This window comes from Notolepis coatsorum, assembly GCF_963971535.1.
Source record: "Notolepis coatsorum genome assembly, chromosome: 6".
Classification (NCBI taxonomy): domain Eukaryota; kingdom Metazoa; phylum Chordata; class Actinopteri; order Aulopiformes; family Paralepididae; genus Notolepis; species Notolepis coatsorum.
Window position 1 is genome coordinate 169,856,972 of NC_140170.1, and position 144,179 is coordinate 170,001,150.

General features: G+C 46.1%; 1 protein-coding gene across 1 annotated transcript; it reads right to left on the reverse strand.

The window, feature by feature from the left end:
• Nucleotides 1–30,892: 30,892 nt before the first annotated feature.
• Nucleotides 30,893–117,128, reverse strand: csf1a (colony stimulating factor 1a (macrophage); the record flags this gene model as incomplete). Its single annotated transcript, XM_084315821.1, has 5 exons — nucleotides 30,893–30,940; nucleotides 31,238–31,408; nucleotides 67,029–67,091; nucleotides 81,271–81,384; nucleotides 117,123–117,128. 5 exons carry the CDS (start codon nucleotides 117,126–117,128, stop codon nucleotides 30,893–30,895), a joined length of 402 nt encoding a protein of 133 aa, XP_084171947.1.
• Between the last annotated feature and the right edge of the window lie 27,051 nt (nucleotides 117,129–144,179).

Genomic DNA, 144,179 nt, shown 5'->3' on the forward strand with positions numbered 1-144,179 from the left:
AACTGTGGTCGCTAGCTTACTTGTAGATGACTTTAGAATTAGATAGAGGTAAGACTGCTGAAAGGGTTAACCTTCTGTAGTATGGTAGTGAAAGGGTTAATAGGCAAATGTTAGAGGCAGCAGACTGGAGCGGCGCAGAAGCTCTTACCTTATCTGGTGTTGGGGTTCTACATCACGCCATCATGCCTCCGGTGGGGGGCTGCAGTATTCCCTTTAGGATGGAATTGTTGTACCCACGCGTCAAATGTTGGACTTTTTTCTGGAATATTAAACAAAACAAAAATTTGCTGGCTGGTCTCAGTGGTGATTTAGATTGGTCTAAGTACTAACGGCTCAACTGTAACGACTGTTGAACTGTTCATGAAGAATAAGCATCGCAGTGGAATATGTAATATTCAATAAACTTCTTAGAACTTATAGAAATAAAATTATATATCATAAATATTAATAATAACCATTTGAATTTAAATTGCCAAAATCCAAAGTGCTTAGCAAGTGTCCAAATGTCCCAAGCATAAGAGGTTGTTGCCATGACTAACATTACAGTAAATTATCTATGTAGTAAACTTGAGGTTATCCTGGAATAATGCTGCAAAAGCAAAGTGATGAAGGCAAAAATAAGTCGTAAAAATATACGTAGATAACAGCATATGACTGAAGTCAAATTGAGGCTACGTTTGACTTCTCACAAGAAAATACAGAGCAATAATACCTTAAAACACAATTATTTTGCAATCGGGCTAACGTCAGTATAGCTAACGCTAACGGTAGATTAGTGTTGCTTTAAATAAATATCTAGCCAAAAGAAAGACATGACAGTAATGTTACATCAACTTGCTAACAAACAATATACTGTATGTACCTTGTGTTTAGAGTGCATGGGGAAATTTAAACTCACATGGAATTTAGTGCTATTTAGAACATGGGGTAGTGGTGCACTTAAGCCTCTTGTGGCCAACATTTTTATTATAATAACATGCAATGCTAACTGTTGTTAGCCTAATTAGCTTGGTACTGAAATTATACCAAAACCTTTTTTCACCTGTTTTCAGTTTTCACAGATGAAAAAATTAAGTATTTTAGACATAGGGCTGTCGCGGTAACACAACACGCACCACCACAACACTCACCACCACAGTTGTGTCAAGGCAACCAACCGCGACAACTGTAATTGTTTAAAAAAAAAATCTTTCCTCTATTTTGAAAGTTTTTAGCCCTACTTAGACTAAATTAATGATCCTGGCAAAACCATTTTTTTTCACAGATGAAAAAAGGCACTTAGACAGATTAGGTCATAAACACAGGAGAGACAACAAATCAGACTTTTCTGAATCACCAGAAAAAATATTCTCACTTGCCTCCATATAAGACAATTGTTATGTCTTTGTTGATACATTTCTCATACATCAACAAATAGAAACATTGTTTTGCACATAGCAACTGCCGTTTCCTCCATTTCTGTGTACAAAACAATGTTACAGACAGCCATGTTGGAAGACAGAGAACCACACAAGCATTCTGTGCAAGGCCTCTATTGCACTCTGACTTTTATTTAATTTAGTTATAGTTTTTATGTTTGTCTGTTTTTCATTCAAAATAAATGTATGCTATTTTATGTAAAGTACTTTGAATTGCCTTGGTATATGAAATGTGCTATATGAATAAATGTGTCTTCCTTGCCTTGTCTAGGGCACAGACATTACCTGTCCTCATCGTGTCCTTGTAGACTCTACTATGTATGTTTTCCTCTTCCGTCGTTGGGGTCCGGAGATCCTCTGCTTGATTCTGGAGATCCCTGGAGATCCTTTTCAAATTCGACAAATGTCTTTCAGTCGTCTTAAGGGCATCGGGCCCAATTGAGAACTTCTCCACACTGTCTATAGTAGTCTCTGGAACGCTGCTTCTTGCCTCAGTGGCCTCAACCTCAGGGCCGGGGCTTGCAGTCCCACCTCGTTGAAGCCCTGTGTTGTGATGTGAGTTGTGCGGTATTTCAAAGTTCTGGGTGTCCAGCGATCTCTTGGCCAACGCGTGTGCTGCGCTCTCACCACTCCCGGGAGTCGGACCCACGGCGTCGTACAGATCAGAGGCTGGGGTCACAGTATCCATCGCAGTGATAGAAAAGTGCTCCCTACGCGAGCCTTCAATCCGGCTCCTCGCCGGACTGTATGCGAGGGCCTCCCTCACGCCCACTATCTTGTCCACAAAGTCCGGGGGGCCCACAGATACAGAATCAGGCCGAGCCAATCCTGCGGGGTCATGTGCAAATACAGGGGGGGTGTCCAACTCTGCCTTGAAGAGCTGAGGGCCACGGCCTGTTTTAATGGGTGCAAGGGACCACCATGACACACCTGCAACTCCTGTGTCATCCTTGAGTGGAGATCTATAAGAGACAGTGTCTGTCATTAGAGGAACGGCAGGCAGTCTGCCCCTCTCCCCAGGACTCCCCACGGACACTACGGTATTGTAGGTCAAGGTGCCTGGAGGCGGGCGGGGGGATCCAATCGTTTTTGGCCGATTATGAGCGGACAGTACTTGGCCGCTCCATAGGCCGAGGGGAGACATGGAGACAGCGGTTGATAGGGAAAACGTTGCGCAGGAGCACGGGCATTCAGGACCACCTGGATCAAGAAGGAGAAGAGCATGAGCATTCAGGACCACCTGGATGGAGAAGGAGAAGAGAATGAGCATTCAGGACCACTTGGATGAAGAAGAAGAGCATAAACATGCAGGACCACCTGGATGGAGGCGAAGAAGAGCATGAACATGCAGGACCACCTGGATGGAGAAGAAGAGAATGAGCATTCAGGACCACTTGGATGAAGAAGAAGAGCATAAACATGCAGGACCACCTGGATGGAGGCGAAGAAGAGCATGAACATTCAGGACCACCTGGATGGAGGAGAAGTGAGCTATAGTCACTTTTTCGCACCTACTCCCCAACTCTGCATGCGCCGATTGCCCACAGAGTCTCTCTGGATTGTCCAGAGATCTAGGTTTATCAATCTGTGCAGGCGGAGTTCGGGAGTAGGTGTGGAAAAGTGACTATAGCTCGGCCGAGAAAGTGCTGATCAACCTGGGACTGGCCTCTCCGTGTTCAGGACACTCAGGCGTATAAAAGTCTATTGGATCATGTCTCCTGCACCCCCACAGCCATAGCTACAACCACTTAACACATTCGGGACAGGCCACGGATAAATCCGTGGTTCGAATCCATGCTTAAAGGACCAACCACGGACATGTCCGTGGCAAGGTTGTTTTGGCTTTTATTCCATTTTAATAACCTACTCAAGGTCACCGAGCGGCACTGCAGAATTACCCTACTCTTTGAATTCGAAAAAGTGCATTACCGGCCAGATCCTCTTAGGGGCGCTATCTCGATAATGCAGTGTTCCCTGTGGCAGAAGTTGTCTTGTTTTTTCTGGATTTCCAATGTAGTTTTCTACTAACCTGAAGCGATGCCTATAGCCTGTTACACGGATTACGTTTTGGGTAAAGGAATATATCATCAGCCAATGGACATATCGATCTACCAGATGGCGATCGATAACTGGGAAATGCTCTGGGGGATCCAACCGGCCCACGGTAAGATCTTTTTCACGTAAATTACACGCTGATCAGGCATTGTTTTGATAGCCACCCACCCGGTCAACGAATGTGGCTACAGAGGCTAACATGGTTATTGGTAGGGATGTCCGATATCGGCAGTAAAATGTGATATCGGAAAATATCGGTATCGGTAAAAAAAAACTAAAAAAACAATAACAATATTTGTTATATAAATATCCAGTGAAATTATTATTTACCTAAAATTATTCAGTTTTTTGGGGGGGGAAACCCTGCATATATCGGTATCGGTTGATATCGGTATCGGAAATTAAGAGTTGGACAATATCGGAATATCGGTATCGGTAAAAAAGCCAATATCGAGCATCCCTAGTTATTGGTAATCAATAATCAGAAACGACGTCCCCCCCCCCCCCCCCCCCTTCATGCATTCATGGTGGACCATCAATACCAATCATATGCAGTTTGAGTTTTAACTGTAGCTTCTGTATATCCGAAATGCCATTGGATTTAACGTTAATAGTAGCTTAGCGGCCTATATCTCGCCTTCCAGGAAATATCCTAGCCGAAATCCCTTATAGCGCTTATATTCAAGACGCTATAAAATGAGAACGTATTACTGAAAAAAATTATTTCTTTAAGCCATTTTGAAGGGACGGTTTATGGTCTCAATTGACAATGAGAATGGACAGATAGCAATACTATAAAGTATAGATTTAGCTCTACAAACAGCCCAACGGACTATGCAAGTCTATTATGAAATGCTGGCCGTTTAGAGTGATATTAGACTGATCCAAGTGGCCGGAAAAGTGTTCATGTCAAGGCTCTGATCCACATTCATAAATTGTCTCCCCCCGCTCTCTCTCCCATGAGCTCAGTGTAGCACGGAAGTGCAGTGGTCTCTATACACACCTGTGGTGGCAGAGAAGGCAGAGGTGGATTCTGGGTCGTCCTCCTCTGTGTATTCTGCTTGGCAGCTCCAGTCCACGGGGCCGCTGCTCTCCGTCATGAGGCTCATGTACATCTGCATCACCACCTTGGCCTTCCTCAGTGCCTCCTTGGGCGAGCTGCGCTGCACCTTCACGAACCTCACCGGGTTGTCCTGTCCGCCAACGGGAACAAACCACAACATGGTGAATGGTAAATGGTGCATTTATATAACAGTGTTCACACAAGGTTTTTTGCAACAGCAATATACAATGTACAGGTGATTAAACTGGGTACAAAGTATACAAATTAGTACTACTGAGCGTAGTGCTAATCAGATGTATGTACAGAGTTGTAGTATAATATGTACAGTGATACAGGTATAAAGACAGTATGGTGCTGTAGTAGTCAGGTAACTAGTAACTAGTTACTAGTAACTAGTAAAAGTAGGATATGTATGTATAAATGGTAAATGGTAAATGGTGCATTTATATATAGCGCTTTTATCCAAAGCTATTTACAACAACCCTGAATCCAATAGATGTCCTCTCAGAGGGGACAGGCACTGTGCTGATAGTCACCTCTCTCACCCCCTGACCCGCCCAACGACTTCAGTCCAGGAAGAAGGAAATCAAATGAAACAGTTTTTAACCAGTTAATGTTGAAATGGAATCCACAAAACAAGAAATACATTATGCCCAGAAACTTGGGAGAAGCATCTATGGATGTTTTCTACCTTTTTCTCAAAAAATATGGCAAAGTCCTCTGCAGAGAGAGAGGAGGGTTGACGTGGCGGCATGCAATTTGTGGAGGTTCTTAGCCGAGGCCTCAATGTTATGGTGAAAGAAAGAAGCTTTGGCAGTAGTGATGTTTTTGGAGAATGCTGACAAGAGATGCATCCTTGTATCAAGAGTTCAGTCAGTCAATTATGTCTTCATTGACATGTTTGTTGTTGTTGTGAAACAGTGAAACTGAGAAAAATGGCTTTAAAGTTTTTTGACTTGCCATCCAAAATGTGTTATAGGTAGATAGATGATAGTACCCAGATTTAACATGTATTAATGAAGTAATCTTTAGGCATACAAAAATATGACGTAATTATTTTAATTAACCCTAAAAAAGCAGACACTGCACTCTGCTGCTGCACGATTTCCTTAAATAATTATAGTATACAGGTAATGTACAGGCAAAGTGCAGTAACTTCAAATACAATGTTGTTTTCCCTCCAGCTTTCATAACTTAACCTAGCCATTTTGAAAATGAAATTTAACACCTGAATATATTGGAACGATGATGATCCAAATAAAATGGCTAGGTTAAAGGGGAACTATTTTACTATTTGGGCACTTTTACACAATTCCTGTGAGTCTATGGAACACCTCTGTAAGTTTTTTTTTCTTTTAAATTCATTGTTTTGTTCACTGTGTGGCCTGGTGCTAACTGACACATCAACTGCCACATTATTATGCAGCTGAGAAATCTCTGACATCACAGATATGCACATTTTCAGATGACTCAGTTCAGTGAGGGTGAATATTGTGAGAGGACTATTGGAAGAATGCGCCAATATGAGAATTAGAGACATAGATCCTATTAATATAAGTCCACATAGCTAGGAAACAATGCTAAACACTGAAAAAGGCCATTTATAAGATAGTTCCCCTTTAAGTTATGAAAGCTGGAGGGAAAACAACATTGTATTTGAAGTTACTGCACTTTGCCTGTACATTACCTGTATAATTATTTAAGGAAATCGTGCAGCAGAGTGCACTCTGCTTTTTTGGGGTTAATTAAAATAATTACGTCATATTTTTGTATGCCTAAAGATTACTTCATTAATACATGTTACATCTGGGTACTATCATCTATCTACCTATAACACATTTTGGATGGCAAGTCAAAAAACGTTAAAGCCATTTTTCTCAGTTTCACTGTTTGGAAGTTACTGCGGTTAGCCTTGACAGGGCAGTATAGCATCCAATAGCATTAACATTCAGAGGTCGGCTCACGCTGTTTGCACCCGCCCGCGGCCGCGGGTAGCAAGGGCATTGAGAATTTCTCAGAAATGGCCAAAAAGTCACGCATTTCAGAAATCGATAAAAATAGAAACAATTCATTTTTTTGTGCTTTCACGTCCCGTCCCGTGATTAAGACGGGGAGGACGCGACCCTCTTTGCGCCGCCCCTGTGCCTCAAATAGATTCGCTATCAGCTCTATCTTTAATCTTTCAAAATGTTCAGTTGCTATCGCTATCAGCTCTATCTTACATTTTTCAAAATGTTCAGTTGCTATTGCATGCACTCATCTGTGTTTCACTACACATATGAGTGCATGCAGGCACGTGCACACATAGAGGCCAAGGGGTGCTTGAGCACCTGCCTTTTGAGCCTCATCAAAAAAGTGCCCTTTTTGGAAAAAAATTCAAATATAAAAGTTTTTTTTTTATTTTATTTTTTTTATCATTACGCATATATACTGCCCTTCCACCTGAAAAATGTCAGGATAGAATCAAAATATTAGGTAAAGAGCAGTGATGCCACAGATTACTTGTAAAAGTAATCCGATTACTGATTATTGATTACTCCTTTAAAAAGTAATCCAAGTTACTTTACTGATTACTTGATTATCAGAGTAACTTAGTTACTTTGAAAGTAACTAGGTTACGAAGTCGTCGTCGTTCCCCCAACCGTTTTTTTTAAACGCTTTATTGAAAGTGCATAAATTGTTTTTAACTTGTTTCTCTGCACATAACGTAAATTGTTAAACTAGTGCTTCAGCTTCTGTACCATCAAGTATGGTAAAGCAACAGTCTATGATGCTCACAGCATTAGAGCAGCCAGCCAGTGGTTTTACAAAACCAGTGTATCCATTCACATCTAACAAATGCAGGCTGAACTATTCAATTATATCAACTGTAACTATTAAATTGTTTTTATAAATGTCTCTCTATAAACATACAATCAGTCTCTCTTTAACATGTAAATTAACTGTAAATCTGGCAAATAAGAGCTTTTGCTCTGCCACCATCAAATATACATTAATCAAAAGGGAAAGAAACAATCTCTCTCTTTTGCTGATTGGCTGGCCTCTGAGTCCTCCTGTACCTACTAGTCGAAGCGTCGGCTAGTGTTGTGATTCCAGATGCTTTCAATGCAATTGGATGTGCTGTTTTTAGCGGTAGACAGTATTTTGTTTCCTCCGCATATGAACGTGAAGTAGTGACTGACGAGCGTTTTGGGATGGAAGTCTGAACAGAAACTCACTTTTAATTTTGCCAAGCGTTTTGGGGTGGAATTCTCCGACGACGGAGCCCTGCTGTCACACGATTGGCGCATATGTCACATGACGTGCTGTGAAGACCCGCCCTACTCTGCCTCTGATTCGCAGACTGTGGATGGGGAATGTGATTGTACCAAAGCAGAGTCACTCACAGACAGAGTGTCCAGTCACGCCGCGGCCCGCGGGACACATTCTTGTGTAACCCTTTCACTGCCACACTACGTCACTCCCAAAAGAAAAACAGCTCAAAATGTATTTTTGACTGTCGAAAACGAAATAAAATACTGCATTCCGCCTGCATTATGAATTTATGATGAGATAGTAACGAAATAGTAATGCACAGCCACTTGGACAAGTAACTGCAATCAGATTACTGGCTTTTAAAGATTAACGCGTTAGATTACTATTTTCGGGGGAAAGTAATCAGATTACAATAACGCGTTACTTAGTAACGCGTTACCGGCATCACTGGTAAAGAGAGAGAGATGCCCCATATTCCATTGCAGTTTGCACGGCCTCCTCGCCGTGCCTCTCCGCGGACCTATATATTTTATGCATAGCGTGGGTGGTGATGATGATGATGATAGAAACCGCTGTGGCGCATAGAGTTGAATGCTGGTATTACACTCATTGAGGGACACGAAGAAGTCAAGTCCGATGGGATTTGGGAATCTCAAATACAAATCGGGATTGGAATAAAAAATGCATTTATATTAAACAATACAGAATATACAGCACTTCTTGGGGTTTGTAGGGTAAGCACTTATTCCCTCCCCCCTGAACATTTATGGAGATGTATAGGCCTTTTAAGTCAGTGATAAAAGTGTCTTTCAAGGATAAGTGAGCTCCTGCACTGCTTATTATAGTTCAATATTCAATATTTGATCACCAAAACCCCCCAAAAAGCATAAAAAGGGGGCCCCCCGCCCGAAAAGGGCCCTTAAAAATCGCGCTTGCGCGCTATGCGCGCTCTGGGTTAATATATACACACAATTGTAGTGCCCTTTTCAGCCTTTGAGCACCTGCCCCTCTAAAGTCCTGTGCACGTCCCTGAGTGCATGCTTACCACTGTCAGTCTGCAACACTACTATCACCGACATCTAAGAAGGGAAATCCCCCCTTGAATGGCCCTTCTAAGGTTTCTCTCCTCCACACTGCCTGTGGTGCTTTTTTCCCTATTGTTAGGTTTTAGTGAGTTTTTCCTTACCTTCGCGTGGGGTATGTCTGGGAGTGTTTGCACTCATTCATTTATTTGTATTTATCTTAAATTTGTTGGACCTTATGGTGTTCTTGTTTTGTTCTTGACTTATTGTTATGTTTCTTCTTGACTTGTTTAAAGAAGACGTGTCCGGCCCATGGGGACATTAACGTGTGTTGTCGGGCCTTACAAATACATTTGATTTGATTTGATTTGAGATGTTATATTTATTATTTATTTATATTTATATGTTATTTGCAAAACTTAATACGACTTGTAAATATGTTAATTGTTATTTAGATTGCAAGGCTGTTTTTCCCTGCAATAGTTGAAAGAACTACAATGTCGAGGGGAGGGGCTGATTTAAGTGTCGGTGATCACTTAAGCATTAGCGTTGGCAGCAGCTATCTATTGTATTGGAGAATTCTGTGTTCACGGCGAAGAGGACAGATATTAGGCCATTATTATTATTATTATTATTATTATTTTGTCTCGGTCTCAATGAAGACTGAGCCAGCGAGCAAAAGTGTTGGAGTGAATCCAATGATGACGTCGCCTGGCTAACCCGCACTGTCCGCTTCCATTCATTGTGCTAAGCTAGGCTAATAATAATAACAACTTTGGAGAAGTCAGCCAGATAGCTTTCTACAGAACGGGTCAAAAATGGCTTTAAAGTTTTTTGACTTGCCATCCAAAATGTGTTATAGGTAGATAGATGATAGTACCCAGATTTAACATGTATTAATGAAGTAATCTTTAGGCATACAAAAATATGACGTAATTATTTTAATTAACCCTAAAAAAGCAGACACTGCACTCTGCTGCTGCACGATTTCCTTAAATAATTATAGTATACAGGTAATGTACAGGCAAAGTGCAGTAACTTCAAATACAATGTTGTTTTCCCTCCAGCTTTCATAACTTAACCTAGCCATTTTGAAAATGAAATTTAACACCTGAATATATTGGAACGATGATGATCCAAATAAAATGGCTAGGTTAAAGGGGAACTATTTTACTATTTGGGCACTTTTACACAATTCCTGTGAGTCTATGGAACACCTCTGTAAGTTTTTTTTTCTTTTAAATTCATTGTTTTGTTCACTGTGTGGCCTGGTGCTAACTGACACATCAACTGCCACATTATTATGCAGCTGAGAAATCTCTGACATCACAGATATGCACATTTTCAGATGACTCAGTTCAGTGAGGGTGAATATTGTGAGAGGACTATTGGAAGAATGCGCCAATATGAGAATTAGAGACATAGATCCTATTAATATAAGTCCACATAGCTAGGAAACAATGCTAAACACTGAAAAAGGCCATTTATAAGATAGTTCCCCTTTAAGTTATGAAAGCTGGAGGGAAAACAACATTGTATTTGAAGTTACTGCACTTTGCCTGTACATTACCTGTATAATTATTTAAGGAAATCGTGCAGCAGAGTGCACTCTGCTTTTTTGGGGTTAATTAAAATAATTACGTCATATTTTTGTATGCCTAAAGATTACTTCATTAATACATGTTACATCTGGGTACTATCATCTATCTACCTATAACACATTTTGGATGGCAAGTCAAAAAACGTTAAAGCCATTTTTCTCAGTTTCACTGTTTGGAAGTTACTGCGGTTAGCCTTGACAGGGCAGTATAGCATCCAATAGCATTAACATTCAGAGGTCGGCTCACGCTGTTTGCACCCGCCCGCGGCCGCGGGTAGCAAGGGCATTGAGAATTTCTCAGAAATGGCCAGAAAGTCACGCATTTCAGAAATCGATAAAAATAGAAACAATTCATTTTTTTGTGCTTTCACGTCCCGTCCCGTGATTAAGACGGGGAGGACGCAACCCTCTTTGCGCCGCCCCTGTGCCTCAAATAGATTCGCTATCAGCTCTATCTTTAATCTTTCAAAATGTTCAGTTGCTATCGCTATCAGCTCTATCTTAAATTTTTCAAAATGTTCAGTTGCTATTGCATGCACTCATCTGTGTTTCACTACACATATGAGTGCATGCAGGCACGTGCACACATAGAGGCCAAGGGGTGCTTGAGCACCTGCCTTTTTGAGCCTCATCAAAAAAGTGCCCTTTTTGGAAAAAAATTCAAATATAAAAGTTTTTTTTTTATTTTATTTTTTTTATCATTACGCATATAGACTGCCCTTCCACCTGAAAAATGTCAGGATAGAATCAAAATATTAGGTAAAGAGCAGTGATGCCACAGATTACTTGTAAAAGTAATCCGATTACTGATTATTGATTACTCCTTTAAAAAGTAATCCAAGTTACTTTACTGATTACTTGATTATCAGAGTAACTTAGTTACTTTGAAAGTAACTAGGTTACGAAGTCGTCGTCGTTCCCCCAACCGTTTTTTTTAAACGCTTTATTGAAAGTGCATAAATTGTTTTTAACTTGTTTCTCTGCACATAACGTAAATTGTTAAACTAGTGCTTCAGCTTCTGTACCATCAAGTATGGTAAAGCAACAGTCTATGATGCTCACAGCATTAGAGCAGCCAGCCAGTGGTTTTACAAAACCAGTGTATCCATTCACATCTAACAAATGCAGGCTGAACTATTCAATTATATCAACTGTAACTATTAAATTGTTTTTATAAATGTCTCTCTATAAACATACAATCAGTCTCTCTTTAACATGTAAATTAACTGTAAATCTGGCAAATAAGAGCTTTTGCTCTGCCACCATCAAATATACATTAATCAAAAGGGAAAGAAACAATCTCTCTCTTTTGCTGATTGGCTGGCCTCCGAGTCCTCCTGTACCTACTAGTCGAAGCGTCGGCTAGTGTTGTGATTCCAGATGCTTTCAATGCAATTGGATGTGCTGTTTTTAGCGGTAGACAATATTTTGTTTCCTCCGCATATGAACGTGAAGTAGTGACTGACGAGCGTTTTGGGATGGAAGTCTGAACAGAAACTCACTTTTAATTTTGCCAAGCGTTTTGGGGTGGAATTCTCCGACGACGGAACCCTGCTGTCACACGATTGGCGCATATGTCACATGACGTGCTGTGAAGACCCGCCCTACTCTGCCTCTGATTCGCAGACTGTGGATGGGGAATGTGATTGTACCAAAGCAGAGTCACTCACAGACAGAGTGTCCAGTCACGCCGCGGCCCGCGGGACACATTCTTGTGTAACCCTTTCACTGCCACACTACGTCACTCCCAAAAGAAAAACAGCTCAAAATGTATTTTTGACTGTCGAAAACGAAATAAAATACTGCATTCCGCCTGCATTATGAATTTATGATGAGATAGTAACGAAATAGTAATGCACAGCCACTTGGACAAGTAACTGCAATCAGATTACTGGCTTTTAAAGATTAACGCGTTAGATTACTATTTTCGGGGGAAAGTAATCAGATTACAATAACGCGTTACTTAGTAACGCGTTACCGGCATCACTGGTAAAGAGAGAGAGATATCCCCATATTCCATTGCAGTTTGCACGGCCTCCTCGCCGTGCCTCTCCGCGGACCTATATATTTTATGCATAGCGTGGGTGGTGATGATGATGATGATAGAAACCGCTGTGGCGCATAGAGTTGAATGCTGGTATTACACTCATTGAGGGACACGAAGAAGTCAAGTCCGATGGGATTTGGGAATCTCAAATACAAATCGGGATTGGAATAAAAAATGCATTTATATTAAACAATACAGAATATACAGCACTTCTTGGGGTTTGTAGGGTAAGCACTTATTCCCTCCCCCCTGAACATTTATGGAGATGTATAGGCCTTTTAAGTCAGTGATAAAAGTGTCTTTCAAGGACTGCTTATTATAGTTCAATATTCAATATTTGATCACCAAAACCCCCCAAAAAGCATAAAAAGGGGGCCCCCCGCCCGAAAAGGGCCCTTAAAAATCGCGCTTGCGCGCTATGCCCGCTCTGGGTTAATATATACACACAATTGTAGTGCCCTTTTCAGCCTTTGAGCACCTGCCCCTCTAAAGTCCTGTGCACGTCCCTGAGTGCATGCTTACCACTGTCAGTCTGCAACACTACTATCACCGACATCTAAGAAGGGAAATCCCCCCTTGAATGGCCCTTCTAAGGTTTCTCTCCTCCACACTGCCTGTGGTGCTTTTTTCCCTATTGTTAGGTTTTAGTGAGTTTTTCCTTACCTTCGCGTGGGGTATGTCTGGGAGTGTTTGCACTCATTCATTTATTTGTATTTATCTTAAATTTGTTGGACCTTATGGTGTTCTTGTTTTGTTCTTGACTTATTGTTATGTTTCTTCTTGACTTGTTTAAAGAAGACGTGTCCGGCCCATGGGGACATTAACGTGTGTTGTCGGGCCTTACAAATACATTTGATTTGATTTGATTTGAGATGTTATATTTATTATTTATTTATATTTATATGTTATTTGCAAAACTTAATACGACTTGTAAATATGTTAATTGTTATTTAGATTGCAAGGCTGTTTTTCCCTGCAATAGTTGAAAGAACTACAATGTCGAGGGGAGGGGCTGATTTAAGTGTCGGTGATCACTTAAGCATTAGCGTTGGCAGCAGCTATCTATTGTATTGGAGAATTCTGTGTTCACGGCGAAGAGGACAGATATTAGGCCATTATTATTATTATTATTATTATTTTGTCTCGGTCTCAATGAAGACTGAGCCAGCGAGCAAAAGTGTTGGAGTGAATCCAATGATGACGTCGCCTGGCTAACCCGCACTGTCCGCTTCCATTCATTGTGCTAAGCTAGGCTAATAATAATAACAACTTTGGAGAAGTCAGCCAGATAGCTTTCTACAGAACGGGTCAAAAATGGCTTTAAAGTTTTTTGACTTGCCATCCAAAATGTGTTATAGGTAGATAGATGATAGTACCCAGATTTAACATGTATTAATGAAGTAATCTTTAGGCATACAAAAATATGACGTAATTATTTTAATTAACCCTAAAAAAGCAGACACTGCACTCTGCTGCTGCACGATTTCCTTAAATAATTATAGTATACAGGTAATGTACAGGCAAAGTGCAGTAACTTCAAATACAATGTTGTTTTCCCTCCAGCTTTCATAACTTAACCTAGCCATTTTGAAAATGAAATTTAACACCTGAATATATTGGAACGATGATGATCCAAATAAAATGGCTAGGTTAAAGGGGAACTATTTTACTATTTGGGCACTTTTACACAATTCCTGTGAGTCTATGGAACACCTCTGTAAGTTTTTTTTTCTTTTAAATTCATTGTTTTGTTCACTGTGTGGCCTGGTGCTAACTGACACATCAACTGCCACATTATTATGCAGCTGAGAAATCTCTGACATCACAGATATGCACATTTTCAGATGACTCAGTTCAGTGAGGGTGAATATTGTGAGAGGACTATTGGAAGAATGCGCCAATATGAGAATTAGAGACATAGATCCTATTAATATAAGTCCACATAGCTAGGAAACAATGCTAAACACTGAAAAAGGCCATTTATAAGATAGTTCCCCTTTAAGTTATGAAAGCTGGAGGGAAAACAACATTGTATTTGAAGTTACTGCACTTTGCCTGTACATTACCTGTATAATTATTTAAGGAAATCGTGCAGCAGAGTGCACTCTGCTTTTTTGGGGTTAATTAAAATAATTACGTCATATTTTTGTATGCCTAAAGATTACTTCATTAATACATGTTACATCTGGGTACTATCATCTATCTACCTATAACACATTTTGGATGGCAAGTCAAAAAACGTTAAAGCCATTTTTCTCAGTTTCACTGTTTGGAAGTTACTGCGGTTAGCCTTGACAGGGCAGTATAGCATCCAATAGCATTAACATTCAGAGGTCGGCTCACGCTGTTTGCACCCGCCCGCGGCCGCGGGTAGCAAGGGCATTGAGAATTTCTCAGAAATGGCCAGAAAGTCACGCATTTCAGAAATCGATAAAAATAGAAACAATTCATTTTTTTGTGCTTTCACGTCCCGTCCCGTGATTAAGACGGGGAGGACGCGACCCTCTTTGCGCCGCCCCTGTGCCTCAAATAGATTCGCTATCAGCTCTATCTTTAATCTTTCAAAATGTTCAGTTGCTATCGCTATCAGCTCTATCTTAAATTTTTCAAAATGTTCAGTTGCTATTGCATGCACTCATCTGTGTTTCACTACACATATGAGTGCATGCAGGCACGTGCACACATAGAGGCCAAGGGGTGCTTGAGCACCTGCCTTTTTGAGCCTCATCAAAAAAGTGCCCTTTTTGGAAAAAAATTCAAATATAAAAGTTTTTTTTTTATTTTATTTTTTTTATCATTACGCATATAGACTGCCCTTCCACCTGAAAAATGTCAGGATAGAATCAAAATATTAGGTAAAGAGCAGTGATGCCACAGATTACTTGTAAAAGTAATCCGATTACTGATTATTGATTACTCCTTTAAAAAGTAATCCAAGTTACTTTACTGATTACTTGATTATCAGAGTAACTTAGTTACTTTGAAAGTAACTAGGTTACGAAGTCGTCGTTGTTCCCCCAACCGTTTTTTTTAAACGCTTTATTGAAAGTGCATAAATTGTTTTTAACTTGTTTCTCTGCACATAACGTAAATTGTTAAACTAGTGCTTCAGCTTCTGTACCATCAAGTATGGTAAAGCAACAGTCTATGATGCTCACAGCATTAGAGCAGCCAGCCAGTGGTTTTACAAAACCAGTGTATCCATTCACATCTAACAAATGCAGGCTGAACTATTCAATTATATCAACTGTAACTATTAAATTGTTTTTATAAATGTCTCTCTATAAACATACAATCAGTCTCTCTTTAACATGTAAATTAACTGTAAATCTGGCAAATAAGAGCTTTTGCTCTGCCACCATCAAATATACATTAATCAAAAGGGAAAGAAACAATCTCTCTCTTTTGCTGATTGGCTGGCCTCCGAGTCCTCCTGTACCTACTAGTCGAAGCGTCGGCTAGTGTTGTGATTCCAGATGCTTTCAATGCAATTGGATGTGCTGTTTTTAGCGGTAGACAATATTTTGTTTCCTCCGCATATGAACGTGAAGTAGTGACTGACGAGCGTTTTGGGATGGAAGTCTGAACAGAAACTCACTTTTAATTTTGCCAAGCGTTTTGGGGTGGAATTCTCCGACGACGGAACCCTGCTGTCACACGATTGGCGCATATGTCACATGACGTGCTGTGAAGACCCGCCCTACTCTGCCTCTGATTCGCAGACTGTGGATGGGGAATGTGATTGTACCAAAGCAGAGTCACTCACAGACAGAGTGTCCAGTCACGCCGCGGCCCGCGGGACACATTCTTGTGTAACCCTTTCACTGCCACACTACGTCACTCCCAAAAGAAAAACAGCTCAAAATGTATTTTTGACTGTCGAAAACGAAATAAAATACTGCATTCCGCCTGCATTATGAATTTATGATGAGATAGTAACGAAATAGTAATGCACAGCCACTTGGACAAGTAACTGCAATCAGATTACTGGCTTTTAAAGATTAACGCGTTAGATTACTATTTTCGGGGGAAAGTAATCAGATTACAATAACGCGTTACTTAGTAACGCGTTACCGGCATCACTGGTAAAGAGAGAGAGATATCCCCATATTCCATTGCAGTTTGCACGGCCTCCTCGCCGTGCCTCTCCGCGGACCTATATATTTTATGCATAGCGTGGGTGGTGATGATGATGATGATAGAAACCGCTGTGGCGCATAGAGTTGAATGCTGGTATTACACTCATTGAGGGACACGAAGAAGTCAAGTCCGATGGGATTTGGGAATCTCAAATACAAATCGGGATTGGAATAAAAAATGCATTTATATTAAACAATACAGAATATACAGCACTTCTTGGGGTTTGTAGGGTAAGCACTTATTCCCTCCCCCCTGAACATTTATGGAGATGTATAGGCCTTTTAAGTCAGTGATAAAAGTGTCTTTCAAGGACTGCTTATTATAGTTCAATATTCAATATTTGATCACCAAAACCCCCCAAAAAGCATAAAAAGGGGGCCCCCCGCCCGAAAAGGGCCCTTAAAAATCGCGCTTGCGCGCTATGCGCGCTCTGGGTTAATATATACACACAATTGTAGTGCCCTTTTCAGCCTTTGAGCACCTGCCCCTCTAAAGTCCTGTGCACGTCCCTGAGTGCATGCTTACCACTGTCAGTCTGCAACACTACTATCACCGACATCTAAGAAGGGAAATCCCCCCTTGAATGGCCCTTCTAAGGTTTCTCTCCTCCACACTGCCTGTGGTGCTTTTTTCCCTATTGTTAGGTTTTAGTGAGTTTTTCCTTACCTTCGCGTGGGGTATGTCTGGGAGTGTTTGCACTCATTCATTTATTTGTATTTATCTTAAATTTGTTGGACCTTATGGTGTTCTTGTTTTGTTCTTGACTTATTGTTATGTTTCTTCTTGACTTGTTTAAAGAAGACGTGTCCGGCCCATGGGGACATTAACGTGTGTTGTTGGGCCTTACAAATACATTTGATTTGATTTGATTTGAGATGTTATATTTATTATTTATTTATATTTATATGTTATTTGCAAAACTTAATACGACTTGTAAATATGTTAATTGTTATTTAGATTGCAAGGCTGTTTTTCCCTGCAATAGTTGAAAGAACTACAATGTCGAGGGGAGGGGCTGATTTAAGTGTCGGTGATCACTTAAGCATTAGCGTTGGCAGCAGCTATCTATTGTATTGGAGAATTCTGTGTTCACGGCGAAGAGGACAGATATTAGGCCATTATTATTATTATTATTATTATTTTGTCTCGGTCTCAATGAAGACTGAGCCAGCGAGCAAAAGTGTTGGAGTGAATCCAATGATGACGTCGCCTGGCTAACCCGCACTGTCCGCTTCCATTCATTGTGCTAAGCTAGGCTAATAATAATAACAACTTTGGAGAAGTCAGCCAGATAGCTTTCTACAGAACGGGTCAATGAATGAATGACGCTAGAAATCCAACTATTTCAAAGATTGTTTATTATGATTATAATAATGATTATTATTATGATTTTAGCAATCCAAAACAGTTTTGGAAGATAGTCAACAGTATAACTAAGAAGTCATCTAGGCTGTCAACTCCACCAAAGTGCGAAAAAAGGGGAACACCCCCGAACGCACAGCGCAAGCGGGACCACATGTGACACAGCACCCCGCGGTCCACACCCACACATCCCTGCTAGCCCACCTGATGGCGGGATGCAGGAGAGGTCCCGGACATCAGGACCGCCTGGGAGACAGAACCCCCAGTCATGTCCATGAGGTAAAACCTAACGAAAGGACTCTGGGAGGACCAGGAGGCCGCAGCACAAATGTCCTCCACCGAGGCCCCCCCTAACAGGACAGCAGAGGCTGCCACACCACGAGTGGAGTGCGCCCTGACGCCCCCGGGGGGAACCTGTCCAGCCAACGTGTACTGTAGCAAAGGGCAATGCCCTCGCACAATATTCTTTGGCACGAAGGCCGGATCAGGCCACAGAGTCGCCTGCTATCGGCCGGAATAGACAGGTACTCCGACCGCACCGAAAGAGCACATGGCTCACCCACGCATTTAACGGAGGTGATGGCCCAAAAAAGGAATGCGGTCGTAAGACAATGGCGCCTGCTCAAGAGGCTCAAACGGGGCCCCCAACAGCCTTTCCAGAACAGTTGGAGGTCCCGACTCCGAGACAGAAAACGTTCCACAGGCTTGAGACGCCATGCGCCAAGCAAGAACGTCCCACGAGAGGGTGGCTGAACAATGTTCTGCCCCCCACTCTCGACCATACGCCACTTCCTTGCGTAAGCCGCGGTAGTGGACGGAGCGTGCGCGTTCCGGATGGTGTTAACCACAGAAGAGTTAAGACGCATCCCCACCAGATTCACCCTTTCAGCAGCCAAGCCTAGAGGCTGCCCCAGAAAAGGAGGCAGAACAGGAGGCAGAACAGAGTTCTGCGCGCCTGAGAGAGGGCCTGCGGTGACCACCAAGAGCTGAATCAGGGCCGGAAACCACACAGCCGAGCCCCGGCCCGGCGCGACCAGGATCAAAGTCCCGCGCTCCTGACGTACCCGCCCCAACAGCTGAGCTATCAGGTGTATGGGGGGGAACGCGTACAGAATCCTGGGCGGCCACGGATACATCGAGAAGGCATCCACCCCCAGAGAGGGGTTGTCCTTCCGACTGACCGAGAACCACAAGGGGCACTGGTGGGACTGTCTGCTCGCAAACAGGTCCACCGTGGCCTCCCCGAATCGGTCCCAGACCTGTCTGACTATGTCTGGACGTAGTCCCCACTCGTCGGGGTGAGGACCGCCCCGCGACATCACATCTGCACCCACATTCTCCCTGCCGGGGATGTGGAGAGCCCTCAGGCTGTGCAGATTGAGAGACGCCCATAGCCAGAGCTCGACCGCCGCCCGGTGCAGACGGGGGGAGCGTACTCCTCCCTGTCTGTCGATATACGACGCTGACGTTGTGTTGTCCGTCCTGATCAAAACATGCTTGCCCACCACAAGGTGGCCGAGCCGTTTGAGGACCAGAAGGACTGCCTTCAATTCCAACACATTGAAATGTAGTGCAGACCGGGCAGCATGGTCCTGCCAGCTGCCCCCTACTGCATTGGCCCGACACGTCCCCCCCCATCCCGTGAGGGAGGCGTCAGTGAAGACCGTGACGTGCGACAGCCTGCTGCCCATGGGGACCCCGCTGGTGAGGGCCCCAGGCCCTCCCCAGAGGCCGAGGTCCCCCAGTACTGACATGGGAACCTTCAGCCGCTTCCACTTGTCTCTCACTGGGTCTATTTCCATACTGGGAAACCACCTCTGTATCCTCCTCATGAAGAGGAGGCCAAGAGGGACCACAGAGTGAGCAGATGCCATCATACCGAGCAGGCGCATCACGGACAGCGCCGTAACCGTCCTAGGACGGAACCTCCCGAGCGCGCCGAAAACATCCACTCGCCGCCGCTCTGAGAGGGATGCCCATATAGACCTTGAGCTTAGAAATAAGCCCAAGTACTCCACCCGTTGACTGGGAAGAGGAGTACTCTACTTCCAGTCTACAGCAAAACCCAGGCTGGTGAGGAATTCCACCACCTGCCTGGTATGAGACCTGGCAATCTTCTCTGACCGGCCGAGGACCAGAACGTCATCAAGTTCAAGTTCAAGTTCTTTAATAGTTGTCATACAGAAGTACAGAATACTTTCATACAAAATGCTTCTTACTGTTACGCTCCAGAGACTGTGCTAGACAAGATAGTATCAAATAACATAATAACATAATATAGCATGAATTTAGAAGAAGAAAATGAAAATGAAAATGTATCCAGGGTAGAATAAAATTCGTATCCCCTGACGACGCAGAGGCCCCAGCGCGGTCTCCACGCACTTGGTGAAGATGCAAGGAGCCAGAGAGTAGCCGAACGGCAGCCTCATACGCTAAGCCCTGAAAAGGAAGCGTAGGTATGTCCTAGGAGGGAAGATCGGGATGCGAATACGCATCCTTCAGGTCTATGGAGGTGAACCAGTCCCCCACCTGACAGCGCTTAACAGGTGGGTGACGGTCAACATTCTGAACCTTCCATGGGACATGTCCAGTATTCTGACCCCCCCCCCCCCCCCCCCCCCCCGATTTCTCGGGCACCAGAGAATATTGGGAGGAAATGCCGCTCATCGCGTCCTCCCATGGGACCATGACGACGGCCTGCTTCGCCGCCAGAGAACGAATCTCCTCGGCCAGGGATGTCACTGCCGCGGACTCTGACAATAGAGTCTGCACCAAACCCCAAAAACGGAGGGCGGGGGTGTGTAAACTGTAACACAAGCGCCGCCCTGAGCGTTCTCTCCATCCACACCAACATATGGCTACTACTGCAGCCATACATGGTAAAAATTCCAAAGCGCCCCCGCCGCCAACTGCTGCTGGTCCGCTAGGAATCGTAGATAGGTGGCCCGGTCCCTCCCGCTGTGCGTCGTCAACCCTGGTCTCGCCAACCGCGCGAGCAGGGTGTCCCGCGGAACCGGGATATCGCACCCTGACTCTACCAACGAGGCAATCGCACCCAAGGGGGGGACCCCGACAGAAGGGGCGGTCTGATACGGGGGGAGCGGCCACTCCCCCGCTGAGCATCTTCCCGGCTTAGCTTGCTGAGGACAGCCTGCTCTGCAGCTGGACATGCATGGTGTGTGGTCCCACACTGCCCGATAGGGCGGGTCTCTACACACCGTAGCCCTGTAGTGATATTACTACCACCCAAATTACACGTGCCTGCTGACCACCGCGGGATCGGAAGTCCAGACGGGGGAGGCACTAACGTAATACCCGGCCTGGCGAGGGCGGGGCTGGGGGGAACCCACGCTGCGACCTCCTGGGCCTAGAGTTCCCCCTCTGACAACATGTTTTAGATACAGGGAACCCTGCTCCGTCGACAGATACAACACCAGGCTCACCAAACACAGACGCAAGACGTGTGGTGTGGGAGCCTCTTGACAGCACAGCATTCTCATAGACAGACCCAGGCCTAGCTAGAAACTGGGTGTCAGCCCCTGTTTCCATGAGAAGCGAAATGTGGGGCCTTCTTCTTCACTGGAAGAACGCGGCCCGCAGCCAAAGGGGACAAATCAGAGCCCTAAGTCCCGTAGCGTAGCGGGGGGAGTAACCGGAGAGCATGCTAGACACAGCTAGATGGCAACAGTTTTTTAGGGCGTGCCCATCTAATATAGCCGATCCCTCGGGCCGCCGAGCCTGTCGGCCTTATGATCACCTGTTTCCTTTGTGTCCAGGTTATCTCAGGCGGGGGGGAAATGGCCGCTGGCCGGGGGCCTCACCGCAGCCACTGGCGAGGCCGTGCTCTCACCTCTGGCTGCGCGGTGTGGGGCGGCGTGGAGCCCAGGTCAAATACCGCCCGTGCCTCCGTGGACAGACCAAGGTCCACCCGCGGAGAGGGGAGCCCTGAGGAGGAGACCCCTCCCCTCCTCAAGGGGAGATTACTCCAACCAAGATGCCTGTGAACAACCATTGACAGCACCCTAGCCCTCCCTGCAGTTATAGCTTGCTGCTGGGTCAAAAACTGAATAACCTCAAAACCTCGCGCCGTAATGGGTTATCTCAGAAGGCAGAGCGGCACGCGAAGCCAGTTGATATATAACGTAAGGTTATCCTATAACCCTAGTTATATGATACTGGCTGAGCGTCTCGCTCTGCCTTCTGAGATAACCCATTATCTCAGAAGGCAGAGCGAGACGCGAAGCCAGTTGACATATAACTACATATCCCTTACCTACTCTTACTAGTTACTATATCTATATCTGTACATATTAAATAAGAACGATATTCCATTTGTTCCATCCAGTTTAATAAAGAAGAAAACAATATACAAATAAGTCTCGGACGACTGCAGGTGTATTTACAAGTAGCGTCTCAACTTCCTGTTCCGGTCGCTGCGCTACTGTGCAGGACCGTCTGTTATAGAGGCGCTGTCTAGATATTCTCTATCTCCCCCAGAGTCTTTAACATACTGTGTAAAGGCTGAGAAATAATAATAAACAAACACACAAAAATGTGGACAAATACCTGTATAACCCACACCCAGGCTATGTGAATATAAATCATGTGTCCATTATGTGACTAGCCCATGGAATAGTCCCTGTGCCAGGCAGGCACTCTGGTCGCCCTGGTGGATCGGCGTAAGTCCGCCCTAGGTGCAGGGGACGACACAGTGGGCCCCGGTGGGGGATCGGCTCCCAGGTCCAAAGGGGCCGGTGGTGACGCCTGAAGGACCGTGTGCGAAGCAGGCAGCGTCCCGCGCCGGGGTTGGCTCGCCAACGTGAGTACCGGTGGCGATGTGGGGGACACAAGGTCGCAGTTGGGGTCAGGCAGACGTGGTGTGACAACGAGTGCTGGTGGTACGGTGACACGGGTCGCCAGGTCGTCGTAAATTGATCGAGGAGGTGGAAGGTTGTTGCGAACAGGGCTGAACCTGCGCAGGAACCTCCTGTTCCGAAGTGTGACTCTGCCCGAGCCGTCGACCTTGACCACGTATTGGTCATGCTGGCGTACCTCCACAACACTGCCAGTCCTGTCCCATTTGTTGGGGTAGGGCCCTGTCTGGTTCTGTACACGGACCATGTCCCCTACCATGAGTGGCGGGAGGCGTTTTGTGTGCTCTGCCCAGGCATCCGCTGTGCGGATGTGGCGTTTGCGGAGAGCCTCCTCCCTTGCCGTCAGTGTCTCACGCCAGGTCTCGTGTGGTCTGTACTTCCCAGGTACAACCGGGATGAAGTCACGTATCGGGCGGCCGAAGACACACATTGCCGGAGATATTTTCGTGTCAGGGTCAGGTGTGTTACGATATTGCAGGATCGCTCTCTGCACAGCATCTGTGTCAAGCTCCCCCTTTGGGCCGGTGTTGTCCGTGATAAGGCGTTTCATTGTCTTTACCCCAATCTCAGCGCGGCAGTTGCTGTGGGGGAAGGCCACAGATGAGAGGCGGTGGTGTACGCCCCATCTGTATAGAAATGACCTGGTCTCGGTGGAGGTGAACTCTGGGCCCCCGTCTGATGTGAGCTCTTCTGGCGTCCCGTACGTCACGAAGGCCCGACGTAGGTGATTTATGAGGCCGGCGGCGCCCCCCGTCGCCTTCGAGATGATCGGCCAGTTTGAGTACCGGTCCACCGTCACGAGGTAGTGCACGCCCCTGTGCATGAAGAAGTCCGAACACACCGCCTGAAAAGGGTAAACAACTGGGATCGGCGGGGTTGGCGGCGCTCCAGGCTGTGAAGGTGCCATCCGGTGGCAGTGCTCGCAGTTCCTCCGAGTAGCGCTGATGTCAGCCGACATGCCTGGCCAGAACACAGAGGATTCTGCGCGGGCGGTCATCATCGATACGCCCTGGTGGGCAGCGTGTAGGGCGCTCAGCACTTCTCTGCGGAGAGAGAGTGGTATAATCACCCTGTCCTTGTACAAGACCACCCCATCAGTTGATGTGATGTTCTCACGGTACTGGTGGAAGTCACGGATCGTCGTCGGCATCTCGAATTTTGAGTCGGGGATGCCGTCCGTCGCCATTTCCTCCAGGGTGCGCATCTCACCATCGCTGCTGGTGGCCTCCCTGACACGATCCCATGTCACTGACCGCAATGATTCAAGGCCCGCAGCACACCATGCCAGGTCATCCTCCTCAGTGTCGTCGTCATTCCCTGGCTCGGTCTGGCGTAGGAAGGACAGTACATCAGTGTGCGTACTGGGTGGGAGGTGGGCGTTGTCATCTGGAAGGTCCATAAGTGATGGCCGTGTGGTGCCAACCGGCCTACGTGACATGGCGTCCGCCGCCTTGTTCCTCATGCCCGGGACATGCACGATGCGGAAACGATAACGCAAGGTCTTCTCCTTGAGGTTCCGTAGGCGTGGGTTTGGTCTACAGCTACAATCAAGTCCTCGCATCCCAACACAAAGTAGCGTGCCTTGTCCAATGCGTCCGCGACCGCAAGAGCCTCGCCCTCTATGGGCGCGTACCTGGACTCCGCCGCATGCGTGAATCTGCTGCCAACCAGGGTTATCTTCCACCCATCAGTGCAGCAGAAGGGTCTGACTGGCATACATCGGCAATGTTTCTGGAATAACCAGAATCCAATGCCCTCCTTTGACCAGTCCGTGGCGATACATGTTGGCCTGGTTTTGTCAAAAATGCGTACACCACGCTCAATTTCTTCGATGATCACATCCTTTGACTCACGGAATATGTCTTCCAACTCCGCGGACCACTCGAAGCGTTCTCCACTCTTCAGGAGCTTCCGGAATGGCTGCATACGCTTGGCCATACTGAAGGCGTAGGCCACCTGGTTGACCAGCCCGAACCACGACCTGATGTCCGTGACATTACGTGGTTGTGGGAAGTCGTGTATCGCCTCCAGGTAGCGACTGCACGGTCGCACATCAGTCATGGTGATTGTAAAGCCAGCGAAGTCCACCGTGGGTGCGCTAAAAATGAACTTCTCCGGGTTGAGGACTATTCCATTCCGGCCGCATATGTCCAGCCACTGGACCGCCTGGAAGTAGCTCTCCTCAATCGTATCTGACCATAGTAGCGTGTCGTCTATGCACTTAGTTTTGTTGCCTATGTCCGCGACAACCTCGTCATACCGTCGCGAGTAACCGTCCCCCGATGCCATGTACCCCTGCGGGGCCGACAGGTACCGGTAGCGGCCCCATGGGGTTATGAACGTCGTCTTGTGGCGATCGTCCTTGTGTAATGGGACGCTGTGGTAACCATTCCAGGCATCAAACACAGTCTTGAGTTTCCCGTTAGGCACACATCTCGCTTGGTGGAATGGAGATTGGGTGTGGTGGGTCTCGCGGAGTGCATACTTGTTCAGGGCCTGGAAGTCGACAGTGCGTCGCGGTTTGCCTGTCTTCTTCGCGCAGATCACCATGCGATGACACCACGTCACCGGTGTACCGATTGGTACTTCCTCCAACACGCCGAGGCGGACGTCCTGGTCGAGGCCTGCCTTTACCTCCTCTTGCCAGTGTAGGGCCACAGGGATGGGGGTGTGACAGGCAACCGGTGTCGCATCCTCATTAAGCATGAGGCGGAGTGGTGGGCCGGTCATTTTCGGTAATGTCTGGTGGGGGCATGTGTTAAATGTGCTCTGAGCGTACAGTTCTAACAAGTGTCTCCGTAACGCCTTCCTGTTAGCCTCGATCGCCAACATGGGGAGTGTGGTTGGCCTGGTCGGCGGCTCCGCACGCCGCGGGCAGTCACATACTTCTGATGTCGCCAGATTCACCTCCCCGAGTGTTGGGAACTGGGCGGAGATCATTCCCAGGTCCACGCAGGCTGCGCGGGAGAGAAATATGCGGTCTGAGGTGTCCGTCACATACGCGATTTGGCGTGTCTCCAACCTTCGAGCGTCACCACTGTTGCCGGCGAATCTGACTACCGCAGCTCCGAGGATCCGAATTCCCTTATTGTTCGCAGCTTTCATGGTCATGGATACGGGGATGAGGTCCTCTGTGCTTAGGCCCATTTGTTGAGCGACTTTAATGCCGATCAGGCAGCTTTGGCATCCCGTATCGGCCATAGCAGGCAGGGATACTGCACGGGTGCGTTTTAGGAGGTCAAAACCCAGAGCCTTGTAATCCTCGTGCTCGGTGGTGAGAGTGAGGTTGACGTATGGCTGCGGGCTGGACGCACGCTTCATCCACTTGTCGCACATATCATCGTACAGGTGGTGAGCGAGGGGAAGCGTGCGTAACTCGCCATCTGTGCTGATTGTGCATAGCTCAACGAATGCTGCTGTCTGCTCGTCACACGTCCAGTCTGTCTCTCCGGGTGGGGGCCTAGTCGATCGGCCACCCAGGCAGGCCCTCTCGAGGTGATTCTGGCGGCCACACTTCCGACACTTTTTACCGTATGCTGGGCACTCGGCACGTCTGGCGTGCCACTGGGGTGTTTTGCCGTGGCCCACCTCGCCGCAGTGGATGCATACCCCTTCGGGCTTGGCCTTTGGTTTCTCTAGCCTGGCTCCTCCTCTGGCGCGGGTGTCCTGTTGTCTCACCCGCCTGTACGAATTGCTGACCGTGTCCGCGCTCTGAGGGTCAAGCAGGCGCGATGCAGAGCGCTTTCCAGACTCCTTAGCCTCGATATACTCGATCATGTCCTTTAGTGGCATGTTCTGGTTCTTCTCACCGAGCAGGTCGAGCTGTATTTCCGAATCTGCAATGCCACGGGCAATCACGTCACGTAGGATCTCTTCCGTGAAGTCGTTGACTTGGTCGCACCCTGTCCTAGTGCATTTCATCTGGTACTTGCACGTGTCCGCCTGCCCCTTGATGCGGGCGTGGAACGACCGGATGGGCTCTTCATAACCCTGCCGCATGTTAGACAGGGCTGCCCGAGCTACCATGGTGTTCTCTGCGCGAACGGCGAGTGCCTTCATGGCAGCGAGGACGTCCTCCTCGTCGTTGCCCGCTAGGCTCCTGCCTGCCGCGCGTGTGAGGTCCTTCCTCAGATCCTCCTCGCAGCACTCCAGTAGCTGTGAAACTATGTCGGGCCCGACCAGCTTGGTGCCTGTTTTATACTCACCCCAGCGGGTTACAAAGTATGACCAGGCCTCGCCCGTTCCGGCCAGTGCTATGGAGGGACGCTTTAGCTTCTCCATTTTAGCATTTGCGCCCGGCGCCCAGGGGGCTGCGCCTGCGACATGTATAGTGGCGTGTACACTTAACATGGCCGCCACCACGGCCGCCGCTACATGCTCAGCTACATAGTCACAATCCTCAATAGGGCACTCTGCATTTATAAGCACCATTGTCAGTTATTTGGATGAATAATTAATAGCTTGCTTCCAATGTATAAAAATTACTTCAGACTACAGCTGTAGCTCCAAAAAAATAATCCCTTTTGGCATCTTCCGTTGGAACTAATAATAAAAGTCCACTATAATCCCATGAAAGCAAAAAAAAATCCATACCACTTGTCGACGTTAACAGTGTCCTGGTCCTTTAAGTCGACAAGGTGCCGTGTTGTTTGCCGACGGCTCCGTCGACTATCCGACTTTCTCCGGTCTGTTTGCGCACCTCGTCGTCCTCCTCTGATCCACAGTCCACTGATCATATCCGTTGGACTACATCCAGATATTTGTATATAAATAAGAACGATATTCCATTTGTTCCATCCAGTTTAATAAAGAAGAAAACAATATACAAATAAGTCTCGGACGACTGCAGGTGTATTTACAAGTAGCGTCTCAACTTCCTGTTCCGGTCGCTGCGCTACTGTGCAGGACCGTCTGTTATAGAGGCGCTGTCTAGATATTCTCTACATATCCCTTACCTACTCTTACTAGTTACTATATCTATATCTGTACATATCCCTAGCCTACTCTTTCTAGTTACTATATCTGTATTATATCCCTTACCTACTCTTACTAGTTACTATATCTATCTGTACATATCCCTTACCTATGAATGAATGAATGAATGAATGAATGAATGAATGAATGAATGAATGAATGAATGAATGAATGAATGAATGAATGAAAACTTTATTTAACAGATTACAGCATGGGTACAATACAGTACGGCTCAATACACACAATTGTTAAGCGGATGCAGACCAGAGAAAGATGTTTGTCTTGTTTACATCAGGGTCCCCCATTTTCAATTCATAGTGACATTTATGACATACACAACATACATGACATTTATGGCATAGGGACATACATGGCATACAGGTATATAGTACTGTTACATTTGTCAAATATACGATATGCAAATAGTACTACTCTTACTAGTAGTTACTATATCTGTACATATCCCTAGCCTACTCTTTCTAGTTACTATATCTGTACATACAGTATCCCTTACCTACTCTTACTACTATAATGGCTGCTTTTTTTATATAGCGCTTTTATCCAAAGCGCTTTACAATTTGTTACTCACATTTCACCCATTCACTCACACATTCACGGCGGAGGGAACCATGCAAGGTGCCAACCTGCTCATCGGGAGCAATTAGGGGTTAAGTGTCTTGCTCAAGGACACATCGACATGCTGCCCGGGAGGAGCGGGAATCGAACCGAGAACCTCCAGATTGCCAGACGACTGCTCTACCTCCCGAGCCACTGTCGCCCTGTACTAGTTACTATATCTATCTGTACATATCCCTTGCCTACTCTTACTACTAGTTACTATATCTATCTGTACATATGGTGAAGAAATGGCCCATGTTGTGCTCATTATATATCTATATAATCTATATAGTGTGTGTGTGTGTGTGTGTGTGTGTGTGTGTGTGTGTGTGTGTGTGTGTGTGTGTGTGTGTGTGTGTGTGTGTGTGTGTGTGTGTGTGTGTGTGTGTGTGTGTACTGGTATGTTTGTATATATGTGTGTGCTCACTACGTGCCCAGTCATAATATATATATATATGTGTAACGGATGGCACCCCGAAGCGCAGTCACGTAGGACTTCAGATGTTGTGAAGTGACTGGGGTGATTAGCGGTGCTATGGGTTAAACTCACTCTCATCCTCAAAAGACACATAGACACATTACAAAGCAGTGAATTCACCTCTTGGTATAGCGGTCTGTGCTGTTGCCCGCGACGTGGGACTCCCTCGGGGCATCAAAGTTTAAGGTGACGATGTCACAACCGTTACATATTATATATATATATATATATATATATATATATATATATATATAAACACTGTAAATATCAGCTCTCTGTTCAACAGCTAATCAGGAGGATCTCACTCTCTATGTCTCTATCTCTGTCTATATCTCTGTCTCTGTCTCTGTCTCTGTATCTTTCTTTCTTTCTTTCTTTCTTTCTTTCTTTCTTTCTTTCTTTCTTTCTTTCTTTCTTTCTTTCTTTCTTTCTTTCTTTCTTTCTTTCTTTCTTTCTTTCTTTCTTTCTTTCTCTCTCTCTCTCTCTCTATATCTCTCTCTCTTGTGCATCACAGGTACATTTATATCTAAAGCCCTAATAATAATAATAATAATAATAATAATAATAATAATAATAATAATAATAATAATAATAATAATAATAATAATAATAATAATAATGTATTCAGGTAAACTTCTATCTAAAAAGCCCTAGCTTGTGTGTCACTCTAGGCCTCTTGTGTCCAGTCATTGGAATAACAAAGGACAGACTAGAAGCTGTGTGATATTCTATTCCAGTTGTGTTATATATATATATATTATTATATATAGCCGATAGTTTTCAATCAATGTCCTATGAAACATTCTGGTAACATTCTAACTAAATCACAGTACAGGGCTTTGAAAGGTAGAAACTGAATTCAGCTATTTGATGAAAGGACTACACTCCCAGAATTCAATGTGATCAATGTCACTCTAGACCAGTGGTGCCCAACCAGTCGATCGCGATCGACAGGTAGATCGCGGGATGATTTCAAGTAGATCTTGATTAATAAAATTTGATTATAATCTTTTTTTTTTTTTTTTTTTTGCTAAATCAACTCTTCCTCTCCTTGTTAACTACAACAAGCAATGCTGTTTGTTATTTAAGATGAGGTCGGACTCGGCACTGACAGATTTGTGTTCATTATGCTGCTTTTATAAAGCCTCAAATGACGGCTTACAATATACAATTTTGGCTGGTAGCTCTCGGGCTAGGTGGTAAATAAAAAAGTAGATCTTGGTTCAAAAAAGGTTGGGCACCCCTGCTCTAGAACATAGGTGTCAAACTCATGGCCCGTGGGCCAAATGTGGCCCGCCACGTCATTTGATGTGGCCCCCCAAGAGCCCTGGTAAAAAAATTATAATAATCATTTTATTTTTTTAATTAATTAATTTTTTAAACATTAATCTTGGGTTAAAAAATAGCGGCGTTAAAAGAATTGTGGGTTAATGCGTTAATAAAGCTTTAACTTTGACAGCCTTAGTTATTACACATTCTTACACATGTATGTTGAACATCTGAGGTATTGATGAAGTAACAAAGGCAAAAAGCCAAAAAGCACAGAACGCTGTTGCATTCGCAAATATGAGAGCCAGCAATACGCAGCTCCAGTTAACCTAATTTATACCGTAATGAATCATTAAAAAAATATACTGTTAACTGGAATATGTTGTTTCTTTACACATATGTTGGATTATGTAATTGGTTTGTCATGACAAACCAATAAAAAATCGCTACTTTACATCAGGGTGAACGCTGTTACGCTGCCACCACCCACTTCAATGACAGAGCTCTCATATTTGCGAATGCATAAACTATATCTTAAATTATGGCTATGTGTCTAATATGGCCGTCGCTTATCAATTGACAGAGCTCTCATATTTGCGAATGCAACAGCGTTCACCCTGATGTAAACAAAACAAGTCATTGATAAGCGACGGCCATATTAGACACATAGCCATAATTTAAGATATAGTTTATGCATTTGCAAATATGAGAGCTCTGTCATTGAAGCGGCTTGCCGCGGCTCATGCGCGGGGGCGTAATCGATAACTGGCGACGATAAGGGGGGCGTGCTAGCGTAGGGTCACGTGGGCTTAGTGGCCAATCAGAGGAACCCGGAAACCGAACAGCGTTGTAGAAGGCATGGACGCAACCAGGTATGCAAGGGCATTAACCACCAAAGATACTGAGCTGTCTCTAACGCTCACTGAGCCATGGAGACGATGCTAAATTACATGACTATTTCACATTTTGAGAGAGAATTCTATGATTTCAACTCAAGACATTCATGCATATTAGGGACTCTGAATTAAGAGTGAGGATCTATGGAATTATCTGTAAGCTTACCTCGATCTCCTCATTGATCTCTGGCATACATCCTTGAGAGTAAAGGTTGTACATGACCTTCTTCAGGGTGCTGATGTAACGTCTATTGTCCGACTTCCTAGCATACTGGAAATTGGCGTTCAGAAGCTCCAGAATTTGTGGAAAGGCTGCTTTGACGTAACAGACTTTGCTCTAGGGATACAAAAACAATTCAGTCAGAAACAGTCTCTAGTCATAAAGATTAAACCATTGATCATAACCAAAAAACTAAAGCACTTGTTTGGCTGAGAGTGTAAACAACAACCCCCCACCAGAATCAATATCCCTCATATTAATTTAAAATATATAATGTAATTTCGGGAAGAAGGCTTACAGACACATATCACCATTCCTTACACATGCATCCTAAGATCCCCTGCTCCACAACCATATCTTCTCACACACACACACACTACACATATCTACTTCTCTGTAGAACACCCCACCATCAGTTCAGAGATACGCCGCCTGTTTCCCTCTGAGATAAGGGTGTGTCCACCTCTGCCCCTCAACACAGGCGCCCCCCAGGGCGGTGTCCTTAGCCCCCTCCAATATTTCCTGTAAACCCATGACTGTGTAGTCAAGCACAGCTCGAACATGGTGATTAAGTTTGCCGGTGCCACAACAGTGACAGGCCTAATCACAGAGAACGACATAACGGCCTACAGGAGTGAGGTTGACAACCTGGCACGGTGGTGCCAGGTGAATAACCTCTCTCTCAATGTTGACCAAGGAGCTGGTCATGGACTACAGGGGGAGACAGGCTGTACCACATCAATATCAATGGGTCTGCTGTGGACAAAGTTAGCAGCTTCAAGTTCTTCTGTGTTCACATCACAGAGGACCTCACCTGGGACAGATCCTATGGCCAAAAAGCACCACAGAGGGTCGTACAAACAGCCCAAAACATCACCCCCACCCTCAACACCTTCACTGGCTTCCTGTAAAATCTTGTGTCACCTTCAAGATCCTCCTGCTCACATATAAATCCCTACACACCACTGCCCCTCAACACCTATCCGACCTTCTCCACACCTACACCCCCTCCGGTAATCTCTGCTCCTCTGACACAGGTTTACTTACCATCCCACAAGCCAGGTTGCGGACCTTCGGGGACAGGGCTTTTAGTGTCGCTGCTCCCACCCTTTAGAACTCCCTCCCCATGGACATCCGAACTGCTAATTCCTTTGTCCAGTTTAAAAATCTCTTCACCCATACATTTACATTTAGTCATTTAGCTGACGCTTTTATCCAAAGCGACTTACAAGTTCTGTACGACAAGTCATCAGGAAGGCTGAGCAACAATGTTCATCAAAGTGTTGAGTGCTACAGTGTAGGTGGTTAGTTAGGGTTAGAATATTTTTATTTATTTAATTTCTTAAAAAATGTCAGATAATGGTTGAAGAAGTGCGTCTTTAGTCAACGGCGAAAGATTGGACGTGTTTCGGCTGTCCTAACTGGGGTGGGTATTTCATTCCACCATTGTGGGGCAAGGACTGAGAAAAGGCAGGTTCTCCTTGATGACCCTCCCGGAGCTTGGATAGGAGTGGGTCTGAGACGGCCAGAAGATGCAGAGCGTAGGGGTCTTGAGGGTGTGTAGTTAGAGACCATTGACCGGAGGTAGGCGGGAGCGGTTCCCTTTGCCGCACGGTATGCCAGGTTGAGGGCCTTGAAGCGGATTCGTGCAGCAATGGGGAGCCAGTGCAGGTCCCTAAGAAATGGGGTGACATGGGCCGACTTCGGTAGGTTTGAGATCAGGCGGGCCGCTGCATTGAGTTGAAGAGGCTTAGTGGCAGTGGCCGGGAGGCCAGTGAGCAGTGCGTTGCAGTAGTCGAGGCGGGAGATGACTGTTGATTGGACGAGGAATTGGGTGGCTTCTTTTGTCAGGAAGGGGCGGATCCTTCTGACGTTGCTCAGGAGGAATCGGCAGGTTCTGGTTGTCGCTGCGATGTGAGCAGAGAAGTTCAACTGGTCGTCGAGGACAACACCAAGGTTCTTGGCGGTCGGGGACGCGGTCACAGCTGCATTCTCGACTGTGATGGAAAGGTCGGTCAGGGGGGAGGATTTGGCCGGCAGGTGGAGCAATTCTGTTTTGCTTAGGTTCAGTTTGAGGTGGTTGGTCGTCATCCAGGCGGAGATGTCGGATAGACAGGCCGAGATCCGCTCAGAGACGTGGATATCTGAAGGAGGGAAGGAGAGGAAGAGTTGAGTATCGTCGGCATAACAATGGTAGGAGAAGCCATGAGACGTGATAATGTTACCCAGTGATTTAGTGTAGAGGGAGAAGAGAAGGGGTCCTAAAACCGAGCCCTGGGGGACACCCGTCCGCAGGGGGCGAGTGGCCGACAGGGTCCCTCTCCATGACACTTGGTAGGAGCGGTCATTGAGGTATGATGACAGCCATCCACTCTTATTCCTGCGAGGGCCGCAAGGAGGATCTGTGTCGAAGGCTGCAGATAGATCTAGGAGAATCAGGACAGAGGAGAGGCCTTTCGCTTTTGCTAAGTGAAGTGCCTCTGTGACCGCAATGAGGGCTGTCTCTGTGGAGTGACCAGTCCTGAAGCCTGACTGATTAGGGTCTAGGAGGTCATTCTGTAAGAGATAAGCAGTTAGTTGGTTGGATACAGCACGTTCAAATGTTTTAGAAAGGAAGGAGAGAAGAGAGACAGGACGGTAGTTGCCTATGACGGTAGGGTTCAGGTTTTTTTTTTTATGAGGGGCGTGACTCTGGCTTGTTTTAGGGAGGTGGGGACCACCCCAGAGTTGAGTGAGGAGTTGATGGTTGCAGTTAGGAATGGGAGGATGTCTGGTGCTATGGTCTGGAGGAGTGGGGAGGGTAGCCGGTCCAGCTGGCATGTAGTCGCACGGTTCGACGTTACCAGTGTCAGGGTCTCGGCTTCTGTAATGGGAGAATAAGATGACAGAGTGAAGGATGAGGTTCTCGATTCAGCATTTGGAATGGGTGGGGGTTGGGAGAAGGAGCTGCGGATGTTCTCCACTTTTTCCTCAAAGAAGATCGCAAAGTCTTCGGCAGAGAAAGATGAGGGAGGGGGGGGTGGGGGGGGGAGTGAGGAGGGAGGACATGGTAGCATGCAGTTTGCGAAGATTCTTGGCAGAGGCCTCGATCCTATGGTGAAAGAAAGAAGCTTTGGCATTAGTAATGGTTTTGGAGAATGTTAACAAGAGGTTGTGATATGTGTCGATGTCAGCAGTGAGGCGTGACTTTCTATACTTCCTTTCAGCTGGTCTCAGGACCTGTCTTTGTTCTCTCACTGGATCTGTCAGCCATGGACTGGGTGGGGAACGCCGGGCAGGTTTCTCAACGAGGGGACAGAGCTTGTCGAAGGAGGTTGCAAGGGCTGAGAGGAGGGTGGAGGTTGCCATCTCTGTGGAGAGAGCAGAGAAGGTGTCACTCAAAGGTAGAGTGGATAGTATGTCAGAGGAGAGGGTGGAGGGGGATAGGGAGGGCAGGTTGCGTCTGAGTGAGACGGTTTGAGTTGGGGTGAAGACCTTTCGGTTAAGCATGAGAGTTAGTGAGAAGGATATGAAGGAATGGTCAGATACATGTAGGGGAGTTACCGTGGTGTTAATGATGCTGGAGTTACGGGAAAATATGAGATCCAAGGAGTTGCTTGCTTTGTGGGTGGGAAGCATGGCAGTGGGAGTCAGGTCAAATGATTGTAGGAGGGAGACTACTATGACTGACTGAGATGAGTCAGGCAGGTTGAAGTCGCCCAATAGAAGGAGAGGGGTACCATCTTCCGGTAAGGAGCTTAGAAGCATGTCCAGCTCATCTGTGAAGTGATTGAGTGGACCTGGATGGCGGTAGAGTGTAACAATGGTGAGATTGAAAGGATTAGAGACAGATACTGCATGATATTCGAAAGAGGAGAGTGACAGTTCTGGGAGTGGTGTTAAGTTTGTAGCCCATGAAGGAGATGTCATGAGGCCAGTGCCTCCACCCCGTCTGGAAGGTCGAGGTGTGTGAGTGAAGTTATAGTTTGTAGATAATGCTGCAGGTGTTGATGAGTTATTGGGGGTTATCCAGGTCTCAGTTAGAGCCAGGAGCTGCAGATTTAGACTATGGGCGTTGGCAGTAATGAAGTCAGCTTTCTTGACTGCTGATTGACAATTCCATAAGCCTCCCCGTACTGTGACAGATGTATTAGTGGCTGTAGGAGGGTAGGAGAGATTAGCTGGGTTGCTAGCAAACTGCCGTGGGTGGGTTGAATCTGTTCTGGAGGAGCAGATTGTGGATATAGGTATGAGACACATTGTGGTGTCAAGAGTGGCAGGGAGGAAGTAGAGAAATAGCAGAGTGGGAGGGAAAGGGAGATTTTTCAGAGTGGAGTGTAAGATAGGACTAGGGTGTAATTAGCACTAGGTGGATCGGTGGATCCCTCAGCGGAGAACTCCAGGAAAACTCCTCCTCTTTGTCCCTCATTCAGGGGGGTAGTCGACTACTCGACTATCGGTAAATTTCGGCCAATCAAAGTCGACTATGCAAATCCTTAGTCGGGGACAGCCCTAATATATATATATATAATAAAAAAAAATGTATTGCATTCGACTAAGAGTCGACTACGGCTCCTTTCGATTGATTACCGAGGTCAGCCCTACTGGTAATTTTTTTGCCAGATAAAACAGTAAGAACAGGTTTCTTATTTACAATGTCGATCTGGTCCAAGAGGCCCCAACAGGAATACAAATATATAGAATATATATATAGATATATTAATAATAAAATAAAAACACAGTTAACACTTTGGGCGCCAGCCGCTTTAGCCATCTTTGTACTCAGTGTGCCACCGCTATAAAGTGTTTGCAGGGCTATATCTATATTCTATATTATAGCTATGGAGACAATACTATGGCTCATTTGACATTAACTATCCATCGTTCAACATGAGAAAAAAATATTATTCATGTATACGTTCACGTGTTATACCGTGGTGAATATTGTGTAGTTTCAGAGTAGTATAGTTTCAGTCCTTACCTTTACTAGGAGGTATCCCAAAAAGAATATACCAATTGTCTGATCACGATTTCCAGTATTCATGTCCATCTGGTCCCGGACATAATTTGGCACAACTTATCGATCGAGTGTGCTAGATGCGTCTCAAGTTGCTTGGGTGAAGCGTTAGACTTGCCTGGACCAAAATTCTCCGCCCGGAGGAAATTTGATGTGACACACAGTGTGAAATAAGGTTTCAAAGGGTGGGCGATACTGCCACCTAGCAGGATGTGGCCGGTATTGCATTCTCGGAATCAAAGAATGATTTCCTATGGTAACACTGAGGTCCGTGAACCTGTAATGAATTAAAAAAAAAGGATCTAAAAACGAGTTTACTCGTCTTTGGCGCTCAACGCATGGCGGCCAAAAACAAGTTAACTCGTCTTTGGTGCCCAATGTGTTAACACATTGGCAGCCATTTGGATGCGTCTAAAATCACTGTAGATGGCCAGCATATGTAAACAGACTTGCACAGTCCGTGGGGCTGTTTGTAGAGCTACATCTATACTTTATAGTATTGCTATCTGTCCATTCTCATTGTCAATTGAGTCCATAAACCGTCCCTTCAAAATGGCTTAAAGAAATCATTTTTTCATCAATACGTTCTCATTTTATAGCGTCTTGAATATAAGCATTATACAGGATTTGGTCTAGTATATTTCCTGGAAGGCTGGATAAAGGGCTAATAGCTACTAACGTTATATCCAATGGCATTTCGGTTATACAAAAGCTACAGTTAAAACTCAAACTGCATATGATCGATACGATCCTCAAGCATGGGGATCGTAGTTTCTGATTATTGATTACCAATAACCGTGTTCGTCTCAGTAGCCACATACGCTGATCGGCTGGTTGAGTATCATAACAAGCCCTGATCAGCATGTAATTTACGTGAAAAAGATCTTACCATGAGCCGGTTGGATCCCCCAGACCATTTCCCAGTTATCGATCGCCATCTGGTAGATCGATATGTCTATTGGCTGATGATATATTCCCTTACTGCATAGTGAAATCCGCGATCCAAAACGTATTCCGTGCAACAGGCTATAGGGATCGCTTCAGGTGAGTAAAAAACTACATTGGAAATCCAGAAAAAAAAAGACAACTTCTGCCACAGGGAACACTGCATTATCGATACAGCGCCCCTAAGAGGATCTGGCCGGTAATGCACTTTTTCGAATTCAAAGAGTAGGGTACATCTGCAGTGCAGCTCGGCGACCTTGAATAGGTTATTAAAATGGAATAAAAGCCAAAACAACCTTGCTACGGAGATATCCGTGGTTGGTCCCTTAACACTTTGTATGCCACTCACGGCTTTTCTCGGGTTTACCCCCCGACCGTTGAATGACACGTCACAAGTATTCTCGGGTTTAAAAAAATATATTATTAGCGTTCTGAAATCATATTGCATCAAGCGAGCCTACCGTTGGAGATCCAGGCACCGCCGGCGCTCAGATGTGAAAAAAGCGCCCCCTATCGTCTCCCAGATGGTAAATCACCCTTTTGGATTGGACTCAATGAAAGTGAATGGGAGAACAGATTTCTGACTCCACATTTGACTTCTCACTGATGTAACCGGGGTCTATCAGAGTTCATTCTGGAGCCTTGGTGCCACGGCGAATATGTGTTCCACTGTCAATTATCTATTTTTTCGAATGGCGATCGGAAATTGGAATAAACCATTTGGATACCATCTGACCTCAGGTAAGGAATCTATGTTATCAGTCTTAGGATAATCAGACTCGTTTTCACGGATATATAAGCGTTTCTCCTATATGTGATATAGCTGTTTTGACTGTAAAAGCCATCAGGAAATAAGAGCAGCGATTATCAGCGCGCGGCACGAGCGTGCGTGCGCACACATATACTATCGATCATCTAGCGTTTATTTGAAAACGATTCATAAATAGGCCGACAAATGACAACGTTCTGGAATATTCCAGTAAAAGACGATTATCATAGAATGTGTTGTTTTTTCCGCGAAAACTAGTGATTTTCAAAATGCTATCAAACTCAAATGAAGAGATAAAAATACAATCTGCTTTGACAATGTTGACTGGAAAATGAGTATTTGATAAGCGACGTGCAGATTAGACACATAGCCATAATTTAAAACATAGATTAGGCGATATTAACGTTAACATTGGAGCGGATTGTGGCATTCAAGGGGGTAAAAAGGAAAACACGGCTGGCAATCAAAGTGTTAGGCATGGATTCGAAACGCGGATATATACGTGGCCCATCCCGAATGTGTTAAGAATCATACACATAAACAAATAAACACACGCCTACTGTATGTACAAAAAGAATAAACAGGGGAGGAGTAGGGAGGGGTGAAAGTATGTATAGGTGTGTGTGTGTGTGTGTGTGTGTGTGTGTGTCTGTGTGTGTGTGTGTGTGTGTGTGTGTGCATGTATGCAAACAGATGCGTGTGTCTAGGTGCGAGTATGAAGATGAATGAGTGCTTGTATGTTGTGTGTGAGAGGGTGTATGCAAGTGTGAAACTGGGGTCAGCAAGAGCAGCAACATCTAATCTAATAAATTCAGTTAACATTAGTAATTCTTGCCCGCTGCATTTAAATCCAAAACCGAAAATACAGTCAAATTAAAATAAGTTTGGCATAGTGCAAATTTGGGCACATTACAGATTTAGTTTTGTCTACGATAGAGACGATTAAACAGCGACTGAGTGTGAGAATTGTGCTACGCGAGGTATATGCAAGCGTCAATACATTTACCGGTGTGAGGCAGTTGGCATCGCCCTGGGCCCCGTTCCCCGTACCTGGATAACTGAGTTAGCCAGATAACTTTCGGGTAATTCTGACTTAAGCCGGACTTTCCGATTCCCCGTACCTGGATTTTCCAAATCACCATGACAACAGATCCAAAAGTTTGAGCCTGGTCGAAAGCAGAGTTTAAGTTCAAGTTAGCCTGAACCATCGCCACGCCCCCACAAAAAAGTGACAGCCCGTTTCCTGAAATTATTCCCACAGTCTACGATCTGCATTATACCATTCTGAATTACGTTTTTGTGCTCCATTCTTCCAGAGGGGGCTTTTGAAATGTAAAATAGACCCAAAATGCTGATACTAAATTCACTTTGTCCTAAATAATGCACGTTATATATACCGTGGCGCTCGCTCGGTGCGATGTACACATTATGACGTGGTTATTTTAATTGTAACTGGGATTAAGATGTCTGATGAGATGCGCTGTTTGACGGATTTGAGAAATTGAATGAGCCGTTGACGTCACATTAATGAATGAGGATAAAGAAATAAAACTTAATTCAAAATAAAGAATATTCTAAACACGGGTCTCTCGTTCATTAATGTATAAACAATGAATTTATCCCATCTGGCACAGTGGCGCAGCGGTAGTGCTCAAGCCTGCCAACCCAGCGACCGGTGTTCGAAACCCCGTGTTTCCAATATAATTTTTTTGAATATAATATTAATGATTATACGCCAAAGTAGCCTGGTTTTAAGTTAAAATATTATAAATCTACATGCATTGAGGATGTCATTCTTTATATAGCTCTCAACGTGCACCAAATTGAATTATTCCTATATTGCAAAAAGAAGGAAAAGACTAGGGTTTCGAACCCCGGTCGTCTGCGTGAAAGTCAAAAGAACAACCCGTTAGACCACAGTGGAGATAAGTTAAAGATCGACTATACATCAATCAATGAGAGCCGTATCGTAATTCTGTATAACAGTTTAACTAATTATTTTCGCTAGCAAGATCTCATTTGATTATTCAATCCAGCAGGCAAGTTTAAAGAAATATAATCTGATTGATTGAGGTAATGAGGGACTTAAAATTAGCCTATAGATAACGCATTTAACTTGTCGGCGAGGCGATTGAGCCGTATTGCAATCTGTCAATAAAGTTTTAAATCAATTAATCAATCAATGCCGTTAGAGAATCAGGATCTCTGCCATCGATACGTGCTGGCTTTTCACCTGAAGCGGCCGCGCGCACTTAGCCTGGGTCTCAAGTCTGAATCGAGTTAACGAGACTGAATCCACCTTCGAGGAACAGGAAAATCCCGGCTTCAAACATCGGGTTAACTGAATCTGGATAATGACATCTTGATCGACTTAGTTGAACCAGGTACGAGAAACAGGGCCCTGGTCTGCTACCAGCACCAGAGAGATCCAGGAAGGCAGCTCCTTCTCCCAAAAGTATTTCACAAAACATCTGTATTTGCAACAGGGCAAAATCCATTATCAAATCTTAAGGTTGTTATTTATAGCAAATCATTATATAGTCACTCTTATATAGTCACTCTTATAGTCACTTCAGCAACTGGTCATTTCCAAACTTGGAATCTGATGCAGAATTGTCAAAGAGTTATCCAACACGTCCATACTGTAGGCTACACAGAGGGATGGACCTCCAGAGCAAAGCTGCCAGACTGCTCACAACTCTGATTACACCACACTCACTTTTTTGAGAGCCTGTAAGTTATTTATTAATTAACAAATCATTGAAAATATACAATTATGTGTTACCAAATACCTTTTGAATTAACAATGGAATTGCTTCTCCCTGCTGAACTGTACCGAACCAAAAACCCCAAAACAGTATGAATGAATGAATGAATGAATTGATGTATGAATTATTGTTTACATATAAATAAACAAACAAAATTTTTTTCGAACATTTTCACAAATAAACAAACAAAGGATAGGTTTGAAGCCGAAGGCTTATAGAGCAACCTACCCCTAATTCAAAAAACAAATTCAAAAAAGTTAAAGTTTTCAAAATATAACAAACAAAAAAAGAAATCAACAAATAAACAAACAAACAAACAAACAAACAAACAAAAGAAATCAACAATCAACAATCAACAAAAAACTTTCCCGAAAAGAACATAAGCGAACATAGGAAATTAAAAAATTCATCTGCAATACCAGAGTTTCATGGTAGAAAAAAAAAAAAAAAAAAGATTGTAGGTTAAATTTTACTATACGATTCTAGAACGCTGTTTTTAAACATCTTTTTAAACTTAAAAATACTCCTGCTGTTTTTTATTTCATCCGGTATATTGTTCCAGAGTTTCACTCCTTTAACTGACACAGACATACTTTTAAGTGTGGTTCGAGCTCTAGGCTGTTTCAAATTGAGTGTTCTTCTTAACACTTTAATTGCCATGGGTTAAATTCATAATTTACCATCCCTCGCCAGCTCTATTTGTCTATGGAGAAGTTCCCCTTCTTTGCAGGGCTATAACTTTTTAAATTCTATTGCTAAATTGCCATTATTATGGCCCATTCAATGTCCTATATGTATTGTTCAGGGTGTAGCAACGTTAAACTTTTTCATTCACATATTCATACTAAAATATGCTCTAAAGTATAAGTATGTTTTTATCGTTTTCTGCAGCTTTCTTCAGCACGTAATTTATAGCCCTAAATGCATTATATTGATGATCAAATACAGTTTGGTAGGAATCTGTGCGAGATAAAAAGTTTCAACTGGAGGTGGTTCTAGAAGTTTCTACGCATCATCTGATGATGACCGGATGGGCGGGGGATCGTTTATAATTCCGTGGGCAGCGTTAGATGATTCATCCAGAGTGGGTCATATGTTCATCAGATCAGTTAGTATAGAAGACGTTAGAAAATAACGCTGAATCTTACCGTGGCTTCCTCGCGCCGCTGGCAGATGAGCGTGGAACATATTTTTTTCTATTATGGGATGTAGAAATGCCCGATCCATTTCCAGGTTGTATAATAGTATATACGTCCAAATAACGTTGTTTATTGAGTTAGGGCGAGCGATCTATTATCCAGTGTTTCAAGATGGAGTCGCAGGAGCTATAGCAAGTGGTCGGACCACATATGGAGTGAGCACTTCCGGTTCAAAGGGTGATTTCCGGTTGGCGATCTGCCGATCGGCCACCAGATGGCGCTCTTGAACCGCTAGAGAGTTGAGAGGAGATCAGCAGTGTGTCTCAGGGCTCCGGAAAGGAAATATGATTTCGATGACAGATTTTTGAAATATTGACATCAAAGACGAGTTACGGCGTCTTCGGCAGAATGAGCATGGCTCGGAATGACGTGAAAACTCGTCCGCGGCGATCATAGTGTTAAATTATACGTCACCTCTCGTTCTTTAAACAAAATTTGTAAGTTACATGGCAGTTGATAACTTCCAGCTTTAAAAACGATCTCTGCTGTTTTTTTTTATTTGTATCCACTTTTTCTCCCATTTTTCTATATTTTCTCCCATCCCAATTTCGTATCATCCAATTCAACCCTCCCCTGTCACGAACGCTGTTTCTTGCCTCCCACAAGCCGGCTGCAATGTGGACTAAGTCATACATACATCCCCTCCGGTACTTGAGGTAACAGCAGTCGCATCTTTTCACCTGCGCAGCTCGATCTCTCAGTGGCGAGGAGTAACGCGTGGGAGGCTCACGCTGCCCCCGACACTTCCTGATTCTACTGCGCAGGCGCACCAACCGACCTGTAGGAGTCGCTGTCCACAACGCCCGATCTCCACCCATCAGTTTCCCACCCCCTAATACGGCCAATGTGTATTAGTACGGACGACCAGCTAAACTGAAAGCAAATGTGGAGCGCTGGGCTCAAACAGGCGAGCCCAGCGTCTCCAGATTTCGTGGCGAGCGCCTTGCCCACTACGCCACGTAGCCGCCCACGATCTCTGCTGTTTTAAGGTCAACTAAGTCGAGGAACTTTAATGCCCTTAGTTCAAAAAACAGTGTGTTTGTAGGATGGAGATAACTAACATAAGGTTATGTATATAACCAAGTTCTGTGAATGCTAGTGACGCTCAGCATCATAATGCATAAATCTCGCTTCAGCGTATATACACTGAATAATTTCAAAATGTACCTTTACATACCAACATCCGTCTGACCACACCCCCATCTGCTGCCTATATAAGCAGGGGTGGGGCTCATCTCCTTCCCAACAAATTTCACCACAATGAAAGATCAAGGGCCGCAGTGGCGCCTAGACGCTGAGCGTCACTAGCATTCACAGAACTTGGTTATATACATAACCTTACGTTCTGTTTCATGCTAGCTTCCGCTCAGCGTCATAATGCATAACAGGAGCTGAGCGGGAGCTAGAAGCTCGACAAATGTACCCCACTGAGGCCCCCCACAACCATCAGAACCGGGGAGGACCGAGCCCCCCGACCCTCCCTAATGGAGGGATACCCTCCCTATTGGAGGACGGGAGGGAGACGGATCCGACCGTGCGAAGAGGAACTCGAGCAACTCAACGCACAGGGTGAGCAGACCGTGGCTTGACCCCACGACTACGCACACGCACAACCCGCATGCCACCAGGGAACGAACGGAAGGAACAAACCTCATTACTGCCCCAAAAATCACGGGGTCAAGAGCAAACTCAACCCTGTGGCAAGGCCGTAGCAGCGGAGCGCGAAGGAAGACCCAGACCCACTGAAGGGACTGGATCCCCCGGAAAAAGGGGGCCCGGAGAGGTCAATGACGCCAGGCATCAAGACCTCACCAGGCGGTCACTTAGTGACACCGCCCCCCACATCGCCAGCGTATTCGGACAGGGCCCCTCCAAGAGCGGGCCCTCCCCCCACTAGTACACCGCCTGGCACACTGACCCTGCAACACAGGCAGTCAGCATGGCCGTAACTTGAAGCACTCAAAAGGCTAACCATAACAGAAGCAGGCAGCGCACCGGGGAAACCAGGCAGCAGGCTTTAGACCCGAGCCTGGAGCACTGCGGGCGAGACAGGCGCCAAAGGGGTCAACTGAAAACAGCCCCCTGGTGGAAGGGGCGTATGCTGGCATTGTTGTGTTGAGCACCATGACAAAGCCTCCACCAAAAAAAACCCGACCCAGAAAGGTCGAGGCAGAGAAGGCTGACACGATTGGCAGACGTCATGAACGTGCAGCGGCACACTCAACCGGGTAACCCGGGAGTCGACTCTGCTCCAACACACCAGGGAATCAACCACCCTCATGGTACCACATACGGTGGTTGTTCCTATAACCCCTCAAGAAAAAACTCCAAAACACACCTGCGGGTATACACCAGCTATACCGCAGTACAAGTGTTTCAGTTTCCAAAAAGGGTTATCCCAGGCCTACGGTTTCAATGAAACATTACTTCGGACCGGGCCCGGCGGCTCGGGAAGCACACAGGGTTAGCAGAGGAGGTCCAGAAGGCGCAGGTGGTACATATACGACCTGGAATAGTTAAGGAATAACAGCAATGATACTTTAATGACTATAGGCTGGATACACTAGGGGGGGTTAATCCGGTCGCTTGTAAGCCGACAGGAGTAGGAAGGGGGGGGGGGTAGAATCCGGCTGCCTCATCCGGCCAAGGGTATCCCAGGTGAACCCACTGTAGTGCCGTTCAATGCGCCGGCGATCCTTGGACCACAGATGAAAGCAGGTGGACTCTTTGTGGGCCGGCGTCCTCCGGTCCACGGGGGAGAGACGTGAAGCGACATCGTCTTGCAGAGCGTCTCCTCACCTTGCGTCCTCTCCAGGGGGGGGGGGGGTTCCAACACACGGCAGTGTCGGGGGTCTTTATCCATGGAATAATCAACGTATACAAAGCATAATCCGTGCCTGGGAAGGCGGGCTGTCATCGGTAGAATAATCCGGTATACAGGTCCACTCGCTCGTCGGCTCTGGGGCTCCTCGGGTGCAGCTTCACGTGGGGTCAACCACCCTGGATAAGCAGCCAGTTCTCTGCCCGAAACGATGGGGTACTGACTACGGTAGTATTCTCACCGCACGAAGCACTATATATTAACAGACTATTATTAGCTTAATAGACTACGTCCAACTCGACGATATAGTGCCAAATATGACTATTCAAATATTAATATACACGATGTCTCAATACCGATGGTAAGCCGAACTTGGCCTTACTCCCACACGTGGCGTCGCGGGGAGGCTTTACGTCTGTGACTCTATTGGAGGGTAAGAAACTGGACTGAAAAGGAAGTCCTACTTTAGTAGCGCAGTATATATACGCACTATGAACAAATAGTCCCATTAGTGGTGCGGTAGCCAGATTCCTACGCGGAACTAGGACTTGTTCGTACATGTTGAGCGGTACGTTTGAACTGGGTCTGAGGGGTATGGCAGCCTGGCACCAAGGTCTCGACCAATAGTAGAATGGAGACTATTATGGGATGTTCAGTAGGCTAGAATGGATATTCAATGCATATTGTACAAGGAATATACAAGGGATATCAGGGAATATTAGAGAATATACAAATACAATTAAATATATATATATAAATAAATATATATATTCGGTTTAATCTGGCCCTTCACAACAGCCACCCCCTGATTGGTCCCAGACCTAATCAGTTAAACAGAGACAGATTAATCGCGTCGTCTATTTACACATAAGGGTTTGCTGTAGGGGTCAGTCAACTTCACAAAGTCATAAGGTTATAGGGTCGTGGTCATCATCGATTGTGTCTGGGAGTCGGGGCAGTTCTATGAGCCTCGCCACGGGACGGGTGTAAGTGCGACCCTGGACGAGCACTTCAGCTGCTCGGACCTTGCCGTCGGCACCGGTGATCACTTTGCTTACGCGGCCGGCCGGCCACATAGCTCTGGGCAGTGATTGATCAATAATCATGACGACTGTTCCTTCTGTCAAATTGTCTTTCTCCTTTACCCACTTCTGGCGGGTCTGTAGAGACGGTAGGTAGTGCAGTAGGAAACTGCTCCAAAACTTGTCGGCTAATACTTGACTGTACCTCCACATTCGTCGGCCGTTCGCTTCTTCAGGCCGGTACATTGTCTGGGGTAATGCAGGATCTAGCCGCCCCATCAGGAGTGTGTTGGGGGTAACTGGGTCGATATCCGCCACATCACTGGAGACATATCCGAGGGGCTTCGAGTTAAGTACTCCCTCAATCTCCGTGAGGACTGTCATTAGGACTTCTTCCGCCACAGTCTGGGCCCCAAGTACTGCGTACAGGGCTGTCTTTATGGAGCGCACTTCTCGTTCCCAAGTGCCACCGAAGTGGGGTGCGTTTGGGGGGTTGAATTGGAAATCAACCTGTGCTGGAGCGAGGTGGGTCTTAAGTTCTGGGCCCATAGCTTGGAAGCTCTCTCTCAGCTCTCTTTCGCCGCCTTTGAAGTTTGTCCCATGATCGGACAATAGGGTAGACGGTCTTCCTTTCCGTGATGTGAATCTACGGAAGGCCATAAGGAATGAGTCTGTGCTCATGGTCGGGAGAAGCTCGATGTGTATCGCTCTGGTGGTCATGCATTTGAATACAATACCCCACCGCTTCTCGGTTCCTCTTCCTTTCTTTATGTGCAGCGGGCCAAAGCAGTCCATACCCGTTGAGTGGAATGGCTTGTCACCGATTCGGAGGCGACATGGAGGAAGGTCAGCCATCCTTGGTATGCTGGGCTGCGCGCGCCACTTGCGGCAGTCTAGACATGTTCGCTGGAAGCGTCGTACCGCCTCTCTTCCTTGTAGGATCCAGTAACGATGTCTGATTTCCGCGAAGACTCTTTCTGCTCCTGCGTGATGTACATCCTCATCGTATTTCTTTATAACCAGCTCTGTGACCTTGTGTCGGCTGTTCAATACGATCGGGTATTTAATGTCATCCGGTAGATTGGGGGCTCTGCGTAGGCGACCACCCACTCTGATGAGGGTATGAGCGTCGCTCTCGGGGGCCAGATGAATTAATCTGCTGTCGGATGGGACGGGCTTTCCTCCCTGTAGACAGGCCAATTCATCGGGGAACGAGTCTCTCTGGGCTCGCTGCAGTAGAAGCAATTCTGCTTCCTCGTAGTTAGCTGCTGACATATCAGCGGGGGACTTGCACTCCGGGTGGTACCGCAGGAATGTTCTTTGTTGTGCACTCTCTATGGACGTGCAATCGTCTATGTTAGGGTCGGTGGAGGCTACGGTGCTCAATCCACAGAACACAGGCTTCTTATTTTCCACCTCCTCTGGACTTGCTTCCCTCGGGATAGGCATGGGCCACTGTCCTTCCGGGAGTCTTAGGAATGCGGGGCCGTCACTGTAAGCATTGTGACGGGTGAGGTCATCCAGGGGCATCCCCCGGGTGATGACGTCAGCTGGGTTCTGTTTTGTATCAACGTAGCGCCACTCTGTTTCTCCGGTTAACTCTTCGGTTAAGTCTTGAATCTCGGTGACTCTGACTCCCACGAAGACTTTGTACTTGCATGAGTCCGATTTGATCCAGGCGAGTACTGTCGTGGAATCTGACCACAGGATTGTTCTAGACACCGGTATGGTGAGCTCACGTTGGATGAGCGTGGCTAGGTGCGCTCCGGCTAGGGCTGCGCAGAGCTCTAGGCGTGGGATAGATTGTTGCTTGCGTGGGGCTATTCTCGAGCGGGCGAGGACAAATGCTGTGTAGATCTCTCCCCCCTTTTCTTGGGCCCGCAAGTAGGCTACTGATCCGTATGCGACCTCTGAGGCGTCACTGAAGACGTGTAAGTCCATTTTACATGTCTCTGGCCTCACCGTGGGTGGGAAGTAGCTTCGGCGCATATTAACGCCTGGGAGTGAGTGGAGCTCCATCTCCCACTCTCTCCAGGTGGATGCAAGGTGTGCGGGAATGGGGTCGTCCCAGCCCTGGTCCTTGTCCCACAATGCTCGTACAATCATTTTTGCCCTGGTGGTGTACGGTAGAATACATCCTAGCGGGTCATATTGTCGGGCGAGTGTTGTGTACACACTCCGTCTGGTGGTCGGCGCCGCCGCCGGCCTTCCCTGCTCCGTAGTCAGGGGCTTGTGTCTGTAGTGAAGCGAATCTGTTTTGAATCGCCACACCAATCCCAGGGTCATCTCCTGGGCTTCTCCCGGGATTGTAGCCATCCAGGTCTCGCTGCTGGCTGCCTTGTCCTCGGAGGAGAGGCTGCGCAGTACTTGCGGATCGCTGCTGGCCCACTGCCTGAGATCAAAGCCGCCTTTGATCAATGAGGCGCGGAGTTTAATCAGGAGAGCCTCGGCTTCTTCCTGGGTTGAAAGGCTTTGTAGACAGTTGTCTACGTAGAAGCTGTTCTTTACGCTGTGTCGGACCTCTTCGTCCGCTGCTGGGTCCTCTGCTACATGTTTCTGTAGTGCAAATGTAGCACAGCAGGGGCTGCACGTCGTTCCGAAGGGGAGGACTTCCCATTGGTAGATGGCTGGGTGCTCATCTCCTGGCTTCTCTCTCCATAGGAACCGTAACAGGGGCTTGTCCTCCTCTACTAATCTCACCTGCAGGAACATTCCTTTAATGTCCCCGCTGATGGCCACCTTTTCCTGGCGGAAGCGGAGTAGAACGCCGAGTAGGGAGGGGCCGAGTGTGGGACCGGGCAGTAACTCTTTATTCAGATTTTGGGATCCGATCTGGTAGCTGCAGTTAAATACTATGCGGTCTTTACCGTTGTGATGGACCTTGTGGTGAGGCACGTACCACGATTCAGTGGTCTGGTCAGCCTCTTTAATGTCCATCTTTGTGACGTGTCCCGCTGTGATGAGCTTCTCAATCTCAGCGCGGTATACACTCTCTTGGGCGGGGTTCTTGGCTAAGCGCCGCTCCGTGTTCAGCAGGTACCGTTCTGTGGCGTCTGTCTTGGCGTGGAAAGTAGGCATTCCTTCTCGCCGCAGGAGTGGCGTGGCGTATCTCAACACGCCGTTGACCGGGACTCTCTTGGTCCCTGTCTCGAGGAGGTGAATGGCGTAAATGTCATCTTTAGAGCGAATGTCTTTCTTTCCGTTCTTAAAGGGCATTTGTTCCAAGGTCCATAGCCGCTCTACGTGTTGCAGGAGTGCGGTTTCTCCCTCTGTGACTCGGGAGTGGAGACATCTAGTGGCTGTACTTCGGTTGAGAGATTTGGCGAGCGGGCCTTGGAGAGTCCATCCCAAACGGGTCTCGACTGCTGCAGGACAGCCTCGGGGTCCGGTATAAACCCGGTCTATCGGGACAATGAGGTCTGCATGGTCGGAGCCTATCAACAGGGTCGGCATAGCATTGTCTATGAGCGGGATCGGTAACTTGCGCAGATGTGCATATTTCTCCATCAGCTTGGCGACGGGGTATGTGTACCGCGACAGTCCTATTTCTTGGCTGGTGAAAGCGTCTGTAATCTGGTACCGTCGCTCAGGCTGGCCGCTTGCTGCGATAGAGAATGAGACATTCTCGCCCTTTATCGTCTTCAAATCTCGTCTTATTGTCCGAATTGTCATTTGGGTTTCGCTTCCCCGCAGCCCTAGCTGGGCCGCAGCGGAGGCGAGCAGAAGGGTCTTCTCTGACCCGTCATCGAGGACGGCGTAAGTGTCCAGGACTTTATTCTGGTAGCTTAGTGTCACACGCACTACTTTTAGGAGTACTCGGGCTCCACTGCTGCTGGCGGGATCGATGTACATGACGCTCGCTTTGCTGCTGGATGGTGCGGGTGAAGGGCGCCGTCTGTTACTGTCGTGAAGTATGTCCAGATGGGCTCCATCGCACTTGGTGCACCTTTTCTTTAAGCGGCATTCGGCTGCCATGTGTGAGCGCGCACAGCGAAAACAGCGCTTGTTGGACTTTATCCATTGACTTGCTTTCTCCGCGTTCAGCTTGGGGAAGGAGTCACATTGCGCTAGCCAGTGTTCTTTCTCACAGTAGGGGCACACTATCTTCCACTTCTCCGTTCTGGAGGGGGTACTGTGGCTCCTGCTGCTCGGTACTGACTCCGATTGGTGCATCACAGTCACCGATCTTCTTCCATCATTTAGTCGTCTGGTTCCTTCTCTGGAGCCAGGGGTGCTCCGTCCGAATGTATCTAGCCGTAGGCTGCTGACTTCTCTCGCCAGGAAGTCTGCTAGATCGAGGAGGTTCGGTTCGGGGCCATTCGGGTCTCGGTGGTCTCTCTGCCGCCTAAAACGCTCCTGTCGAGCGGGCGGCAGCTTCTCCAAGATCCTTTCCACATTTGAGTTGGCGTAAAGTTCATGGCTCCCCTTCTCTCTCTGCGCTCCCAACATCCCTACCAGGGACTGCACTCTGATGGACAGGTCGTCCAGTGCTCGATTGTCTATTGCTGGGGGTAAGCGGTCGATGTGTCGGATCTCCTGGATCACGTAATCCCATATGCGCCCATACCTCTGGTCCAATGCTACCAGCGCTGCTGTGTATGGGGTGGTGGAAGTCGCGTAGGCGAGCGCTATATTATGTGCGCGGGGTACCTTTAAGTGCTTCAGTAGGATGGCGTATTTATGGCGTTCATCCAATACATCCACCAACATGGTCTCCAGACACATGCGGAGTTCTGTATACTGGGCCCGGTTCTCTTGGGTGAAGTCGGGTACCATAGGCGTGCCAATGTATGACGCTGACTGTGGATACATCGGCGAGCGTTGGGGGAGAGGCCTCCTAGGCGAGTCTCCTCCCGCTCCTTGGTATGGGCTGGTACCGGCAGTGTACCATGGCCCGCTTGTCCAGGTGCTGTTCCTCGGTGCGGGTCGTGCGTCGTGCTCACCCGTGTATAGAGTCGGGGGTCTGTAGCGCAGCTCCGCGGGAGTATAGCCTGGGCTGTACCGGACCTCCTGGTCCGGTAGAGTACTGTGCTGTCGTCGGGCGTGGTTCTCCTCCTCTTCCTCTTCGTCTTCAGTTAGGTCATTCAGTGCTTGTAGTCTCTGGTTTAGCCTCTCCACAGGATATGCTGCTCCTTCCCGGTTGCTAGGTCTCGCTTGGACCGGTGGGGGGAGGTGGTCTGTGGGGGGTATAGACCTCGTCTGTTGGTCAAGTTCAGGGTTGTTTACTCGGCTAGGGGATGCCGCCCTGGAGGTGTGTCTAGACGAGTTCCTGGAGCCTCTGGCGGAGGGAGAGGGTGTTGTCCGTCTGATCAGCTGTTCTATTAGTTGCGCTTGCTGTCTGTCGCGCTCTGCGTCCCGTAGAGCACCAGCAGCTGCTCGCTGGCTGTCTGCTCGGTCTCGGGCCACATTCTCTTCCCTCTGAATGCGTCTTATTTCTAGACGTATATGCTCTTCTTCGCTCCGCTGCTGGATCTGCAGTCGGTCGCGTTCAGCAGCGGCGTTCGGGCTGATGAGGAAGGCCTGCTGTAGGGTCCTCTCTGCCTCGCTGGGAGAAGGCGGTTGTATAGGGGAGCCTTCCCTCGGGGTACTCCTTGCGGAGCCTTGGAGCTCTATCTCCACGGTGCTCTCCCCGTCTTCTTCCGTGCCGAGTTCTCTCTCGGTAGCGTTGTATTCCTCCCGGGACTCATCGGGGACTACTTCTTCAGTACTGGCGGGGTGTGAAGTCATGTCTGGTTCCCACTGGTCCCCACCGTGAACTTGGTCAGTTACATTAGAACCCGTAGGGGCCTCTATGGTCGGGGTAGTCTGGGCGTTGGGGTTAGACATACTTTTACTTTCTAGTTTTACCGCGTTTACTGTTAGTAGAAGACTAGGTTGTTGACTGACAGCGTAAGCCTCTAAGTACTGAGGGAGCCGTCGTTCGCGCTGCGGGCGTTGGTTAGGAGGATCGTTTCGTGGAGTGTTCATCATAGGCCATTTCAATATTAATAACACTATATTAATATTACACTAATTACCCTCCGGCTCGAAGGACCAATTGTAACTGAGGGGTACAATTCCCTGACTGTATTACTAGATATGATACTTACTACCACTACCTTTGTACTTAATATTCGGCCACCCAGTACTCGGCATAAATATATTATGATGAACACTGTCACGTAGATGAAACGGATCCAACACAAATGTACGAATTAGAAATAGGTCTTTATTTCTACACAGCGATGGTGTGTAGAGCAAGCACTTAATCAAATCAATCACATTTATGAATGGGAATTAGTATGCACTTTTATGGCAAGAGTATTCGTCGGTATATCAATAGAGAATGTCCAATCTCTGAAGGCGCAGGTGGTACATATACGACCTGGAATAGTTAAGGAATAACAGCAATGATACTTTAATGACTATAGGCTGGATACACTAGGGGGGGTTAATCCGGTCGCTTGTAAGCCGACAGGAGTAGGAAGGGGGGGGGGGGTAGAATCCGGCTGCCTCATCCGGCCAAGGGTATCCCAGGTGAACCCACTGTAGTGCCGTTCAATGCGCCGGCGATCCTTGGACCACAGATGAAAGCAGGTGGACTCTTTGTGGGCCGGCGTCCTCCGGTCCACGGGGGAGAGACGTGAAGCGACCTCGTCTTGCAGAGCGTCTCCTCACCTTGCGTCCTCTCCAGGGGGGGGGGGTTCCAACACACGGCAGTGTCGGGGGTCTTTATCCATGGAATAATCAACGTATACAAAGCATAATCCGTGCCTGGGAAGGCGGGCTGTCGTCGGTAGAATAATCCGGTATACAGGTCCACTCGCTCGTCGGCTCTGGGGCTCCTCGGGTGCAGCTTCACGTGGGGTCAACCACCCTGGATAAGCAGCCAGTTCTCTGCCCGAAACGATGGGGTACTGACTACGGTAGTATTCTCACCGCACGAAGCACTATATATTAACAGACTATTATTAGCTTAATAGACTACGTCCAACTCGACGATATAGTGCCAAATATGACTATTCAAATATTAATATACACGATGTCTCAATACCGATGGTAAGCCGAACTTGGCCTTACTCCCACACGTGGCGTCGCGGGGAGGCTTTACGTCTGTGACTCTATTGGAGGGTAAGAAACTGGACTGAAAAGGAAGTCCTACTTTAGTAGCGCAGTATATATACGCACTATGAACAAATAGTCCCATTAGTGGTGCGGTAGCCAGATTCCTACGCGGAACTAGGACTTGTTCGTACATGTTGAGCGGTACGTTTGAACTGGGTCTGAGGGGTATGGCAGCCTGGCACCAAGGTCTCGACCAATAGTAGAATGGAGACTATTATGGGATGTTCAGTAGGCTAGAATGGATATTCAATGCATATTGTACAAGGAATATACAAGGGATATCAGGGAATATTAGAGAATATACAAATACAATTAAATATATATATATAAATAAATATATATATTCGGTTTAATCTGGCCCTTCACAACAGCCACCCCCTGATTGGTCCCAGACCTAATCAGTTAAACAGAGACAGATTAATCGCGTCGTCTATTTACACATAAGGGTTTGCTGTAGGGGTCAGTCAACTTCACAAAGTCATAAGGTTATAGGGTCGTGGTCATCATCGATTGTGTCTGGGAGTCGGGGCAGTTCTATGAGCCTCGCCACGGGACGGGTGTAAGTGCGACCCTGGACGAGCACTTCAGCTGCTCGGACCTTGCCGTCGGCACCGGTGATCACTTTGCTTACGCGGCCGGCCGGCCACATAGCTCTGGGCAGTGATTGATCAATAATCATGACGACTGTTCCTTCTGTCAAATTGTCTTTCTCCTTTACCCACTTCTGGCGGGTCTGTAGAGACGGTAGGTAGTGCAGTAGGAAACTGCTCCAAAACTTGTCGGCTAATACTTGACTGTACCTCCACATTCGTCGGCCGTTCGCTTCTTCAGGCCGGTACATTGTCTGGGGTAATGCAGGATCTAGCCGCCCCATCAGGAGTGTGTTGGGGGTAACTGGGTCGATATCCGCCACATCACTGGAGACATATCCGAGGGGCTTCGAGTTAAGTACTCCCTCAATCTCCGTGAGGACTGTCATTAGGACTTCTTCCGCCACAGTCTGGGCCCCAAGTACTGCGTACAGGGCTGTCTTTATGGAGCGCACTTCTCGTTCCCAAGTGCCACCGAAGTGGGGTGCGTTTGGGGGGTTGAATTGGAAATCAACCTGTGCTGGAGCGAGGTGGGTCTTAAGTTCTGGGCCCATAGCTTGGAAGCTCTCTCTCAGCTCTCTTTCGCCGCCTTTGAAGTTTGTCCCATGATCGGACAATAGGGTAGACGGTCTTCCTTTCCGTGATGTGAATCTACGGAAGGCCATAAGGAATGAGTCTGTGCTCATGGTCGGGAGAAGCTCGATGTGTATCGCTCTGGTGGTCATGCATTTGAATACAATACCCCACCGCTTCTCGGTTCCTCTTCCTTTCTTTATGTGCAGCGGGCCAAAGCAGTCCATACCCGTTGAGTGGAATGGCTTGTCACCGATTCGGAGGCGACATGGAGGAAGGTCAGCCATCCTTGGTATGCTGGGCTGCGCGCGCCACTTGCGGCAGTCTAGACATGTTCGCTGGAAGCGTCGTACCGCCTCTCTTCCTTGTAGGATCCAGTAACGATGTCTGATTTCCGCGAAGACTCTTTCTGCTCCTGCGTGATGTACATCCTCATCGTATTTCTTTATAACCAGCTCTGTGACCTTGTGTCGGCTGTTCAATACGATCGGGTATTTAATGTCATCCGGTAGATTGGGGGCTCTGCGTAGGCGACCACCCACTCTGATGAGGGTATGAGCGTCGCTCTCGGGGGCCAGATGAATTAATCTGCTGTCGGATGGGACGGGCTTTCCTCCCTGTAGACAGGCCAATTCATCGGGGAACGAGTCTCTCTGGGCTCGCTGCAGTAGAAGCAATTCTGCTTCCTCGTAGTTAGCTGCTGACATATCAGCGGGGGACTTGCACTCCGGGTGGTACCGCAGGAATGTTCTTTGTTGTGCACTCTCTATGGACGTGCAATCGTCTATGTTAGGGTCGGTGGAGGCTACGGTGCTCAATCCACAGAACACAGGCTTCTTATTTTCCACCTCCTCTGGACTTGCTTCCCTCGGGATAGGCATGGGCCACTGTCCTTCCGGGAGTCTTAGGAATGCGGGGCCGTCACTGTAAGCATTGTGACGGGTGAGGTCATCCAGGGGCATCCCCCGGGTGATGACGTCAGCTGGGTTCTGTTTTGTATCAACGTAGCGCCACTCTGTTTCTCCGGTTAACTCTTCGGTTAAGTCTTGAATCTCGGTGACTCTGACTCCCACGAAGACTTTGTACTTGCATGAGTCCGATTTGATCCAGGCGAGTACTGTCGTGGAATCTGACCACAGGATTGTTCTAGACACCGGTATGGTGAGCTCACGTTGGATGAGCGTGGCTAGGTGCGCTCCGGCTAGGGCTGCGCAGAGCTCTAGGCGTGGGATAGATTGTTGCTTGCGTGGGGCTATTCTCGAGCGGGCGAGGACAAATGCTGTGTAGATCTCTCCCCCCTTTTCTTGGGCCCGCAAGTAGGCTACTGATCCGTATGCGACCTCTGAGGCGTCACTGAAGACGTGTAAGTCCATTTTACATGTCTCTGGCCTCACCGTGGGTGGGAAGTAGCTTCGGCGCATATTAACGCCTGGGAGTGAGTGGAGCTCCATCTCCCACTCTCTCCAGGTGGATGCAAGGTGTGCGGGAATGGGGTCGTCCCAGCCCTGGTCCTTGTCCCACAATGCTCGTACAATCATTTTTGCCCTGGTGGTGTACGGTAGAATACATCCTAGCGGGTCATATTGTCGGGCGAGTGTTGTGTACACACTCCGTCTGGTGGTCGGCGCCGCCGCCGGCCTTCCCTGCTCCGTAGTCAGGGGCTTGTGTCTGTAGTGAAGCGAATCTGTTTTGAATCGCCACACCAATCCCAGGGTCATCTCCTGGGCTTCTCCCGGGATTGTAGCCATCCAGGTCTCGCTGCTGGCTGCCTTGTCCTCGGAGGAGAGGCTGCGCAGTACTTGCGGATCGCTGCTGGCCCACTGCCTGAGATCAAAGCCGCCTTTGATCAATGAGGCGCGGAGTTTAATCAGGAGAGCCTCGGCTTCTTCCTGGGTTGAAAGGCTTTGTAGACAGTTGTCTACGTAGAAGCTGTTCTTTACGCTGTGTCGGACCTCTTCGTCCGCTGCTGGGTCCTCTGCTACATGTTTCTGTAGTGCAAATGTAGCACAGCAGGGGCTGCACGTCGTTCCGAAGGGGAGGACTTCCCATTGGTAGATGGCTGGGTGCTCATCTCCTGGCTTCTCTCTCCATAGGAACCGTAACAGGGGCTTGTCCTCCTCTACTAATCTCACCTGCAGGAACATTCCTTTAATGTCCCCGCTGATGGCCACCTTTTCCTGGCGGAAGCGGAGTAGAACGCCGAGTAGGGAGGGGCCGAGTGTGGGACCGGGCAGTAACTCTTTATTCAGATTTTGGGATCCGATCTGGTAGCTGCAGTTAAATACTATGCGGTCTTTACCGTTGTGATGGACCTTGTGGTGAGGCACGTACCACGATTCAGTGGTCTGGTCAGCCTCTTTAATGTCCATCTTTGTGACGTGTCCCGCTGTGATGAGCTTCTCAATCTCAGCGCGGTATACACTCTCTTGGGCGGGGTTCTTGGCTAAGCGCCGCTCCGTGTTCAGCAGGTACCGTTCTGTGGCGTCTGTCTTGGCGTGGAAAGTAGGCATTCCTTCTCGCCGCAGGAGTGGCGTGGCGTATCTCAACACGCCGTTGACCGGGACTCTCTTGGTCCCTGTCTCGAGGAGGTGAATGGCGTAAATGTCATCTTTAGAGCGAATGTCTTTCTTTCCGTTCTTAAAGGGCATTTGTTCCAAGGTCCATAGCCGCTCTACGTGTTGCAGGAGTGCGGTTTCTCCCTCTGTGACTCGGGAGTGGAGACATCTAGTGGCTGTACTTCGGTTGAGAGATTTGGCGAGCGGGCCTTGGAGAGTCCATCCCAAACGGGTCTCGACTGCTGCAGGACAGCCTCGGGGTCCGGTATAAACCCGGTCTATCGGGACAATGAGGTCTGCATGGTCGGAGCCTATCAACAGGGTCGGCATAGCATTGTCTATGAGCGGGATCGGTAACTTGCGCAGATGTGCATATTTCTCCATCAGCTTGGCGACGGGGTATGTGTACCGCGACAGTCCTATTTCTTGGCTGGTGAAAGCGTCTGTAATCTGGTACCGTCGCTCAGGCTGGCCGCTTGCTGCGATAGAGAATGAGACATTCTCGCCCTTTATCGTCTTCAAATCTCGTCTTATTGTCCGAATTGTCATTTGGGTTTCGCTTCCCCGCAGCCCTAGCTGGGCCGCAGCGGAGGCGAGCAGAAGGGTCTTCTCTGACCCGTCATCGAGGACGGCGTAAGTGTCCAGGACTTTATTCTGGTAGCTTAGTGTCACACGCACTACTTTTAGGAGTACTCGGGCTCCACTGCTGCTGGCGGGATCGATGTACATGACGCTCGCTTTGCTGCTGGATGGTGCGGGTGAAGGGCGCCGTCTGTTACTGTCGTGAAGTATGTCCAGATGGGCTCCATCGCACTTGGTGCACCTTTTCTTTAAGCGGCATTCGGCTGCCATGTGTGAGCGCGCACAGCGAAAACAGCGCTTGTTGGACTTTATCCATTGACTTGCTTTCTCCGCGTTCAGCTTGGGGAAGGAGTCACATTGCGCTAGCCAGTGTTCTTTCTCACAGTAGGGGCACACTATCTTCCACTTCTCCGTTCTGGAGGGGGTACTGTGGCTCCTGCTGCTCGGTACTGACTCCGATTGGTGCATCACAGTCACCGATCTTCTTCCATCATTTAGTCGTCTGGTTCCTTCTCTGGAGCCAGGGGTGCTCCGTCCGAATGTATCTAGCCGTAGGCTGCTGACTTCTCTCGCCAGGAAGTCTGCTAGATCGAGGAGGTTCGGTTCGGGGCCATTCGGGTCTCGGTGGTCTCTCTGCCGCCTAAAACGCTCCTGTCGAGCGGGCGGCAGCTTCTCCAAGATCCTTTCCACATTTGAGTTGGCGTAAAGTTCATGGCTCCCCTTCTCTCTCTGCGCTCCCAACATCCCTACCAGGGACTGCACTCTGATGGACAGGTCGTCCAGTGCTCGATTGTCTATTGCTGGGGGTAAGCGGTCGATGTGTCGGATCTCCTGGATCACGTAATCCCATATGCGCCCATACCTCTGGTCCAATGCTACCAGCGCTGCTGTGTATGGGGTGGTGGAAGTCGCGTAGGCGAGCGCTATATTATGTGCGCGGGGTACCTTTAAGTGCTTCAGTAGGATGGCGTATTTATGGCGTTCATCCAATACATCCACCAACATGGTCTCCAGACACATGCGGAGTTCTGTATACTGGGCCCGGTTCTCTTGGGTGAAGTCGGGTACCATAGGCGTGCCAATGTATGACGCTGACTGTGGATACATCGGCGAGCGTTGGGGGAGAGGCCTCCTAGGCGAGTCTCCTCCCGCTCCTTGGTATGGGCTGGTACCGGCAGTGTACCATGGCCCGCTTGTCCAGGTGCTGTTCCTCGGTGCGGGTCGTGCGTCGTGCTCACCCGTGTATAGAGTCGGGGGTCTGTAGCGCAGCTCCGCGGGAGTATAGCCTGGGCTGTACCGGACCTCCTGGTCCGGTAGAGTACTGTGCTGTCGTCGGGCGTGGTTCTCCTCCTCTTCCTCTTCGTCTTCAGTTAGGTCATTCAGTGCTTGTAGTCTCTGGTTTAGCCTCTCCACAGGATATGCTGCTCCTTCCCGGTTGCTAGGTCTCGCTTGGACCGGTGGGGGGAGGTGGTCTGTGGGGGGTATAGACCTCGTCTGTTGGTCAAGTTCAGGGTTGTTTACTCGGCTAGGGGATGCCGCCCTGGAGGTGTGTCTAGACGAGTTCCTGGAGCCTCTGGCGGAGGGAGAGGGTGTTGTCCGTCTGATCAGCTGTTCTATTAGTTGCGCTTGCTGTCTGTCGCGCTCTGCGTCCCGTAGAGCACCAGCAGCTGCTCGCTGGCTGTCTGCTCGGTCTCGGGCCACATTCTCTTCCCTCTGAATGCGTCTTATTTCTAGACGTATATGCTCTTCTTCGCTCCGCTGCTGGATCTGCAGTCGGTCGCGTTCAGCAGCGGCGTTCGGGCTGATGAGGAAGGCCTGCTGTAGGGTCCTCTCTGCCTCGCTGGGAGAAGGCGGTTGTATAGGGGAGCCTTCCCTCGGGGTACTCCTTGCGGAGCCTTGGAGCTCTATCTCCACGGTGCTCTCCCCGTCTTCTTCCGTGCCGAGTTCTCTCTCGGTAGCGTTGTATTCCTCCCGGGACTCATCGGGGACTACTTCTTCAGTACTGGCGGGGTGTGAAGTCATGTCTGGTTCCCACTGGTCCCCACCGTGAACTTGGTCAGTTACATTAGAACCCGTAGGGGCCTCTATGGTCGGGGTAGTCTGGGCGTTGGGGTTAGACATACTTTTACTTTCTAGTTTTACCGCGTTTACTGTTAGTAGAAGACTAGGTTGTTGACTGACAGCGTAAGCCTCTAAGTACTGAGGGAGCCGTCGTTCGCGCTGCGGGCGTTGGTTAGGAGGATCGTTTCGTGGAGTGTTCATCATAGGCCATTTCAATATTAATAACACTATATTAATATTACACTAATTACCCTCCGGCTCGAAGGACCAATTGTAACTGAGGGGTACAATTCCCTGACTGTATTACTAGATATGATACTTACTACCACTACCTTTGTACTTAATATTCGGCCACCCAGTACTCGGCATAAATATATTATGATGAACACTGTCACGTAGATGAAACGGATCCAACACAAATGTACGAATTAGAAATAGGTCTTTATTTCTACACAGCGATGGTGTGTAGAGCAAGCACTTAATCAAATCAATCACATTTATGAATGGGAATTAGTATGCACTTTTATGGCAAGAGTATTCGTCGGTATATCAATAGAGAATGTCCAATCTCTGAAGGCGCAGGTGGTACATATACGACCTGGAATAGTTAAGGAATAACAGCAATGATACTTTAATGACTATAGGCTGGATACACTAGGGGGGGTTAATCCGGTCGCTTGTAAGCCGACAGGAGTAGGAAGGGGGGGGGGGGTAGAATCCGGCTGCCTCATCCGGCCAAGGGTATCCCAGGTGAACCCACTGTAGTGCCGTTCAATGCGCCGGCGATCCTTGGACCACAGATGAAAGCAGGTGGACTCTTTGTGGGCCGGCGTCCTCCGGTCCACGGGGGAGAGACGTGAAGCGACCTCGTCTTGCAGAGCGTCTCCTCACCTTGCGTCCTCTCCAGGGGGGGGGGGTTCCAACACACGGCAGTGTCGGGGGTCTTTATCCATGGAATAATCAACGTATACAAAGCATAATCCGTGCCTGGGAAGGCGGGCTGTCGTCGGTAGAATAATCCGGTATACAGGTCCACTCGCTCGTCGGCTCTGGGGCTCCTCGGGTGCAGCTTCACGTGGGGTCAACCACCCTGGATAAGCAGCCAGTTCTCTGCCCGAAACGATGGGGTACTGACTACGGTAGTATTCTCACCGCACGAAGCACTATATATTAACAGACTATTATTAGCTTAATAGACTACGTCCAACTCGACGATATAGTGCCAAATATGACTATTCAAATATTAATATACACGATGTCTCAATACCGATGGTAAGCCGAACTTGGCCTTACTCCCACACGTGGCGTCGCGGGGAGGCTTTACGTCTGTGACTCTATTGGAGGGTAAGAAACTGGACTGAAAAGGAAGTCCTACTTTAGTAGCGCAGTATATATACGCACTATGAACAAATAGTCCCATTAGTGGTGCGGTAGCCAGATTCCTACGCGGAACTAGGACTTGTTCGTACATGTTGAGCGGTACGTTTGAACTGGGTCTGAGGGGTATGGCAGCCTGGCACCAAGGTCTCGACCAATAGTAGAATGGAGACTATTATGGGATGTTCAGTAGGCTAGAATGGATATTCAATGCATATTGTACAAGGAATATACAAGGGATATCAGGGAATATTAGAGAATATACAAATACAATTAAATATATATATATAAATAAATATATATATTCGGTTTAATCTGGCCCTTCACAACAGTCATCACAGGCTGAGTAAAAGATTAATTCCTCAATCACATGTCACTAAGCATAGCTTATTACTAACCCTCTTAGTTGTGAGTTCACCCACGTTACAACGTTACATGAACACACATGTTCTCATCACAACCAACCAGTTAATTTTTACACATGTAAAAAACAACGCCGATTCACTATGGAGATAGAAGCTATACCAGTGACAAGACAATTCACACACAACACGCGTCGTATCCTCAATGTATTGCAGCAACACATGTTTTGGAAACATCGTTATTACAAAACATTTAGAAGGGAAGAAAAGAAGAAGTGTTTACAGTCCGGTCAGGACTCCTACCTTCACCCTGAGCGCAGGCCGAGAGAACAGCAACACTGGTTAACGGGACACTGAGTTGAACCCAGCATCTCCTGCGTTGGTGACAAGGGTATGTCCGCTACGCCACCCAGCCGCCGTTCTCCATGTTGACGAAGTCCTCGCTGGCACTGGCACCCGGGTGTAGGGTCGACTAACATCCTCTGTCAAAGATGACGTCGTAGTCAGAGTGTTTAAGGCATGTTATAGTCATAGTAACGTTTCAACAGTGTAGCATTAAGCTAACAGCCGTCCGACTGATAGCAACAAGCTAATGTTTACTAGCCTAGTGAACACAACGAGCTAGCGCCGCAGCTAACAGCTGACTGGCTAACACAGTAGGCCACAACTAGCACGCCAGCTAAGCAGCTATCACCTGAACTGTACACAACGACATAATAAGCCACACTTCAGACAGGCCGCCGCCTGAGTCCCTCCCCATCCTAAGAGGGAAGAGAAAAAAAAATGTCAACACACTTTTCAACTGTGATTTACCAGACATACAGCGGAGCCGGCACAAATCCCATCCGGGCTGCAGCCGACTTGAGCATGGATCTTCCGATAACGAAGCTCCATGCCCACATTTCCTCGTTAGGGTGTACTTCCACATTCATGTGAAAGATGGGGCCTGCACGGGACAGAGAAGCATCCGCTCGTCCAGAGAATCCCGGGTTTTAACCCGGTCTCGGTCGCGTCCCACTAGGTTGACCATCATGGGCGTCAGACCAAGATCCTCCGTCCGCCGCTTAAGAAGCCGAACAGAGGACCCTAGTCCGGGGTCGGCTTTCGTAAAATTGTCAGCTAACCCCCAAGCGTTAACAGACAACTAGCGCTCGCAAGCAAAACAGTACTTACCCAACACGGAAGCACACAGTTCTCACAACAGCCGGTGCCTCCCACAGTCCAGCTGTATGACCGGAGGGTCAATACCCATCCAGCCGCAGCAAGGAGGACTGCAGTTGGGGAGTATATCAGTGGCGCGAGCCCCTAATACGAAAAAGCCGGTGGAGGTCAGAATGATCATCATCTTCCAGACACTCCAGTGACGAAGGCAATATCGCCGTATTTTCTCGAAGATAGTGAGAGAAAATAAAGATATAATGTCAATGTATCTCCTTGTTCTTCTGTTTTCCTTTCTCCAGCTAATATTTTCTTCCTCGCCAAGTGATTGGCATACAGGCACTATCTTGTGGATGAAATTTGAGAAGGAGATGAGTGTGTGGCCCCACCCCTGCTTATATAGGCAGCAGATGGGGGTGTGGTCAGATGGATGTTGGTATGTAAAGGTACATTTTGAAATTATTCAGTGTATATACGCTGAAGCAAGATTTATGCATTATGACGCTGAGCGGAAGCTAGCATGAAACAGAACATTGTTCACAACCCTTATTGCCTTTTTCTGTAAGATGATAATAGGATTCAGATTTGTTTTGTATGTGTTTCCCCAAGTTTCTATACAGTAAGTTAGATATGGTAATAAAAGAGTACAATAAATTGTGTATAATGATCTCAAATTTAATATGTGTCTGGTTTTTCTTAAGATACCTAAGCTATGCGCTGTTTTTTTCTTTACATAGTTAATATGAGTTTTCCAGCTGAGGTTTTGGTCTATCACGACCCCCAAAAAAGTATATTAATTTACTCTTTCAAGATGAACATTATCTATGCATATCTCTACTTGAGTATCCGGATGTATTTTTTTATTACCAAACAAAATAAATTTAGACTTACTTATATTTAAGGAGAGTTTGTTAGTATCAAGCCAACATTTCAGTTTCCCCAGTTCACCTGTAATATTTGTTAGCAACTGTTGTAGGTCTGCACCTGAACAAAAAATGTTGGTATCATCTGCAAAAATTACAAATTTAAGTTTATCAGAAACATCAATGATATCATTAATATACAATATAAATAATTTCTGTCCTAAAATGGATCCTTGCGGTACCCCACATGTTATCACTTTGCGCCGCGGGATGATCTGGTCTCCCCCATCTGCACACATTGTTTCCTATTTTCTATGTAACTTTTTATCCAACTGAGCCCTATCCCTCTAATTCCATACTTTTCAAGTTTTCTGAGTAAAATATCATGGTTAATGGTATCGAAAGCTTTTTTCAGATCAATAAAAACTCCAACTGCATACTGTTTATTGCCTTCAAATAATATTATAGGCTCAAAACCCACTACCTATTAGCTTTTCCCGTTCACTGACTCATGCCCTGTTTTCCTGTGTGCTTGCCTGTGTGCCCTCCTGTAAAACGGAGTTGTGATGTATCTATGTATCTACCCTTTGTATAGCACTTTGGTTGACATGTGTCGTGTTAAATGTGCTATATAAATAAATCTGATTGATTGATGTATCTATTGCTATGTCCACCCATCCCAATCACGCGAACTGTCTAACGCCTGTCCCATCTCCCTGTCTCCTTGTGAGTGACTGTCTCGTGGTGATGACCGGAGTGGTGGACGTCCCGTGATGATGACCGGGAGGATGCAACCCTCTCTGCGCCACCCCGATGCCTCAAATAGATCCATCAGCTCTATTTTTCAATCTTTCAAAATGTTCAGTTGCTATTGCATGCACTTATCTGTGTTTCATTACACATATGTGTGCATGCTTACCAACAGGTTTGCCTGTTTTATTGCAACACTACTATCACTGACATCTAAGAAGGGAGATCCCCCTTGAACGGCCCTTCTAAGGTTTCTCTCCTCCACATTGCCTGTGGTGCATTTTTTCCTATTGCTAGGTTTTAGTGAGTTTTTCCTTACCTTCGCATGGGGTATGTCTGGGAGTGTTGCATTCATTTATTTAAAAATGTTTGGACTTCATGGTGTTTTTGTTTTATTCTTGATTTATTGTGATGTTTCTTCTTGACTTGTTTAAAGAAGACATGTCCGGCCCATGGGGACATTAACGTGTGTTGTCGGGCCTTACAAATACATTTTATTTGATTTAAATAATTTCCCTCAGGACAGATGTGAGAACGTTACCAGATACAGTATCATCAACATGTTAATTCAACATGTTTGCACAGACTAAAACACATTTAATTAAAATGTCTGACTTTGCTGCAGTCTCTGAGGCGCACACACCTCACTAACTCGCTCAAATCTTGACGAGACAAATGCCTTGTGTGTCTCGTCAGTCTCATCTTACCGCCCACTCACTCGCTGTGTGAATACTGCAGACAATGATCTGCTTGTGTTCGGACATCGGGGCGGCTTGTAATTATGCCAATTTAGGACTAGGGAGCCTGGAGGGTCAAATTTGTTTGTCTTTGGACATACACTCGCTCCAATTAATGTGTGGTTGACAACAGTGCATGTCTGTAACGGGTTATAGAGACAGACAGGTTGCACTACCACCCCTGCAGGACTTATACACCAGGAGGTGCAGATCCAGAGCCTGCTGAATAATAAAAGACCCTCACCAGAGTCTGTTTAAGCTGCAAGCGCCTCCGCATTTATGCAGCCAAAACAGAGAGACTCAGACTCAGCTTCTTCCCCCAGGCTATCAGAACACTCACCACTGATCTCTCCACACACAAGCACACATGCATTGCACACACACACAGACACACACACACACACACACACACACACACACTACACATCCTCACGTACACTCTCTCACACACCCCACATACAAATACACTACAAAAAGGTCACTTTAAAAAAGATAAAACCGACTGTACTTTTTTTTAAGAGTCCAAACTCTATATTTGTATTTGTATTTATTGGTTTAAAATACAGAGACAGTGCATATTAAGGAACATTTTACTGTAAATATGCCAGTTTAGCCAGGTTGGCAAATGTTCAATTGTAGTCTCTGGGGCAGGTGACATGAACACTACAATAATTAAGACAGTACAATAATTAAAACACAGTAGGAATCAGTAGGTTACAATACACTAAAATACTGCCTGACTAAAATCAGACCTCCTGTTTGGGACTACACTAATATATTATTGTATATATTATCAGTGAGCTGGATGCAATCCTACCTTGAGGGGAAGGAACAGATGGTGGAGGTAAACGGTACCCTACCCCCCCCCCCCCCCCCTCACAGTGAGCTGTGGTGTTCCACAAGGAAGCATACTAGGACCGCTACTGTTCCTAATTTATGCAAATGACATGTCGTCAGCATGTGACTGCAACTTGTTCTTGTTCGCAGACGACTCAGCCCTGCTGGTCTCTGACAAGAACAAGTTACAGGTTGAAAAAACCCTCAGCTCAGAACTCGGCAGAATCTGCACCTGGCTCGCGGATAACAAACTATCATTACACCTGGGTAAAACAGAGTCCATTCTCTTCGGATCAAATAACAAACTCAGCAAGACTGACAGCTTCTAAGTTACAGTGGGTGACAATATTGTCACAAGGAAAGATGAAATTACATACCTAGGTTCCATCCTAGAGGCAAATCTTTCCTGTGACAAAATGGCATCCAAGGTAATAAAAAAAGTCAACCAACAAACTCGTTTCTTGTACCGGATCTCCTCTCTGGTAGACAAGAATACCCTGAAGACTCTGGCAGGAGCACTCATTCAAGGGTACTACGACTATGCTTGCACCTCATGGTACCAAAGCACCTCAAAGGCGCTAAAAACAAGATTACAAACATCTCAAAACAAACTGGTCAGACTACTGCTTGACCTTACTCCTAGAACCCACCTCACCCCTGCCCACTTTGACAACCTAGGATGGCTTAGAGTAGACGACAGAGTACAGCAACTTGCAATGGGCCTGGTCTACAAGATACACTACACGACCAAGGTACCCATGTACATGATAAAATACTTCCCAAAGGTCAGTGAATAAATACCATGATCACAACACCAGAGGGAGCTCCACAAATCATGTTAAACCCAGATTCGGCTCAAACAAGGGACTAAACACGTTTCGCAATTATGCCACATCAATGTGGAACGCCCTACCCAAAGCTGTAAAGGAATGTGAATCACTACCCACTTTCAAAACCACTCTCAAAGAACACCTACCGGAGACTGCAATTCGAAACTGGCCCCTGTAAATGTCCTAACCCAACCCCCTACAATGTACAGTAAATTACCAAGTATGGTTTTGTCAATATTCCAATGTACAGTTTTGCTTGTACAGTTGTACAGTGTCCCCCACCCACCCCTCCTACCCAACCCCCCCACCCACCCAACCACCTCCAATGTACAGTCCCCCCCCCCACCTACCCAACCTCATCCAATGCACAGTTTCTACGTCAAATGTATATACTCTCTTTTCTAGACTATTTTTGTATCACAAACAGTACTGTATTTGCAAATCTGGTATGTCATAAATGTATAGATGTAGCAGTACTGACTATCTGTATGTCGTGTATGTCATATATGTTATGATGAATTGAAAATGGGGGACCCTGATGTGAACAAGACGAAAGTCTTTCTCTGGTCTGCATCCCCTTAACAATTGTATGTATTGAGCTGTACTGTACTGTACCCATTCTGCAATCTGTTAATAAAGTTTTCAATCAATCAATCAATCAAACCCCTTACCTTTATTTCTTACGCTTAGCATAGTATTTTATTCGCATTACTTTTTTATCATGTCTATTATATTTTATTATTTGTATTTTTTTGCACAATCGCCACCTACATTTCACTGCATGTCTTGTGTATGTATGTGACAAATAAAACGAAGCCACAGAATTTGAAACACTCACCAAACTGCGGCGCTCGGTGAACGGGTAGATTATTGAACAGCCATTATCCAACTGGTTGTCAATCTGTGGAGGAAATAAAACAGTTGAGAGGGTTGGTCAGTGACACAGTGGCTAAATGTTTGCATTTGCACAAAAAAAGATGTCTAGTGAACACACATTTTTGTCAAGAGAAGTTTAAAGGAACACGACAACCTTGTGGGAAATATGCACCTACAGTACCCTCTTCTCAGACAAGAAGATAGACACCAAATTCCTCTCTGTGCGTTCAGTAGAAAGCTATCCGGCCGCAAGCTCTAGCTTAGCACAAATCAATAGAAGTGGATACGGACCACTAGACTAACCAAAAACAAATACACCTGTCCCAGAGATTTCAAGCTAGGCTAGTGGTCCGTATCCACTTCCATTAATTTGTGAATCGAATGAGCCCAATCAATTGTATTCAGGTGTGATGATGTCAGTCCCCATAATAGCCCTTTCAATGTGGTGCAGTGATTGCACGCAGCACCTCTAAAGCCTCATTGTAACTTCCGTCAACAAAACCAATGTGCCTAGGTTACCTACAGAAGGACAACTGCTAACCATGGACGACTTTGTAAGAGAGGAAGGTGAAGTATTGACAAACCAAGATCCAGAACCGTATCTATTTGAACCATACATTACAGAGGAGGAACTACAGGTTCTGGAAGTGGAGCGGTCAAGAAGGGAGGCTGAGGCGGTCCAACAGGCTGAGCCTGGGGCCGAGAGGAGAGTCAACACCGACAAGGATTGGTGGTGAAAATGTGGGGCTTGCCAACCTATGTCGACAGAAATCAAGTGCCTCTGCTGGGACTTGGTGCTGCCATCGGGAATGCTTTATCAGGTGAAGAGAACAGTGCACAAAGAGACTGTCACCATGACAGAAGGTTTTTCAGCTTCAACTATTCCTGCAGTTATCTAATCTATCTTTTCCATCTACCCAAAATAAATTGGGGAAAAACACCCCAGGCCCATTGGATCTAATGGGCAGATGTCCATGGAATCAATTACTATTATAATCATCATTATAAGCTGTCCCTGGCATGCCCCTCTCCTGTCCCTGCCATGCCCCTCTCCTGTCCCTGTCATGTCCCTCTCCTGTCCCTGGCATGCCCCTCTCCTGTCCCTGTCATGCCCCTCTCCTGTCCCTGCCATGCCCCTCTCCTGTCCCTGTCATGCCCCTCTCCTGTCCCTGTCATGCCCCTCTCCTGTCCCTGTCATGTCCCTCTCCTGTCCCTGGCATGCCCCTCTCCTGTCCCTGGCATGCCCCTCTCCTGTCCCTGTCATGTCCCTCTCCTGTCCCTGTCATGCCACTCTCCTGTCCCTGGCATGCCCCTCTCCTGTCTCTGCCATGTCCCTCTCCTGTCTCTGCCATGTCCCTCTCCTGTCCCTGTCATGCCCCTCTCCTGTCTCTGCCATGTCCCTCTCCTGTCTCTGTCATGCCCCTCTCCTGTCCCTGGCATGCCCCTCTCCTGTCCCTGTCATGCCCCTCTCCTGTCCCTGTCATGCCCCTCTCCTGTCCCTGTCATGTCCCTCTCCTGTCCCTGTCATGTCCCTCTCCTGTCCCTGTCATGCCCCTCTCCTGTCCCTGTCATGTCCCTCTCCTGTCCCTGGCATGCCCCTCTCCTGTCCCTGGCATGCCCCTCTCCTGTCCCTGTCATGTCCCTCTCCTGTCCCTGTCATGTCCCTCTCCTGTCCCTGGCATGCCCCTCTCCTGTCTCTGTCATGTCCCTCTCCTGTCCCTGTCATGTCCCTCTCCTGTCCCTGTCATGTCCCTCTCCTGTCCCTGCCTCCGTCCCTCTCCTGTCCCTGTCATGTCCCTCTCCTGTCCCTGTCATGTCCCTCTCCTGTCCCTGTCATGTCCCTCTCCTGTCTCTGTCATGTCCCTCTCCTGTCTCTGTCATGCCCCTCTCCTGTCCCTGCCATGTCCCTCTCCTGTCCCTGTCATGTCCCTCTCCTGTCCCTGTCATGTCCCTCTCCTGTCTCTGTCATGTCCCTCTCCTGTCCCTGTCATGTCCCTCTCCTGTCTCTGTCATGCCCCTCTCCTGTCCCTGTCATGCCCCTCTCCTGTCCCTGTCATGTCCCTCTCCTGTCTCTGTCATGTCCCTCTCCTGTCTCTGTCATGCCCCTCTCCTGTCCCTGCCATGTCCCTCTCCTGTCTCTGTCATGCCCCTCTCCTGTCCCTGCCATGCCCCTCTCCTGTCTCTGTCATGCCCCTCTCCTGTCCCTGCCATGCCCCTCTCCTGTCCCTGCCATGTCCCTCTCCTGTCCCTGCCATGTCCCTCTCCTGTCCCTGTCATGCCCCTCTCCTGTCCCTGCCATGTCCCCCTCCTGTCCCTGTCATGCCCCTCTCCTGTCCCTGCCATGTCCCTCTCCTGTCTCTGTCATGTCCCTCTCCTGTCCCTGTCATGTCCCTCTCCTGTCTCTGTCATGTCCCTCTCCTGTCTCTGTCATGTCCCTCTCCTGTCTCTGTCATGTCCCTCTCCTGTCCCTGTCATGCCCCTCTCCTGTCTCTGTCATGTCCCTCTCCTGTCCCTGTCATGTCCCTCTCCTGTCTCTGTCATGTCCCTCTCCTGTCTCTGTCATGTCCCTCTCCTGTCTCTGTCATGTCCCTCTCCTGTCCCTGTCATGCCCCTCTCCTGTCTCTGTCATGTCCCTCTCCTGTCCCTGTCATGTCCCTCTCCTGTCTCTGTCATGCCCCTCTCCTGTCCCTGTCATGTCCCTCTCCTGTCCCTGTCATGCCCCTCTCCTGTCCCTGTCATGCCCCTCTCCTGTCTCTGTCATGCCCCTCTCATGTCCCTCTCCTGTCTCTGTCATACCCCTCTCCTGTCCCTGCCATGCCCCTGTCCCTGTCATGCCCCTCTCCTAGTCTCTGTCATGCCCCTCTCCTGTTGTCATGCCCCTCTCCTGTCCCTGTCATGCCCCTCCCCTGTCCCTGTCATGTCCTGATGGGGTGAGCCCAGAGGTACTCCAAACCTGTGCCTCTCAGCTGTGTGATGTGCTCCAGTTCATATTCAATATGAGCCTGAGGCTGCAGAGAGTCCCGACACTGTGGAAAACCTCCTGTGTGGTCCCTGTCCCTAAGTGCCCACGTCCCACCACATCCAAGGACTACAGGCCGGTGGCTCTAACCTCTCACATTATGAAGACCATGGAGAGGTTAGTCCTGGAGCAACTCCGCCCGGTGATCAAACCCCACCTAGCCCTACTCCAGTTCGCCTACCAGCCCCGTCTGGGGGTAGAGGATGCTGTCATCTACCTGCTGAACCGAGCCTACACTCACCTAGACAAGCCGACCACAGTACGTGCACCTACGGAGTCAGACGGACTGGTCAGCAACACTGGGGGTCCACAGGGGACAGTCCTCTCTCCCTTCCTCTTCACCGTCTATACCAGTGTTTCTCAACTGGTGGGTCGCGACCCAAAAGTCGGTCGCGGGGCCATTTTGAGTGTGTTGCGGATGTGTATATAAAAAAAAGAAAAAAGTACAAAAAAAGAAAAAACTTTTTTGCACTACCTATCTTTGTGAAAGTGGCTTCTCAGCTCTGGTCCAGCTGAAGACAAAGCAGAGGAACAGATTGGACATTGAGCATGACCTCAGAGTTGCTTTGTCTACCATCACCCCAGACTCGGAGCAAACAACATCCCCAGTTATCCCATTAGTTCCCTGGGATGTTAAGCTAAATCTAATATTATTTATTATTATTATTCTTTTATTTCATTGTGTTTTTAGCCCTAGTTGCACTTTTATTGCAACCCCAGTTATTCCATTAGTTCCCCCAAACTTACTGTAGGTCTGTTATGTTAAGCTAAGAAGTCTGCTAGGAAGCATAATTATTTATTATTATTATTTTATTTCATTGGGTTTTTAGCCCTAGTTGCACTTTTGTTGCAACCCCAGTTATCCCATTAGTTCCCCCAAACGTAGGTATGTTATGTTAAGCTAGGTTTTTAGCCCTAGTTGCACTTTTGTTGCACTTTTCTGTGTTTATTTCATGTTTTTAACAGTGCATGAAAGATTGTGTATTACTGCAATAAAAAAAAAAAAAAATGTAATCGTGGTTAAAAAATTTGGGTCATGACTTAATGACTAAGGAAAATGTTGGGTCCTGAGGCTAGACCAGTTGAGAACCACTGGTCTACACCAACAACTTCCACTATCGGTCAGAGTCCTGCCACCTTCAGAAGTTTTCTGATGACTCTGCGATAGTGGGATGTATAAAGGAGGGTGACGAGAGGGAATACCGGGAACTGGTAGTGGAGTTCTGTTACGGTGGAGGTAGGTAGAATACAGTTTTGCAGAAAGGGAACGGTATGGAGGAGGCAGAGACGAGGATTGAAGCTTGGAGAGGGAGTTTACTGTAGAATCCAGTGCAATACAAAGAACATACAGAAACTACTTAACAACCTACTCAACAAAACAACAAACACTAACACTTACTATAGGATGACAGCACAATACGGCATGGACAGGAAACGGGGAAGGAGACAGGAGGAATGTCGCCACAAGGAAGGGAGGACAGACAGACACCTAAATACCCAGACTAATTAACAAATCAAGAACACCTGGTCAACACAGAATCACAACACAACGACAATAAAGCAATGACAAACTAAACAACAACTAGACACTACGGCAATGACACAACAACACAACAAGGGGGTGACATCACACATAGACAGGAGTGGCCCAAGATAATAAACAATTAGACACTAATTCTATTATTTGGAACCAGAGCAAAATGACCGCCTGTACCAACAGGCTAGTCTGGCCACTAGAGGGTAGGAGACCAATGTTAGGCAGAGAGTATCCTTTCAGCAAGATACCCTCCCTTCCGCGTTGCTCTGATTGGCCAGCGATCTTCTACGCTCGTTTCACCCCTACACCTGTAACGCACGCATGCGCATTTTGACGCAGGTTTTAATAGGTTTTGCCGCCGCGGCGGTAGATAATAATAATAATACTTAGAATAATAATACTTAGACAAACGCACGCAATTGGCACAAGTGTAAATTATGCATTCGTCACTCAGTTTTAACATCGACGCACTTAGCTCAACTAGGTTTTAATAGGTTTTACCGCCGCGGCGGTAGATAATAATAATAATAATACTTAGAATAATAATACTTAGACAAACGCACGCAGTCACGTAAGGGGCTACTCTCTATATTGACGTGATTCCATCAACACATAGGTAATATTTAGATCACAGGCTGGTCATGCATAATCTCGCCCACCAGGCTGTAAAAATCATCAACTTATTGCCATCATGGACCAATAACAGAACAGATTGACAGGTGGTGACAAAGCACAAGACTGGGCATTTATTTAAAAAACATACATACCCTAACCACATAACAGATATTTAAAAGGTAATTAACAGGCATGTTCTGCAACATATATCCACTCTTGAACAATGAAAAACTCCTTTTTCTTCTATTTGGCGTTGGAGTATATAGCGCGGCGTATATTGATGCAGGTAGGTATTATCTGATGCAGCTAGGTATTATCATGCTAATATGGCGTGTTCTGCGATACCCGCTTATTATTATTAACCTGCGTGTGTGCGAGCGTTGCTAATATGGCGTGTTCTGCGATACCCATTTATTATTATTAACCTGCGTGGGGGCTTGCCTGAGGGGTTATTATTATTAACCTGCGTGGGGGCTTGCCTGAGGGGTTATTATTATTAACCTGCGTGGGGGCTTGCCTGAGGGGCATGCGCGCTCGCACAGGCTTAGGGGGGAGCTTATCGCGGCTCATGCGCATGCACGCTTGCGCGGGCGTAGGGGGTGAAACGAGCGTAGATCGCTGGCCAATCAGAGCAACGCGGAAGGGAGGGTATCTTGCAGAAAGGATACAAGCACCCAGGTGGGGTATCTCCCAGGCCTTTCTGTGTGGAGTTTGCATGTTCTCCCCGTGCTCGCAAGGGTTTCCCCTCCAGAATATAAACCCGATGGAAAAACATGCAGAACAGATCACTACCGCGTCCCTGACGAAGACGGACAGAAGCACTTGGATTGGTCCCCGGGCTCGGCCACAATGCAGCTCATGTAAGCTTCTGGCTGCACTTGGGGGGAAGGAAGACGGGATGGGTCAAGCACAGTGACAAAATGTCATTGGCAACCCAAAAGATTGCATGTGTGTGCCGCCCATCGCATGTGTGTGTGTCGCTGCATGACGACATTGTCAATGTGTGCAATGAATAAAGACTTCCTCAAAGTCCAGTTAAAAGAATTTACAGCATCGTGTTCATGATTAGAATTATGGCTTTAACAACGATTTATGATGATGTGGTACAGTATGTTGGACTAACATTGTTAACCACTCCTTAGCAGTAGAAAGATTGTCTACTACACAGGTGTACCTCTCTCTCAGACCTGACAAATTGACAGCATCGTGTTCATGATCATAATTATGGCTTTAACAACGATTTATGTGATATGTTGGACGTTTCCCTGTCCTGCTGCTTTGCCTGCTATCATCCTAGTGTATTGTGTATTATCTTTCTATAGTAGACTAGCCATAATATCTAGCCAGCTTTGATAAACGTCGCAAGGTTTAGCAGTTTGTGTTCATGTTTTTGTGTTGATGTTAATGTTATTATGGGTCCTCTCATGAAATGCGCTCATTGCACTTTCCAGCATTTTCTATACAATTCTTTGCCTCCAGTAACCTGACCGGCCAGATGGTCTGTTACACACAGAACTATCTGGGAAGTCGTCCTTTGAATCTTTGCATTAGTTCCTCAAAGGATGCTAATCACTGTGGTTGAGGCACACTCACGTAACTTGAAGTCTGACAAGATAGATTCTCTCGTGATCTCACAAAGGTTATGACCTCAGGAGTCCTGAATCAACTGGACTACTGGGTCCAGGTTTGGGGATAATGTCTCTGGTGATAATCTGATAGCGAAGCTTCTTTTAGTGCTGCTTCCAGCCACTTAGCCAGAGTACAAGCAACTCCATCGTTTGCTTTCCGTGGTGTATTGATTGTGTCTTTAATTGTTCTTGCAGCCGACCCTGCCCCCACCCAACAGTGGCTCGCAGGTATTTTGTTTCAACAACTTCTTTGTCCTACTTAGTGCAGAATAGTCAGATGCCGCTGCAGTTCCCGCGCCGGGCTACTACCCTAATTACAGGTAATTAACGTAATGTAATTACTGGTAGAGTTGTATAGCGTTATAGTTTTGCTGGCATATTTTTTATTCACAAAATTCTAGATTCCCCATGCAGGAAAAACCCTGTATTAAATATAATGTGGATTTACAGCCTGGGTCTGTTGGCAACTCTTCCTTCAATTTCTGGACAAATACAGGAATTTCAAATGTCACTAAGGGGAATGAGAGAAGCGTTGGTCTCTTTGGGCCGAGATGAGAGACGCCAGGTCTGTGTAACAGACAACAAGGTTAATATCGCTGCTGTCGGGACAAAACCTCATAACTCCATTTTTTGAATTTTTTTTTATTATATAAATCAACTCCGTAGATCATCCTCCATATGTGTGTGTGGGTTTTACAAAGTTTAAACAATGGGAAAGCATTAAACCGATCATCTGTCTAAACCTCTTAACTCTATTCACCCTCAAATCTGTGTTAGTTTTTTTCATCTGCTGAAAAGTTGGGTTTTTGGAGTTATGAGGTTTTGTCCCGACAGCAGCGATATGGTGAAGGCTGCCGGCTGCCTTAAACAAGTGACTGGCCACAGACCTGTATCATGTAAGTTATGGCCATGTTTCTTTACTGAGTTAAGTGGTTTTATTTCATTTTAGAAGTCTTCACAGGTCCAAAAAGTTGGCCCGAAATGAAAGTACAGATATTTTTTTTTACCCAGATCAGGGTGGTTTGGTTGCTAACATTGTATGAATAACAAGTTGTCATAAACAACACTTTTGTCTCAGCTAATTAGCATACAGCCATTTCCTTGTGGCTGCCTCCTGTAACTCCATCCCAACCTTGCCAATAAAGTGGCTTGGTAATTCATATGAATGTACATTTTCTTTTATTGTTGCTGATGGAAGCAGACCATCTATGGCTTATCTCCACCACTGTTGAGTGGCTAGCTGGCTGGCAGGAATAATTTCAGGTAATTAACATTACATATCTCTTGTTGTGGAATTAACACAACATTATGCATACTTTTGACAATAAATAAAATGTGAATTTGTTCTTACTTGCTTGCCTGGGTAAATAAAGGTTAAATAAATGTAAAAAAAATAAAAATAATTATATATAATTTTAAACCGATACCGATCATTTCCAATATCACATTTTAATGCCAATATCGGTCGATAATATCGGACATCCCTAATAATAATGTTAAATTAGCTAACGTTACATTGTCACTCATGTTAATTCCCTAATGTGATTCTGCAGCTTTCTAAATTTAATGTTGTGCTTTAAAGTCCCCATGAAACAGCTAGCAGAATGCTATTTGATTCCACATTTATGTGTTTCCTGTAAAAATAGTGTGGTAGAATTCTCTGCTCAAACTTGTTATAAAATAAGGGTGGGAAAATATGATTGAAGTCTGCATTTCCCAAGACAGGTCAACAAGCTACTGGGAGATTGAAATGGGTATGATCGGTACATCACACTGGATTTAGTCACAACATTCAAATACTAGGAGAGGTCTGTCTGTTAAAAGTGAGGCCCTGGTAGCATTCCCTGTTTTAGATAAGCCTCTGTTCCCCCTGGGGGAAGCAGGTGCAAACAATAGGTTGGGAGTGTCAACTTACCAGTTCAAAGGCTGGTGCTATTGACACAGCCGATGGAAGCACAATAAAATAGAGTAACAACTGAAGACATTTGGTTCCACAAAAAGTGCCTAGTGCTTATCTTCCTGAGCGAATTTACATACAAAGTGTCACAAGCAGCTGGAACAAAGCGCCTTAGGCTGCAGACATCCTGTGGACACGCTGTGGAGAACAAAGGTCTCAGGAGGCGTTAAGGTTCACTACTCCAGTAATTAAAGTACGTTTATATCGTTAAAGAAGCTCCAAATTAAACTGCAAATATTACTGGTATGTTGTGCTAATGATGTTGGACGTAATGATATGAAACATGCGTTGTTTATGACCAAAGAAAGCACCAAAGTTGCCATAAAACTCTTTCTGAACCAATTTGGAGAAATACCCATAATACTGAAAACTAGCTGCCTATAAGGGATAATGATTAAAATGCAATAGGAGTGTCTTAAAACCAAAGAGAAGATCTTACACTCAAATAATAGGTTAACATAGGTATTGAAATACGGCAAAAGAACTAAACTGTTTAAGTAATTAAAGTTAAGAGTAATCCTTGGATTTTAGTCAGTAAAATGAAATATTGTATACTTTAAAACACGATAAAACAGAACAGTACGTTTGTGCTTAAAATAGATAGGTCTACCTCTAGATTCAAATGAAAACTCCTTATTTGGTGCTGTATGACCACTCAAGACGGCCGCTATGCGCCTTAGCGAATCAGAATGAAGAGGTATTCCCCTCTGACGTATTATACTTTAGCACATCCCAAAGGGGAGGAGTAAAAGGCTTTAAAACTAGCATGTTAGGTAGAGAGAGGGACACACGCTTTTTGAACTCACCACCGGAAGCAGACGGCGAAGCGGCTTGAACGAGAACAGGATCTCTTTGTTTCTTAGGAAGAAGACTCGACCACCGAGGGGACCACAAGACCATTATTTTTTAATTGTATTCTGATTAGTCTGAAACGAATAGACGGTGGCATAGTACCGGGTATATTTGAATCATTGCACAATCCATTTTTCCATTTGAATTAAATCCTTGTTATTTCACTTTTGGACTCTGAAATAAAAGTGGATTTTTAACATCAGCTCAATTCTCAGCTTCCTCATCGATGCCTCCTCCTCTCGCCGCCGTTCTAAAAAGGCCGTGGTGGTCTTTATAAGTAAAAGGGGTTTAACAGACGGACAAGACACAACGCAGGGGAATTATTATAGATCTGGTTTTTAGAGGTAGAACCATCCACCCCTTTTACTATAATAGGAAGCTATGGACGGACTTGTCGTGGATATTGATTGGCATTTACAGTAGCCAATAGTGCTGAATGTGCATTACGGTCAATCCATTAGCTAGCAAGCTAATGTTAGTAACATAGGTTAGCAACATCACGCAACATTATTAACGTTAGCTAGCAAGCTAACATTGAGCATTTCTCCTGTCTCCAACTGCATTACTTTACCTGATCAAGACATGGATTATTTTTTTATTTGCTTTACTGAAAGGAAAATCATGTGAAGGCATGAGGTAAGATGACAACAAGTGATGTTAATATATGATGAATCATTACAGCATTCAAGGCGGCTAATTTTGGGTTAGCCAACACTAGATGTGGTGAATATGTAACGCTAATGTTATAGCTTGTGCGATTCTCGGGTAATGTTAGGTTGGCTGATTGTGTTCGCTGCCAACGATGTGGCTAACGTTGATTTGCCCGGATTTCACATTTTGTGGTAGACATAAGATACCTGACGTTCTGGATTTGTCTTGAGATGTTATGAAATGGGATTTAGGAATGAAGACGAGCACTTCTCCATGCCGTTAACATGAACTATGTTTAGCCTCCTTTACACTTAATTGGTGTGTAATCAGCTGCTTAGTGGTCAAATGTCAGGGTAATAATCATGTTGATCATGGTGCCTTTGAGCTCTAATTAAAACAACATCTGCTGCTTCTCTGTTTACTTTAGCTAACAGATCAATTTCAGACCCATTTGCTTTCCCATCCTCACCATATGAGGCAACAGTGGATCAGGAGGTAGAGCTGTCGTCTGGTAATCAGAAGGTTCCCGGTTTGATTCCCGCTCCTCCCGGGCAGCGCGTCAAAGTGTCCTTGAGCAAGACGCTTAACCCATAATTGTTCCTGATGAGCAGGTTGGCACCTTGCATGGTTGCCTACACACCATCGGTGTGTAAATGTGTAAGTGAATGGGTGAATGTGAGGAACAGAATTACAAAGCGCTTTGGATAAAAATAAAAACGCTATATTTACATTTACATTTACATTTAGTCATTTAGCTGACGCTTTTATCCAAAGCGACTTACAAGTTCTGTACGACAAGCCATCAGGAAGGGCACAACTCTATCAGCTGAGTAACAATGTTCATCAAAGTGTTGAGTGCTACAGTGTAGGTTAGTTTATTAGGACAAGTGCATGACAGTATGGTTAGTTAGGGTTAGATAATATTTTTTTTTCCTTTCTTTTTTTAATTCAGATAATGGTTGAAGAAGTGCGTCTTTAGTCGACGGCGAAAGATTGGACGTGTTTCGGCTGTCCTAACTGGGGTGGGTAGTTCATTCCACCATTGTGGGGCAAGGATTGAGAATAGGCGACTTCTCTTTGATGACCCTCCCGGAGCTTGGATAGGAGTAGGTCTGAGGCGGCCAGAAGATGCAGAGCGTAGGGGTCTTGAGGGTGTGTAGTTAGAGACCATTGACCGGAGGTAGGCGGGAGCAGTTCCCTTTGCCGCACCGTTTACCCTGTTCCACACATTCATAGATGAGCCTCATTCTATGGTAAGCAGCATGTATTATTAATATCATGTTGAATCATGGACTTTAGCCTGGATTGATAGATGCGTATTATCTGAACAATGGTGTCATGGTGAGTCAACCATGTAAGTAAGTATCTACCTAATTTCCCTCCAGAATCACCTTAACTGTTTCAGTGCCAACCACGAGTCGGGTTAACTCGACATCGCTTGAGCGCCAATCACGAGAAAAGTCGGGTTTTAATTGTTATTTCTTTTATTGGCTATATCCATTCATTTTTCATCCATCCAGCCTGACGTTATCATTAGGAATGGGTCTGAGCTCGCAAAAGGCCAATACCGCCGCCTAACGCACATCATTGGAATCCCTCTGGCTGGGGCTGTGCATCGATCTAAGAAATCCGGTCCAGGTTTTCCTTCTCGGGCAAGAGTAACGTTATAACACACGGATTGGGGACACTGGAGCAGCATGGATTCATGTGTTTTGGTTGAGAAACGTTGGATCAATAAACGCAATCAATATTTGGAATGGCGATCAGGAATTGGATTAATTTTTTTGCAGTACATCAGATGTGAGGTAAGGACTATGTTACCAATCTTGGGTTAATCCGATGTTTCTTTCGTAACGATCACAAGTGTGCGTGCTGTTGGCTCCGACCAAAGCACGGAGGGATGACTTTTCAGCCCCCGCTTCCATGCACGCATGATGAAACATATAATACCGATAATCTAGTGTTTATTTCAGAACGATTCATAAATCAAGCGACAAATGGCACGATTTCTAAGGAAATGCATTGAAGTGCCGTTTTCTGGAGTTTACAGGATCACTCTAAAACTATACTCATATTCACCACGGTATAAAACGGAAATGTATGTATGAAAAAATTATCTGTTTTTTGCATGTTGACCGGAAGAAACTCACTGACAATCGACGTGTTTATTAGATCCATAGCTATAATATTTAATATAGTTTTAGCACTCTCAAACACCGGCATTATCCGCATTGAACAGAGCGCTGGCATTCTTACCACAAGGTAAAGGAATGAGTTAATCATGAGTTAATCATTGCTAGAGCCATTCATTCTTTCCAAATGGAGCTATTGAAGTTAAAGGGGAACTATCTTATAAATGGCCTTTTTGAGTGTTTAGCATTGTTTCCTAGCTATGTGAACTTATATTAATATGATCTATGTCTCAAAATTCTCATATTGGCGCATTCTTCCAATTCTCCTCTCACAATATTCACCCTCACTGAACTGAGTCATTTGAAAATGTGCGCGATTTGTGATGTCAGAAAGACACCGCTGCATGATAATGTTCAGGCGAACCAGAACCATTACCATTGTGGTTGGAGCCCAGGCTCAAAACGGCTTAAGATCTTGAGGTAGAAAAATGCTGTTTTTGAGGACTTGATTAGAAATACAAAACAATGAATAAAAAAAATATATATATTACAGAGGTGTTCCATAGACTCACAGGAATTGTGTAAAAGTGCCCAAATAGTGAAAGAAATAGTAAAATAGTTCCCCTTTAAAAGCTGCAAAGATTTGGTGACATTATGGTGCTTCTGTATTTTGTCATATCACAATATACTGTATATCGCAGAAAATAAAAATATTTTCCAATATCATGGAGGCCTACTACTGAGTGCATTCTTCGTTATTTATGTTATCAAAATAAATTGTGGACATGGCCTACTTATGTGAATTTATGCCCCCTAATCTTGGGTGAAGTAGACAAGAAAAGTAACTACTTTCAAGAAAATATAGTACTTATGTGTATGTGAATAAATGAGAATTTCATTTTCAAAAACCACATCAGTACAAATAATTTGTAGACATGAAGACCTCTGAATAAATAAACAGTATTAACCCTAACGTTAAGTGAGTTACTAACACTGATTTAGAGTTTTAAAATATTTCACCCCCAAATCTTTGAATTTATATTTAAAATAGAAATGGTAGTCTATTGTTATTTTAATTGTGTACCGCCAGACCCTCCGCTCTAAACACCACCCACCCCACCCCACCACTCCCTTCTCTCTGGTTAGAATGATGTAATCATACAATGTCAGCCTCACTCTCACAATTTTGAATGGCCTATAGTGTCTTACCAGCTTACCAACACCTGATCACAATGTCTTAAAGATCCCCTCCACTCAAAAACAAAAACATGTATTTTTTTTAGGTTAGCTCCTCTTGGAGTCATGACTTTGACGATACAGATTGTTATTCGTGCAGAACTTGTCACCAGAGCACCTTTTTCACATTCTTCCCTGGAGAAGGAGCGCTTCACTGTACTTCCCTGAAATCTGTGTTGCATGTGTGATGTCACTGATAAGTCAAACATCTCATAGTCCAATATGTGGTAACTTGACACCTTTAGCATCAGCAGACACAGAAAGCCGAGTAGGTATTGACATGTCTTGAAAGAATATACTGGTAAATGTCAACATATGCGTTGTCAATTTGCATATCTATAGATCCTTGCATTCCCAATTAGGGTAAAGGTGTAGAGATGCTGCTAAGCCATTTACAGTAGTTTATTGATATGTTTAAGGGTTTAAACCACATGTGCAGTGGGGGGGTCTTTAATGTTTTAAATCCAGGCATCTGTTTTGCTAAAAGCACGCTCGTGAAGTTGAACTCTGAACTCTGGCTGATCATAAAGTCATAAAGTCTCTTGACCCTTACGGAGCAGGTATGTTGACCTCTCACCAGGCGATTGAGACTCTGGAGGTGATCCTTTGTCACGGAGTGTCGACATGGACCAGGGCCGGCACCCCACGCCAGGTGCATGCCCAGGAGGAGCAGGAAGCACAGATGCCTAGCCTGGAGTTACATAAGATAAAAGGACAAAGGGTGATCATGTATTTCCCCCACACACATGACAAGAAAAAGTAATATGTGAAAATTCTACATAATATAGGCCCGGAATTCCCCAACCCCGAAAGGGCAAACTGGGGAACCAACTTTTCTAAATTCACAGATACATCCACGTCAAAAACCTGTATATTGTTTGTATAAGTGTGTTAAAAGCATATTTCTACCTGTATGTCGTTTTCTGGTACTTATGTGCTTTCATGTACTGTTATTGAATTGTTATATTTCTGAATACATAAAAAGTATACAAAGTAGGTTAGCATTCTGCTATTGAATCTTAAAGCTGCAATAACAATTTTCTGACCACTATCTGAATAAGTGAAATACCCCTTTAAGGGAGCATGGGGTTATGGGATGAGAGAAAGAGGGAGAAAGAATAGGAAAGAAAAAGGAAATAATGGAGAGAAGGAGAATAAATAATAACAAATACTATTTTCGTTTCATGCCTTCTTCTATTCCAGTAGACGTCACAAATGTCGATGAGGATTTCGTGGATTAAAAATAAACCTACATAGCTACGGACCTGGAGGATTATAGTCGAGTACAATAGTCAATGAATATTAATAGCCATAATCTGCCGATGGAACGTTGTATAAAGACCGTAACACAACAACATTCAACAACACTGGAACTCAACAACACTGGAACACAACACTCAACAAGGAGCACTTCCTGGCAGCATGCAGAGCAACACCACACTGCTCCTGCTACAGGATATGTGTGATATGTGGACTGTGAACCAGGATTAACCCAATATACAATAGTTTTTGTGTGGTTGTGATCTTGGCAGATAGACATTCACAATATCAGGGTCCAGGACCCTGTTCAGGATTGTAACCAAGGTTTTTGAGGAAGTCAAGAAACCTGGACTTATAATGACGTATATTTTAAAGTTATAGTCTGTTGAACACAAAGACTGATAATGACATGAGTGCAGCACAACCTATTGTGGGTGGCTGTGAACCAGGACTAATAATATACTGAAATACAAAAAAACAAGGGTAATATACAATATAACTAAATGAATGACAGGATAATCAAGCTAAATGGACAAAATAAATCAAGTAACTTCAAACTAAAGCGTTTTATGACCATGTATTGGGTAAACTGTGCTTGAGTCAATATTTGTATTGTAATTACCTGCACTAACCATTTTTCTTATTCTCTGCATTGCTTTTATTCTGTCTATTTTATGCTAATTTAATAGCTAATAGCACTTTGGGCTGCAATTACTTTTATGAAAGGTGCTATACAAATAAGGTTTATTATTATTACAGTCATATTCGGTAGGCAAGTGCGCACAACATTGCTCAGTATCCGGTCTACAGACGAGCCGCATGAGAGCCGGGGACGGACAAGCAAAAGAGAAGATGAAAGGACACCATGACAAACATTTCTGTCGTCCCTTTTCTGCTCTGAAGGCAGACAACAAGTTCCAGTCCCTGTTGCATCCTGATCCATTCCAATTAAGTCATTGCAGTCAAAGGAACAATGGGCCTCATGCATGAAGCGATACAAGAACAGATTTCGTTCTTAACTAGCATTTCTTCTTATTTTGTTCTTACCTGGGATTCAGCAATGTTTTCTTATTTTTCTCTCAGGCAAGACCAAATTCTAAGAGTGGTCGACTCGAGAGCACTCTTACCATAAGAGAATCGTACCCAAAAAAACGTATAAATAAAAAAAAAACACACCATTGGTTAATTGCCCCCAAATACGACTTTAAAAATACAGAACCTTTCAATTATTATTATTATTATTATTATTATTATTATTATTATTATTATTATTATTATAACTTATTATTATATTATTATTATTATTATTATTATTATTATTATTATTATTATTATTATTATTATTATTATTATTATTATTATTATTATTATTATTATTATATTATTATTATATTATAACAAGCGTTCTGTCTGAAATGGATTATATATTGCTGTTAGAACAGTTATGCTCTGGCCGCCCAGGCCGCCTGTATCAGTTCCGCAACCGTTCCTATTTCCGGGGTAGGCCTGATTGGCCGCGACAGGCACGTGACCCGCCGCGGCCACGCCCCGCGGCAGCCCCAGGACGCGGCAACGAGGCTGCTGTGTTTCACCGCCGCTTTCTGCCTTCAACGCCGCCCACAGCAGCAAATTTGCGCGAGCGCAGGATTATTTCAGTGTGTATCATGCAATCATTTATCATTTAACATTTGAAAGGCATACATTGTTGTATGAAATAAAATAGTATAGAGACATATGTACAGCGTTCGATGCAGAATAGAAGTAACTGAGTTACCATACAATATACGATACGCTATAGTGCAAAGCAGAAATGGGATGAGGTACAATTTACAGTAGGGTGACCATATTTTGATTTCCAAAAAAGAGGACATGTCCCCCCAGCCTCGAGATACTTAATGATACTCAGGCATGCGTTGCTCATGGGACGACTGGTTGCACTATGTTTTAATGATGCTGCGTGCATGTTCCCTCGCATGCGCACAGACTAAAGACAGTGCCTAATTGCCTCTACGAATGGAATGTAACACATTTCATTCACAAGTTTTGTGTGAATGTATCTGAGAACGTATTTGAACACACCTGACGACCGGCCATATTGTTATGCAAAGTAGTACTTAGCGAGTTGGCTCATCAGTCGAGTGCAGCACATTCCTGTGTGCACGCGTGTGCACATCCGTGCATGTGCGTGCTTCTGCTCACAGACTGGTTGCACGGTGTGTCCCATGAGCAACGCATGCCTGATGATACTCAACGTTTACTCAAAGATGCATTATTGTTTTAATATATTTAAAGTATGCCTCCGGAGTCCTCTCTATGGATATACAAGTATTATTTTACTGTATATAACACAACAATATCTCTCTATAACCAAAGACACACCAAACCAAAGTTACTCATCAGCCAGCATGCTTGATTATGCCTAGACAAATCTCAATGGCACAATAATAACTTAAAAATCAACCTGTAACAAAATAATAGCTCTCTTTTCAAGTCTTACTGGACAAAAATAAATAACAAAATATATGAAATAATAGAAAATAGAAAATCCAGTTAACAAATATATTTTTCAGACAAATCTTTTTTTTCTTGCCATGTTTCAATGAGATATTGTGAAATGGTTTCTGCTGTCTCATTTGATGTATTTAACCTCGATTCATTTTGTTTGCATGGCCACCCCTCTTCCAGTCATGAATGAATGATGAATGAAAACTTTATTTAACAGATTTCAGAATGGGTACAATACAGTACGGCTCAATACATACAATTGTTAAGGGGATGCAGACCTGAGAAAGACGTTTGTCTTGTTACCATCAGGGTCCCCCCAGCGCTGCCAGTCAAAGTATTGTATTATGATTGGGAATATTTTCACTGCTCCGTGGTTTGATTTGAGTGCTTCATGTGCGACATCAATCAGTCGAATGGGGCGCTATAACAATTGGCTTCGGATTTAGTGCGCGCACTACTGAACTTTTTGGCAGTGTCAGAGTCTGGAAATGCCTTTTTTAGCAAGGCACTTGTGCAATCCATAGATTGTGATGTTTCAGAGTATGAAATGCAAACGCACCCTCCCTCCGCTGCATTTACTTTACAGCATCCTCTGTTTTCCAGTACATTCTTTGGCATTGTGAACGTGAGCTGCGGTGCGCTCTGTCCCCTCTGCGTGTATCCTTTCTCTTCCTCTGTTTGTGAGCGTAGTTGTAGAGCCGCCCACAAAGCTTCTCAGGGATTACGTCACACACGCAACAGATTACCGTAGTATTCTGTGCAATGCGCCAGTCAATTTAAGTATATGCAAACGGTCCGTGAAAGCCGGACATTATCATGAATTTATAAACCCCCCCCGGACGGCCCGGACAGGGCGTGAAAAGAGGACATGTCCGGGTAAAAGAGGACGTTTGGTCACCCTAATTTACAGTAAGGTGATACTATGCAATGTACTAATATACAATACGGCTCACTTTTCCCACTTCAATGACAGAGCCGCTGTTTAATAATATTGTCGCGGCGGAGCTCCGTCGCGGCAGCATTATGTAGCAGTAATCCCCCCTTTTTTACTATTGACAACTAGCTCAACTGGCAGCGCTGCCTTGCTGTGGATCCTCCGGTCCGTTGGTCACAAGTTCGATTCCCTTAAACTTTTTTTTTTTTTTACGTGCATTCTTTCGCCGGTTAAGTTTAGGCATGTTAACTTTAAGCATAGTATATTGTATGGTACAGTAACAGTCTCTGGAGCGCAACAGTAAGAAGCATTTGCACTGCAACGCATACACCTTACTGTAAATTGTACCTCATCCCATTTCTGCTTTGCACTATAGCGTATTGTATATTGGTACATTGCATTGTATATTGTATGGTACAGTAACAGTCTCTGGAGCGCAACAGTAAGAAGCATTTGCACTGCAACTCCGAAACAATGCTTAAAGTTAACATGCCTAAACTTAACCGGCGAAAGAATGCACGTTAAAAAAGAAAAAAGGCTTAATGGAATGAATAATCGAATGAGATCTATTGCTAGCGAAAATAATTAGTTAAACTCTTTCAGAATAAGTAGATACAAACAAGCCCAAAGAGTATCTAATTGATACGAATTAATAGATGCTTATGAGGATATCTGTACTGTATGCGCTCGGCTTAGGTAACATGTACTTTATATATAAATACAGTTTTCAAGGCGTGACCCCCGAAATAACGTGTCAGAGAGGATTGGAGCCGGCTATACAGTTTCACTATTAATCAGGTTTTAATCTGTTTCGGACATAATCCATATGCATTGAATTGATTTACCTTTGGTTTATACCAGTGACACATGTTCATCATCAGATAACAGTGCTTGAACAGATAAATGCATTTTCTCAAATGCATTAATGTCAACGGCTCATTCAATTTCTTTTTGATCAACTTTTTCTCCCATTTTCTATTTTTCTCCCATTCCCAATTTCGTATCGTCCAATTCTACCCTCCCCTGTCTCGAACGCTGTTGGCCATGCCTCCCACAAGCCGGCTGCAATGTGGACTAAGCCTTACATCACATGTCCCCTCCGGTACTCGAGGTAGCAGCCGTCGCATCTTTTCACCTGCACAGCGCGATCTTTCAGCGTCAAGGGTCTGCGCTTTTGGAGGGACGCCGCCCCCATCACTTCCTGATTCTACTGCGCAGGTGCACCAACCGACCTGTAGGAGTCGCTGTCCACAACGTCCGATCCCCACCCATCAGTTTCCCTCACCCTAATACTGCCAAATGTATTAGTACGAACGACCAGCCAAACTGAAAGCAATGTGGAGAGCTGGGCTCGAACCCAGCGTCTCCAGCATTGGTGGTGAGCGCCTTGCCCACTGCACCACCTAGCCGCCGGCTCATTCAATTTCTCAAATCCGTCAAACAGCGCATCTCATCAGACATTTTAATCCCAGTTACAATATCACAATAACGTGTGAGTGACAGTGATACAATTCAACAATCCACAGATTCCGATTCCTCGTAATTCATAATCCACAATCCACGCATAGACACTTCAATTTATGCTTGAATGAAACACAATCCGGGCGCTCCGTTAAACCCTTGTGCAGCCTTAGTCGCTTTTTCTACTTTTTTGAAATATTTTGAGTGTGTGTGTGAGCACAGCGGGTCTGTGTTTATTATTATTTCATGAAATTGGGTAAATATCTTAATTTTACATATATGTTCATTGTGTGAAAAGCTTATAACATGAAACACTCTAGAAAAATAGTTACAGATTTAGTGCCTTCTTTACCCCTAGTCGCTTTTTCTACTCCCATCCACTTCAATGTTAATAAAACCGCTATAAAACCGCCATAAAACCGCAAGTCTAATTTTTTTATTTTTTTATCTCTAATCTCTAATTTTCACATCATATATCGATAAATAAACAGAATAATTACACCAGGCATTCAAAATACATACAATACATACCTTTTAGTAATAGATTAGTACTAACCGGTGCTTACTAACGCTTACTAACGGCTATTTCTGACCGCTAAATAGTCAACCTTTCTTTTTTATAATGGCAGATTCTTATTCACAGGAATTTTGTCCCATTTTGATATGCTGTAAAGTAGTGGAAAAAAACAATAGATATATGGTGAATATGGCGGTTTATCCGTTTTTTTTTCAATAAAAACTGACGTGGTATCAAACAAACACTAATTTAAGTGGTTAAAATTCGAAAATATGTGTAATCTTTTACAGATATCTTGAGAATAGGCTATGAATGTTAAACATGGGTAAAAAAATGTTTTAAAAATAGTAAACAGTTAAAATTATATGGCTTTAAACATGATGTACTTTTCCTCTCTTAAGCCCAGTGAGCTCCCTCATCGTTAGGACAGCACAAGGGTTTAAGCAAATACATCCACAGCAGAGAATATGAAACTAATTAGAGCCAAACGCTGATAGGTTTCATTCATTAAAAATATCCTGCGGGATCCACATTTGCAATGATCCGTTATTAAAATAACCACATGCAGTGTGTAACTGAGGGGTACAATTCCCTGACTGTATTACTAGATATGATACTTACTACCACTACCTTTGTACTTAATATTCGGCCACCCAGTACACGGCATAAATATATTATGATGAACACTGTCACGTAGATGAAACGGATCCAACACAAATGTACGAATTAGAAATAGGTCTTTATTTCTACACAGCGATGGTGTGTAGAGCAAGCACTTAATCAAATCAATCACATTTATGAATGGAAATTAGTATGCACTTTTATGGCAAGAGTATTCGTCGGTATATCAATAGAGAATGTCCAATCTCTGAAGGCGCAGGTGGTACATATACGACCTGGAATAGTTTAAGGAATAACAGCAATGATACTTTAATGATTATATACTGGATACGCTAGGGGGGGTTAATCCGGTCGCTTGTAAGCCGACAGGAGTAGGAGGGGGGGGGGGGGTAGAATCCGGCTGCCTCATCCGGCCAAGAGTATCCCAGGTGAACCCACTGTAGTGCCGTTCAATGCGCCGGCGATCCTTGGACCACAGATGAAAGCAGGTGGACTCTTTGTGGGCTGGCGTCATCCGGTCCACGGAGGAGAGACGTGAAGCGACCTCGTCTTGCAGAGCGTCTCCTCACCTTGCGTCCTCTCCAGGGGGGGGGGTTCCAACACACGGCAGTGTCGGGGGTCTTTATCCATGGAATAATCAAAGTATACAAAGCATAATCCGTGCCTGGGAAGGCGGGCTGTCGTCGGTAGAATAATCCGGTATACAGGTCCACTCGCTCGTCGGCTCTGGGGCTCCTCGGGTGCAGCTTCACGTGGGGTCAACCACCCTGGATAAGCAGCCAGTTCTCTGCCCGAAACGATGGGGTACTGACTACGGTAGTATTCTCACCGCACGAAGCACCATATATTAACAGACTATTATTAGCTCAATAGACCACGTCCAACTCGACGATATAGTGCCAAATATGACTATTCAAATATTAATATACACGATGTCTCAATACCGATGGTAGGCGAACTTGGCCTTACTCCCACACGTGGCGTCGCGGGGAGGCTTTACGTCTGTGACTCTATTGGAGGGTAAGAAACTGGACTGAAAAGGAAGTCCTACTTTAGTAGCGCAGTATATATACGCACTATGAACAAATAGTCCCATTAGTGGTGCGGTAGTCAGATTCCTACGCGGAACTAGGACTTGTTCGTACATGTGGAGCGGTACGTTTGAACTGGGTCTGAGGGGTATGGCAGCCTGGCACCAAGGTCTCGACCAATAGTAGAATGGAGACTATTATGGGATGTTCAGTAGGCTAGAATGGATATTCAATGCATATTGTACAAGGAATATACAAGGGATATCAAGGAATATTAGAGAATATACAAATACAATTAAATATATATATATAAATAAATATATATATTCGGTTTAATCTGGCCCTTCACAACAGCCACCCCCTGATTGGTCCCAGACCTAATCAGTTAAACAGAGACAGATTAATCGCGTTGTCTATTTACACATAAGGGTTTGCTGTAGGGGTCAGTCAACTTCACAAAGTCATAGGGTTATAGGGTCATGGTCATCATCGATTGTGTCTGGGAGTCGGGGCAGTTCTATGAGCCTCGCCACGGGACGGGTGTAAGTGCGACCCTGGACGAGCACTTCAGCTGCTCGGACCTTGCCGTCGGCACCGGTGATCACTTTGCTTACGCGGCCGGCCGGCCACATAGCTCTGGGCAGTGATTGATCAATAATCATGACGACTGTTCCTTCTGTCAAATTGTCTCTCTCCTTTACCCACTTCTGGCGGGTCTGTAGAGACGGTAGGTAGTGCAGTAGGAAACTGCTCCAAAACTTGTCGGCTAATACTTGGCTGTACCTCCACATTCGTCGGCCGTTCGCTTCTTCAGGCCGGTACATTGTCTGGGGTAATGCAGGATCTAGCCGCCCCATCAGGAGTGTGTTGGGGGTAACTGGGTCGATATCCGCCACATCACTGGAGACATATCCGAGGGGCTTCGAGTTAAGTACTCCCTCAATCTCCGTGAGGACTGTCATTAGGACTTCTTCCGCCACAGTCTGGGCCCCAAGTACTGCGTACGGGGCTGTCTTTATGGAGCGCACTTCTCGTTCCCAAGTGCCACCGAAGTGGGGTGCGTTTGGGGGGTTGAATTGGAAATCAACCTGTGCTGGAGCGAGGTGGGTCTTAAGTTCTGGGCCCATAGCTTGGAAGCTCTCTCTCAGCTCTCTTTCGCCGCCTTTGAAGTTTGTCCCATGATCGGACAATAGGGTAGACGGTCTTCCTTTCCGTGATGTGAATCTACGGAAGGCCATAAGGAATGAGTCTGTGCTCATGGTCGGGAGAAGCTCGATGTGTATCGCTCTGGTGGTCATGCATTTGAATACAATACCCCACCGCTTCTCGGTTCCTCTTCCTTTCTTTATGTGCAGCGGGCCAAAGCAGTCCATACCCGTTGAGTGGAATGGCTTGTCACCGATTCGGAGGCGACATGGAGGAAGGTCAGCCATCCTTGGTATGCTGGGCTGCGCGCGCCACTTGCGGCAGTCTAGACATGTTCGCTGGAAGCGTCGTACCGCCTCTCTTCCTTGTAGGATCCAGTAACGACGTCTGATTTCCGCGAAGACTCTTTCTGCTCCTGCGTGATGTACATCCTCATCGTATTTCTTTATAATCAGCTCTGTGACCTTGTGTCGGCTGTTCAATACGATCGGGTATTTAATGTCATCCGGTAGATTGGGGGCTCTGCGTAGGCGACCACCCACTCTGATGAGGGTATGAGCATCGCTCTCGGGGGCCAGATGAATTAATCTGCTGTCGGATGGGACGGGCTTTCCTCCCTGTAGACAGGCCAATTCATCGGGGAACGAGTCTCTCTGGGCTCGCTGCAGTAGAAGCAATTCTGCTTCCTCGTAGTTAGCTGCTGACATATCAGCGGGGGACTTGCACTCCGGGTGGTACCGCAGGAATGTTCTTTGTTGTGCACTCTCTATGGACGTGCAATCGTCTATGTTAGGGTCGGTGGAGGCTACGGTGCTCAATCCACAGAACACAGACTTCTTATTTTCCACCTCCTCTGGACTTGCTTCCCTCGGGATAGGCATGGGCCACTGTCCTTCCGGGAGTCTTAGGAATGCGGGGCCGTCACTGTAGACATTGCGACGGGTGAGGTCATCCAGGGGCATCCCCCGGGTGATGACGTCAGCTGGGTTCTGTTTTGTATCAACGTAGCGCCACTCTGTTTCTCCGGTTAACTCTTCGGTTAAGTCTTGAATCTCGGTGACTCTGACTCCCACGAAGACTTTGTACTTGCATGAGTCCGATTTGATCCAGGCGAGTACTGTCGTGGAATCTGACCACAGGATTGTTCTAGACACCGGTATGGTGAGCTCACGTTGGATGAGCGTGGCTAGGTGCGCTCCGGCTAGGGCTGCGCAGAGCTCTAGACGTGGGATAGATTGTTGCTTGCGTGGGGCTATTCTCGAGCGGGCGAGGACAAATGCTGTGTAGATCTCTCCCCCCTGGTCTTGGGCCCGCAAGTAGGCTACTGATCCGTATGCGACCTCTGAGGCGTCACTGAAGACGTGTAAGTCCATTTTACATGTCTCTGGCCTCACCGTGGGTGGGAAGTAGCTTCGGCGCATATTAACGCCTGGGAGTGAGTGGAGCTCCATCTCCCACTCTCTCCAGGTGGATGCAAGGTGTGCGGGAATGGGGTCGTCCCAGCCCTGGTCCTTGTCCCACAATGCTCGTACAATCATTTTTGCCCTGGTGGTGTACGGTAGAATACATCCTAGCGGGTCATATTGTCGGGCGAGTGTTGTGTACACACTCCGTCTGGTGGTCGGCGCCGCCGCCGGCCTTCCCTGCTCCGTAGTCAGGGGCTTGTGTCTGTAGTGAAGCGAATCTGTTTTGAATCGCCACACCAATCCCAGGGTCATCTCCTGGGCTTCTCCCGGGATTGTAGCCATCCAGGTCTCGCTGCTGGCTGCCTTGTCCTCGGAGGAGAGGCTGCGCAGTACTTGCGGATCGCTGCTGGCCCACTGCCTGAGATCAAAGCCGCCTTTGATCAATGAGGCGCGGAGTTTAATCAGGAGAGCCTCGGCTTCTTCCTGGGTTGAAAGGCTTTGTAGACAGTTGTCTACGTAGAAGCTGTTCTTTACGCTGTGTCGGACCTCTTCGTCCGCTGCTGGGTCCTCTGCTACATGTTTTTGTAGTGCAAATGTAGCACAGCAGGGGCTGCACGTCGTTCCGAAGGGGAGGACTTCCCATTGGTAGATGGCTGGGTGCTCATCTCCTGGCTTCTCTCTCCATAGGAACCGTAACAGGGGCTTGTCCGCCTCTACTAATCTCACCTGCAGGAACATTCCTTTAATGTCCCCACTGATGGCCACCTTTTCCTGGCGGAAGCGGAGTAGAACGGCGAGTAGGGAGGGGCCGAGTGTGGGACCGGGCAGTAACTCTTTATTCAGATTTTGGGATCCGATCTGGTAGCTGCAGTTAAATACTATGCGGTCTTTACCGTTGTGATGGACCTTGTGGTGAGGCACGTACCACGATTCAGTGGTCTGGTCAGCCTCTTTAATGTCCATCTTTGTGACGTGTCCCGCTGTGATGAGCTTCTCAATCTCAGCACGGTATACACTCTCTTGGGTGGGGTTCTTGGCTAAGCGCCGCTCCGTGTTCAGCAGGTACCGTTCTGTGGCGTCTGTCTTGGCGTGGAAAGTAGGCATTCCTTCTCACCGCAGGAGTGGCGTGGCGTATCTCAACACGCCGTTGACCGGGACTCTCTTGGTCCCTGTCTCGAGGAGGTGAATGGCGTAAATGTCATCTTTAGAGCGAATGTCTTTCTTTCCGTTCTTAAAGGGCATTTGTTCCAAGGTCCATAGCCGCTCTACGTGTTGCAGGAGTGCGGTTTCTCCCTCTGTGACTCGGGAGTGGAGACATCTAGTGGCTGTACTTCGGTTGAGAGATTTGGCGAGCGGGCCTTGGAGAGTCCATCCCAAACGGGTCTCGACTGCTGCAGGACAGCCTCGGGGTCCGGTATGAACCCGGTCTATCGGGACAATGAGGTCTGCATGGTCGGAGCCTATCAACAGGGTCGGCATAGCATTGTCTATGAGCGGGATCGGTAACTTGCGCAGATGTGCATATTTCTCCATCAGCTTGGCGACGGGGTATGTGTACCGCGACAGTCCTATTTCTTGGCTGGTGAAAGCGTCTGTAATCTGGTACCGTCGCTCAGGCTGGCCGCTTGCTGCGATAGAGAATGAGACATTCTCGCCCTTTATCGTCTTCAAATCTCGTCTTATTGTGCGAATTGTCATTTGGGTTTCGCTTCCCCGCAGCCCTAGCTGGGCCGCAGCGGAGGCGAGCAGAAGGGTCTTCTCTGACCCGTCATCGAGGACGGCGTAGGTGTCCAGGACTTTATTCTGGTAGCTTAGTGTCACACGCACTACTTTTAGGAGTACTCAGGCTCCACTGCTGCTGGCGGGATCGATGTACATGACGCTCGCTTTGCTGCTGGATGGTGCGGGTGAAGGGCGCCGTCTGTTACTGTCGTGAAGTATGTCCAGATGGGCTCCATCGCACTTGGTGCACCTTTTCTTTAAGCGGCATTCGGCTGCCATGTGTGAGCGCGCACAGCGAAAACAGCGCTTGTTGGACTTTATCCATTGACTTGCTTCCTCCGCGTTCAGCTTGGGGAAGGAGTCACATTGCGCTAGCCAGTGTTCTTTCTCACAGTAGGGGCACACTATCTTCCACTTCTCCGTTCTGGAGGGGGTACTGTGGCTCCTGCTGCTCGGTACTGACTCCGATTGGTGCATCACAGTCACCGATCTTCTTCCATCATTTAGTCGTCTGGTTCCTTCTCTGGAGCCAGGGGTGCTCCGTCCGAATGTATCTAGCCGTAGGCTGCTGACTTCTCTCGCCAGGAAGTCTGCTAGATCGAGGAGGTTCGGTTCGGGGCCATTCGGGTCTCGGTGGTCCCTCTGTCGCCTAAAACGCTCCTGTCGAGCGGGCGGCAGCTTCTCCAAGATCCTTTCCACATTTGAGTTGGCGTAAAGTTCATGCCTCCCCTTCTCTCTCTGCGCTCCCAACATCCCTACCAGGGACTGCACTCTGATGGACAGGTCGTCCAGTGCTCGATTGTCTATTGCTGGGGGTAAGCGGTCGATGTGTCGGATCTCCTGGATCACGTAATCCCATATGCGCCCATACCTCTGGTCCAATGCTACCAGCGCTGCTGTGTATGGGGTGGTGGAAGTCGCGTAGGCGAGCGCTATATTATGTGCGCGGGGCACCTTTAAGTGCTTCAGTAGGATGGCGTATTTATGGCGTTCATCCAATACATCCACCAACATGGTCTCCAGACACATGCGGAGTTCTGTATACTGGGCCCGGTTCTCTTGGGTGAAGTCGGGTACCATGGGCGTGCCAATGTATGACGCTGACTGTGGATACATCGGCGAGCGTTGGGGGAGAGGCCTCCTAGGCGAGTCTCCTCCCGCTCCTTGGTATGGGCTGGTACCGGCAGTGTACCATGGCCCGCTTGTCCAGGTGCTGTTCCTCGGTGCGGGTCGTGCGTCGTGCTCACCCGTGTATAGAGTCGGGGGTCTGTAGCGCAGCTCCGCGGGAGTATAGCCTGGGCTGTACCGGACCTCCTGGTCCGGTAGAGTACTGTGCTGTCGTCGGGCGTGGTTCTCCTCCTCTTCCTCTTCGTCTTCAGTTAGGTCATCCAGTGCTTGTAGTCTCTGGTTTAGCCTCTCCACAGGATATGCTGCTCCTTCCCGGTTGCTAGGTCTCGCTTGGACCGGTGGGGGGAGGTGGTCTGTGGGGGGTATAGACCTCGTCTGTTGGTCAAGTTCAGGGTTGTTTACTCGGCTAGGGGATGCCGCCCTGGAGGTGTGTCTAGACGAGTTCCTGGAGCCTCTGGCGGAGGGAGAGGGTGTTGTCCGTCTGATCAGCTGTTCTATTAGTTGCGCTTGCTGTCTGTCGCGCTCTGCGTCCCGTAGAGCACCAGCAGCTGCTCGCTGGCTGTCTGCTCGGTCTCGGGCCACATTCTCTTCTCTCTGAATGCGTCTTAGTTCTAGACGTATATGCTCTTCTTCGCTCCGCTGCTGGATCTGCAGTCGGTCGCGTTCAGCAGCGGTGTTCAGGCTGATGAGGAAGGCCTGCTGTAGGGTCCTCTCTGCCTCGCTGGGAGAAGGCGGTTGTATAGGGGAGCCTTCCCTCGGGGTACTCCTTGCGGAGCCTTGGAGCTCTATCTCCACGGTGCTCTCCCCGTCTTCTTCCGTGCCGAGTTCTCTCTCGGTAGCGTTGTATTCCTCCCGGGACTCATCGGGGACTACTTCTTCAGTACTGGCGGGGTGTGAAGTCATGTCTGGTGCCCACTGGTCCCCACCGTGAACTTGGTCAGTTACATTAGAGCCCGTAGGGGCCTCTATGGTCGGGGTAGTCTGGGCGTTGGGGTTAGACATACTTTTACTTTCTAGTTTTACCGCGTTTACTGTTAGTAGAAGACTAGGTTGTTGACTGACAGCGTAGGCCTCTAAGTACTGAGGGAGCCGTCGTTCGCGCTGCGGGCGTTGGTTAGGAGGATCGTTTCGTGGAGTGTTCATCATAGGCCATTTCAATATTAATAACACTATATTAATATTACACTAATTACCCATCCGGCTCGAAGGACCAATTGTAACTGAGGGGTACAATTCCCTGACTGTATTACTAGATATGATACTTACTACCACTACCTTTGTACTTAATATTCGGCCACCCAGTACACGGCATAAATATATTATGATGAACACTGTCACGTAGATGAAACGGATCCAACACAAATGTACGAATTAGAAATAGGTCTTTATTTCTACACAGCGATGGTGTGTAGAGCAAGCACTTAATCAAATCAATCACATTTATGAATGGAAATTAGTATGCACTTTTATGGCAAGAGTATTCGTCGGTATATCAATAGAGAATGTCCAATCTCTGAAGGCGCAGGTGGTACATATACGACCTGGAATAGTTTAAGGAATAACAGCAATGATACTTTAATGATTATATACTGGATACGCTAGGGGGGGTTAATCCGGTCGCTTGTAAGCCGACAGGAGTAGGAGGGGGGGGGGGGGGTAGAATCCGGCTGCCTCATCCGGCCAAGAGTATCCCAGGTGAACCCACTGTAGTGCCGTTCAATGCGCCGGCGATCCTTGGACCACAGATGAAAGCAGGTGGACTCTTTGTGGGCCGGCGTCATCCGGTCCACGGAGGAGAGACGTGAAGCGACCTCGTCTTGCAGAGCGTCTCCTCACCTTGCGTCCTCTCCAGGGGGGGGGGTTCCAACACACGGCAGTGTCGGGGGTCTTTATCCATGGAATAATCAAAGTATACAAAGCATAATCCGTGCCTGGGAAGGCGGGCTGTCGTCGGTAGAATAATCCGGTATACAGGTCCACTCGCTCGTCGGCTCTGGGGCTCCTCGGGTGCAGCTTCACGTGGGGTCAACCACCCTGGATAAGCAGCCAGTTCTCTGCCCGAAACGATGGGGTACTGACTACGGTAGTATTCTCACCGCACGAAGCACCATATATTAACAGACTATTATTAGCTCAATAGACCACGTCCAACTCGACGATATAGTGCCAAATATGACTATTCAAATATTAATATACACGATGTCTCAATACCGATGGTAGGCGAACTTGGCCTTACTCCCACACGTGGCGTCGCGGGGAGGCTTTACGTCTGTGACTCTATTGGAGGGTAAGAAACTGGACTGAAAAGGAAGTCCTACTTTAGTAGCGCAGTATATATACGCACTATGAACAAATAGTCCCATTAGTGGTGCGGTAGTCAGATTCCTACGCGGAACTAGGACTTGTTCGTACATGTGGAGCGGTACGTTTGAACTGGGTCTGAGGGGTATGGCAGCCTGGCACCAAGGTCTCGACCAATAGTAGAATGGAGACTATTATGGGATGTTCAGTAGGCTAGAATGGATATTCAATGCATATTGTACAAGGAATATACAAGGGATATCAAGGAATATTAGAGAATATACAAATACAATTAAATATATATATATAAATAAATATATATATTCGGTTTAATCTGGCCCTTCACAACACAGTGTGTATCGCGACTCCGAGCGCTGTATCCGTATAAATATGACGTGCATTATTTAGGACAAAGTAAATCTATAGGCTGAATATGATTTATTATCAGCATTTAGGTTTATTATTTTACATTTCAAAAGCCCCCTCTAGGAAAACGAACCACAAAAACATTATTTAGAATGGTATAATGCAGATCTACACTGTGGTAATTATTTCAGGAAGCCCGTGGCCAGGACCCAGGAGCTCGGTTGGGCACCTTCCGGCAGGGCAGTGGCGGGGTCACCGACTACGTGCTGGAGTTCAGACTGGCGGCAACGGAGAGCGGTTGGAACGACCAAGCGCTTCGTCTCACCTTCATGAGGGGGCTCAACGACACTGTAAGGGACCAGCTCGCGACCCGTGAGAAACCTGAGTCCCTCGAGGACCTATTCAGCCTCGCCATTCGCATCGACGGACGCCTCCGGGAGAGAAGGCGTGAGAGAGCCCGACTGGGACCTCCAGAGGTTCCCCAGACCCCCCGCACTCGTGACGGTACTGCGGTCCGTCCTGCTTCCACCACAACTGGTGGTTCCTTCCCCTCCCGTTCGGTGCCCGAGGAGGAACCCATGCAGCTGGGACGCTCACACCTTAGCCCGGCTGAACGAGAGGCCAGGTTCAGTTCCGGCCTTTGCCTCTACTGCGGCCGGGATGGGCACCGTATCTCCAACTGCCCCACCCGGCCAAAAGACCAGGCTCGCCGGGACCCCGGGAGATCCTGGTGAGCCGCTTTTCTCGTTCCCAGAACCGTGCACCACCTAGTCGTCTGATGAGCGTCACCCTGGCCTGGGCGGACCAACGGGCGACGGTGGAGGCACTCATCGACTTGGGTGCTGACGAGAGTTTCCTGGATTTCGAGTTTGCTACCCAGGCCAACATTCCGCTAGAGGACCTCGTGAGACCCTTGGAGGTGTTCGCGTTGGACCAACACCGCCTGGCTGACATCACTCAACGCACCTGTCCAGTCCTTCTCACCATTGCTGGTAACCACGTTGAGAGACTCCAGTTTTTCATCACCAGATCCCCTCTTGTCCCAGTAGTCCTGGGCAGGCCCTGGCTCGCGCTGCATGAGCCCCACATCGCCTGGTCCTCCGGTACCATCAGGGGGTGGAGCTCCGCCTGTCATGCCCTCGACTATACCCCCCGAGTACCACGACCTCGAGGAGGTTTTCAGTAAGTCCCGGGCTCAGGCCCTTCCGCCTCACCGGCCTTACGACTGTGCCATCGACCTCCGCTCAGGGGCTCCCCTTCCCGGCAGCCGCCTCTACAGTCTGACCGTCCCTGAGAAGGCAGCGATGGATCGAGATATCTCTGAGTCCTTGGAAGCAAGCCTCATTCGGCCTTCCTCCTCCCCTGTGGCGGCCGGTTTCTTCTTTGTTGGGAAGAAGGACGGAGACCTTCGACCCTGCATCGACTATCGCCAGCTCAACGAGATCACCATTAAGAACAAGTACCCTCTTCCTCTCATGAACTCCACCTTCGAGCCTCTCACCCAGGCTACCGTCTTTACCAAGCTGGACCTCCGGAGTGCCTACCATCTGGTCCGTATCCGAGAGGGCGATGAGTGGAAGACCGCCTTCAAGACTCCCAGGGGCCACTACGAGTACCTGGTAATGCCGTTCGGCCTCACCAACGCTCCGGCGGTATTCCAGGCGCTCATGAACGACGTCCTTCGTGACATGCTGGAGGAGTTTGTGGTGGTATACCTAGACGACATCCTCATCTTCTCCAAGACCCTCGAGGAACACATCCAGCATGTCCGCCGTGTGCTGGAGCGCCTCCTCCACAATCGGCTCTTCGTCAAGGCAGAGAAGTGCCGATTTCACTCCGACTCCGTCGATTACCTGGGCTTCATCGTGGAGAGAGGCTTGACCCGAGCTGACCCTCGCGAGATCCGGGCCGTGGAGGAGTGGCCGGAACCCACCTCTCGGAAGGAGTTACAGAGCTTCCTCGGGTTCGCCAACTTCTTCCGAAGATTCATCCGGAACTACAGCCAGGTGGCGGAACCACTTACCAGGCTAACCTCTCCCGCCCAGCCATTCGACTGGTCCCCAGCGGCGTGTGCTGCGTTCCGCTCCCTCAAGAAGAGGTTCACTACCGCTCCAGTCTTGCTCCATCCAGACCCCGAGAGACAGTTCATCGTAGAGGTGGACGCCTCGGATACCAGACTAGGGGCTATCTTATCTCAGCGGTCGGCAACGGACCAGAAGGTACATCCGTGCGCCTTCTACTCACGTCGTTTCCTCCCTGCCGAGAGGAACTATGACATCGGCAATCGGGAGCTGCTGGCGGTTGTGGCTGCCTTGGAGGAGTGGCGTCATTGGCTAGAGTGGGCCGAGGAGCCATTCACCATTTGGACGGACCACAAGAACTTGACGTACATCCGTGCTTCCAAGCGCCTCAATGGCCGGCAGGCAAGATGGGCCAGCTTCCTCAGTCGGTTCGACTTCTCGCTGACGTTTCGCCCTGGTTCCCGCAACACGAAGGCCGACTCCCTGTCCCGGTTACACTCCAAGGGGGCTCCAACCACTGAGGACCCGACTCCCATCCTCCCAGAGGCCAGGGTGGTGGGAGTGGTCACCTTGGGCATCGAGGGGGTGGTAAGGCGTGCCCTACGCTTCCATCGCGCTCCAGGCAATGTACCGGTTCATCGCCTCTTCGTCCCCGACTCAGTCCGGTCCCGGGTCCTCCAGTGGGGCCATACCAGCCGGTTCGCCTGCCACCCAGGTGTCCATCGCACGTTCTCCTTCCTGGCTCGTCGATTCTGGTGGCCCACCATGAGGAACGACGTCTCGGAGTTCGTACTGGCCTGCGCGGTCTGCGCCCGCAGCAAGGCCTCCCACCAGGCGCCCTCCGGGCTATTGCAGCCGCTTCCCATTCCGAGCCACCCTTGGTCCCATGTGGCGTTGGATTTCGTCACGGGACTTCCTTCTTCCCAGGGGAACACGTGCCTACTGACCGTGGTGGATCGGTTCAGCAAGGGGGTTCACCTCGTGGCCCTTCCCAAGCTTTCCTCGGCGGCCGAGACGGCGGACCTCCTGACACGCCACGTGTTCCGCCTCCATGGGTTTCCCCAGGTCGTCGTCTCGGACCGGAGGCCCCAGTTCACTTCCCAGGTATGGCGGGCCTTTTGCAAGGGATTGGGGGCAACGGTCAGTCTTTCCTCTGGTTATCATCCCCAGACTAACGGACAAACGGAGAGGATGAACCAGAGCGTGGAGTCTGCTCTTCGGTGTGTGGCTGCCGAGAAACCGTTTCCTTCCCTGGGTCGAGTACTCCATCAACTCCATGGTCAGTTCCGCCACCGGCCTCTCACCTTTTGAAATATCCCTGGGTTACCAACCCCCTCTTTTCCCTGCACAGGAGTCGGAGGTGGCAGTTCCCTCCGTACAGGAGCATCTCGACCGGTGCCGTCGGGTCTGGGAGATCGCCAGGACTGCGCTGCTCCGGTCATCGGAGCACGCCAGTCGTGGGGCTGACCGGCGCCGGGTCCCTGCGCCGACGTACCATCCTGGGCAGAGGGTGTGGCTGTCCGCAAAGGACCTTCCGCTTCGGTCCTCGGCCAAGAAGCTTAACCCCCGGTTCGTCGGCCCTTTTGAGGTTCTGAAGGTGCACAGTCCGGCGGCGGTGAGTCTTAAGCTTCCTGCGTCCATGTGCATTCACCCCGTTTTCCATGTGTCCTGGGTTAAGCCTGTCTCTCTCAGTCCCCTGATGCCTCCTGCTCCGGACCCGCCTCCTCCCGAGATGGTGGACGGACACCCCCAGTGGCAGGTCCGCCGGTTGATGGGAGTTCGACGGCGGGGTCGGGGGTTCCAGTACCTGGTGGACTGGGAGGGATACGGCCCGGAGGAACGGAGCTGGGTCTCCCACCAGCTCATCATGGACCCCGGCCTGATCACCGACTTCCATCGTGCCCATCCGGACGAGCCGGGTCGGGCTGGTCGCCGGGTGGCTCCCGTGGAGGGGGGGGTACTGTGAGGATTGGTTCGTTCCCCGCCACACGCTCCTTTAAGGTACTGTGTTGATTGGTGCATTCCCCGCCACACGCTTCTGGAGCGAGTACCAATTCCAGCACGCACCTGTCATAGTTTGTGATTAGCGCCCCAGAGGCTTCTTATACTGGGACCTTCTTTCAATCGATGTCGGGTCGTTTTGAATACTACTGCCTCTGCCTGCTTTCCCCCCGTTGTTGTGCCTCGTCTACTTTCCCTCCAGGACATCTTTGGATTGCCGCTGGTGAATACCTTGTTCCTCCGTTTGGAGCTGCGCCTCGTTGCCTGCTTTACGCGTTTGCGCTTTGGTGAGTTGGAACCAAACCCTTTTTGGATTATCTGTTTTTGTGTGTTTGGATAACACTGAAGAGATCGTTTTTGTTTGCACTGGACTCAGCTAAATTGTGTGTTTAAGATAAACACTGAAGAGTATCATTTTTGTTTGCACTGGACTCAGCTAAATTGTGTGTTTTGGATAACACTGAAGAGTATCGTTTTTGTTTGTACTGGACTCAGCTAAATTGTGTGTTTTGGATAAACACTGAAGAAGTACCATTTTGTTTTGTTCTGGACTCAGCTAAGGGAGGACGGAACTGCACTGCCTCTGTGTACTGTTGGACTGTTGTTGATCTCTCTCCCTCTCTCCATTTCCACCTCGAGTTGAAGCTGGGAGTATCTGCAGAGCCGCAACGGCGTCAACGCCGATTCCCCACCTCTAACACCAATAGGATCTGCAGAGCCGCAGATAACTCTGCCGAAGGCAGTCTCCTTTTTTGTTGTTCAGAATTGTTACTTGACTCTTTTTGACTCTGTAAATAAATACGCCCTAGTATTTGGCTAACTCTGAACTACCTGTCTGTGCCGTGCTGTTGAGGTCGGTTTCAAACCCTAACAAATGTATCCTTATCTTTCTTACTGTAATTTAGTATGGGCAAGCACTTTCCCAACTAGTCTCCACAAAATATTAGTCCTCAGGAAATGCTTTGTTAGGATCACATCTCGGTCTCGTGCCTCATCTGGCCCTCTATTTCAGACACTTCAGATTCAAAATATATATAATATAAATGTTTATTCAAATATGTTTGCGGCCAGGTAGCACAGCGGACTAAGCGTCTTGGCCGGTCGTCATACTGACTCAATTGGCAGATTCAGCGGGAGGGGAGCCGGTGGGTGGTAATCTAGTCGTTGTAAACTGCGACTCCTACAGGTCGGTCAGGGAGCCTGCACAGCGAGGGAGGGAAATGGTGAAAGTAGTGTCACCTCCCACGCGTTACACTTCACCAATGAGAGTCCTCGCTGCCAGGTGAAAAGAGGCTGCTGGCTGTCTCCTATGTATCGGAGGAAGCATGTGATAGACTTCAGGGCTCCCTAGACCGACCAGTGGGGGGCACATGCGCGCAACGACCAGGAAGGGGAGGGGGGAATTGGCATAACGACTAAATTGGGATGGGAGGAAAATACAGAAAATAGGAGGAGAAAAAGTGGATACAAAAAATATGTGTTTTTCATTTATAAGATTCATTCTAATGAAGGGAACATTCCTGTACAATTTAAGACCTACGTTAAAAACAATTAAGAAATCTTCTTCAAAAACATACAAAAAAGGTTTGAAGGAACATTTTATTATTATATTGTAACAGTGTATTGTAAGTAAGTAAGTAAGTAAGTAAGTAAGTAAGTATTGTAACTTGTGTATTGTAATCAGTGTATTGTATTTTAACTTGTACACATGTATACTACTTACACACACTCACTCTCACTCACACACGCACTTACTCATACTTACTTCTTACTCTCACACTCCCACGAGGTTCTTATAGAGGGGAGGCCGAGTCAGTCTAAAGTGAACTTGATTGATCCATGTTGGCAGACTACACAATTCTTTGTGTGTAATATCTAGTTATTATGTTGAGTCAAAATACGTCTGTTGGTCATCGGTGTTCGTAATCTTACATTTAGATTCAATGTTTGCTCATGCATATCTTGGGACACCTCTAGCTGATAAACCAATCAGGATACAGAAACGGGAAGTACGGACCCCAAAATTGTCAACAAGAACGGAGAATCTGACTGGAACGCTAGCTGTATTATACATCGCAACATGACAGTAAATACTATTGTAATAAAACGTTCAAAACTATGTTCAATTTGTGTATTGTTTTGTTACTATATAAGATTGTATTTCGCACTGTATTAACCATAACGACGTCACAGATGAGCTTTAGATGGTTGATATTAACGTTAGATCCGACGGTCCGACCTAAATACTATTGTAATAAAACGTTCAAAACTATGTTCAACTTGTGTTTTGTTTCTTAATATAAGATTGTATTTCGCACTGTATTAAGCCATATCGACGTCAGGTGAGCTTTCTAGCCATTAGATTGTTAACGTGATATTAATGTTAGATCTACGACCACAATTTGATTCCAAGTTTTTACATACCTCACTTTGTTGGTCTCTCACGAAAGTCTTTCTCTGGACTGCAAATATACTGTCTCATAAATATACTCTTCCAATATATAAATTAAATATGCATATAAATATATTGTTTTAGATGCTGTTGTCACTATGAATTGCAAATGAGGGACCCTGATGTAAACAAGACAAACGTCTTTCTCTGGTCTGCATCCCATCTGCAATTGTTTTCTGGACTCTTTGTATCATAAACAGTACTGTATTTGCAAATCTGGTATGTCATAATTAAATGTATAGATGTAGCAGTAGGCCTACTGTATCTGTATGTCATGTATGTCATATATGTTATGATGAATTGAAAATGGGGGACCCTGATAAACAAGATGAAAGTCTTTCTCTGGTCTGCATCCCCTTAACAATTGTGTGTATTGAGCTGTACTGTATTGTACCCATTCTGCAATCTGTTAATACAGTTTTCAATTAATGTCAGACGTCCTCTCCATAAAAAAAACTATTGAATTGCTCAGAATTTTAAATTATGTCCCCAATAGGACATAATAATATTAATATTATTCCCCAGTATGACACAATAAACACAGAATGAATGCTACCAAAGAGAATGCTATATGCAATTTGTGTATAAAGTGTGTATTAATCCTGTAACATGAGTCAAGGTCAGATCTAGCCTGGCATAGAGAACAGAATGTTGATTTTTTGATGTTCAAGTTTCTTTATTAGTTGTCATACAGAAGTACAGAATACTTTTATATAAAATGCTTCTTTCTGTTTTGCTCCAGAGATTGTGCTAGATAAAAATAGATAAGTATAAAATAGAAGTCAAGTACGTAGACAATTGTTCAATATATACATACAATGTACAATGCAGAGTAGAAAAGTAACTGAGTTACAATACAATATACTATACAGTACAATGCAGAAATGGGATGAGGTACAATTTACAGTAAGGTGTAATGAGGTATGGGTTGTAGTGCAAATTCTTTGCCAATAAATATAAAGTGTGTTTAGGTGTTCTAAAGTGGGTGCTGCAGTCAGTTGTTTGTTTAATAGTGAGTGTGTGCGTGTGGATGTGTGTGCTGTGAGTGCATTTGATGGTTGTTACATAGTGTTATTGTCATTTGTATGTGTGTAATGTGTAACTAGTACAGTGGAGGGGTGTCCAGTCCAGGGCCCAGAGAGTAGAGAGCTGTGTGAGTCGTCCCCGGACAGCTTATGTGAGACCATCCTTGTTCAAAAGTTGAGCTCTTGCAGATTATCCTGGCCCCACTTCTATCCAGAACAATATATAAAGGGACTGCACATTGTTTATTCACTGTGCTGTTTACCATGGCCTCTCATTCAATCATGATATTCATTGTTTTGGGAAATACAGGTCCTGCAGTTGCCACTCTGATAATGGTTCTTGATATAGAGCAGTCACCTCAAGAGCTCAATCTTTGAGCTTGCATGATTGATTACTATAGAACCCTCAGGCTAGGGTTAATTAGGCCTAGAATATATCTGTCGTGTGGTCCAGGGTTGAGCATCTGGGGAAACAGAAAAACAATCAATACATTTTGGAACATTGTTACTACAATAGATAACGTTATTCATCATATTAACAGATTGCAGAATGGGTACAGTACAGTACAGCTCAATACACACAATTGTTAATGGGATGCAGACCAGAGAAAGACTTTCATTTTGTTTACATCAGGGTCCCCCATTTTCAATTCATCATAACATATTACATACATGACATACAGATAGACAGTAAACAACAGCACAGGGACCATCCAATATCAAACTATTGTTAAGGGGATGCAGACCAGAGAAAGTCGTTTGTCTTGTTTACATCAGGGCCCCCCATTTGTAATTCATAGTGACAACAGCATCTAAAACAATATATTTATATGTATATTTATATATTGGAAGAGTATATTTATGAGACAGTATATTTTGTACATATGTAACTGTTGTGACAACGTCTTGTGACAAACAGTACTGTATTTACAAATCTGGTATGCCATAAATAGATATGTAGCAGTACAACGTCACAGGCAACAACACATACCGCTATACCATAGTGTAACACACAGCAAGAATGTGAAACAAGTTACTATTATTAGTATTGGGTTAGAGTTGTTTGATTTACACTAACGTAATGTTAGATTGCTATCTGAGAAAGTTAAAATGCTAACGTAACGTTAGTCTGTGAGCTGGCTACAATATTTTCCAATGTGTAATCGGAAGTCAAAACGGATGCATATAAACAGCTGATGACTCATAACTTCCTATCACGTTTGAATAATGCTGTAGAGTTAAGTAAAAATGCATTTCAATAGTAATGTATATGAGTATTGAGAGCTTACCGATGCAGAGCTATCCAGTGTTGTCAACAGACAAGTCGCAAATTTACTTCCTAGTTTCCGGAGCTTGAGGAATGTCATTGGGAGAAATCAAGTCACCTGACGTTGTAACGCGTTTTGATTGGTTCCGCAGCAACGCCCCTTTTCACAAACGTAGGTAGTTTTTATCTTATCAACACATTAATTTCATAAAGATATGACCCAACAACCGTTGCCAACAAACGGAAATGTGTTATTATAGTATATTATGTAGTTCATATTACAATAACATATAGTCTGTTTAACCAGATCAATCATTTCATTAACGGAAGCCTCTAGAGACCTTCGGCCCGCCGTCTATTACATTGATCTTGTTTTCCAACTTGCTATACAGTATGTAATATAATTCAGTATATTATTATAGGTGGAGGTTTCTTATAAGCCTTCTGGGCTTCTCTGCCTCTTCCTGCACTGTATATATTTTGTACTTTACAGTTGTCGTCTTTGTGTTGTTGTTTTTTTTATTTAGTTTTTATATATTTTTTTTTACTAAACTAAACTAAACTAAAATAAAATGCCCATTAATCTGTCACTTCTCACTGTAACCCATACTATGAATTTCAATCATAAAGATTTAGATCAGCTTAGAAAAATGTGGATGAATTTACTGAGTTTAGGAGGGGTTTTACCCCTCCATCCCCTGGAGCTGGCAGCTTAGATCAGGTAACATTACACCTCGTTGTGGATTCCCTATCTCTGTGGGGGCTTATGTCTTGAAATCTGGCGGCCTGCTGTTCAGTTAGGAAACACTTATCTTTAAAGGAACACGCCAACATTATGGGAAATACCATCTTCTCCAGAGTAGTTTCATCTCTGTGTGTTCAGTAGAAAACTATCCAGCTGCGAGCTAGCCTAGCTTAGCACAAATTAATGGAAGCGGATACGCTAGCCTATAGCAGTTGGCCAAAAACACCTCTCCCAGAGTTTTAAGATAGGCGAGTGGTCTGTATCCGCTTACATTAATTTGTGCTAAGCTAGGCTAGCTTGCAGCTTGATAGCGTTCTACTGAACACACAGAGAGGAAACTGGTATCTATCTTCTTGTCTGTCTCTGGAAAAGACAGTAAGCACATAATGTTGACGTGTTCCTTTAAGGCAGTGTTGGGAAGAGCTAACCCTCTGACTGGACTTCTACCCTTCAAGAGGTTCTGCATTATGTACCCACTGACTGGTGCGAGAGGCCCCTGCTCCCGACGGGGTCTTGCTGGCAGATTAGATTACTAGATTATTATTTCACTCCTTCCCTAACTACCCCTCTCTCCGACAGGTGCACACACACACATGCATACATGCACACACACATGCATACATGCACACACACATGCATACGTGCACACACACAACATGCATACTGTACATGCGCACACATAGGCGCCTGGCCTTAAGAGCACGCGGAGCAGCTGCTCTCCCACTATTGAACTTGGGGGAGCAAGGGTATGATCTTGCTCCACCACTTTTTGATCATATGAAAAATATGATATACCCCCCCCCCCCCCCCCCAATATATAAATCTAACCATAACTACATAATTTCAATCAAATTAATAATGCGCAATGACACTTAATAACACGTTTTTAAGTTTCCAAAGATTGCGTTAGCTTTAGTGCTAGCCGCTAGCTAACGTTATCTAGATATGTGGTGTGAGCTGGATGACGTTGACTTCATTTCCAAACGTTAACGCTATCTATATGGCAGACGAGCAGGGCCGGATTAACGACGGCCGCGGCCCGTGGGTGACGAGGGGCCTCCATTTTTTTTTTTTTTTTTTGTTTACTTTTACTTTTTTTTTTTTTTAGATCGATGTCATGATTGTGCACTGCAGACTCAGGGAGGAGGCAGAGAAGGAGAGAAAGAGACACAAGATTTACAGGTAATGGAAATATATCTTTTTTCTCTTTCTTATTAAAAACTTGGCCTATTTGAAAGGAGATTGATTTAATAAAAATGAATGAGCGAAAAATCAATATACAGTGTATATACAGTATAATATATTATTATTATAGTAATTGGCTATCATACTGCAATATAAACTGAGTTTTATAGTGAAAAGAGCAGCTTTATTGGTCAAGATTGAAGGCTCTATATTGCAGGAAATTGCACGTACAGGTTCATTAAATTTGAAAAAAAAGTCTGCCATGGAGGGGGTCGTGCCGGACCCCCTACAAACCCCCCCTTGCCTGTCCAAAAAAAAAAAAAAAAAAAACGAAAATGTAATACAAAAAAAAATCTTGCACCCCCACTTTCAACTTGATGTTTGGTGTTTTTCTTTCGTTCCCTAAGTAACCTTCTCTCCAGCAAACACACACACATATGCATACAACATGCATACGTGCACACACACACACACACTTACTCCACTGTTCTTTCTTTTTTCTTTTCTTTCTCTCTTCCAAACATTGCGTTAATTTATTCAATTATTATTAGTATTGTTTGTTTATAAATTTTTTATTTATATTTCTCTCTTCAGAACCGTGTGTTAATTTATTCAATTATTATTAGTATTTGTTTGTTGTTTGTTTATTTTTTATTTATATTTTACATTGTTATTTTTCCTTTCTTTCTTTAGTTTTTGAAATGATTTAAGCCTGAGCCCTATTTTCTGAAAATCAGCCTAAAATACATACCTAAGTAAATGGAAGATTGCTCCACTTCTACAAGGTCCATTTGCATGTTCTTTGTATCTAGGGACATCTATGGATCTCATGGAATGTATTCCCAGTGTCAGAAATATTGTGTCTGGGCACCCAAGTGGCGACCAATGTAACGCGCTGCGTCGCGAAGTGGCCGACCCGGGTTCGATTTCTGGACCCGGCGTCCTTTGCCGAATGTCTTCTCCCCGCTCTGTCTCCTGTTCTTCCTCTCTCTCTCCCTCTACCGGACTGCCCGGTAGTACAAACAAATACAAATCTACCAAAAACATAATTAAACATAATTAAAAATAATAATAAATTAAATATTGTGTCTATTACTAGGCTTGCTTAAATTGTGATGAAACAAAGGAGAATATGGATTATGATTTTCTTTGCATCTTTGACAGTGAATAACACGCTAAAAATTACCAGACGTGAAAAACTGCCACTGAGCTCGTTCAGTACCTTCTTGAGATCATGTGTACAAGAAATCTAAGGAAATGAATAAAGGGAAGATGATTAAACAGAATGTTTTGTAGATAGACAGTACTGAATTCTCCCATCCGGACATATGCAATTTGAAATATTATTATAGAATAGCAGGCTTATAAATTACCTTATTATAGCCAATTCGCACATTTATGGATTGTGCCAAATCTTATCTTTCAAATGCCCGAGTTCAATTTGGATTTAGTATCACCAGGCGTGCATAAGAACAGATAATGAAATCTACTGTATGTACAGTAGCTTTCTTATTTTTGCCAGAGTGCCGCCATTTTGAAACTAATTTCAAATCTGATTGTTGCTCAATGCTAAAAATAGGGGAGACAAACTAACTGCGCTCCAATATATGCCAATAACGTTAAGTTTTGTGGTATATTATCCAGAGTAATAAGAAATATTAACACATTGGTTACCGTTCACGAGAATTCTCGTTTCTGTGGCCCAACGGTTCAGTGCCAAAAAACGAAGATTCTCGTTTCTGGGTCGTTATTTCTTTTATTCGCTATTGCCATTCATAATCCATCGAGGCACCTTGTGCAGGCTGTCCTGAATGGGTCTGAGATCGCAAACGTCCAATACCGCCGCCTAACGCCTTGCGGCCGCTATTGCACGTCCTTGGATTCTCTCTGGTTCAGCCTGTACGTTGATCTAAGAAGTCCGGTCCGTGTTTTCCTACCCGGGCAGTAGTAACCTTTATAACACATGGACTAGGGAGAACCAAGCACCGTGGATTCGTGTATTTTGGGTGGATTATCTTGGCAACACGATCGAGATCAATACTTGGAATGGCAATCAGATAATTGGAATATTCTTTTTGCAGTACCTCCTAGTCAAGGTAAGGGCTATATGTTATCAATCTTGCGTTGATCCGAGCATGCCTTCCTTTTGATCCGTGTGTGTCCTGTAACGTTACTCCACAACGTATGCCGTTGGTGACGATCTAAGCATACCCCCCCCACCCTTTCATGCATGCATGATGAAACATAATACCGATAATATAGCGTTGATTCAGATTGATTGTTGATCCAAGCGAGGAATGCCAAGATTTATAGTGAAATGCAGTAAACGCTGCTTACCGGCGTTTCCTGGGAAAATGTATCTTAAACACAGACCAGGCTGCAGAAACTCTGGGGAGCCTCTGGGGCTCGCGGGGCGGTGGTCTGGGGCTCGCGGGACGGTGGTCTGGGGCTCGCGGGACGGTCCACACCCCGCTATCAGTGTTCTTCTTCCCCGCCAATGAAGTATTCACCCAAAGACCCAATACCGTGGCAACAACTACAGCACTACCGGTAGAATAAGTGCCGAGAACCGTGGGAAGTGATGCAAACTGTCTTGTCGTGTTTTGAACATTTATTTTGTGTTGATGGAATCACGTTAATATAGAGAGATATAAACAATACGTTATTTCGATTGATATGAATTGGATAATGCAGGCTGTTAGTAGAGGCAGGACTAGCGAGCAGGCTGCAGGCTGTTAGTAGAGTTGGGCGTGCAGAACTGCCGTAAGATAAGGGGGGCGTAATACCGTAGGTCAGTGGCCAATCAGAGCGCAAAACTCGAACGCGGAAGCAGGAGTTGTTTGGGCTTCGAATAGACGCGCCCGGGACATTCAGACACACCAGCCCACGCACCGGGCCCGAAACCGGCCCGCGCACCGGCCCCGAAACTGGCCCACACAGCGGCCGTTATGAAACACTCGTCCAGTATTAAACAACCCAAGGCTGTGGCTAAGGAGTCAACATCAGGGAGACCAATCTACACCCCGCCCCTAGATTGTACAGTGCACACACACACACACACACACACACACACACACACACACACACACACACACACACACACACACACACACACACACACACACACACATACATACCGTTACTTTCTGTCATTGGCATACGTTTTCTTTTTTTTACTAACATCTTAGTGCCTCATTAGCCTAGGGATTAAGGATACGTGAAGTATTAACTACACCATAATAATATTGAGGTTTTGATCCATAGAAATGTCTGTGCTACACAATTTCAGTTAGATTCGATTTATTGTCCTTTAATTTTGCACTCATGACATTAGTTGCTTGCCGTTTAATCAACATCGAAAGACCCCCCACTTCCGCCCAGACACCCATTTCAAGAGCCTGTTCGATTTCCAGGTCTCTCTCTCTCTCTCTCTCTCTCTCTCTCTCTCTCTCTCTCTCTCTCTCTCTCTCTCTCTCTCTCTCTCTCTCAAAGACTGTATGTGTCTTTGATTTGCTAGGTTTGTGAATCTCCCACACCGTGGTATAGAAGAAAGCGCCCAAATCTTCCAGAATCCCCACACAGAACTACTACCACAGCAGTCCTATGTTAACTCCTACATGGTTACCTCTGCTCTCTCTCGCTCTCTCTCTCTCTCTCTCTCTCTCTCTCTCTCTCTCTCTCTCTCTCTCTCTCTCTCTCTCTCTCTCTCTCTCTCTCTCTCTGTGTCTTTCTGTCTCTGTGTCTGTCTCTGTGTGTCTGTGTGTCTGTCTGTCTGTCTGTCTGTCTGTCTGTCTGTCTGTCTGTCTGTCTGTCTGTCTGTCTGTCTGTCTGTCTGTCTGTCACTCTCTCTGTCTCTCCCCCAATTCAACTATCCTACTCTACATCACCAGCATGTTTCGCAGCAAGTCACTTGTTCCTTCCTCTACTGAACAGGTCTGTAATTTTATATTGTTCTGCGTCTTTTACTAGCAATTTTTGTTTTTTTATTTGAGCTTTTTCAGCTCCACCATTTCTTTTTTTTACAGGGGCCAATTTCGAATTGCATATCATTCTTGGTTGACACTGAAGTTAGTAAAATGCCATCCGAATTAGGAAAAAGCTTTCTTGATGGAGAAACAGTGTATAAAAAATCTGAAAGAAGGAAAGATTTACTGTTTGAAATTCTCCCAGTTGTTAGATTACTGCTTCCCTCTGCTGATCAGCTCTTCCACCTTAGATCTATATCTCCAGACAGCCTCACGTTATTCACTAAGCACAACATTTGACGACACAGAAGCGAATCTTCATTCAAACAGCAATGGCAGGGAGCTCGCACAGTAGAAGCAATCGTCCGTGTTAGCTGATTTGGAGAGTATTCCTTCATTAAAAGGACAACAAAAAACGTCTCTGAAGGCTTATATTGTCAGAGAATAGGCTACGGTGTCAGAGAATTAGGCTACGCGGTATGCTCTAAATGGCATTGAGTTTCTCTCGTTCGATGTCACAGATAGGCTAGGGGACACAAATTCAGCCTGAGACGTTCAGAGCCGCTCCGGCCCGCACACACACACGCACACACAATTGTTTTGGGTAGTGTATCTGTAGTAGAGCGCTGTGTAGGCTACATCATCTGGATGGACTGTTTCTGTGCGAGCAAGCATGCGTACTATGGAATTTAATCCTGCCGGCGCCACTGCCGGCCCACACACCGTCCCGAACGTCCCGATGGCCAGTCCGGGCCTGAACACATCTGTATTCCATGTTCATCTCCTCACACGCAGTACAAACTCTCTCTCTCTCTCTGACTGTCTGGCAGTTCATTATCCACTGGGCCAGAATGACTCATACCTCTCGCAACAGAGATGATCAGTGAGTGTGTGTCGCATTCGTCATCCCATAAGTTGTTAAAAAGAGGAATTTCCTCACTTTGAATACAGTCTTACTGAATGACTTCAGTAAATGAATGAATAGATCGATCAAAGCCAAATAATGATCATATGTCATCTCTTACAACTTAAAAGGACACATACCAGTCTTTTTGACATACAGAAATCAAGGTGCCCTTCTATTTTTTGTCTTTTACCGTTACTGAAATATTTTGTAGTTATTTTCACCACTGGCCATTGGCTTCCAGTGTATCTGAAAATGTATCTTAAACACAGACCAGGCTGCAGAAACAAAATAGTGGGGGGGCATAAAATGGTCTCAGGGGGGCACAATGGTTTTTCAACACAGGTTCCCTTTTATACGTTTCAGCTGGGACAGCGGCGCTGTGGCTTGCTTGGCGCTGCCCACGGTGCTGAACTAAACAGCAGAGAGGCAATTGAAAAATCGAATTTCTCTCTATCTTAACCCTTTATTCGCCAATGACGTGTTCCCACGTCATTCTCCGCCATGCGTAATCTGCAAATGACGCCGTAAGGCGTCTTTGAGATCAATATTTCAAAAATCTGTGATGGCAATCATATTTTACCCACGGAGTCTTGAGATCTCCTGTTGATCTCCTCTCAACTCTCCAACGGTTCAAGAGCGCCATCTGGTGGCCGATCGGCGGATCGCCCAAACAGGAAGTGACGCGCCGGAAGTGGTGCTCGCCCATATTTCGTCCGGGCACTCGCTATCGTTAGCGGGACTCCATCTTGATACACTGGACATCGATCGGTTGCAAATAACTCGATAAACAACATGATTTGGACGTATATATTATTATACAACCTGGAAATGGATCGCATATATCAACATCCCATAATCGCGAACTTTCTGCTCCACGCTGACCACCCAACGGTCAGAGGAAGCTGAGGTAAGTTTTAGCGTGTTTGAATATTATGATCCATATAAACTGCTGTGATCTATGTATCGCCCATACTACATAAATGATTTAACGTCGGCCACGGACTTATAAACCCCCCCCCCCCCCCCCCCCCTCCGGTCACCAGCAGATGATGAGGCATGACGCTTAGGACCTTGCACAATTGAAAGTTTTAATATGACGTCAATCGGTATCAAACTACATTTGATAATGTAATATATGTATTTAGGGCTATAAATCACATTCTGCAGAATGCTGCAGAAAACGATAAAAACATATTTATACTTTAGGCCGTATTTTAGTATGAATATGTGAATGAAAAAGTAGAACGTTGCTACATCCTAAACGATAGATACTTGACGTTGAATGGGCCATAGTAATGTCAATTTAGCAATACAATTTAAAAAGTTATAGCCCTGCAAAGAAGGGGAACATCTCCATAGACGTACAGTGGTGGCAGAGAGGGGTATAAGATCAGAATAATCCCTGGCAGATAAAGGGTTAAGAACATTCACTTATACAAAAACAGACTGAACGGATATATATAACAGACCTGCTGGGGCAGCGGACTGAGAGCAGGGGACACAAACAGGCTGGATAAGATGGTCAGGAAGGCCAGTAGCGTGGTTGGGGTGGAGCTGGACTCTAGCGAGGGTGGCGGAGAGGAGGAACCTTGCTAAGCTCCAGGCCATCAGGGAAAACCCCTCCCACCCACTATACACAGACTTGGCTGACAGGAGGAGCATGGTCAGTGCCAGGCTCACACTACCTAAATGCAGCACTGAACGGCACAGGAAGTCCTTCATTCCGACAGCCATCAGACTATACAATGCATCACTGTGCCTCACTGCATCACTGAGCACAGAGTGACAGTTACCATCTTCCTGGACTCTTACTTTTTAAACAGCACTGTGCAATATTACACCTACTGTAGACTTCAGTATATTTTACTGTATTTATTTACTGTATCTTTTATTCTATTTTTATTCTATTTCATTTTATTCTATTCTTAGGCCATTCTTATTTGTTATTCTTATTTGTGACTTGTTCTGTCTAAATGTTTAATGTTGAGTGATTTGCTGTGTCAAATTTCCCTCAGGATAATACATTTCTATTCTATTCTATATCTTTGAAAAGTCTCCATTTATTCAACACTTCTGAATTCACTGACAAACTGAACTGAACTGACAAAAATAAGGTGCATAAAAAACAAACAAAATTCCTCCACAGGCTACTCACCATCATTAGTAGAGTGGCAAGCGGCGTTTGGGGACAGAATGAAATCTTCTTAGAACACTGTCCCTCCACTCATTCCTGAACTTTTTTGTTAAGTCCTTCTCAAATGCCAACTGAATTAAATTGGCCTTGCGTCGATGAAGCATACTAAGGCGATGTTCTGTAAAGACGTTCTTGAGGGTAGAAAACGAATTCTCACAGAGTGCCGTGCTAGCTTCAGTAGTGTTGTTGTTGACATTAGTGCCCATTAGGGCTGTCCCCGACTAAGGATTTGGATAGTCGACTTTGATTGGCCAAAAAAATTAAAACTGACTCAGTGGGCGGGCCCGGCCCCCAAATGCCCGCCCATGCCGCCGGGTCTGCTTAAACACCACATCAACTGAAGAAAGTCGCCACTCTGACTAAAATGTAATAGACTAACATCTTATGTGTCACTTGTTTTCTGAGAGGTTTTGTCATGGTGATGTAATACAGTAACTCTTCTTCCTTTTTAGACACGGCACAATAGAGCAACTTTTCAGGGGGAAAAACTAAAAACCTTTCAGGAAAATAAATGCACCTCAGATGTTCGCATGGCAATTTAGTCACATGTGGCGACTTCCATGAGTTTCTGTGGTGTTTAAGACACATTTTCAGATACAATAGAAGCCTATTGCAGTAGTGAATCAGCAGAAAATAACTGTTCAGTAACGGTAAGATTAGGAACAAAAAATTGCACTTTGGTTCTTGTATCAGAAGAATGACTTGGGAACCCACATGTCAAAAATACTGGTATGGTATTTTAACCTCTTTAGCCCGAGCGCTCCGTGGGCGGATCGCAGATGACATCACGTCATAAATCCATGTCTACATGACTGTATGAATAAAAGTTTAGTTTCTTTTTCAAATGTAGCCAAGAGTAAATACCCTAATCCTGTCAAAACAGCAGTCATAGTGTATATTTTCAACAATATGTTTGTTTACCAATAGGTTAAAGTGTTATTATATCAGTTTAGGAATTGTATTCATATGCTAGCGAATTTCGACCAGAAATGTATCCGAGCGGCCATTTTAGTCATTATGATGAAGGAAAGACAGGGCTTTCAATGAGCGTTGGAATTTCGAAAAACTACCAAATTACTTGTTGTGGATGAATTTTTTTTATTTCTCTTATTCTTCAGGATTATCTACCACAAAACTGAACGTTATTGCCATACATTAGAACACAGTTCGTTTTTCTATATTCTATAATAATATTTCAAATAGCATGTGTCCGGATGGCAGAATTCAGTACTGTATCTACAAAACCTTCTGTTTAATCATCTTCCCTTTATTTATTTGCTTAGATTTGGAACTCACATGTCAAAAAGACTGGTCTGGACCTTTAATAAGAATGATTTGCAAATAGCCTTTAATAGGAACTACTTGGAACTCACATGTCAAATAGACTGGTGTGGTCCTTTAATAAGAATGACTTGGAACCCACATGTCAAATAGACTGGTATGGTCCTTTAATAAGAATGACTTGGAACTCACATGTCAAAAAGACTGGTCTGGTCCTTTAATAAGAATGACTTGGAACTCACATGTCAAAAAGACTGGTCTGGTCCTTTAATAAGAATGACTTGGAACTCACATGTCAAAAAGACTGGTCTGGTCCTTTAATAAGAATGACTTGGAACCCACATGTCAAATGGACTGGTCTGGTCCTTTAATAACTACCAGGTAAGTGTAATAATAAACGTTTTAAAATTAGTAAATTTTTACAAGATGAATGTTTTTTTTCCCCATTGTTTATTATTATAATTTATTTGGACTAATAACGTCTTTTGTCAAGCAATTAGAAGCAAGTGAAGACAGATGATAGGTGGAAGGCACATTGTGAACTGACAGAATAAACACCCTGAGGGTGGAGTACTCATGCGTGCTGAAATAAGTGGAGCTCTTACCTTGGCTGTAAGTGCTGTCTTGTGTTTGTTCATCTGGCTAACCTGGGCAAGTAGAAAAGAGTCAAGTCCACTGTTAGTGTCATTTGAGCAGAGGTCCCATCTGTCTATGGCGAGGACCAGTCTGTGTGGGGACGCTGGAGCCGGGCGACGGTGGACATGAGGACGACAGCGCGGGGACGAACGTTATGGCAGTGCTACATGAGAGTTCAACCACAGAGACTGAACCTTGTTCTGCCTTAATGTCACTTTTAACCAATCACATGATCCCCCTCGCACCGCTCCACCTCCTCCCACTAGCCGTCCCCCTGCCAATCCGGTTCCACCGCGCCACATTTAAAAGGCTCTCAACCGCCACCACTCCCCCATTCCCTCCACCCCCCTACCTTCATCGTCGTCTCTCTCGTTGATGCAGGCACCCGCCGCCGCTGTCGCCCCGGCCCAGCCTGAGGGCCCGCAGGTTCACCGGGGTGTGCCTCATGGTCTGAAAGGGGCCGGGCTCCGGGGCTCCCTGCCGTCGGCATGGCAGGACGCTGCGGCTACAGAGCCCTCTGCCATCTCGCTACATGGCAGGGATCCGCTCATGTGCTCCTCGTCAGCGGCGGGGTCTGTGCCAAAGACTTCACTCTGCTACATCCGTGCTGTATCCTGTACCAACATCCCACGTTAGAAATGCTCTTTATCCCATCAGGTTTGTGAAGTCTCTCTGTTAGTTGAACTGACAGACTGGCAGAGGGCTTCAAAGTTCAGCTCTGCCGCTTAGCCACCTCCAATTGAAAGAGAGAGAGAGAGAGAGAGAGAGAGAGAGAGAGAGAGAGAGAGAGAGAGAGAGAGAGAGAGAGAGAGAGAGAGAGAGAGAGAGAGAGAGAGAGGAAGAGAGTGTATGTGTGTATGTGAATATGTATGACCGCCTCTCCTCACTGGTACTTTTGTCTTGACCACCTCCTTCTTTCTCTCCATGTCTCTCTCTCTCTCTCTCTCTCTCTCTCTCTCTCTCTCTCTCTCTCTCTCTCTCTCTCGTGTTTACTCACCATCTCGTCCTTCCTGTATCTCCTATGATATAATATCTCTGCTTTATCATCCTGTTCATCCCAGGCATGTATTACAATCCAATGGTAGTCATGGTCACTAGTAAAAACCTGAGGCCAGTTGCATGAAGATAGACTGAGACTTAAAGGGGCCATTCACCCAAAATAAAAATACTAGAAAAGTGCACTCAGAGCACAAATCTCCCACCACACAGCTCGCCGGACATGCAGACAGATGAACACACAGACACATGCTAACGCTAACAAACACATTGACCGCTCTCCAATTATAGTATTATTATTAGTATGCTAATGCCAGATGGTAATAGGAAGGGTGATACTAAGTATAAGGATGATAGGAAGCATATAGAGGGTGATAGGAAGCATAGGAAGGATGTTAGGAAGCAAAATAAGGATATTACGAAGCATAGGAAGGGTGATAGGAAGCATAGGAATGATGTTAGGAAGGATAGGAATTATGTTAGGAAGCATAGTAAGGGTGATAGGAAGCATAGGAAGGATGTTAGGAAGCATAGGAATGGTGATGGGAAGTCAGGTCAAGTCAGGTGTTAATTTATGAATCCCCTTGGGAAGGGTGATAGGACGGATGTTAGGAAGCATAGGACAGGTGATAGGAAGCATTGGAAGGGACCCTTGAGAGTCCAAAGTCCTGTTTGAACCCGTCGGCGGAGAACAAAAGGATTTATAATTTCTCCCAAATGCTCAAAAAGTACCTCTTTTCAGAAATCGGTAAAAATAGAAAAATTACATTTTCGAGTGCTTTGAGATGTTATATATGTCTCCTTACTTGCTAAACTTAATACGACTTGTAAATATGTTTCATTCTTGCTAGATGGTATGATTGTAATTATCTCCGTTTGCCAGAGAACTACATCGCATCAAGAAACGCACATACACGCACACGCGCACACACACACAGAGCGGCGTGTGCGCTGTGAATAGGTGTTACACCCCGCAGAGGTGAGAGGTATCAGAGACGCGCTACCCCCCATCCAAATTCTAAACAACAGATTGGCTTTTCATAATATGTATGAATTATCTCTTGCAATAATATCCACGGGACTCGACTTTTTGCAGTCGTTGTGTATGTGTGTCACCAACACACACCAACTATCTCCTGCGTGCGGACCAGGGACATTCTCTCACAGCTGATAGAGAAAAAAAAAAGGCAATAGCCTACATACTTTTCCGGACTGATCATCTGAGCTCCTCTCCAGTTGAACTGCTACTGTGTTTAAATCCAAAATATTGATAAATCCAAATGCCATTGTATAACATGTCATCTGTCTTCACGATCCTCTCTACAAGTGAAACTGAAACTTACCAAGCCTATAAGTTGTTAAAGGGGCAGTAGGCAAATAATTTACTCAGTGGATGCCTGAACACAGAATGACACCAGTATCACTGACTACCACGGCAAGCTATAGAAAATTATTCTATTTAATAATAATAATTATAATAATTATTATTATAAATGTCTCTCTCTCTCTGTCTATATCTCTGTATTTCTTTCTTTCTCTCTCTCTCTCTCTCTCTCTCTCTCTCTCTCTCTCTCTCTCTCTCTCTCTCTCTCTCTCTCTCTCTCTATCTATTATATCTCATCGGCTGTCCCCTGCCCTCCCTCAGGTCCCTGCACGACTCCAGGGCGCTGAAGAGGGCGAGGAAGATCATGGCCGACCCCTCCCACCCCGGTCACAGCCTCTTCACCCTGCTCCCCTCTGGGAGAAGGCTGAGGATTCCAAAGGCTGTGAAAGCTTGTCTTCCCCTCAGCCGCCAGGCTGATCAATGCCTCAGGTCCCCCCCCCCCCCTCTGCCCCCAAGTGACACTGGCACAATGACACTGACTGCACTGCACTAGTCCTTACTGGAACTCTGCACTTTACACTTTATATATATATATGTATTTAAATGATTAATCCTCCACTGCACTGTTTTTTGTCCTGTGTCTGTGTTGGTGTTTGTCGTACACTGCATACACTGTAATGCTGCAACAATTACCAATGTGTTTTTACACAAATGGCTTAATAAAGGAATCTGAATCTGAATATTATATATTATATTACTATTATATCTCATGTATTCAGGTAAACCTCGATCTATCTAGTGTGTGTACATGGCATAAAATCAAAGTGTGTGTCACTGTAGGCCTGCCTGGGCCCAGTCGTTGGAATAACAAAGGAACAACAGACTATAAACTGGGCCTTTGTTCCAGGTGTGAATTGGTCTAGTGACATTGACATTGCATTCTGGGAGGGAGTGTAGTTCTCTTATCATTTTGCTGAATTCACTGAATCCTTTCAGACCCTCCTGCTGCGAATTGGTAAGGATTTTACCAGAATGTTTCATAGGACATTGATTAAAAATCAACAAAAATGTTCCAATTGATGGCTTATTGTGAAGGTATGAACCTGTAGTTTCATATAATTTTTTTTTTTAAATTCTTAACACTGTGAGTGCCACGGACGCGTTTTGTTGTTAGTTCATGCCGCCAGTTGAGTGCCAGCAACGCTATATAGCGTTTGTTTGTTGTATTTTTTTTTATTAGCGATTTTAATTCATATTTCATCAATCGAGCCTCACGCTAGTGTTGCAGACTCTCTCTGAGCTTCATTGGGAAAATACCGCCCACTATCGTCTCTCCCTGTGTAACTGCACCCCATTGGTTTAGACTGATGGGGGGGGGGTCCAGCCTCCTCATGTTACTTCTCCGGCGAGGCATCTGAAGAGACCCAAGTTGATCGCCGAGCCGAAAAACGCGTGGAATATATATTTACAGTACCCAACGCTGAATCAATAAACGCAATCGATATTTGGAATGGCGATCAGGAATTGGAATTATCTTTTTGGATAACATCTGATCTGAGGTAAGCAATTTATTTTACCAGTCTTTGTCATAATCACAGCAAGAGCGTTCTTCACTCCTCCTCATTCCCCCCTCACATTCACCACATGCCCTCCTCACTCCTCTTCATCCTCCCTTCCATCCACCACGGAAGCCTCATGCCCATATATGGTCAGCACCCCTTCACCCCCTGTCACTCAACTCAGCTGCACCTCATCGCCTGATTCGCACGCTGTCAGGCACCTCACTCCTCACAGCTGTAACCCATCCCCTGTTGATGAAGACCCTACTTCTACCGGACGACGCTGACCAGAGGTCGTCGCAGTGTTAGTATCATTACCTAGGTACGACGCCTCAGTCCGAAGACCTGCTAGACATCCCCGTGTGATTATTCCCTGTTCTAACTTTCCTCTCTTGTGCCCAGGACCTCCGTGCCAGCGTGCCCCTGTCTGGACCCCCCTGGAGCTTACCAAGGAGTTTATGCTCCCTCTCTCGACACGGACCCGTGTCTTCCGTCCGCAGTAGCACTGGAGTGCACCTGCTCCCTTTACCCCAAGAACATTCCCAATTCATATCTGTTGTACATTTCTGGATGTAACTCTTGCCTACTTGGGAATACTATTAAACAACCTGAAACGCCACATTCTCTCCTCTCCTGTGTTCAGCGATTGGGCTCTGCTTAAAACCCATTCTCAAAGAACACCACGACCAATGATGTCAGAACCAGCTACGCTCGAGATCGAGGAATGGAGGAAGTTTCAGAGGCAATCCGTGAGTATTATCAACGGCCAGACTGCTCGGGTAGACCAACTCGCCCACTCAGTAGAGGCCGTCACTGCTCAGCTTACCGCTCTCACACTCGGCTCTGCGGAGCGAGACAGACAATACGGCCGTTTCGAGGCATACGTCACAGCTCAGCAAGCCCCGCCAGACTCCCCACCCACTGTTGCGATTCCCCTGCACAGAGAGCCCCACGTCCCCGCGCCGGAGCGTTATGACGGGAGCGTCTCCAAATGTCGAGCCTTTATCTTTCAGTGTTTGTTTTCGGGCAACAGTCACACACTTTCCAAAGCGAGAGGCCTAAAATCGCGTACCTGTCGGCCCTGCTCACGGGTGCTGCGCTAGAATGGGCAACCGCTCTCCACTTCAATAATTCTCCCCTCTGCGAGTCATATTCCGCATATATTGACGACATGCGCAAAGTCTTCGACCACCCTCCGGGGGGCTCGGATAGAGCCGCCGGTTTATTCACCGCCAAGGAAGTCGCAGTGTGAGCGAATACGCAATCAATTTCCATATCCTGGCAGCCGGCCTCCGACTGGGGTGACACGCCACTACGAGGGGCTTTCCGCCAAGGCCTGAGCGACGTTTTAAAAGATGAACTGACGTCTAAAGAAAAGCCGTATTCCCTAGACGAGCTAATCCATTTAGCCAGGGAACTGGACATGCGCCTCCGTGAACGCCACCGAGAGAGGGCTAGCGCCACTGGCCCACCTGTGCCCAGTTCAACTCGCTCTCCCCACGCCGTCCGCGCTGAAAGTAGTTCCCCCGAGCCCATGGACCTAGACCCAGGGCTGGGCGATATGGCCTAAATATGATATCACGATATTTTCTGACCTTTCGGCGATACACGATACGCATCACAATGTTTTTCTTTTTTCCCCAAACAATTCGTTATGAGGCTTACCAAGACAGTATTTGAGTTTGCAAGCTAACATTAAAGACAAAATAAAATACCCATGCATTTAGCATTTTTATATTATATATTAGATTTAGATTATTGGATTATTAGATTATATATTGCATATATTTAGCAATGAGATATTATATGATTTAGATATGAAATATGATAAATTGAAAATGGGGGACTGTATTGTACCCATGCTGCAATCTGTTAATAACGTTTTCATTCATTCAGACGGCAAACAGAATCATTTTGATTGACAGTCGAGTATGCCAATTACGTCACACCGCTTGCACCCGCCCTGCTGTTCTTAGCACCAATCGGCAAGCGCGTATTAATTTTTTACTTCCGCCATTGGAGAGCTCAATGACAACAACAATCCACCTCCACCGCCCCGCGGCCGACGTTTAGCTTTTAGCTCCGCAGGACGACTAAACGACTGGAGGCATAATGATTTTACTGCAACGGATGTTATAATAAAAGCCTTTCCATACATCTGTCTGATTGAAAACTTTATTAACAGACCGCAGAATGGGCACAACTGAGTCAGCACGGGCTGAGATATGAACGACTAATGCTTGCTATATCTAGGTCGACCTCGGACGTTGCTATGTAAATACGCTGATGTTATTATTGAACGTGTAACTATATAACGTTAATGCCACAAAACGAATGACTTTGTTATCATAAGTAGTAACTTTGATGCAGTAGTGTGTGGGGGGCGGCGCTGTTCAAAAGTTTCAACGTGTGGACCAGATTGACGCGACACAATCCTCTTGGGCAAAACATCACGATATCCACGATACGTTTAAAAAGTGTATCGTTAATGAACTGTACCCGATATTTATTAAATATCGTCATATCGCCCAGCCCTACCTAGACTGCTCACGCCTTCCTCCCAACGAACGCCGTCACAGGCTCGCTACAGGGGGCATGTTTATACTGTTTAACCCTTGAACATGAGTTAAACGGCATTATTTCCGGCGTTGGCTGCCTGGTGTGATCACAGCGCATGCGCATCATGCACCCAACACCGGAAATAATGCCGTTTTGAGCAGTTTATAAAGAATATTTAAAATGTTTATTAGCAACGCCGAGATTTCAAACCATCCCGTATGTCTGTCCGAAACCCTCGTGCAACTGTGAGTACCTTTGAAACGTCTCTGTGATACTTGTATAACGAACGGTTCGGTTAGAACCAGTCCTTCATAGTAAATCTAGGTTGGTTTCCTATTGAGGAGCAAGTGACTGTGGATTCACTCGGTGCATCACAGTCACGAAAGGGGCTAGGAGATTGTGATCTCAACATTGACATTGTATCTCTCCGTCGCCCAGTGCACAGAAGTAAAGCATTGAATCGTGACATATCTAGATTGATTGTTTCCTCTGGACTGCATAATCCTCCGCTATATCTATCTATTTATCATCTATGTATGTCAATATAGCCAATATAGCCAATGGAAATGCTAGGAATGGTCACGTGGGCTAGGTGAACCAATGGACAATTCCTATCGCTTCTCAGTCATCCTGACCGCTCGTACCACTATGGTATTTGGGATGCGTGTATACTTGGGATATCGCTTATCGCCACCTACTGGCCCGCATGCTTGTTGGAGCAATTTATATGCGTTTATGTGTTTGCGTCTGGATCAGGTTTTTTTTTTTAACACTGTCGTGTGGACGAGGATTTCTTTTTAAACGGAGCCTGAGAATATCCGTTTGGCAAAAGATCCAGATACGTGGGGACATGGCCTCAGAGCATGGTGGAGTGGGTAGGTCGTTACACCAATTTTGAATCACCTGTGCAGTGCAGAGAGCTGCCTGCACACACAGTATATATGTTTCCCCTGTCTAACCCCTCTGTCTGCTTTTTCCACTCCTAGCCACAGGTTGTACCAACACCCAAGCTGAAACCTTTTGACATATTATAACACTGATACTTACACCACACACACCACAGCATACTTACTCACTCATCCACACACTGCACTCACTACTGATTCTCATACAAACCATTTCATTGTTTATGTCATGCTTTTTGTTGTTTAAATAAATAAATAATTATTTTGTTAAACTTGGTATCACGTGTGGACTCCCTATTTGTTTCAAAACACCTGTTTGTGACAATATTCATATTCAAAACGGAAATGTACGTATGAAAAAATTATCCGTTTTTTGCACGTTGACCAGAAGCAACTCACTGACAATCGACGGTGTTATTAGACCCATAGCTATAATATAAAATATAGGTTTAGCTCTACAAACAAGGTGAGCGTTTACATGGGGTTAATGGGCGGCAAGGCCAGATGCACTACCCGGAAGGGGCGTGGCACCCAATGTGTTAACAACAAAAAGCAACATTGTAATAGGATAGGATATTCACCTGCTGTGCATAATCAAAGCTGTAGTGCATTGTGATGTCTCGGCTTGCAGGTGTGGAAGGGCCTAGAGACAGCTGCAAGTCCTCACATGTTTTTGTTGTGGCAGCAGTCATCTGTAACAGCTCCCATTCTCTCTGAACAAGGGCCAGATGTTCTAATTGCACCTGGATGAATGAATGAGAACTTTATTTAACAGATTGCAGAATGGGTACAATACAGTATGGCTCAATACACACAATTGATGCAGACCAGAGAAAGATGTTTGTCTTGTTTACATCAGGGTCCCCCATTTTCAATTCATAGTGACGGATATACATCATGACATACAGGTATATAGTACTGTTACATTTGTGACATACGATATGCAAATATACAGTACTGTTACCCAGAGATCCTAACAGAAAATATATACATATGATGGGGAGGAGACTCTTTAACACTTTGGATGCCACGGACGACATAACACGTGTTATCAGCCCGCCCCCTGAATGCCCACGACGACAAATATTGTTTTATTTTTTTATTAGCGATCTGAATTCATATTTCATCAACCGAGTCTACCGTTGGGAAACCAGCCCCATCAGGAGCTCAGATGTGAAAAAAGCGAGGGCTTTTCAAAATGCTATAAAACGGAAATGAACCGATAAAAAAACAATCCGCTTCGACAATGTTGACTGGAAAATGACTCATTGATAAGTGACGGGCAGATTAGACACATAACCATAATTTAAAACATAGATTAGGCGATATTAACACTAACATTGAAGTGGATGATGGGCATTCAAGGGGGTAAAAAGGAAAACACGGCCGGCTCTGAAAGTGTTAAGCATTACATCATGCACAGGAGTGTGTTATACTCATTAGATCACAGGGGTGGTTGTTAGGCCCGACGCGCAGCGGAGGGTTGTTAGACCCCCCCTAGGCTTGATCTAATGAGTATAACACATGACTTCAAGTGATGTAATGCTTTTATACAATGGCCCAATTCACCCAACCTTATTGCTATACAATGAATTTCTAATCTAACAACAAACTTCATATAAATCCCACGATTTATTATTGTTTTGACAATGGGTCATGACAAACCAATTACATAATCCAACATATGTGTAAACAACTAACATATTTCAGTTGACTGTATCTTTTTTAAATGATTCGTTACGAATATTGGATTCACTCGGTGCATCACAGTCATGAAAGGGGCTAAGAATGGCGCTGCTCCGACCGGCTGCCTTTCTGTTCGCTCCGTCGAGACTGTGCTTACTTTTGTTAATATTTATAGTTTTAAGAGTTTTGTCTGTACCAACAGTAGGTGCATTTAATGTGTATGACCGTCAGTCACTTATAGACATCGGATTACGGGAAATTTACCGATTGGATTACTCCCTGGACCAGCTTTCCGAACCGCAACAATGGCCTGTGGAGATTCTCAGGACAATGGGACCAGACCCCAGGAACAAAGGAACCTCCAGACGGCATGGGAAGAGAGCTGGGATCCGTAACAAGCTGAGATCCAGACGACACCGAACGCCACTACCCAGTATATTGCTAGCCAATGTACAATCAATTGACAACAAACTGGACGACATCCGAGCAAGGATTCAATACCAAAGAGACGTTAGAGACTGCAACGTTCTCTGCTTCACCGAGACGTGGTTGACGCCGGACGTCCCAGACCACGCCATACAACCGGCCGATCACTTCTTCATCCATCGCAAGGACAGATCAGCAGAGTCCGGCAAACAACGTGGAGGAGGTATCGCCTTCATGTTTAATAACAATTGGAGCGATCCAGCTAACGTGAAGGAATTATCGAACCACTGTTGCCCAGACCTGGAATATATAACCATCAAGTGTCGTCCTTTCTTCCTCCCGAGGGAGTTAACGGCGATTGTCCTGGTCGGAGTGTACATTCCACCGCAAGCCAGCAACAACGTCGCGCTCCCCAGACTCCACAACGAGGTAAATAGAATACAAGCGGCGAACGTTAACGCTGCCATTATAGTGGTGGGTGATTTCAATAGCGCCAATCTGAGAAAGGTCTTACCCGACTTCTATCAGCATGTGACTTGTAACACCAGAAGCGGTAACATCCTAGATCACTGTTACACGCAATTTAAGGGTGGCTACAAGGCTCATTCTGCTAGTGGCTTTGGTAAGTCAGATCACGCGTCCATCTTTCTTTCACCAAAGTACAAACAGAGAATCAAAAGCACTCCTGTAATCTCGCGAGAGGTGCAGAAATGGGATTTGACGTCAGAGGAGACGCTCCAGGCTGCGTTTGACTGCACAGACTGGAACGTGTTCCGCGACACAGATAACATTAATGTCTACACGGAGACAGTGCTGGACTATGTTCGTACTTTGGTGGAAGAAACAATCCCCACTACCACAATGAGAGTTTACCCAAATCAAAAACCCTGGGTAGACAAATCCGTCCGTGAAGCTCTGAGAGAGCGCACCAAAGCATACAACGACGGCCTAGTGGCAGGCAACATGAATGACCACAAGGTGGCGCGATACAACGTAAGGAGGACAGTGACAGAGGCCAAACGGCGCTACAGGGATAAAATTGAACTCCAGTTTGAACAGGCTGACTCTAGAGCTATGTGGCAGGGGCTCAAAACGATGACAGACTACAAAGGCGCCTCCCTCAAACTGAACAGTGACATCTCCTTAGCAAATGACCTCAATACTTTTTATGCGAGGTTTGATGCTGGTAATAACAACACCAGCCCACAAGCCACGGCAATGGGGGGGGGGGGGTCTGCTGCTGATGGAGACTCAGTGTTCAGGGTAACAGAGCATGAGGTGAGGCGGACCTTTAAAAAAGTGAATATCAGGAAGGCAGCAGGTCCGGACGGCATCCCCGGCCGCGTCCTAAAAGTCTGTGCCGACCAACTGGCCCCGGTATTCACTGACATATTTAACCTGTCCTTAGAACAGGCTGTCATCCCCACCTGCCTGAAGAAGTCCACTATTATCTCTGTACCCAAAAAATCCAAGCCTGCTTGCCTCAACGACTACCGCCCTGTAGCTCTCACCTCCATAGCCATGAAGTGCTTTGAGAAGCTAGTAAAGGGCTACATCTGCTCCTCCCTCCCCATCAACATGGACCCCCTGCAATTTGCATACCGCCCCAACAGGTCCACGGAGGACGCCATAGCCCATGTGCTGCACACAGCAGCATCACACCTGGACAAGAGGCAGGGGAACTATGTGAGAATGCTATTCATCGACTACAGCTCGGCATTCAATACCATAGTCCCCTCCATACTCATAGCCAAGCTCAGGGACCTGGGCTTGAACTATGACCTCTGCCAGTGGGTCTTGGACTTCCTGACGGGCAGACCCCAGGTGGTGAGAGCAGGCAACTGCACCTCCTCATCCATCACCCTCAACATAGGGGCCCCCCAGGGCTGTGTTCTGAGTCCCCTCCTCTACTCCCTGTACACACACGACTGTGTGGCTCAGCGGAGTAGCAATACAATCATTAAATTTGCTGACGACACAGTGGTGGTGGGCCTGATCTCTGCCAACGACGAGAGGGCCTACCTGGAAGAGGTCAAGGTCCTGGCGGGATGGTGCCAGGAAAACAGCCTCTCCCTGAACGTCAGCAAAACAAAGGAGATGATTGTGGATTTCAGGAGGTTGGGGGTCAAGGACTACAGCCCCCTCAGCATCGACGGGGCACCGGTTGAGAGAGTCAACAGCTTTAAGTACCTCAGAGCCTACATATCCATATATTTAAACAAACACACTGTAGCACCCACCCCACACACTTTATAGCACACACTCACTTTACACAAACACACTGTAGCACCCACTCCCCACACTTTATATTTATTGATGAAGGATTGCACTACAACTCGTACACCTTACTGTAAATTGTACCTAAATTGTACATCATCCCATTTCTGCTTTGCACTATAATAGTACTGTACATTAGTACACTGCATAGTATTGTATATTGTATATTATATGGTAACTCAGTTACGTCTATTCTGCATCGAACATTGTACATATGTCTATACTGAACACTGTGACCTCATTTTCTACTTTTCTACTTCTAATTACATGCTATACTATGTTATTTGATACTATCTTGTCTAGCACAGTCTCTGGAGCGTAACAGTAAGAAGCATTTTGTATGAAAGTATTCTGTACTTCTGTATGACAACTATTAAAGAAACTTGAAAACTTGAAACTTGAATATATCCATACTTCCATTGTGTCCGGGACATCCAGTGAAATCGCTTCGTGTGACAGTGTCCTTTTGAAGCAGAGGGATGTGCTACAAAGCATGCCATCTAACAACAAACTTCATATAAATCCCGCAATTTTTCTTTTGTTTCACAATGGGTCATGACAAACAAATTACATAATCCAACATCTAAGATACACATACATATTCCAGTTGACTATCTTTTTTGGAGGATTCGTTCAAAATATATTCATACTTCCATTTGTCTATCTATGGCGGATTCATTCAGTCTCATAAAAATAAAAAATAAAGTTATTTGGTTGTGGGAGGGATCTGGGGTCACGTGGCGTGTGTTATACGAAATAACATCTAACTTGACTGTTTCAGCCAATCACAATCAAGAAATGTGCATGCCATTGTATAAACATTAGTACACACCGGCAGCTTGACTTGACATACAGGTAGACAGTACTGTTACATCTAGTATAGGCTGTGACAGGATCTGTGTTCTCTAAAGAGTGATGGTTTGTCCTTGAATTAGCAGCAACAATTAACTTATAATCAGTGAGGATAGCCTGCTCTGTCTCTCTCACTAATTTGTTGACTCTACGTCTTTTAGCCCGAGAATAAGATGACATAGTGATGAGGTGCTGTAGTCAATGTAATGGTAATTATCTTAGTATTCTAAAAATGCAATTACAGAATGGTAAAGAGTTTGTAGATGGAAATAGCTCATGGTTTATTATCTATGCATCAAAAGCCAGTCTGTCTCCCCATAGACTATGAAAACTGTTGTCACAAGAAGCATGAAGAGATGACACGCATTAAACTAATCAATGATTAAACAGCCCGGCAAGGTTATATGGAGAAAACGGTTGTGTCAGCGAAACATGTGGTCACAGATGGAATGTGGCCCAATAAGGATGGCAGATCATGGACGTGAATAGGCAGGCAGGGTCTCCCCCTCCCTCTCGCTCTCTGTCTCCCCCTCCCCCTCTCTCTCTCTCTCTTCCTCTGATAAAAAGGGCTGATGGCGACACACTAGAGACACGACTCACACCCAGAAGGGACCTGGGGAAGCGCAGACACACACCCGGTGACGGGAGGAGGAGACCAGAAGGAAACCTGGAAACCTGGAGACTGGAGACAGACACACCAGAAAGGACCTGGAGAGACACACAGAACTCGAGAGCCGAGCAAGACACTCAGAGGAGACGGAGAAGGATCCTGAGAGCCAAGCCGTGACACAGAGGGACTGAGACCCGATGACAGACGAAATCGCTTCGCATCAGGAGAAGCGCTGACACACCAGAAAGGACCTGAAGACACAGAGCCATGGGGACAAACGATGACAGAGATCGCATCGCAGCTGGAGCGCTGAAAACCTCCACCGACAGAGGGAGACTCGCCACTCAGGCTACTGAAGAGCCGATGAGACAGAGAGCCAATTGAGACCAGATGACCGAGCCGAGGTTCAAAGCAGACTCCGCCGATACGAAATCAAGCACTCCCTGCCTGATCGGCGAGGAGACCAGGTTGTCTTGACAACCAGACCAGCGAACCACGAGAGAGAAGGCGCGTGTTGGCCATGGACAACCTGAGACAGCGAACAGCACCGAGAGACGATTAGATTGAATGAAAGAGACAATTAGATTGAACCAAAGAGACGATGTACTGTTTTAATTCCTAAAGCTGTTTTATTAATAAACACCGCCGCCCGTTGATTTTGACCATATCGTCAGTCTCCTCTTACTTGAACCGAACATCTGAGAAAATACCTAAACCAATGCAGAGGAAAGGGTGATATAGAAGACTATACGATCAATGAACTTAGATAGAGATAAATGAAGCTAAGATAAGACACTTCAATTGGTCCGTGACCCGTCCTGCATTCGGCCAGTACCGGTTGAAAAACGACAGCAGCCACTTCTCAAGGACACGGAGAGGTTCTCTCCCCCTCATCGATGCTCTCTACGACTGAGGACTGAGGATCGTCACCATTTCGACCAAGGCCAGTGGGAATAGGTGAGTAGTACTAATGTGTTTAAGATTGGTAAATGGTCGAAGCAGTCTCGCATTTTGGGGTTGCTATTGCATTAGGTAGGAATGAGTTGTAAATGGACCAGGATAATGTTGGTGTTGGAGGAGTACCGGGGTCCAGGTTTCACAACCTGGCTCTGGTCTCAGCCGCACACCGGCGCTGCACTTAGGGATGTTCAGTTAGGATGCCTATAGTTGGTACAAGGCCAAGTGAGGAGAGGAAATAGATGTCTGTATTTAGTTATATCAGCTTAGGGGATAGGCTAGGGATTAGGTAAAATATTTGAGGGGACCGGCGTAGGAGCAGTAGAACGGAGATTAGTCACAGATAGCGGGACGTGGGACTGTGAGTGACGGAGTGGTTCATTGGAGGGTAAAGAAACGTAGTCAGATCTTAAAGAGTAGAATAAAAGTTCCGTGGTGAAGTTCAGGGGTAGCCTGGTTCCGCGAAGAGAAACAGAGAACAGGGAGATGTTAGGGTTCGGGCTAGAATGCTGTAGAAACCACACTTAGAATCGGTGCGACGGAGTAATGGACTTTGGAAGACGTTCCATAAGCGAATTACCAATTCTAATCCGACGTCATTTAGGCTCAGATTGGCTAAAGTCGATATCTGAAGAAACATCAGCCGCGTGGATGAATGCAAGGGGCTCTATGGGTGGCGGGGAGTACGGTCGAACACACGATTTGGCCATATAACACTCCGATACAAGCCAACAAAGGGCGCTGCTGAAACTTTTCACGGGCTACAATACATGAATGGAGTGGGTTTCTCAGGGGTATAGCAAGTCGGACTCAGTAGATATATGAAGCACTTTGGAAGTAGATATTGCACAGGGGATTAGAACATAGGAGGATATTGTGTGAAAAAAGCAAGGAAATGCGTTTGGAAGGAATGTGTGCATAAATGAATGGTATGCTTATGAATGAGACATTGTTTTGCTGAGTATATGTGTTTGAATGGATGAATGTTAGGAGCTCTGAGTGAATGCCAAGATATTTTTTGTATTATTATGAACCAGGTGGCCAAGGCTGCAGCGGGGAGAAACCACACCCCTGTCCTGCCAGCATTAGCTGGCGCGACGGGACTAGCGTGTGGTCGCTGTGTTGCGTTTTCGAGTGAATTGAATGAATGGCATGTGTGATGGAACCTAGGAGGTGTGTAATGTGCGTTGAAATTTTTCATAACGGTGGTGTGGAAGTCTAAAATTAATGTAGTAAAGATCAAAGAAAACGGGGATTTTAGAGCCGATGACGTCACTGGAAGCGTCGGAGCTTGGGGTGCGGTTGATACTGTGTGTTTCGGTCAGGCGGGGCCAAGCGGGAGAGCGTGCTAGAATAAGGATAATGATATATGTTCTGTAAACGGGGGCTAAATAGGATTAAAGTTGTGTTACGGGGTATAGCTGGGGTTGTGTAAACGTCGCGATGTGTTGTGCCGCTCGGATCAACAGGAGACTGGGCCGTTTAGGAGGAGTGATGTTGGATGCTGAGCTAAGCTAATAGGAACTAGCAGCACTGAGCTAACGAAGCTAAGATGCTAAGCTACCTGTGCTAACAATATAGCATGATTGAACTCTCGGGGAATCTCGCGTGTTGCTACTGTTGCTGGCAGCGGGATCTTAGAGAGACGGTGGACAGGGACTTCCGGTGTAGAGGATTCTGGGAATTGTAGTTTTGTGGTTGAGGTAGAACGTCAGGTTGACGTCTTGGGGTGGTTTACGTAATGACGCACTTGCGGAGGAGGCGTGGGCGCCTCCTACAGGAAGTGGTGAGTGCTGTAGTGCGTTGGTGGTGATGGACAAGACGTTCCGGCGGAGGGCGCTGTTGCCTCTTATATAGTTTCACCTTTACGGGTAAAACGAGGTGCAGTAGGCAGTAGAGAAGGGTTTGTGATTATTATAGGTTTTGAGTAGCGGCAATCTGTGGGGATTTGTAAATTCTTTTATCGGTTTTTTCTGTTGTTGATGATGGGTGTGTTTACTGGTTTGATTATAGGTCTGTATTTGTTATGGGCCAGGGGTAATGGCGCTGGTGGGATAGTATGGGATAGATGTGTGAGTTTGTTTGTGACTTTGGTTGCGTGAAACCCCCCCCCCCCCCCCCTTTTTTACTCTGTCTCTTCCTCCCTCGTTCACACTCTCTCCCTCCCTCCCTCCCTCCCTCTCTCCCTCCTTCCCTCCCTCCCTCCCTCCCTCCCTCCTTCCCTCCCTCCCTCCCTCCCTCCCTCCCCCCCCCCCCCCGCCCCCTTCCGCTCCATCCCTGTCTCCCAGCTTAACTTTGTGGGATGACAGGTGCACAAAGGGAGTTTTGTTTAGGATAGATTGCCTGATTGATTGATTGATTGATTGAAATATTTTATTGACAGATTGTAGGATGGGTACAATACGGTGCAGCTCAATACACACAATTGTTAAGGGGATGCAGACCGGAGAAAGACTTTCGTCTTGTTTACATCAGGGTCCCCCATTTTCAATTCATCATGGGAGTGGAGTATTGGTTATATTAGAATAGTGTTACTTGCTAAAATAGGATTACATAAGGATAAATAGAATATTCATGGTCATTCTTTTGGTCTGATTAAAGTTAAGGTTGATTTAGACGGTTTTGGTAATAGTTAATGTTGCATTGTGTGCCCCCCCCCCCCCCTTCCTCCCCTTAGTCCCTGTATCCCTGTGTCCCTCCCTCCTTTTTTTCTTTTTCCCTTCCCTGTCTCTCCTTTGTATTTCTCCCTGTGGTTCACCGTCCCTAGGTTTGTGGCATGTTGTGGGTTATTGGGTTGTAGGTTTGTTTGAGCTGCGTTGTTATTGTGTATGTGAAGTAGGTACCGGATGGGCGTTGGCCTGTCTAGGTGCTGGTGGTGATAGGATGATTTGTGATATACCTTGGTGGGAAGCTTGGGGTGTTTTCGTTCGGATTCGCGACTGGAGGAAAACGCTTTGGGCTGTAGGATGACGGTTCTTTGTGTATTCAAGGATCTGAAGGATATTGCGGTGGCATGGTGCGGGTGTCCGTGAATTTATTAACGTGGCCAGCTGTACTATGTGTCGGTCAGGGTTTTAGTGATCTAAGTTGCTAAAAGTTTATTGTTTTCCCTGATGGGTGGTTGGTAGCAGTAACAACACTGATTGATTTTTATTAAGTGTTGTGAGGGGGTACAAGTGGGTGTGTAAGGATGAATGAAATTGATGTGGTATGAGGAGTGTGTGAAGCAAAAGCGAATAATACATTTAGTCGATACGCTAATCGGGCATTTAAAAGTAAGAAATAAGGTTAGGATGAACAGATTCATCAAGCAAAGAGAGATTAGAATCAGATGAAGGACTAGGGTTACAAAGGATTATTAGACAGTGGATAGGAAGGGGATTAATGATTATATTTCCCAGGAAATCAGGTGGAGAGAGCACACAGGGGATTGGAAACCTCCAGTGTTCCTGTTGAAGGAACGGACAAAAAACAAGATAAGCTGTATCGTTATTTTTTCAAGCAAATCACACTGTGTCTCTCTAAATATTTTAGTATAGTGTTGCCCGACATTTCCAATGCATAACGAATAGTGGAAATAAACAGGGAAATGCCACTGTATTAAGTCTGGATGTTTCTGCTTTCTTTCTGAACAGGTGCTCGGCCGGACAGGAGCTCTAACGACTTCCATAACCATCTAGGTTACGGCTTTAATGCGCCTTGGTATAAGTATGAATGATAAGCCAGTTATCAATCCTTGTCTGCACAGTAAAAATTTGACAGTGTGAGTGTTTTAACTCAAGTAAGTAGAAGTAGTGGAAGACAGAGAAACTTGTTTTTTCAAACGGTGATTACAAGAGTGTGTTGAAAGTGGAATGAATGACAGTAACATAGGAAGTTCACCTTAGTGGAAAATTGATAGGAACAACTGAAGCGTTAAATGCAGTAACAATAGAATAACAACAACAACGATATGGAGGAGGGCCTTAGTGATCGGGCCATTGGGGGGAGTAGGCCGAGAGCCTCTGCAGACATTTCCCAGATAGACTTTACCAGTGATGATCTGATTGATTTGAATATGGACTTCTCTCATGTGACCAGTACGACAGAAGGACTTGGAATGTTGACTTTGGTTCCAATACAGGGGAGTGAGCCAGTGACAACGGTGTTACTCCAACCAGAACCGATTCAAGCTGGAGTGTCCATTGCAGGCGACTGCGGTTTAACCAAGGGGCAGAAAAAGAGACTGAGGTTACAGCCGTCCCACGAAGTCCACTCTGGCCGGAGGGCTGGAACTGAGACCGACAGCAGGTATGGAATACACGAACAGTTTCTACAGCCCACCCGTTTCCCAGGTCCACCCTGCCCTCAGCACCAGAGCCAAGATGAGAGGCGGAGCCCAACGATGGGACGTCAAACCGCCAGTGCTGAGATGGGGGAAGAGGCAGCATACTATAGACAACAGAGAGCGTTTGTGACAGCGTTCGAACAACACGAGGCAGTTCATCGAGATCTGATGAAGACACAGCTGGAGATCGGTCAAGCCGCACACGAGACTCAGAGATTGGAACAAGAACTGGCAAGAAAGGCTGCGCTGCTAGAAGCGACAGCTGTTGAGATCATGCTTCGGGCGTCTGACCTAGGCCGCTGTGATCAAAGAATGCCCTGTGCTCCGTTGCCCGGACAGGGAACTGGGCCGCGACAGGGTGAACAGAGCCGCAGGAGGGGTGAGTTTCCAGGCCCCTCCCAACAAGAGAAGGCCAGAGGAGAGGCAGCGGAAAAGGACAGGTATGCCCCTCTCTCCTCCAGGCAACAGGACATGCGACCAGAGGACAGGAGAGGGGTGGACCTGGCGAGGACTGTGGGAGGCCAGCCGAGAGACTGTGGGAGTCGTGGTAAACTGGGTAAACTGGAACCCCTGGGATGGCCGGCGTCGGCTGTGTGCTGGAATTGTGGGGAGGTTGGCCATTTCGCTCGGTCATGTTACAAAGGGTGGAGGCCTCAGCGAACGTCCAGTAAGAAGCAAGAGTCCAAACAGGGTTGCTGGGAATGTGGAGAGTTGGGACATTGTCAGAGGGGGTGTCTGCATAGGTCATAGGTTAATTAAGAGCAAAGCGGAAATGCACGAACAAAGCCTATTGGGTGCTCGAGTAAATAGAGTTATTGATAAATTAAGATGGAAAATGAGACTGATTAGAATAAGGGTAGAGATGAGGATACATAGATAAGGTTTGATTAGGTGTGCAAGTTACTAAAATGGTTTGGAAGACTAACCAGGGTAAGTTGGGGCTGTTGATGGGATGAAGTAACTGGGAAAATTGCATGGATTAATCTAAACTAACAAAATTTATGGTTTTAGACAGGAACAATGGAACATATAATATTAGACAGAGTTAGAAACAAAGGACTATTTATAGTAGTGATTACAATACTTGATCAAAGGGTGGTCAAGGTTGAATTAAGGAATAAAAAAAAAAAAAAAAAAAAAAAAGAACAACAACAATATTATTATTTCATTACTTATTTTATTTCTTTTTGGATTTCTAATGTTGCTGTCTTAGTTTTGCGGGGGTATTTATGCCTCTAGATGATAGTTTAATTCTGTTGGATGGGTGTGTAGCATGTAGGCACTCACAGTTTTTTTTTGTTTATTTTTAATTTTCTTTGTTTTTGGTTGACTATACTTTTTATTTTTTTAGGAACTGGCTGGCTGGGGAAGTTCTCTCGCCGGTCAGGGATAGCAGGTGGTGGTGACACAGCGGGACTGGTAGGAAGTCTGATATAATGAGCTGGAAACTGGGAATGGACGGGAGCTGGTTCATGGTTTGTTTTCCGCTCATTGAGACTCCAGATGTAGAATCTGGAGGGTTGTGTCGCTTTTTGGGTTATGATAAGTGTTGGGGACACATATTTCTCTGTCTATAAGAAAGCTCTGTAGGTTTTTGGTCGCCAATTGGCCGAAATAGTGTTCATGTAGGGTGCAGGCATGTGAATTTGATGATTGACTTATGGTAGACTCTGCACCGGCTTGTTGAAAGCTGGCGGAGTGTGTGTGATGTGTGTTTAAAGGGACTGTGGTTTGTTGACCATGCACATAGGTTCTGTTGGTGATTGGCCTCGTCTAGAGCTGACTGTCCGGACCGAGGGGCTGTCGGGAAACAAGGTATTTGAAAGTGAAATAATGGTTATTCCACTGTCAAGGGTGGAGGTAGTTGTGTTGATCTTGAGATATGGAATCTAGTAAAACAGTACAGCACAAAAAGAGATGAGACAAAGATGATTTGATTGAATGCTAACATAAGAAGCTGTGAAATACATAGATAATTAATTGGAGAAAAATGTATTGTCAAAATGCAGAACAGTAGAGAATGTATCTGCGAAAATAAATGTTTCCAATCTATTGTGTGTTTTGTAAATAATAATCCAAAATGCAAAAAGGACAGAGGGAAAATCGTTTCCTTCTGTGGAAAATCGGAGCAGTACCAGAGACCTGCATACAACGAAGAAGAGGCGGTGATTAGCACAAGATACAACAAGAAGAAAACGGTCAAAAACGAGTTAGCAGTAAAGGCCTTAGGAGGTTTTAAACAGGGATGAAAGCGAAGGATAATTGAGGCCTCAGTGGTCTTTTCAAAGGAGAAGAGATGATTTATGTTGCTTGTTTGAATTTCCCTCAAATGTTTAGAGAGTTAATCTTTTAGTGGTGTGATGTATTAATCTTTTCTTGCAGAGTCCATTACACAAAATAGACATTTAAGCTAATTACACGGATAAAAAATTGTCTAAACAACAAAGCTATCATTGAAAGAGTGTTTCTTGTAAAAACAGGAACAGCTTTCTTAGACTGGATGTCATAATAATAACTGATAAATGTGTATAACTGTGAAAGGAGGAAAAGGTAGGTAAAATGATGATTTTGTAACTGTACAGATGGAAAAGGGTTTTGTAGTTCGATTTGGGTAAATTTTGGATTTTTTTGAAAATTTTGAAAAATATTAGCAAAAATTATGATTATGATTTTTAAACATGTTTTAATTTAGAAAATTAATGTTGTATAGTGGGTTATTAAACCCCCTAAGGGTGGATTGTCGTATATTTCTAAATGAAAACATGAACATAGCTAACTGAAATGTACAAGGAAATGATTAGAAAGACAAAATGCTGAGAAGGGCCATTTAGGTACACCATGTGAAGTTATTTCTGAGACCCTAGGCTACAGAGGGTAAGAGGCAGGTTGACTCCCCTGAAACAGATGGCTGACCTTAAGACAATAAAACTGACCCCTCAGGACTATAGTAAGACGGGCCGAAAGGAGGGGTATGCACTTTGGCTATCGTTGAGAACTAAAACAAACTGCTGACTAACCCAGAGGTCAGAAAGGTGACACAGGCTATTTGGAAATCTCCCCTTACACAAGTAGAAGGCCACCAGGTACACATTAACTCTAATAGTTAGACTAGACGGTTTTTAGACCTTAAGGATATAGAGAAAACTAATGGCTTTGTCAGAGAGATTAGTTAGATGGCCTTAGAAAACATTGCAACACATATGTAAAGAAAGGACCATTATGTTAAAAGTGAGCTGTCATACCAAATCACCTTAGATAAATAGGTTTGGCAGGCATGAAAAGTTGACCATAAGTGAACCAAATACAAAGACATTGTTTGTAAATTAATGTTAATACTGAACAAAATACTAAGTGATCAAAATAGAGCTAAAACCTAGATTACAGCGTACTTTAGAATAGGAAAAACAAACAGTAAGATAAATAGTTCAATCAAATAAAGTAAAAAGTGGACCCAACTGAAGACAAGACAGTGAGTCACTGGCTAGAAAATAAAGAATTATCTTAGTATTCTAAAAATGCAATTACAGAATGGTAAAGAGTTTGTAGATGGAAATAGCTCATGGTTTATTATCTATGCATCAAAAGCCAGTCTGTCTCCCCATAGACTATGAAAACTGTTGTCACAAGAAGCATGAAGAGATGACACGCATTAAACTAATCAATGATTAAACAGCCCGGCAAGGTTATATGGAGAAAACGGTTGTGTCAGCGAAACATGTGGTCACAGATGGAATGTGGCCCAATAAGGATGGCAGATCATGGACGTGAATAGGCAGGCAGGGTCTCCCCCTCCCTCTCGCTCTCTGTCTCCCCCTCCCCCTCTCTCTCTCTCTCTTCCTCTGATAAAAAGGGCTGATGGCGACACACTAGAGACACGACTCACACCCAGAAGGGACCTGGGGAAGCGCAGACACACACCCGGTGACGGGAGGAGGAGACCAGAAGGAAACCTGGAAACCTGGAGACTGGAGACAGACACACCAGAAAGGACCTGGAGAGACACACAGAACTCGAGAGCCGAGCAAGACACTCAGAGGAGACGGAGAAGGATCCTGAGAGCCAAGCCGTGACACAGAGGGACTGAGACCCGATGACAGACGAAATCGCTTCGCATCAGGAGAAGCGCTGACACACCAGAAAGGACCTGAAGACACAGAGCCATGGGGACAAACGATGACAGAGATCGCATCGCAGCTGGAGCGCTGAAAACCTCCACCGACAGAGGGAGACTCGCCACTCAGGCTACTGAAGAGCCGATGAGACAGAGAGCCAATTGAGACCAGATGACCGAGCCGAGGTTCAAAGCAGACTCCGCCGATACGAAATCAAGCACTCCCTGCCTGATCGGCGAGGAGACCAGGTTGTCTTGACAACCAGACCAGCGAACCACGAGAGAGAAGGCGCGTGTTGGCCATGGACAACCTGAGACAGCGAACAGCACCGAGAGACGATTAGATTGAATGAAAGAGACAATTAGATTGAACCAAAGAGATGATGTACTGTTTTAATTCCTAAAGCTGTTTTATTAATAAACACCGCCGCCCGTTGATTTTGACCATATCGTCAGTCTCCTCTTACTTGAACCGAACATCTGAGAAAATACCTAAACCAATGCAGAGGAAAGGGTGATATAGAAGACTATACGATCAATGAACTTAGATAGAGATAAATGAAGCTAAGATAAGACACTTCACCAGTTTACTTGTAGACCAGGCCCATTGCAAGTTGCTGTACTGGTTTTAGGAGTAAGGTCAAGCAGTAGTCTGACCAGTTTGTTTTGTGATGTAATCTTGTTTTTAGTGCCTTTGAGGTGCTTTGGTACCATGAGGTGCAAGCATAGTCGTAGTACCCTTGAATGAGTGCTCCTGTTAGGGTATTCAGGGTATTCTTGTTTACCAGAAAGGAGATCCGGTACAAGAATCTTGTTCGTTGGTTGACTTTTTTTTATTACATTGGTTGCCATTTTGTCACAGGAAAGATTTTCCTCTAGGATGGAACCCAGGTAGGTAATTGCATCTTTCCTTGTGATAATATTGTCACCCACTGTAACAGAGAAGCCGTTGGTCTTGCTGAGTTTGTTATTTGATCCAAAGAGAATGGACTCTGTTTTACCTAGGTGTAATGATAGTTTGTTATCAGCGAGCCAGGTGCAGATTCTGCCGAGTTCAGAGCTGAGGTCTTTTTCAACCTGCATTCAACCTGCATTCAAGGAGGACATTCAACGGCTTTCTGATGAACTGCACACTGCAATCCAGCTGTTGCGTCTGGTCAGTCTAAACAAATTGCCTCCCTTAGTGCAACCATCCATGACACAGTTCTGTGGGACCCCTCCACTTGTCCACGGATTTCCCAGTCGACACTGAATTCTTCTAGACTCCTCTCCAGAAACAGCACCTGTTGACACTGCAGTTTCTTTGTTACTGGTGGCTTGTAGCGGTCACGTGGCTCCTCATCCCGTCGTGAAGCCAAATCAATGCCCCCCCCCCCCATCTTGAGTGAAGACCTCTTGATCCGCCGTGATCAGACGCTCTGGTAGCCTTCCCTGTCCTGAGCCGTCATGGAGGTCCTCTCTCAGGTCTCACGGAAACACTAACCTGCATGGATACCCTACCCTCAATCGGAAGCCTCATCATACAGCGTGGTAACAGACCATGTACTCCCCTGCTGTGTACTCCCCTGCTGTGTAGGCCTACTCCCCTGCCACGAGAACCCACAGCCGTCACCTCCTGGTCCCCCCTTTCCCACCTGCCACATTAATAAGGGACTCCATAGTCAGGAAACTCTGTTTCCTCAACACAGCCACACGCTGCTTCCCTGGAGCCACGGTCCCTGACATCAACTCCCAGGGCTCCCAATTGTGTCTTCCTTCACATGTATGGAATAGTTCACATGGGGACAAACAACACTGCTCACCAGCAGTCTGAGCAGTCCCGGTGGCATGGGCGGGCATTGGGGGTCCGGGCCTGCCCACTGAGTCAGCTGTGCCCATCCTGGCTGTTCCTAGGATGATGACGGAATGACCCGCCCGACTCTATCTCCGATTGGCTTACACTGATATTCCTACTCTCACCCAGAGCCTTCTCTGCTCTGACCCTAACCAATCTCACTCCTCAACATACTAGCCAATCTTGAAGGATAAAAAAAAACACTGTTGCTAATTCTCCTCGCATTTGCTGTACTGTATTGCCGCTTTTCCACTGCATGGTACATACTCGACTCATACTCGCTTTTGCTACCTGGCACATAGTTTGTTTTCCACTGCAGGTAGACAATAGAGGATTTCGAAGCTAGCTATGCAGCTATGAAACCAGTGCCTTATTAGCTCAAGTACGCTAGCCGCAATGCTAACGGTTATACTGGGAAATCCCAGTCACATTAGCACATAAGCTAACTTTTTGTGAGACTAAACTCTTTGTTCTTGGTGGTAACTTGTGTTGCTGTTGGTTTTGTTTAATCAATAAATGAGGCAGAATACAGGCAAGGCTATTTAAAGATGGTGTGTTTGAGATTTTGTGCAGGACACTCCCCGTGTAGCGCAATGATGACGTGATGATGATTCTCTCTTTTGACCAATCAGGGCTAGATCCACAAAGAATGGATTGCACGGTGCTAATTGCACCCTTACTTACAATTCATTATGAATTGAAAATGGGGGACCCTGATGTAAACAAGATGAAAGTCTTTCTCTGGTCTGCATCCCCTTAACAATTGTGTGTATTGAGCCGTACTGTATTGTACCCATTCTGCAATCTGTTAATACAATTTTCATTCAATCAATCACAGCGCAGGTGTTTCAGGTCACTTTTTAGTCCATGCTCTACCCAGAGCCTTCTCTACCCGCTTGGAACCTCGACGGAGCAGGTACTAAAAAGTACCAGGCAGGTACTACCCGCTAATTTCGGCAATGGAAACCCGAAAAGGTCGAGTTGAGTACAGTAGGTATCATGCAGTGGAAAAGTGCCATACGTGGCTGTGACAGCTAAGAAAGAAAACATGAGACATTTCATTTGAGCCTTACTAATATCTATGTGCTGGTTTCTGGCCTATAAGACTAGAATACTTTTTTTTATATATTATATTTTATATATTTATAATTTTTTATTTTATTATATTTTTATATATATATATATATATATATATATATATATATATATATATATATATATATATATATATATATATATATATATATATATATATATATTTATTGGTTGTTTTGACAGTTTGGATAAATTCAGTACAGTGATGAATAAATGGAGACCCTCCAAAGATATATATCCGTTCAGTCTGTTTTTGTATAAGTGAATGTTCTTAACTCATTGAGCGCCATGCTCTTTTCCCATCTTTACTCAATGGCGCCAGCATTATTGACCATTTGAGTGATGTTTGCAGACCCATTGTGTGTTCTGTATTATAGCTATGGAGACAATAGTATGGCTGATTTGACAGGCATTGTTCATATTCCATAACGTAAGGTTATGTATATAACCAAGTTCTGTGAGTTATGGTGCGCTCAGCACCAGTTGCACTGTACTTCACTTCGTGCACGAGCACTGAATAAAAAATTCCACCATGTACCTTTACATCCCAACATTCGTCTGGCCACACCCCCATCCGCTTACCTTCATAAGCAGGAGTGTGGTCACCTACTCGCCTCCTTCCCAAACTTTCACCATAAGGCGAGATCAAGGGCCGCAGCGGCGTCCTGGTGCTGAGCGCACCATAACTCACAGAACTTGGTTATATACATAACCTTACGTTCTGTTTCGTTATGGCTTCGCTCAGCACCAGTTGCACAACAGGAGCTGAGCGGGAGCCATAGCCCGACAAATGTACCCCGCTGAGGCCCCCCACAACCATCAGACCGGGGAGGACAGAGCCCCCCGACCCTCCCTAATGGAGGATACCCCCCCTATTGGAGGCTTACGGGAGGGAGACGGATCCGACTGTGCGAAGAGGAACTCAAGCAACTCAGCGCACAGGGTGAGCAGACCGTGGCTTGACCCCACGACTACACACACGCACAACCCGCATGCCACCCGGGAACGAACGGAAGGAACAACCTCGTTACTGCCCCCAAAAACACGGGGTCAAGAGCAACCCAACCCCGTGGCAAGGCTGTAGCAGCGGAGCGCGAAGGAAGACCCAGACCCACCGAAGGGACTGGATCCCCTGTAAAAAGGGGGCCCAGAGAGGTCAATGACGCCAGGCATCAAGATCCCACCAGGCGGTCACTTAGTGACACCGCCCCCCACATCGCCAGCGTATTCGGATAAGGCCCCTCCAAGAGCGGGCCCTTTCCCCCCAATAGCACACCGCCTGGCACACTGACCCTGCAGAACGGGCAGTCAGCATGGCCGTAAGCACACAAAATAGGTTAACCAACGGAAGCAGGCAGCGCACCGGGGAAACCAGGCAGCATGCTGTAACCTGAGCCTGGAGCACTGCGGACGAGACAGGCGCCAAAGGAGTCAGCTGAAAACAGCCCCCCCGGCGGAAGGGGCGTATGCTGGCGTTGTTGATCACCATGACAAAGCCTCCATTAAAAAAAACCCACCCAGAGGGGTCGAGGCAGAGAAGGCTGACATGATTGGCAGACGTCATGAACGTGCAGGGGCACACTCAACCGGGTAACCCGGGAGTTGACTCTGCTCCAACACACCAGGGAATCAACCACCCTCTCGGTACAGACGGTGGTTGTTCCTATAACCCCTCAAGAAAAAACTCCAAAACACACCTGCGGGTATACACCGGCTATACCGCAGTACAAGCGTTTCAGTTTTCAAAAAAGGGTTATCCCAGGCCTACGGTATCAACAAAACTTTACTTCGGACCGGGCCTGGCGGCACGGGAAGCACAGGGTTACCAGAGGAGGTCCAAGACCACCCCAACAGCCCCCTCTTCGCCACGTGTGAGAGAGGAGCGAAAAGA